At 42.9% G+C, this 122,777-nt stretch overlaps 1 protein-coding gene across 1 annotated transcript; it reads left to right on the forward strand.

Annotated features, from left to right (window-relative positions):
- Window positions 1-8,367: 8,367 nt before the first annotated feature.
- LOC115092479 (sodium/hydrogen exchanger 2-like) lies at window positions 8,368-114,815 on the forward strand (the record flags this gene model as incomplete). Its single annotated transcript, XM_029603321.1, has 12 exons — window positions 8,368-8,936; window positions 15,908-16,371; window positions 57,542-57,792; window positions 70,504-70,721; window positions 71,545-71,747; window positions 76,470-76,559; window positions 88,561-88,631; window positions 91,116-91,274; window positions 100,104-100,200; window positions 102,424-102,540; window positions 105,266-105,347; window positions 114,640-114,815. Coding segments are annotated over exons 1-12 (2,196 nt in total), but the record flags the coding sequence as incomplete, so codon positions are not given.
- Between the last annotated feature and the right edge of the window lie 7,962 nt (window positions 114,816-122,777).

The raw sequence follows: 122,777 nt of genomic DNA on the forward strand, positions 1-122,777 counted from the left end.
AAATTACTGAGTGCTGGGCCCACGTGATTGCAAGGATGCAAGCCTAACACTAATCTGGAAATAATTGAAAAAAAATATTTTAACGGAAACATATTTGGAGCACAAACATTCTCCCCTCCCCTCTTCATCTACCTCAAAGTCTACCATTCTGGCAATTATGTCTTGGATGTGCTTATTAGCATTCTAACTACGAAACATTCTGGACCAGGATGGCAACTCCTAGGCTATTAGAGGTTCCCAAAGAATAATAACCCCCCTCCATCCAAGCTGCACTCAGTTTATTATGATCTCTCTGAGCTAGATGGGTCCCCTGTATAAGAGAAATATCTGAGTCTCTGTTTGCCATATCAGTCATCGCTTTGTGGCTTTTGAGGACAGAATTTGAATTCCAACATCATAAAAAGAAATGAATCTCAAAGATGAAGTCATTGACTCAGGAAATAGAAAAATATAGTTAGAGCAATATTAACAATGGTTAGCAAAGAAAAATAAATAATCACATATCCAGCTACGTCAAAACCAACACAATCATCAGTCAGTTAATCTCTATTATCCCACGCATTACTGTCATCCTACATTTCGTATCCCACAAACTAACCAAAATATAAGAGAGCCACATCAAATAGCAATGTAGAAGAACAATAAGTAATAAATAATAATAAAAATAAAAAATGAGAAAAGGCAATAAGAAATAAGTAAAACTAGGACTAAGTTGATTGCCTGAGTCAAAGTAACTGGAAGCCCAATGCACTAGACCCCAAAACAGTTCTATTGAGAGAGTTAACAAGAAAAGTTACTTGAAATTTAGTGAGGCATCCTGCCATCACTGAGACTGGAGCAATGCTGCACCACAGGCAACATACACGATCATATACCACTGTAAATGAGACAAGCAAAGAGAAATACATCTTTTCAGGGCCTAATCCACACCCACTGTCTCCTAAATACAAATAAATAGAGCAGATTAAATAAGTGATTTCTGAAATAAACAGTCCTAAAAAAGAGTGATGTTAGCAACTACAGTTAGCAACATAAAAACAATTGGTCAAAATCATCCATCATTTCAAGAAAAAGATGGTGGAATGGCCAATGCCAGTTGCTGTCTATGACTATCCTTGCCAGCAGATATCAGAGCATAATCTCAAAAAGAGAGATACATTTCTGTGTTTCCTTCCTAGAAAAAAGTGATCGTCTCATCTTTCCATGTGATCTTCAGCTTGGTCAGACATAGCAAGGAAAAAGGGACATAATGAGAGAAAAGTCTTCTTAATTTTCTAAAACTGTAGTTTAAGGGGTGAATTCTCAAAATGGTACGCGCAGAATCATTAGCACATACACGCGTAAGCAGCGTCTACTTGTATATTCCATATTTTATATAAAGTTGAAAATATGGGTGTTACTTTCACTTTCGCATACACATATACGCATGTATAAAAGGGGTGGTCTAAGGGTGTTTCAGGGCAGTGGCAACACCTGTGTGCTATTTTAAAAGACACGTGCGTGCATCTGCCGATTCATTTGTGCATTTTTACACCTGCTAATTATCTGGCCTAAGTGATATTAAACATGTTTATGGTGTAGTACTGACTGGGTGGGAGGTCTAGATGAATTGGGGGAGCGTTCAGTCTGAAGAACCAGGAGGGTCTCAATGAACTGGAGAAGGATTGGGTGAACTGGTAGACTAAATGGTAAACTGATTAATTTCATTTCTGCACACGTTTTAAAATTGGCCGGCATACGAGGGTAAATCAGGACTTACGCAAGCAAGTCCTCTTTTACATTTGCGCATATAGGGGGTAATTTTCAAAAGGAGTTACATGCATAAATGTAACTACTGTTGTAGCAATTTTCAAAAGCCATTTACTAGCGTAAAGTGCACTTACTCAAGAAAATCCTATGGACAATTCAATGGCGTATATTGTAGCAATTTTCAAAAGCCCCACTTACTCGAGTAAATGTTTTTTAAAATCAGGTTCATCGTCTTAATATAGGTAGGAAAAGTACAGATGTTCAGTGCATACATATACATGGTTTCAATGCATTGCATGTATTGGCGTGTAAGCCTACATACACATGTATGTTGCAGTAAAGATATGCACATTTTATAAAACATGCATGCATCTGATTGCTGCCGTATGTGCACGTATATTCCACCACATGCATTTGTTTGAAAGTTATCCTCTAAGTTTGTACAACTCTGAGCTAAAGCCTGAAAAAAAAAATTCCATTCCTTACTGATTCTTACAAAGTAGATCCCTGCTTGTCTGTCAAGCCTAAAAGTTAGATCCTTGTGTTTGAAATGGAGTAACTTGGACAAAATAGTGTGAGGATGTCATCCAGAATCAGAAGGACCAGAAGAAATCTGCACAATTACAAAATCTTTAGATAGTTGTTTGTCCTCCAGTAGATCCTGCAACAGGAAGTCAATGGAGTCTGACACAGCTACTTCTTGCCCTTTCAGGAGCCTACATAAATTACACCTCTGAATTTTTTCCTAAGTTTTCAAGTTCATCTGCTAATAGGGATGTACATTTGTTTGAAACAACATAGACAATGTCGTTTCATCTTGATTTCAAAATGAAATGAGAAACTTACAAAATTTTGTGTTTTTCCTTCTGTTGTTTTTAATGTGCACTTTTCCGAACTAGAGTGCATCACCTGGAATAGGAGAGGGGAAGGGGAAGGGAGGAGGAGGGGAAGGGAAAGTCAGGTTAGGTAGGGAGGGTAGGGAACTGGTAAAAGGGACCATCGCGTCTCCGCGCGTAAATTAAAAATCTCCTCTTTAAAATCCGCCACGCAAGTGCGCGTGCCCTTGTATTTTATAACACGCACGCGCCAACGCGTGCGTGTTATAAAATAGCCGCATCCATGTGTGCGCGCCGGGAAGTGCGCGTGTTATAAAATAGCCGCGTCCATGTGTGCGCGCCGAGAAGTGCGCGTGTTATAAAATAGCCGCATCCATGTGCGCGCGCCGGGAAGTGCGCGTGTTATAAAATAGCCGCGTCCATGTGTGCGCGCCGAGAAGTGCGCGTGTTATAAAATAGCCGCATCCATGTGTGCGCACCGGGAAGTGCGCGTGTTATAAAATAGCCGCGTCCATGTGTGCGCGCCGGGAACTGTGTGCACATGGATGCACACGCGTAAGTTTAAGAATCTACACTAGTGTGCACCATTTCCAAATGAAATCTAAAAAAATTAACAAAAAAAATTAGGGGAAAAAACCTAAATGAAATGGAAATTTGCCCCCAGTCAAGATGAAATGACACAACACACAATGTTTTCGTCTGCACACCCCTAGCTACAAATACTGGGGAAAAGATTGGTTACGACTGGTCGTAGGTTAGAAGCTCATCTTTTAAAGAGGAGATTCTTTCCTCTGCTGTGCTGATGCAGCTGACTGCCTCTCAGAGATCTGCATGAGCAGGACTGAAGTCAGACTGAATCTGTTAAAATGAAGCAGGTAAGTTGCTGTTGCTCAACTCAGTTTCAGCAGGAATATCAATGAGCCTGATTTCAGAGGAAGAATCATCAGACACATTTTCACCACCAGCAGATCTCAAGGAGTCTGGGGTTGAATCAGGGTAACCGCCATTATCTTGAAAGATAGTGGCGGTTGGCACATAGCTCTTGGCAGGGGCGTTTTGTTCGCACATAGCTCTTGGCAGGGATGGATTGGCCTACCGGGGCTTCGGGCGTGCCCCTGTGGGCCGGTCAGGCCAGGCACGTGGTTGCGGGGCTAATTTGTGCCGTGCCGCACGGCGGAAAAGAAGTTGCCGCTGTTGGCCGGGCTGTGCAGCAGAAAAGAAAGAGGTCCCTGTCAGCCAGGTGCCAACTCGCGCCCAGGGCCACGGCCATTTTATAAATTTGTTGCCAGAGGATGTGGTTAGTGCAGTTAGTGTAGCTGGGTTTAAAAAATGTTTGGATAAGTTCATGGATGAGAAGTCCATTACCTGCTATTAATCAAGTTGTCTTAGAGCAGGGCTTCCCAATGAAGACTCCACATATGCAAATTTATCTCATGCATATTCATTGTGGATATCCTGAAAACCCGATTGGCTGTGGGGACCCCAGGACAGGTTTGGGAAGCCCTGTCTTAGAGAATAGCCACTACTATTACTGGCATCAGTTGCATGGGATATACTTAGTTTTTTGGGTACTTGCCAGGTACTTGTAGCCTGGATTGGCCACTGTTGGAAACAGGATGCTGGGCTTGATGGACCCTTGGTCTGACCCAGTATGGCAATTTTTTATGTTCATAGGTTCTAGGGATATGCAGATGGAAAACATTCATTTCATTTCATTTTGCGTTTCACTGAGACCCAAATTCATTTCATTAGTTTCATAGGGGAAAAAACAATTTGTTCATTAGTTTCATTCGTTTTTCGCTTGCCATTAAAGTCAATAGGGGAAGTATTTGTAGCCTATTTTTGGGTGCAGAATTGGGGTTTTCTTATCAATTCTGATGAAACTTCTGGGGAGCTATCATCAGACGAGAAAAGAGCTCCAATGTACTTAGACTGTGGCAAAGTGGCACCAAAGTGCCATGAATAGCCTAAGGTACTGTAAAAGGGCAAAGGGGTACTAGGAATGGCAAGGGTGCTTTAACAGAGATGCAAAGCAGCAGCGAGAGTGTCAAAAACACACCACAGCTTCAAAAGAGAGCACCAATAACAGCTGCATGAACCCTCAAAGGCAGCATGATGGGCAAAGTCGCAAGACAAGTGGCATCAACATCCTACAGCACAATGAAGAAGAAACAGCAAGCAGAAAGAATGTCAGAAAAAAACCACAAGGCACCGATAAACGGACAAAGCAGCAGAAAGACCAGCATCAACACACTGAGGAACCATGATAGTGGCAAGAACACCACAAGACCTTACCTCGACGCCACCCGCCACGAGTATGGGATGCGAGAGAGGGAGTCCGCCATCCTCGCATTTCTGCGGCGCCGGGACGAATCCGCGCCGGCAACTGCTGTGCGCCTCCGGACGTATGGCGCGTTCGACCGGCAGGCCCGCCTCCTCCTTTTCTCATCCCGCTGGGGAGCCGGGAGCTGAGGGAATGCCAGCTTCCCCGAAAGGGAGAAAGAGGGCGGGCGGGTCACCCGGTGCCCTGGATGGATCGACGTCCCGGGGTGGGGAAATCGGCAGGCAGGCACTGGCTTCCTCCGTGCCCCACCGCACAGGACGTGGAGCTGTCCGGCAGAGCACCCTTCCATCCGTGAGTTCCAGGTACCTAGCGCCTTTCCCTGCGCCCGCTCTATGACAGGGCTGTGAGGTCACTTATGACTCACAGGAAAGGGCTGGTTGTTGCTATGGATACTCTCACATGGCCTTCTCCTATTTCAAATGGCCGCTAAGAAAGCACTGCGAACCAAAAGAATGAAACTAATATTATATGTTTCATTCATGGGGGATCGCCATGTGTTTCGTGAACCCACAAATCAAACGAACAGGGACCTATTCATTGTGGAATCCAGTTTCGTTGAAAATGCACATCCCTAATGATTGTATCTGATGATCTTAAGGTGGCTAAAGAGGTAGATAAGGTTAATCAAAAGCCAAAAGATGCTTGGGTACTTAGGGAGAGGAATGATCAACAGAAAAAAAGGAGCTGATATTGCCACTGTAAAAGTCCTTAGTGAGATCTCATTGGAATATTAAGTACAATTCTGGAGACTGCATCTTCAAAAGGATATAAACCAGTTGGAGTTGGTCCATAGGGTGGTCTTCATTCTAAAGCATATGGAGATAGATTTAAAGACCTAAACGTATAACCTGTGGTAAAAACAGGATAAGGGAGATATGATAGAGACATTTAAATGCCACCAACGTTTCCATGCAGAGGAAGCAAGCTCTAGAATGAAGGGTCAAGGAATCAGGATGAAAGGGGGTAGACTCAAGAGTAATCTAAGGAAATATTTCTTTACAGAGATGATAGAGGTGGTAGAGACAAGGATAGTACCTGAATCCGAGAAGACATAGAATAAACACAGCGGATCCCTGAGTGAGTGGTGGGTATTGTAAAGCTGAGAGGTTGGTATGGATGGGCAGACAGGCTAGACCGTAATGGCCTTTTTCTGCCATCATGTTTCTATGTTTCACATTTTCTAGCAGCTTAGAGACCAAAATTATTTTCATTTTAGTTTGAATTCTGTAAAAATCTACAAATTAAATTTTACTGAACATTTTTGTTCATAAAATATAGTTCCAGATGCCTATTTTCTTGTTGCGGTCCTGAGCCATACCCCGGTCCCTTCTCCTATCTCGGGGACGGTCTGAGCCGCTGCTGCGTCTCTGGCCTGTTCAGGCCTACCTGGTTCCTGCCTGTGGCACTTCCTCCTCGAGGGAGACGCCACCAGTTCACTTCAGCTCGTCCCGCCCCCTAGGCGAGCGCGCGTGCGCAGGGGTTCAGCATTTAAAGGGTCCAGTGAGGGAAACTTAGCACCACCCCGGGGATGACGTCAGACGCTTTCAGGGTTTTAAGCCCTGCAAGTAGCTCCACTCCTTGCCTTGCAATGAGGTTGACTCCTTAGAGTGTGCTAGTTGCTGTTCCTGTCTTGCTCCCTTTCCTGACTTTGGCTCGTCCTCTGGTTTCTGACTTCGGCTCGTCCACTGGCTTCTGACTTCGGCTCGTCCTCTGGCTTCTGACTTCTGCTCACCTCCTGGTATTCTGCTCGCTGCCTGCCTCGACCTTGTATTGTCTTCAGTCTCTGCTTTTAGCCGCCTGCCCTGAATCCTGGTTTGTTCCTTCTTTCTGCTCTTCGTCATCCGGACCGCTCCGTCCAGGAGGCCTCGCCAAAGTCCAAGCGGCTCGGGTCCTCAAGGGCTCCTCCTGGGGGGACCTCGGGCTTCCAGTGGTGAAGTTCCGGTTGGCCTCCTGGTTCCAGCTTCTCCTCCGTACTCCTGGACTTCTCTTCGGATACTCGCCCTCAGGAGACCGTACATAAGTCCAAGCAGCCTGTATCCTCAAGGGCTCCTCCTGGGGGGATCTCGGGCTACCAGTGGTGAAGATTTGTCTGGTCTCCTGGCTTGGACCGCCTCCCGGCTACAACCTCCAAGGTGGGCCTTACCACGTTCGCCATCATCAGTTTTAGCCGGCTCAAGGGTCCACGAATCCAACATTTCTATAACTCAAAATCTTTTAAGTTTCACAAATATACAATAAAATTAATTTTCTTTCTTCTAAATTTTATTTTTTAAAATAGTTTTCAGATCACTAAAAGAATATATCCTGAGGGCCAGTTTGATATCACATATGTGTATAGGATAATTTAAATAAATGTCAAATTAAATCCTGAATGTCTGACAAATTTGTACATGCTTCAACTATTTTTAAAGCTTTGAATATCCCCTGAATAAATACTTTTTATGACAAGAATAATAACATACATATTTGAACTGTTAAATCCTAATGAGCTCAAGTCTTCTAAATTTGTTTTGGCTGCCAGAGGGTAAATAGTGAGATATTTGTATTTTCCTGAATATCACCTTACAGAAAGAATGCATAGCAGGGTAACTCAGAGCAGAAGGAATAGTTTTTATTGAGATATGTTTCCAAGCAGCTATCTGAATGAAACATCTTGTTTTGTGTGTTAGGAGCATGGTATGAATGGGCTCTCATCAAGGAGAGGGTTGTTTTTTTTTAACCTCTCACTTATGTAGCAGGTCAATGATCACGTTTGGGGGCAAATTAGTCTAACTTTTTATTATCAGTCATATTCCCAGGGATTATGACCCTTATATATGAATCTTCATATTTAAATTTCCATAAATATGACAGACAGATTTAATTATTCATTGGTCTCATTCTGAGGTTACTCCAAAGTTTCCCTTTTTTTATGATATTTAATTGCATTTAATCTTCTGCATTAGTTGTGGTTAACTCCTTAGCATTTCAATTGTAGAACTATACCTAACCAGTATAACTGGCCTTGCTCAGTACGCTTCTTAGTGTAATTAAATCTGTTCTGCTTCTGCATACAAACCCTCAGAAGCTCTTCACGACATTATAACATCTAGCGATAATTTTACTGGTGCTCCCCAAGCTTTCCTTAAAACACGCAGAGTCGAGCACATTTCCAAACACAAAGCAAACCAACAAGTTGAGTGCCCATTATTTTGGTTAAAAGACTGAAGGAAAGTTGTAGGTGTTTAAAATAATAGGAAGATATCTTAATTACTGGTTCTGTATTTATCTTATGCTCCCGTGGAGAGCCTGAGGCAGAAAATGATCGCAATAGCCGAGTCATGTCTGATTAATCTGATTGGAAGGAAAGAAAATGGGAGGGAGAGCCAGGTGGTGCATTTTAGGAGCATCTTATCAGGCTACTCGATCTGCTTTTTCCATTTCCCTTTGTGACTTTCTTGAGGAAAGAGAGTGACCGAGAAAAGATCAGGAGCTGTTACTGAAAGTTTAAAAGTGGCATGCAGTCGTCCCTCATTAAAGATGACAACAGCTTAGCTATGCAGACATGGTGGTGACAGAAGAAGCAGTGAACAAGTGGAGGATGCCTAAGAGGATTCAGCTTTTTTGAAAATAGCAGTCAAAAACACTTAAACCCTATTTGGAAAGGCGATAGTTTGAAGGCTACCATCAATTAAGTTGAAAGACCAACAAGGAGACATAAGAAACAACCCTGGCTAGAGCGAGAGATAAAAAAAAAATAATGAGTTCCTTTCATTTTTCCAAGAAAAGTCATTCCATATTATTGAGGGTTCTGATTGCCTGGTGGATATTCCTGGAGCCTACAGCTTTTGCTCTGGAAAACTCATTCAATATTTCCGAGATCTGGGCAACTTCTAGCCCTCCAACAAATGTAACTGACGTGCTACCCGGGGAAGAAGGGGTGCACCTTTTCACCATAGATTACTCTTATGTGCAGATTCCTTTTGAGATTACCCTTTGGATAATGTTGGCCTCCGTAGCTAAAATAGGTGAGTAGCATGGCTTCTTAAGGAACATTGTATTGTAATAGTATGATTAGTTAAGAAAGTGATATATGTACAATAAACTGACTAAAGATTAGGCTAAAATATGCAAGCTGCAAGTTTCCATGGAAATGTGAGTTTGGGCATTTAAGGTCATCTCAACAAAGGTATTGGTGACCTTTTCTATAAATTGGCAAGAGAATAAGGTAGCCTGATAAAAGGTTTAGAATAAAGCACTTTTGTTTGAGATATTCCTTGTTTAAAAAAAAAATTGAGCATATTTTAAAAAGATTAAAAGCTAACAATTGACTTAAAAGATCAGATAGTATTATTATAGTTTGAAAATGATATGCTTTAAAACTATTTCACTTTATTAAATGGGTTATCCTATCAGTCAATTATTTTGTCAATTGCAAAAGACACACATGAAAAAAGGAAAATTTAAAAACTAATGCCAGAAACAGGTTTAAATGTCTTGTGTACTTATTGAGACTACAGGAACATGTCTTAAATGATCTCACTTCAGTTACACATATTATATAACAACTTTTAACTAACTCTACAAAAAATAAACTGCACACATACAGAGCAAGAGTAAAATGAGCCCCCGAACCCTTCCCACTACAGTGGGAGGATGGATCCTTTTGCTACCTAGGGGTTTATATCTCTAACATGCCTTCTCAATTATATGCGATAAACGTCACCCCCCTTCTCCAACGCTCCATAGAGATGCTCTGTAGTTGGCGAAAACTTCACTTAGTGGCAGGGTAAACTTATATAAGATGATGTTACTGCCTAAATGGTTATACCTGCTCCAGCATCTACCGCTTTGGCTTCGTCGTACAGACCTGCAAAAGTTGGACAAGGCATTGCGGTGTTTTCTTTGGAACACCGGTAAGCCCCAGATCTCACAGGTGAGGCTTCGAGAGCGGTGGGGAGAGGGAGGACTGGGTGTCCCTGAGTTAAGACTGTATAATTTGGCGGGGAACCTTCGCATCCTCCGGGACTGGGTAGTGGAGAGGTCCCATTATGTACAAGGCCAGACTGAACAAGCCATAGTGGCTCCACTATCCTTAACATATGTTTTGCAGGCTCCATCCACCACCCTTGCCCCGTTTCTTGTCCACTCTCCCTCTATCTGACCCCTCCGTCAAGCTTGGCGCGCAGTGACCAAGTTATTGAAGATACCTCACTTGTGTGCCTACTTGCTGCCCATTCAAGGAAATGGTGATTTCAGCCCGAGTTCCCAAACCACCGGGTTTCATCAGTGGAGATATGCTGCCGTCAAATACTTAGGCCACCTGCTGGATAGTGAGGGGCATATGTTGTCATGGTCAGAATTGAGACCCCCAATATGGCCTGGAAACTAATCACATCTGTTATTTACAGGTCCAGCATTTCATCCAGTCTTTGCCAGTGGCCTCTCGATCCTCCGAGGTCTTTCAATCTCTAGACAAGTTATTTATGTTCGACCACCCACAGTCCCCTACTCTATCTCAACATTATAAACGGCTTCGCCATCTAGTCAGGCAGGAGCCATATGCTATTTTAGTAGATCAGTTGAATAGAGATGGGGTGTTTATGCTTACAGTACCAATTATCCGATCCTGTTTGCGACGAGTGTCCCAACTCAAAGTAAACATGTATTATTGTGAAATGCAGCTCAAATTTTTGCAGCGTGCCTATGTATCTGCTCAGATTGCATGCTGTGCATATCTCTCTGTGTTGGCCCTTTGTACTAAATGCCATAGGGTGATTGGAACCCTGTCCCACTCTTTTTCGGCATGTCCTCCAATCCGACGGTTTTGGGGTCGCATTGCCACTTACCTTATGGCATTACTGAAGATTTATTTCCCTATAACCCCCTTAGGTTTTCTCTTTGACTCCAGTCCTGGCCTTTCGCTGAAAAGGGGCCCTCGCCTATTTTTCTTGAAGGCTTGTTTGGTTGGAAAGAAAGTAATTTTGTTACACTGGCAGAATGCAGACAATCTTTTGAACTTGGCGTAATCACCTTCACCATATGATGTGCATGGATGATCTGTGTTCTCGAGCATCACCTCAGCTACGTCGAAGGTTTCTGGAAATCTGGGATCCCTATTTAAAAGCCTTGCCTCATCGCTCCCGCAGCCTGATACTCGATACCTGAGAATGCTGGCTGCCCCACTTGTTTAATAACTGGATTGATTGTATGTCTAGACTGTACGAAGGACTTGTTGCTCTGCGAAGGGGGGGGGATGGGGAGGTGGGTTGGGTGGGAGTTCAGATTGGATTCTTTCTTGGCTCTGATTTTGTGTTTTGTCTGGTGGGGGTTCAGACTTCCAGCTCCCCCAGACCATTGTATTTGGATGTCTTTCTATGCCGAAAAACTCAATAAAAACATTTACTACTAAAATGAGCACTCGAGGAACAAAAGAAGATAAAACCAAAAATAAAAAATTTTAAATTAAAGTTTTACATATGACTTTTGGGAAGATGACCTACTGGTAGCAAAATATTTGCCTAGTTTGGTGAACAAAACTAATCAGAGCTGATATTTTAAAAATTGTCTCCGAGACCCCACATACCTAACAAAAGTTTTGTAAATATTATTGTGGGATAGCTGATGAAATCTTCACAGGCTGGAGACAGGAACCACGCTTTCTCCAGCCTTTCTTCATTCAACTTAAATTTTATTATCATATTCAAACACAAACATCGGTAAACTGCTTACCTTCGTAGCAATGTAATTTACAATACCTTCTTCCAGAGAGGGTTCCGGAGCTCCTACTCCTGGAGGCACGGGGCCTACTGATCCCAGCTGAAATCACATTCTTAACCCCCTGGTCCCACCCACAGAGCTTTCTCTCCCTGCAGGATTTAAGGTGGATGAAGCTAGATGCCTTGTCCTGCACAGGTTAAGGAGGAGTTTTAGGACCAATCCCTCACAATTTTTTTTTATTTATGGTCATTTTTTTAAATGTTTTCCTTGTTTATAGCCTATGTTTTAATAATTGTTTTGTATTCTATTCATTTTTCATGTTTTTTTTATATTTTATATGAATAGTTTACCATATATCATTCAAAGTACCAGACTGGTGATTAATTTATTCAAATAAATAAACAAATAAGCATCCTTTATAGTCCTTTTTTGATTGGCCTCAACTCCAAAAGTTGTAATATATTATTAGGTAGTAAATAACGGTATAAAAAGACTAAATAGTTCATCCAGTCTGCCTAGCAAGCTTTTTTTTTTTAGGGTAATAACTGCCACTCTGTGCAGGTTTCCACCCTTGCCTTCTGTTAAGGGTAGAATCTCATTAACCCTCATCAGATGTGTAGAGTCACTTTCCTGAAGTCATCCAATACACAGAGCTGAGCTGAGGAGATGCAATGAGTATGATTCTATCATGTTGTCAGTTTAAACTAAGGAAAAGATGCCAAAACACTTACCCCTACTACAGTCACCAAATTATCTCATTTAAATGTGCTCAAATATACTTACATGGACCTACTTTATAGGGTTCTATGAGTAAACAGGATAAAAAAAGAAAAAATACACAACTTTCTTTTCTGGTCATAAAAACAATTCTTATAAGGCAGTAACAAATAATATTCTATCAGAGTTTAGGAAGTGTCATATGCATGGTACAGTCTAAAAAGAAATAAACAAATGGAAGTTTGTTTTATGAACATCACATAATTTTTCATGTCTTCCCTCCGTTAGCAGCCAGCTACATATTGCCCATCAAGAAAGAACATTCCCATCAGAACACATCTTTGAATGCCACAATTCAGCAGCTTCAATCTTCCCTATCACACTGTACATCAAGGGTGACCAGCTCCGGTCCTCAAAAGCCAGAAACTGGCCTGGCTTTCAGGATGCATGTAACCGTATCTTATGCAATTCATTGTGGATATCCTGAAAACCAAACCTGTTTTTGGCTCTTGAGGACCAGAGTTGTCCACCCTTGCATTATACTCACATATATGGGGGAGACACCCAAATTTGACCCTCTTTTTGGGTTCTAGTGGCAAAAGATATTCTGGGTGGGGAAAATTCAAGATTTATCATGATTGACCTTAGGAAATGTATGAATGTTGGTACATTTAGTAATAGCAAATGGCTACCGGATGGCATTTTTAGAGATGTGAGCATTGTAACATGATATGTTAATGTGGTTTGTTTTAAGAGATGGTGGATATCCCCTTAAGATCCCAGGATGTGTGATTGGTGGAAAAGGATTGACTAGGAGGTTTAATGAAAATGGGAAGGATTTGGCGATAACTTTCCCTTTGTTCCTGTTCTTTCTGAAAGAGGGTGGTTTAGGATGGGACCTCCAAGATAGAGAAGCCTATAGTAGCCAGCCTGTGGGCTTGTATGCCTGAGGACCCCTCCCCCCCCCAGGGGGAGTGGGGCCCTAAAGAGGCTCTTCCTCTCAAGGGGAGCAGGGAATCAGCGATTGGGTTGGGAAGAACACAGATTGAGAGATTGGGCAGAGATTTGAGGATCAAAGTGTGAATGTGGGGATCAAATTGGGATTCAGGACCAAATGGGGGCTCAGAGATGGGAGTAAGTTGGGACTGAGAGATTGAGTAGGGACTCGGGGACTAGTAAAACAGTGGGAGCTAGATGATTGGGTGAGGATATATGTAGGGCATGTATTAGATGTGTTGAGCGGTGTAAGGGTGCAGGCAGGTGGTGAGGGGTGATGATGTGAAGAACCTGGATGGACTGGGGAACGGTTGAGAGGTAATACAAATAGGGGGCTGTAGAGAGTTATCGAAAAAATGGTCAGGGATGTGAAGAATTTGAGACAGAGTGGAAATAGGGGAGCAGAGAAGGAGGTGAAAGTGGGAATGGGAACCTGGGTAGGGAGTAAGAGACAGAAGAAAAGGGCTCGTGACCAGAAAGGGGATGAGTGACAGGGAAGGAGCTGAGGCTTTTGAGGGATAAGAGATGGAGGAAGGTAACTGAGCTGTAAAGAGGGCAGAAATGGTGGACTGGGTGAAAGATGGGGAAATAGGAGGCTTGGGAATGAGTGAGAGATGGGAGGGATGAGAGTGGGAAAGGGAAAGCTGGTTGATATGTGATATGTGAAAAGACAGAGGACTGTAGGGAGAGAACAGGGGAGAAGGAGAGGTGAAATGAAGCTATGAGAGGCAGAAAAGAGACAGATGGAGAAAAATGAGAGGAGGAGATCAATATCAGAGACAGATGGTGGGAAGGAAGAGAAGAAGGCAGAAGAGTAGAAATGGTAAATCAAAAGGAGATCCTGGGAAAAAAAGAACAGGACTACCCCAATTAAGAAAATAAAATTCCCAGACAACAGAGGTAGAAGTATTTTTTTGTTAGTGGTTGCAGTGTCAACTTTGGGAATGTGATTTCTTACATCTTTGAATATTGCTCAATATAGGAGGAAATGCATTTCTTTTTCTCTTTTTCCAGTATTGCACTGCTCACAGAGTCTGGCTTTTCACTGTTTCAATTTCAGTTTTTGGCTGCTTGTTTCTGTTTCTACTTAATGATTCCTTATGTTGTTTTAGATAAGGATCAGTAGTTAATCTGCTTGTGTGACTGAGGTAAAGGATTCTGCTAGTCACACGTAGTGCCTGTGTAGGGAACTATAGTAGTCTGCCTTGTTCTGTTTTTCCAATAGGAGGGTATATTGGTGTTCTAGGGCCTGGTGCAATATTTGCAGTGCTTCCTTTTTATAGGCAGGGTTGTCCTGGGAGTTAGTGATAGTTTGGTATGGCAGGTTTTCTACATTGGCTCTGAGTGACTGCTATGTAGGCTTATGTGTTCCTGCACTGCCAGATACTTTGTGATGTGAATTTGTATGGCTGTTACTGAAGTGACACTAGAATTTGAATACATTTTTTGTATGGTGATTTGTAAAAGCAAACGTCCTGGCTCTGCTCTTAATCTATTGTTGAGGGAACTTTGGTGAATGTAGAGTATGTATTGTAAAACCGGACTTCAGGATTTATATTAATTTTTTGCCCCATCCTATATCCAGATTTCATTCTCAAATAAAAGACTTGGTTATATGATGTTATCAAAAATTTTTTATTATACTTTTACTAGGTGGTTGAAAATGGACAGTGGTTTCTTTATGCATAGAAGGCCATTTGGACTGACTCTTACAGTGTCTTTTTTAGCCAGTTTAAAGGCTGCGCTTTATGGGTGGGTGTGATGTATAGAATTGTCAGTTTGGCTTCTCCCCTTCCCTATCTAGCTTGTCCCCCCTGGTAACCCTCCCCAAATACTTCTGTCTAGAGATGCCACTACAACCCAGTTGGGTAAGCTGAGAGTGAAAATTCACCTAAATCTAGCTAGCTACATTATAGCCATCTAGATTTACGTTTGCTAGTCCACATGTACAAACATAACTGGCTACAGTTAGCTAGCAAGTGCTGAAAATTTTGTGCTAGCTGGCTAAGTTTCCCCCCATTACCCCAGGCACGCCCACATTCTGATTGCCAAAATAGAGCTGCCTAGTGAATAAAAGAGGCAGCTGTGTTTAACGGCTTAGATTTGATTACATTTTCCCCAAAGTTAGAAGGCTAGAATTTTTGGAAAATTTACTCTTAAATGAATAAAATAAAATCCTCACCCTCCATTTTAAGCCACCTACTGTGAAAGAAAATAAGGCATACATGCGAGGTGTTCTTGATAATAGGAATGACTGTTTCTGCCTGTCCTGTAATAATGTAAACCTGCCTCTGACTACCCAGAAGCAACAGAAACCCCTTGCTAGTCTCCCTAAAATAGAAACCTATTACCTGTTAACAGTTATTTATCTAATAGCTATCATGAAAGTTATAAGTACTGCTGGTATATCTGTCTCTGTATTTACTGTAGATGTAGATGGATATTGATGTATACTGGTAGAAACATGTATTAAGTATATCATATTGAGATCGTATATTGATAAAAATCAATAGTGATGAGAAATGTTGATTAATCGTGATCTTTTCTGGTATCTTCTCTCCTACAGCCTTCCATCTTTACCACAAGTTGCCCTCAATCGTGCCAGAGAGCTGTGTCCTGACTTTGGTTGGATTACTAGTGGGAGGCATCATCTTTGGAGCTGAGGAGAAGGCCCCGCCCGCAATGAAATCGCCCACCTTTTTCTTATACCTCCTTCCACCAATTGTGTTGGATGCCGGCTACTTTCTGCCCTCCCGCTTGTTCTTTGACAACTTTGGCACGATACTTTTGTACGCGGTGGTGGGAACTCTTTGGAATTCCTTTGGCATTGGGATTTCCCTTTTTGCAATCTGCCAGATTGAAGTCTTTGGCTTGACAGATATCACTTTGCTGCAGAATTTGCTGTTTGGCAGCCTGATTTCAGCGGTGGATCCTGTGGCGGTGCTAGCAGTTTTTGAAAACATCCATGTCAACGAGCAGCTTTACATCCTGGTATTTGGAGAGTCTCTACTAAATGATGCTGTAACTGTGGTGAGTCATTTTTTGGGGTTGCTCACAATTGATCACCTATAGGTGCCAAAATGTCCTTTTAAATACTACTAAAGGAAAGGCTGGTATCATTTCAGGATCCCAGAGCAGCATGTTTTCCAGGGAGATTATGTCAAACAAATGTCACCAATTTCTTCGAGTCACCAAAGAATGAGATCAGGAATGAGCACCGGATGTGGTATTGTTGCATTGTAATAAAGCTTTTCATAGTCTTCCACATAGGAGGTTCATAAATAAATTAAGCAGCCTTGGGGTGAATCCAAAAGGGGTTGACTAGGTTAGAAACTGAATTGTACACAACAGAGGCCAGTGGTAAATCAAAAGTATCAACGGAGTTCCTCAGAGATTGGACCTGATGCAGGTTCTGGTCAATATTTTCACAAGTGAAATTGCAGAGACAATACTAAGTAATGCTTGAATTTTTGAAAGTGATCCTAAGATCTGCAAAATGGGGACTGATCTGAGGCATGGTCAAAGTGCTTGGCTGTTGAGATTCTTTGCAAATAATTTTAGAGTCATGCATTTAGATACAGAAATCCAAGAAGGTTGTACGTAATAGGGAGTAGATGCTCAAGTGCACCAAACAGAATCATCAGATTTATCTAATAATATAAAGTTTGCAATACAGTGTGAAAAAGCATTAGCCAGTAGGGATGTGCACTCATTTGAAAGGATTAGATAAAACTATATAAATGAGTTCATTTTTGGTCCAATTTATTGTTTCCAAAATGAATGGATGGCGCCTAAGTAAATTAGCAAAGAATTTCAATTGATTCATTTTTAGACACAATAAAGTATATGGAGCAAGCAAGCTATACTTTTTTTCTTTTCAGGTAGGGTACAGAAGTGATTGGGATTTGGCTGGTTGATTGTGGGGGCAGGAGAGAGAGTCATAGGATGGATGAAGTAATGCATTAAAAAGCTTGGCAAAAAAAAAATATATATTTTAGCTGTTGTGCAAGATGCACATATTCAAATTACTAAATAAATAATACAATCTTCAAGCCAGATAGAATGGAGCTGCAGTGGGAAGCGGCCAGGAGGACTAATCAAACTGAAGCCCTTTTTCAACCGACCTATCTCAATGTGATTTTCTCTCTTTTTTTTTAAACCTGAAATTCTAAGTAAACTGTAATGTTATGCAATCACTATTTTGCTCCCTCATTTCTCTGTTGGATTTCAGACAGAGAGGTTGTAATTCTGAAATTCTTTCTCAAAGCCCAAAAAATATTTGGGAAAGAAGGAGGAACTTACAGGTGGGCTGGGCTGTTACCTGTTGTCAAAGTGTTAGCTGAAGAGAGGAGACACTACAATTTAATCACTGTTCTGTTACAGAGCTACAGTCTCATTCAAAAGGTAGAGAGATCTGTATTTCACAGCAGTGGTACAGTGCTGCAATAACTCTGACCAGATACAACAGCAACCTTTTCTGACTTTCATCTCTATGACTTGTGGAAAAAGAGATAATGTACAGTGTATATGTATAATGATGTGCTACTCTTTTCCCACAAACTCACTTAGTTTCATAGTCAACAAGCAGGCAGTGAGTGGTGTAATTTGTAACAAAAGTGACTATGACTGTTCTCCTGCCTAGATCTCTTTCCTGAGTGATAACTCCTAAGATAGAACTAGCATTATGAGCCTCATTTTCCATCTGGATCGCACGCGATACCAAAATGGGGGCGGAGTCAGCCCTGGAAGAAGAGGAGTCGGGGCGTCACCGGGGATGACTCCGCGAAACCACGGACGACGAAAAGGTAAGGCCCTTTCGTGTCCGAGTTCACGCCCAATAGCTACACCTTCTATGGTGGCGCTTTTGGATGTGAAACCAGCAGTGATCGCACCGCAACGGTGCGATCGCTGCCGGCTAGCACAGGCCCGCCCCCCCGTTTCGGCCCCCTGCCCCTGATTCCCTAAAGTATCGCAAACCTGCGATACTATAGAAAATGAGGCCCTATATAAATACAGCAATGGTTATTTTTCCCTATATGCATCACTTTGCACTTGTCCATGTTAAATTTCATCTGCAATTTAAATTTCATCTGCAATTTATCATAATCTGCTTGAGATTTAACTATTCTGCATAATTTTGTGTCATCCGCAAGTTTGATCACGTCACTCGTCATATCCCTTTCCAGATCATTTATAAATATATTGAAAAGCACCGGTCCAAGTATAGATCCCTGAGGCACTCCACTGTTTACCTTTTTCCACTGTGAAAACAGGCCATTTAATCCTACTCTCTGTTTCCTGTCTTTTAACCAGTTTACAATGCACAAAAGGACATCGCCTCCTATCCAATGACTTTTTAGTTTTCTTAGAAGCTTCTCATGCAGGACTTTGTCGAACGCCTTCACAAAATCCAAATCACTTCCTACCAGCCTTTGTCCACATGTTTATTCACCCCTTAAAAAATGCAGGAGATTTGTGAGGCAAGACTTCCCTTGGCTAAATCCATGTTAATTGTGTCCCATCAAACCATGTCTATCTAAATTTTTTGTGATTTTATTATTTATAATAGTTTCCACGATTTTTCCCAGCACTGAAGTCAGGCTCACTGGTCCATAGTTTCCTGGATCACCCCTGGATTTATTTTTAAATATTGGAGTTATATTGACCATCTTCCAATCTTCAGATACAATGGATGATTTTAATGACAGGTTACAAATTAATTGAAATAGGTCTGAAATTTCATTTTTTAATTCTTTCAGAACCCTGGGGTGTATACCATCTAGTCCAGGTGATATACTACTCTTCAGTTTGTCAATCAGGCCTACCATATCTTCTAGGACCACTGTGATTTGGTTCAGTTCATCTGAATCGTCACCCATGAAAACCTTCTCCGGAATTGGTATCTTCCCAACATCCTCTTTAGTAAACACTGATGCAAAAGAAATTATTTAATCTTTCCGCAATGACCTTATCTTCTCTAACTGCCCCTTTAACCACTCGATCATCTAACGGTATAACCAACTCCCTTGTAGGCTTTCTGCTCTGTTGTGACATTTGTTGTGAGCGTTCTTCTCTTTACACAAGTTAAAATGGATAAATAAAGGTTTAAAAAAAAAAAAGTTTTTGAGCTTTTGCCTCCACAGTCAATTTCTTTTCAAATTCTTTCTTAGCCTGTCTTATCAATGTCTTACATTAAACTTGCTAATCCTTCTTTTGATGGATCCTTCTTCCAATTTTTGAATGAAGATTCTTTGGTTAAAATAGCCTCTTTCATCTCACCTTTTAACCATGTCAGTAATCATTTTGCCTTCTTTCCATCTTTCTTAATGCGTGGAATACATCTGTGCTGTTCTTCTAGGACAGTATTTTTTTTTAACAATGTCTACGCCTGTTGCACTCTCTTTACCTTTGTAGTTACACCTTTCAGTTTTTTAAACTATTTTTCTCATTTTATCAAAGTTTCCCTTTTGAAGGTTTAGTGTTAGAGCTGTAGATTCATCTACTGCCCTCTTCCAATCATAATTCAAATTTTATCATATTATGATCACTATTGCCAAGTGGCCTCACCATTGTTACCCCGCTCCCAAATCCTGTGTTCCATTGCGAATTAGATCTAAAATTTATCCCTTCATTGCTCCTACCATGTGACAGGGGCCGGCCAATGGCACCGATAAGCCTCTGTCACATGGTAAGGGCAAAGGGCCATCGGTGCCATTTTGATTAGTGGCAGCCGATGGCCCAAGAGTGGGAGATCGCTCCCGGGACCCCCGCTGGACCACCAGGTACTTTAGAAAAGTTTTTTGGGGGGGTCAGGAGGGTGAGAGATTCTAAATAATGAGATTTAAAGGGCCAGGGTGGGTTTGGGGGTTGTTTTTGTGTGCCCTTTCTTCCCACCCACCCCAAAAACGAAAAGAGAACCCCACAAAAATTTCGTGGTGTTTTCCTATCACTTTCGGGGACCCCACGATTCCTGACGGATGAGAAAATATCGTACCATATTTTCATCCGTCAGAAAAACGATTCACATTCCTAGTTTTGATATGGTTGGAGCATGGCATGCTGAAGCTGGAAATGTCAGGACTCAGGGTTTGTGGTTGGAGCAAGCAAGCTTATGCAGGATACATTAGGCTTCAGTGGATGTGGTTGGAACATGGCATGCTACAGCTGGAAGTATCAGGCCACAGTGCATTTTTAAAAAGGCAGAGAGATGTATTATTTTGGAAACACCTTTGGTGCAGTAAAGAAATCCATGTTAAGATGTGTAGGTAGCATTTGGAGGCACATTGATCATTTTATGTATTTATTTTTGATGCTTTGATGAAGTATGCAGATAATCTCTTTTAGATGGCAGTCTTTGATAGCATGTTGATCATTTTATGTATTTTATATTTTTCATTTTGTTTTTTAACATTTTAATATGGATTTTATTGTACAATGTTATTTATGATATGATTTTATGAATGTCCTGCTTATCATCTGCCTTGAACATTTGGCTATGTGTGTAATTGTGTTTTAAAAATAAATAAATAAATAAAAACACCATCAGTGTCTGACATATCCTATGTATATGTTTGGAGCAAGACAGGCTTACATAGGATATGTCAGACACTGATGGTGTTTTTATTTATTTATTTATTTTTAAAACACAATTACACACATAGCCAAATGTTCAAGGCAGATGATAAGCAGGACATTCATAAAATCATATCATAAATAACATTGTACAATAAAATCCATATTAAAATGTTAAAAAACAAAATGAAAAATATAAAATACATAAAATGATCAACATGCTATCAAAGACTGCCATCTAAAAGAGATTATCTGCATACATCATCAAAGCATCAAAAATAAATACATAAAATGATCAATGTGCCTCCAAATGCTACCTACACATCTTAACATGGATTTCTTTACTGCACCAAAGGTGTTTCCAAAATAATACATCTCTGCCTTTTTAAAAATGCAAAGACAAATCAACAACTAAATAAGCATGTTCTGTGCTTCATTTAAATGAACTTTTCCATAAGGTGGTACTTCTAATAAACCATGATTGGCTGAACTTAAAGTATGGGGAGGAACTAACATAACAATTTTAAATTTAATACACCAATATATTGGAGACATGATGCTGCAGTGGTGCTTTGGGAAAAGGAAGCAGAGTAACTCAGTAGAATTATGCTCCAATGGTGATGCTTGGAATATGGCAGGCAGAATCAGGATGTATCAAACTCTTGTGGTTGTGTTAGGTGTATGGCAGTGGAAGGCTGCTGCTGGATGTGCTATCAGAACCCTGTAGTGTCATGCCCCAGTGTTGTTTTTGGGGACTTGTCAAGTGGAAACAGGAGGAGTGAAGCCTTAGTGTTGTTGTTGGGAACATGTCATGTAGAAGCAGGAGTGAAGCCTTAGTGTTGTTGTTGGGAACATGTCATGTGGAAGCAGGAGGAGTGAAGCCTTAGTGTTGTTGTTGGGAACATGTCATGTAGAAGCAGGAGGAGTGAAGCCTTAGTGTTGTTGTTGGGAACGTGTCATGTGGAAGCAGGAGGAGTGAAGCCTTAGTGTTGTTGTTGGGAACATATCATGTAGAAGCAGGAGGAGTGAAGCCTTAGTGTTGTTGTTGAGGATGTGTCAGGAGGAAGCAGGAGGAGTGAAGCCCCAGTGTTGTTGTTGGAGACATGTCAGGAAGAATCAGGAGTGAAGCCCAGTCATGGCAAAAAGGGCAAGGCAGGCAAAAGGTGTAAGTGCATCTTAGCCACAGTGATGGTATACAGAGTCAAGGCAGGCGCAAGATGTCAGTGCATGTTGGCCATAGTGATGGTATAAAGGGCAAGCCAGGCAGACATTGTCAGTGCATGTTGGCCCCAGTGATGGTGGAAAAGGCAAGGGAGTCAGAAGTTGTCAGTCCATGTTGACCTGAGTGGTATGTTTGGAGACATTGCTGGAGGAAGAAGGATATGTGTAGCCCAACTGGCCATGTTGGGGACACGGCAGGACTCAGCAATTGGTGTGGTCTGCAGATTCACCCAGGTTGGCATATCGGGCCTAGGAAGCAGCTGCAGTGAGTTAGAAGAAGTATGGCCCAAGTTGCATTGTTCATGACATAGCAGAACTCATCATTGGGTGAGTTGTGGCCCTCAGACCGGCATCTTGGACCTGGGAGTCAGCAGCAGTGTGTTAATGGGAGTGTGGCTCAATTGATGGTGAAAGGGAGACAGCAGGGCACAACATTGGATTTGGTGTAGCCCATGGACTGTCATTTCAGGCCCAGGAGGCAGCAGCAGCAGTGTGTTTGTGGAAGTGTGGCCCAACTGGCAGTGATGATGACACAGCAGGACTCAGCCTTGTGTATGTTGTGACCCTCTGACTGGAATCTGGGGCCTGAGAGGCATCTGCAGTGTATTAGCAGAAGTGTGGCTCAACTTATGGTGTTGGTGATACAGCAGGACTCAGTACTGGGTGCAATGTGGCCCTTGGACTGATATCTCAGGACTGAGGGTCAGCAGAAGTATATTTGTGGAAGTGTGGACTAACCGGCGGTGTTGGGACACAACAGGGCTCAGCATTGTATGTGTTGTGGCCCTCGGACTGGCATCTGAGGCCTGTGAGACAGCAGCAGTGTGTTAGCAGAAGTGTGGCCTAACTGGCATGATTAGGGACACCGCAGGACTCAGCATTGGATGTGGTCTGGCTCTCGGACTGCATCTTAGGCCTGGGAGGAAGCAGCAGTGTGTTTGCGGAAATATGACCCAACTGACGGTATTGGGGACAAAGCAGAACTCAGCATTGTGTGTGTTGTGGCCCTTGTACTGGAATCACAGGCCTAGGAGGCAGCAGCATTGTGTTAGCTGGAGTGTGGCCCAACTGATGCTGTGGCAGACACAACAGGCAGATAGACAGCACAGCAAAAGGCCTTCATATTCCTTTCATTCATCCTGCCATTTGCATGGCAAATCTGGAAACCCAAGCAAATGCAGATTGATTTTGAGTAACCCAGCTTGTATAACATAAAAATATAAGACTTGTCGTACTGGGTCAGACCAAAGGTCCATCAAACTCAGTATCCTATGGCCTAATCAGGTCACACGTACCTGCAGGATCCCATCAAGTGTAATGACAGCCTGGAGAAAAGAGAGCTTATGATGTCCCCTGTCATCGAAAAGACTCTTTCACTATGCAGACTCCTCATGGAGGGACAAGGCAGGTAACACTGAGCCATTCTAGATAGGTCTGGCCAGATGCTGGTCGTGTGGTACCAATCGACCAGCAGATCTGTGTCCATTTCCTAAATTGTCTCTGTGAGATAGCATGTCACAGAGATTTAAGAACATAAGAACATAAGAACATAAGAAAATGCCATACTGGGTCAGACCAAGGGTCCATCAAGCCCAGCATCCTGTTTCCAACAGTGGCCAATCCAGGCCATAAGAACCTGGCAAGTACCCAAAAACTAAGTCTATTCCATGTAACCATTGCTAATGGCAGTGGCTATTCTCTAAGTGAACTTAATAGCAGGTAATGGACTTCTCCTCCAAGAACTTATCCAATCCTTTTTTAAACACAGCTATACTAACTGCACGAACCACATTCTCTGGCAACAAATTCCAGAGTTTAATTGTGCGTTGAGTAAAAAAGAACTTTCTCCGATTAGTTTTAAATGTGCCCCATGCTAACTTCATGGAGTGTCCCCTAGTCCTTCTACTATCCGAAAGAGTAAATAACCGATTCACATCTACCCGTTCTAGACCTCTCATGATTTTAAACACCTCTATCATATCCCCCCTCAGTCGTCTCTTCTCCAAGCTGAAAAGTCCTAACCTCTTTAGTCTTTCCTCATAGGGGAATTGTTCCATTCCCCTTATCATTTTGGTAGCCCTTCTCTGTACCTTCTCCATCGCAATTATATCTTTTTTGAGATGCGGCGACCAGAATTGTACACAGTATTCAAGGTGCGGTCTCACCATGGAGCGATACAGAGGCATTATGACATTTTCCGTTTTATTCATCATTCCTTTTCTAATAATTTGAGCTGCCATTTCCTTTGCTTGAGCTGCCATTTCCTTTGCTTGTATCAGACCTGCGTCTTTATTTCCAGTAATTTTCACGATTGCCTGGGACAGAAGTGAGGATTCTTTTTTGTTTTACAGTGGAGGAGGGAGCGCTAGGTGTAGATGACGGGGGGGGCTGTTCTGACTTCCACTTGTTAGGATCCCCGGCCACATAAGGCCGTGACTGGGTCCCCTTACCTCCACAGGCAGGCAACCCATTCCATCTCCCCTCCGTCGCCGCTCCTCGCAGCCAACGCTGACCGCCACTACAACGGCCTGCTCTAACAGCATTCCTGCACGCCGCCACTCTATGCTCCACGGTCCAGCCCCCCTAGGCATGCGCGCGTGCCGCTGCTGCAAATTTAAATGGCCTGTCGTGGGAAAGTTCTCCACGGCCCGCGAAGATGCCTTCAGACAGGGTGGGTATATATATCCTGCCTTGCCACTAGCACTTTGCCTCAGCAACGGGTCCAGCTCAGTCTACCAAGTGTGAGACCTGCCTTGATCCAGCGTTCCTGCCTTGCTCCCTGTTCCTGATTCCTGATCCAGTTCCAGCATCCTTCCTGTTCCTGATTCCTGACTCCAGCATTCCTGCTTCTCATCCCTTCGGATTGATCTTCTGGTTTTGACCCTGCCTGCCTGACTCTGCTTGACCTCTGCCTGCCCTGACCTACAGCCTGTTTCTCTGTTTCCACATGTTCGCTGCCTGCCCTGACCTCTGGCCTGTTCCTGGCTCTGCCTGTCTGCCGCCTGCCTCGACTTCTGCATGTCCGACGCCATTTCAGCCTCGCCCTATGGTTCCATGCCTTGAGAGACCCCCGCCTAAGTCTTGCCGGTCCTGGTACCCAAGGGCTCAACCTGTGGGGAACGAGGGCTGTTGTAGGTGAAGCTCCAGTCGGGTCTTCTTCGTCTGTACTGTCTCCCGACGATGAGGACCACCAAGGGTCTCAATATCATCTCGGCTCAAGGGTCCACATTTCCAACAGGTCGGATTACCCAGGTGACCACCCCCTTGAAGCTACACACCAGGATTCTCCATGAGGAGGAGATTTCCTTCTTCATCCTGGAGAAGCCATACATCCGGTGGTTCTGGGTCTTCCCTGGCTCCAGAAGCACTCCCCCACATTGACTGAGAGACCTTACAACTGACCTCCTGGGGAACCTATTGCCTCACCTCCTATCTCCATGATGTGCCTCGCCCCAGGCTGCTTCTGGCCACCCACCACTCACCCTGCCTCTGTAATATGCAGATTTTGCGGACGTTTTCTCTAAGGAGAAAGCTGAGACACTTCCTGAGCATCATCCATTTGACTGCGCCATTGACCTCCTTCCACACTCCACACCTCCACGGGGATGAGTATACCCCCTATCACTATCAAAGACCATGACCAAGTTTATCCAGGAAAACCTGCCCTTCCACCTCACCGGCTGGCATCAGCTTCTTCTTCGTGGCTAAGAAGGACGGTACCCTGAGGCCCTATAATTGACTACCGCGGACTAAACGCCATCACCAGGAGGGATAGGTGTCCGCTTCCACTTATCCCAGAGTTGCTAGACCACCTTCACAAAGTTGGACCTCCAAGGGGCCTACAACCTCATATGTATCAAGCCCGGCGATGAGTGAAAGACCGCCTTCAATATCCAAGATGGCCACTATGAGTTTCTAGTGATGCCTTTTGGCCTACGCAATGCCCCAGCAGTTTTCCAAATCCTCATGAACGAGGTTCTTGCAGGACATGCTTCACTCCAGCATCATCGTCTACCTGGATGATGAGCTAATATATTCCAAGGACCTGTTGTCCTATCGCCAGGAGGTCAGGCGTATTCTTAAACATCTGCAAGAAAACATTTGTTTGCCAAATTGGAGAAGTGCCTGTTCGAACAGAAGACCCTTCCCTTCTTAGGGTTTATTATCTCTACCATGGGGTTCCACATGGACTCAGAGAAGGTCTCCAGCATCCAGGATTGGCCCCGACCTTCTGGGATCAGGGCCTTACAACACTTCCTGGGGTTCGCCAATTTTTATAGGCACTTTATTCCTCAGTATTCCCACCTTGCAGTGCCTATCACCGCACTTACTAAGAAAGGGGCCAACCCCTGACAATGGCCGCCTGAGGCAATTGAGGCCTTTAACAAATTAAAGAATGCCTTTCTACAGGATACCTGTATCTGACATCGGGACCCCTCACTCCCATTCATGGTAAAAGTGGATGCCTCCACATGGCTGTGGGAGCTGTCCTAAGCCAGCACTCAGAGAAGGGCACCCTGTTGCCTTGCTCGTACTTCTCACAGAAATTTACCCCAGCAGAAAGGAATTACAGCATCGGGGATAAAGAGCTTCTTGCCATTAAGATGGCATTAGAAGAATGGCGACAATGGCTTGAGGGAGCACAGCACCCCATCACGGTCTTTACAGACCACAAGGACTTAGAATACTTCAGCTGCACCTAACGGTTAAATCCTTGCCAGGCCTGCTGGTCGCTATTCTTCAGTTGGTTCTGTTTTACCCTCTTTAATAGACCGGCCTCCAAGAATGCCCGGGCCGATGCCCTGTCCAGGGCCTTTGAGACAGACGACACCCCAATGACTCCCCAGTACATTATCGACCTTGCAAAGGTCCTCCTGGCCGCCTCCCAGACTGTTCCACTGGGGAAATGGTGGTGCCTCTTTGCCTTCAACAGAAAGCCCTAGCCTGGGCTCACGATTCCCTCATCGCTGGGTATCCCGGAAGCGCGAGTACGCTGAACTTACTGCGGCGGTACTGCTGGTGGCTGCAATGGAACAAGATGGCAAGGCCTATGTTGACTCCTGCCCAACTTGTGCCCAACAGAAGCCTTTGTCTGGACGTCCCTGGGGCCTTCGAGGTAGACCTGCCCCCATCAAGTGGCCACCACATCATCTGGGTAGTCATCGATAGGTTCTCGAAGATGGCCCACTTCACCGCTCTTCCCAAACTCCCTTCAGCCCTAGAACTGGCCTAGCTTTTCATGCAGCACATCTTTCACCTTCACAGACTGCCACAACAAATAGCCTCCGATCGTGGAGCTCAGTTCACAGTGAACTACTGGCAATTGATTTGCTATGTAAAAAGTTTGGGTTTATCTCGACTTCACATCTGCATACCATCCACAGGGCAATGGACAGGCCGAGCACACCAATTGAACCCTGAAGACCTTTCTACGCTCCTTCATAAACAGTAGACAAGACGATGTGGCATCCCTGCTCCCCTGGGCAGAGTTTTCACTCAACTCTCATACCACTCTGCAACTGGATCTTCACCCTTCCAGGTGGTCTATGGCCGACAACCAGCCCTGCTGCTTCCCACTCCTCTCTCAGTGCCCTCTCCTGCGGCTCAGCTCATTGCACAACAACAATGTTCTCTCTGGACCAACACCCAGGATAATCTGGAACGGGCGGCCGAAGAAGTTAAGAAGGGGCCAATAAACATTGGCGGCCTGTTCCCCTCTACAAGACAGGGGACCGAGTGTGGCTGAGTACCCACCATATCCACCTCGGGTACCTTCAATGAGACTGGCTCCCAGGTATATTGGTCCCTTCTCCATCACCGAACACATTGGACCGGTCACATATCGTCTGAGAGTACCTCCTTTCCTGAAGATACACAATATGTCCAAAGAAACATACCGGAAACGGATCCAATATTGTAAGTCGCAACCAGAAGTAGAAAATCGGTAAAACACCAAGGATTCTTTATTAGCACAAACTGTCATAAAAAGCCGTCATAACTCGGCCTGAGTTGGGCTTTTTACGACAGTTTGTGCTAATAAAGAATCCTTGGTGTTTTACCGATCTTCTACTTCTGGTCGCGATACACAATATGTTTCACGTAACCCTCTTGAAACTACCAGTCTTGTCCTGGCCACAGCAAAAGCTACCCGAACCACAAGATGTGTCGGCTGAAGAGGAGCAGATATACCAGGTGAAGGAGGTACTGGATGTAAGACACCACCACAAAAGATGGGAATACTTAATTGCCTGGGAGGGGTTTGGGCCTGATGAGAATACTTGGGAACCTGCCTCCAATATACTCGACAAGACACTTCTCTGGCAGTTCCACTCTACCCATCCCGGAATATCTGGACCTTCTAAGAGGGGGCTTAAGGGAGGGGATACTGTTAGGATCCCCAGTCACATAAGGCCGCGACCAGGTCCCCTTACCTCTGCAGGCAGGTGACCCACTCCAGCTCTCATCCGTTGCCACTCCTCACGGCCGACACCGATCACTGCTACAGTGGCCTGCTCTCGCTGCGTTTCTGCCTGCCGCCACGCTGAGCTTTGCATCCGGCTCACCTCACTCCTTGCTCAGAAACAAATTGAGAGGGCGAGGGGCCCCTTCCTCTACCCCTGATCCCAGAAGGGATCCCCCCCTTACCCTGCCCCCTCCCACTCCCTGTATATGGTCAGCACACCCCCCCCAGCCCCCACCCCACACAGAAGGCAGATTAGGGGCCCCCCTATGAGGTTGTTGACCCCCCTTCCCCCTCCCCCCCCTCGCTGTAGAGGGGAAAGACAGCAGCTCTGAACAGGAGGACTGCGCTGTATGCGGCAATGTATGCCCACCCCTCCCCTCAGGATGAGGGCAATCGTGGACTGGAGGACAGCATTGTGCACGGCTGGTTGTGCTGGCACCCCTAAGAGTGGTTTGTAACATTGGACATAGGTAAGTGGTGAGAGGTGGGTATGGGCCACAGGATATCCTGTGGCCTTTTTGTTTTAAGGCCCCCCTCCCCTGTTTCTTTTTATATTAGTCCCAGGTGCCCTCACCAGAGGGTGCCGGAGGAGAAAATTTCCCTCTTTTGTTTCAGTTCTCCCCTTCTTTAAGGGGTGGGGTGGCCAAAGGCCACCCCCCCCCCTTTTCCCAACCTTAAAAATAGGCCCCCACCCCCAGGGTTACACCTCCTGGTGCATGACCAGCTCTCTCTCTTTCTTCCCATTGGTCTGTCCTGGGCTCTGGGAGCATGGGAAATGTAGTCTTCCTCTTGAGGCCTTTGCTGCCTGGAGGAGGCTGCTCCTGAGCTGTCTCCCTTATAGCAGAGAGCTGAGCCTTTTTGTGCTTCTTTTCAGGGGGAAACTCCTTTTCCCCTGGCTTTTTCTCCCCCCCCCCCTTTAGGAAGGGTAGAAACTCCTTTTTTATACTCGGTTGGGTTTTCTTTTCTCAGAGGAGTTGGAGAGGGACCTGCTACTGACTTGCCCAAGGTAAGGGAAGCCATTTTCTAACTTTTTTTGCTAAGGAAACTTCTTCCTAGGCTAAACACCTGGGGTGCGGCAGTGGCTCCAGCGCTCCCTCCCCCCAGTTTCTTTAGTTAGTTGAATTGCTTTAGGGTTTTTGTTTTTGCTTGAGTTTTGTTTCTCCTGTTCCTTTTTGGTATTTGTGTTCGCGTTTTGGTTCAAGAATTTGCTGTCCCTTCTGTGGTTTCCTTGAGTTATTGATTTTGCTGGGTTTAGTTGTGTAATTCTTGCCTGAGTTTTGGTTTGCTAAGTTTTCTTTTCCCCTGTTCGTGTTTTATTGGGTTCCTAGAGGCACGGTCATCGTGTACAGAGCCAGTGTGGCGAATGCACAGCCTTGTCTCTCATTCTCTAATTGGCTACCTCCCCCCTCCCCCAATCCTTGTCTCCTGAGCTTGCTCTCCCTCACCATTTGAGACCCTTCCTCCCCTTCCTCTCTAATGACTTAGGCCTGTTCAACCCTATCTTTTCCCGCTAACCCCCTTTCCATCTTCTTATTTCTTTTTACTTTTTTTTTATTTATACAAGCACAAAAGAGACCAAGGGTAGTTGGAAGACCAAGAGAAGGCACTACTTTTATTTATTTATTTTATTTTTATGCTTTTCAATTTTATAACACAAACAACTTTGTACCAGCAAGAGAGGTTATTACATCAAAATAAAATTATACATCACGACTAAAGATACAAGGAAATATAAATTCCTCCCATATAATAAGTAATTGGGGGGGGGGGGAGGGGATCCCTAATAGGTAATTAGAGCGATTCAATATAAATGCAATAACAAAAAAAAAAAAAAAAAGGAAATAGTAGGAATAATCCAAACCAGAAATTTAAATGCCTCTCATATTGAGTGCTATTAGGTGTGAGCATTTATAAAAGATCTCAATTGCAACGGCTCAAAAATAAAAACATTTTGCATTTTGATATTTCACGATACATTTGCATGGATAGCGTAAGATGAATTGAATTCCACATGTCGGCGCTTCTGCTCTCGTAGATAGAAACTTCTTCCTAAGTTCCTGTGTGAGCCTGGTCACATCAGGATATATCCACACCTTCTGCCCGTGGAATAAGGATTCCCTGTTCCTAAAGAAATACCTAAGAACAAGATTTTGATTGTGTTCAAATGCAAAGGAAGTAACTAAAGTCCCCCTTTGTTGTATCTCAGTTTCTTGTGTCAATTCCAATAATTCTGTATTATTCAGAGAGCGCTGATTTTGATTTTCCAGTCTGGATGTTTTTAATAGGGGTGTGCATTCGTTTGCAACGGATTGGCAATCCGCAACGGATAGGTCCATATTTGTTGTATTTGTGGGTTCGCGAAACATATCGTGATCCCCCACGAATAAAACATATCATACGTTTTATTCTTTTGGTGTTCTCGCAGTTATTTCTAAGCGGCCATTTGAAATAGGAGAATGCCATTTGGGTGTATCCATAGCCAAAAACCAGCCCTTTCCTGTGAGTCATCAGTGACCTCACAGCCCTGTTATAGAGTGGGTCAGACAGGTTGGCAAGGAGACCAGAATACAACGTATCAGCGGTAAGAATTTTGGCAATGCAGCTAATCGTGCTCTCACTTAGTGGTCGGTGATAGGGATGTGCATCCATTTTCCACGGATTTGTAATCCGCAACTTATTTTTTGCTATCTGTTAAATACGTGGGGAGGCGAAACGCATCGTGACTCCCCACGTATTAAACAGATTTCTGTTTTATTCGGCCTAAATAAAAATTTAAACCCCCCCCCACCGTCCTGACCCCCCCAAGACTTACCAAAACTCCCTGGTGGTCCAGTGGTGGGGTCCGGGAACTCATTCACACCCTCGGTGCTAGTTTCATCATGGCGCCGATAGCCTTTGTCACAGGGGCTACCGGTGCCATTGGTCAGCCCCTGTCACATGGTCATAGGTGCCATCTTGTGCTCCTACCATGTGACAGGGGCTGACCAATGGCACCGGTAGCCCCTGTGACATAGTATGGGCAAAGGCTATCGGCGCCATTTTGAGTCCTGGCATTGGACGGCAGGTCGCTCCGGGACCCCCGTTGGACCCACAGGGACTTTTGGCCAGCTTGGAGGGGCCTCCTGACCCCCACAAGACTTGCCAAAAGTCCAGCGGGGGTCTGGGAGCGACCTCCTTGAACGCTGGCCGTCCGATGCAAATACTCAAAATGGCGCCGATCGCCGTCATAGTGAGGGCAAAGGCGATCGGCGCCATTTTGAAACTCAAAATCGCCGTCCGATGCCAATACTCAAAATGGCGCCGATCGCCGTCATAGTGAGGGCAAAAGCAATCGGCGCCGCCGTATTTAAAGATGGCCACTGTCGTAAAGATGGCTGCCGCCATCTTTAAAGATGGCGCCGGCCATCCAGTGCTCCTACCATGTGACAGGAGCCAGCCAATGGCACGGATACCCTGTCACATGGTAAGGGCAAAGAGCCATCGGCGCCATCTTTATGAGTGGCAGCTGACGGCCCGACAACGGGAGATCGCTCCCGGGACCACCACTAGACCACCAGGTAATTTTAAAATGTTTTGGGGGGCTCGGGAGGGTGGGGGAAGCTAAGGGGTCATTTTTAAAGGGTCGGGTGTGGTTTTTTTTATCGGGCCATCGGCGCCATTTTTGAGTGGCAGCCAAAATGGCGCCAATGGACCGATAGCGAGAGATCGGTCCCCGCGCCCCCACTGGACCACCAGGTACTCGTAAAAAGCTTTGGGGGGGGTTCGGGAGGGTGGGGGAAGGTAAGGGGTTAATTTTAAAGGGTCAGGCCTCACTAAAAAAAAAAAATAACGATGTGAATCGGAATCAATTCCGATTCACATCACTCACATCACCCACGATCAGATTTTTTCCCCCCCTCTAGCCGAACCCGATCGTTAAGACGATCAGGCACACAATTCACATCTTTATTAGGTGCTACTACCCAAGAAAGAGATCTAGGCGTCATAGTGGATAACACATTGAAATCATCGGTTCAGTGCCTGCTGCAGTCAAAAAAGCAAACGGAATGTTGGGAATTATTAGAATAAAACGTAAAATGTCAAAAAGCCTATGTATCGTTCCATAGTGAGACCGCACCATGAATACTGTATACAATTCTGGTCGCCGCATCTCAAAAAAGATATAATTGCGATGGAGAAGGTACAGAGAAGGGCTACCAAAATGATAAGGGGAATGGAACAGCTCCCCTATGAAGGTAGACATGAATCGGTTATTTACGCTTTCGGATAATAGAAAGACTAGGGGGCACTCCATGAAGTTAGCATGTAGCACAATTAAAACTAATTGGAGAAAGTTCTTTTTCACTCAACGCACAATTAAACTCCTGGAATTTGTTGCCAGAGGATTGGTTAGTGCAGTTAGTATAGCTGTGTTTAAAAAAGTATTGGATAAGTTCTTGGAGGAGAAGTCCATTACCTGCTATTAATTTTGTTGACTTAGAAATTAGCCACTGCTATTACTAGCAATGGTAACATGGACTAGACTGTTTTTGGGTACTTGCCAGGTTCTTATGGCCTGGATTGGCCACTGTTGGAAACAGGATGCTGGGCTTGATGGACCCTTGGTCTGACCCAGTATGGCATGTTATGTTCTTATGTAATATCCAGGCAATAAGTTAGGGAGAGCGTCTCTCTCTTACTCCTTATACGTCAGCCATCTTGGATCTCTCTCCCAGGAGGCACTACTAATACAGCATAAAAATTAAGGCCCTCATCACACACAGAAGCTCTTCCTCTCGCCACAACAGGAGACTTCGCCGGTACCATGGAGCCGTATTAAAAGTTACCATGCCCCGGAAGGGTCCGGTAAGGTGGAAGGGATGAGGGTGGTGCTATCCAATGGTCCCCCGTTAGTAACGGAGGCCGGGCTAAGGAAGCAGCTTAGCTCTCTAAGGGCAGTGAGATCTTCCATCATGGTCCTTCCCCTCAGGTTTAAAAGCAAGGGTATCAAGCACGTGGAGTCTCACAGAAGACGCGTCTGGTTTACGCTTCCCATAGGAAAGGAAGAGGTAGAGGGCTAGTTCCTTGTGTGGGATGGGGACCACTTATATAAAATCTATTATACCACATTGGAGGACCGGTGCTAATCATGCTGGGAAGAGGGACCCTTCAGGAAGGAATGCTCTCAGAAACGGGGGAAGAGAACACCCCCGCAACTGGTCCTCCTGGAGCCGCCGAGCTCAAGAGCGGTACCCTGGATGCCAAGGCTCCCTTATCCTTGGGAGAGCTGGCCAAGGCAGTTACTCCACTAGCTAAGCTGGATAAACAAGCTGCAATGCCTCAGCAGGCCTTTGGGAACCACTCACCCCGACTGGAGGCACAATGTGATCAGAGGGTTTCACCCCCTCCTAAAGAGTTGAATGACGAAAAAAGAATTGGAAAACTTAAGAAAAGAAAAGAGGATCAAGTCACCTCCAGCTGGAAGAGTGGACGCTGCTCGACCCCCCCCCCCCTCCCCCGCCCCCTCAAAGTGAGTCAGATGCAACTGAGCCCCCACTCAAGAAGGGGAGCAAGGCTCACGCCTCCGCTATGAGAGAATCAGCTAGATGTAGTTCGGGCTCGGTCCCAACTCAAGTACACCCTCCACAGGGCCTCTCCGAAGACTCAGCAATGGGGAAAGGCAAGGTGATAATGCTAGGCTGCAAGATGGATGAGGGAGGGAAGGCACTTGGTTGCCCACCACCTCCAGTCCAGGCAGAGCATGAGGTTGCTCTGCCCATACAAGACCCTGTCCCCTCCATCACCCCAAAAAATAGAGATGACCGGAAGAGGGGATTTTCAGAGCAAGAGTTCAACTGCAAGAGCATCAAGGGGCAGCTAAGCTGGACCTTCACATTAGAGGCATGTCCTTCCAGTCCAAAAAAGAAGGCCCCACCATCTGTTTCTGGACTACCTTGCCCTAGATGCGTCAGGGACACCATTACAAAGCTGGGATGTGGACCGCTTTAAGAAGCTCGTATGCGGAGGTGTCCTGGAATCCCCCTTCCAGTACAATTTCATCTCAGACCTCCCAGAACACCTTAAGAGACTGGCTCCAGGTATCTAGCTCAGTCCACTTTAAAGTACTGCTCAGAAGGGAATTCTCAGTCTTTCCCTAAGAAGGAGAATAAGAGAGCAGGCCCAGGATCCTAGAGTGGGGCAAAGGGTCCCTTGCTCCCAGCGGTGAAGGCAAAGGTATCGGTGGGGATGAAGTGCAAGAGTTACCCTTTTTTTCTTGTGGGTGGGTGGGGAGGCAGGTTGGACTCCTTTAAAAGTTTTAATTGGAATGGGGCCCAGCTTCCAATACTGAGCAAACTGTGACTTTTTAAAAAGGTTTAGGAGTGGGGGAGGGGTTTAGAATATTATGTAGCACTGTTGTTATGCATCAGGGGTGGAGAGAGGGAGGGGATGGCCCAATTTATTTGGTCTTTTACTTTTGTAGATGACAGTGCTACTTAGTGCACTATCCAGTCACACTAGGCTGCATAACTTTAGACTTGCTCTGAAGCAGGTCTAAAGTTATCCAGGTAACCTAGCTGGATACACCCAATATTTGACTAGGTTAGCCAGATATCTCAGTCCCTCCCCAGAATGCCCTCAAAACACCTCTTTTTTTATCTGGCTATATTCTAGCAGAGTAACTAGTGACCCGGCTAGAATTAAGCTGGATAAAAGTTGAATTTCAGCAGGTAAGCCATTTAGATGGATAACTATTAGGTTGTCCATCTAATTGACTTTTGAATATCTACACTATTATTTCTAATTTGCACAGATAAGATTGCTGATTTATTACATCTAACCTTCTGAGAAAAATGAGACTAAAAATGATTGCAGCACAACATGAAGAGGCAAAGAAAAACCTCTACAAAAACCAAACCAAACACAACATTGCTGGAGACAAGACTCTGGCTTACATGTCAAAGAACAAGAGAAGAGTACCGACAAGCATAGAGCAGCACGCCAAGATCAACATTTTCACAAACCACCAAAGAGGAATACCATAGTGCACAGAACAGCAATATAGAATCAAGACTGCTGGAGGGAAAAAAAGCAGAGGCAGACCTCAGCGCAATGATAAGCATTCCAGTATGTGAAGTACCGGCTGTTGCATAACGTTTACATCCCTCATTGCAGCAGCAACCAGAAATCAGATGGAAACATGCAATATACCATTTTAATCAGTATTCAAAACGGAATTAAACAACATATAATTAATAGTTGGTGTGCCCATATTAGCTTGCAAAACGGCTTTAAAACGAATGGGGTAAGAACACAACAAATTTTGAAATCGGTATAATTTTTCTAAATTTAATAAGACCAATACCAAATTTTGACACAAAGGTTCAGTGGAATAACATCGCTGACCACATTTTTTCAGCATTAAACTCTCCAGCTCATCCTTAATAATGACACCTATGTTTTCAGCAGTGTTGAAGTCTGGAGAGTTACATAAGAATATAAGAACATGCCATACTGGGTCAGACCAAGGGTCCTTCAAGCCCAGCATCCTGTTTCCAACAGTGGCCAATCCAGGCCATAAGAACTTGGCAAGTACCCAAAAACTAAGTCTATTCCATGTTACCATTGCTAGTAATAGCAGTGGCTATTTTCTAAGTCAACTTAATTAATAGCAGGTAATGGACTTCTCCTCCAAGAACTTATCCAATACTTTTTTAAACACAGCTATACTAACTGCACTAACCACATCCTCTGGCAACAAATTCCAGAGTTTAATTGTGCGTTGAGTGAAGAAGAACTTTCTCCGATTAGTTTTAAATGTGCCCCATGCTAACTTCATGGAGTGTCCCCTAGTCTTTCTATTATCCGAAAGAGTAAATAACCGATTCACATTTACCCGTTCTAGACCTCTCATGATTTTAAACACCTCTATCATATCCCCCCTCAGCCGTCTCTGCTCCAAGCTGAAAAGTCCTAACCTCTTTAGTCTTTCCTCATAGGGGAGCTGTTCCATTCCCCTTATCATTTTGGTCGCCCTTCTCTGTACCTTCCCTGGCCAAACGTTTTTACCCCAAAAATCAATGCCATTTTCTTTAAGCACGTGTTGCATGGCATTGGCTTACCTGCATGGTACCTTGTCATTGACAAAAGTAGCTTTACCTAGTACTAAATCATTCAAAAATGGGATAATATTTTCAGCTAAAATCATATTCTGAAAATAGGTGCCATCAAGATTCCTCACGTTCTTTGATTACCCACATTTTCTTTGCTGTGAACGTGACAAAAAGCCCAAAGCAAGCAGGATTTCTGACAATTTGGTGATAATGTTCCTCGTCGCTAATTTCAAGCAAAATTTGACCAAACGTGATCATTTTGAAAATTTGGTTTTCAAATTGACCAAATGAAAAATTTGTTCAATGTGGTAAGTACTGCTTGTGATAGCAAAAGGGGTGTGTTTTATGCTAATATAGTATTTATTGCAATAATTACCTGTGTGAAGAGCTAAGTTAGTGCACATTGTGATACCATTTCAGAGTCTGCAATAAGTGCCAAACCTGATGTATTTCCTGCATTCAACCAGAGAGAGAGAGAGAGAGAGAGAGAGAGAGAGAGAGAGAGAGAGAGAGAGAGAGAGAGAGAGAGAGAGAGAGAGAGACTGGCCATAATAGCATGGCCTATAGGCAGGTATTTGTATCCCTAGGGTAGGCCCACCTAGTAACTCGAGGTGGGGATTAGGTAAGTGTGTAGGGGGTTAGGGGCCACTTTGACATGCTACGTGACACCTACGAACAGAACAGTGGTCTCTTGTGAAGATTTGCTGGCCTTCGGAGTGAGGAAACTCACTCCAAGATGAGATTTGGGCAAGGTTCTCTCAACCAGATAGGTTGAGAGAACCTTGCCCAAATCTCATCTTGGAGTGAGTTTCCTCACTCCGAAGGCCAGCAAATCTTCACAAGAGACCACTGTTCTGTTCGTAGGTGTCACGTAGCATGTCAAAGTGGCCCCTAACCCCCTACACACTTACCTAATCCCCACCTCGAGTTACTAGGTGGGCCTACCCTAGGGATACAAATACCTGCCTATAGGCCATGCTATTATGGCCAGTCTCTCTCTCTCTCTTTCTCTCTCTCTCTGTGCTCTGGAGCCTTCCAATTGTCTAAAATATGCCTTATGGGACACATCACAAATGGCAATGAAACCTCACCACATGGTCAGAGCAGCTATCGCATAGCCTAACACAATCTAAAGAGGTGTTGTTACAATCAGCATTATGGCTGTGCGTTAGCTCTTCACAGGCACGCTAACCCAGCCCACACTCCACCTATTTTTGGAATTTGCATCGCACCATACGATATGGTGCGATCGCATGCGGTAAACACATTTTTCCTTGCGTTACGGGCTTATCGCATGCGAAAACGCCTTACCGCATTTTGATAAATGACCCCCTTTGTAACCAATTCAGCAGCCAGAATCTGTCTTGGATATGGGTTTTGGTTTTCAATGCTTTCAAAATAACATGAAAAGCCTGGAAATCAGCCCTGTTCCTCTATCAACTTTTTTCCTCCTCTCATCCAAAATTATTCATTTGTGCCACCTGGTAACAACTTTTTTTTTTTGCTTGTTGCTGGAATTCTCAATAATTTTATGGCTTTCTTGAAACAATTTTAGTGGTCAACTGTCACCAAATTCTATAAAAAGACAATCAGCCGTCTTGCCTCATATCCTCTGAACCCAGCCTTTTCTTTGACCTAATTTTTTTGGCAATCCACTTTTTCATAATAAAGGTTGCTCCAGCATCATGTGCCTCACGAAATGGAATATGCTTAATGCGGTCAACCTGACGCTGTTTTTCACTATTGTATGTTCCAGCCATAAATAATAAATTTAAGTAATGTGTAAGGTACTGTTAAGTTCCAAACTGAATAGCCTACAAAATGGTACAACAATTATATTAGCAGGATATTATATATATAATTATATTAGCTAGGGGGAGGCAATGGCTCCGATGGCTTTCCCCATTCCCTCCGAGGCTGCTCCGAAATCAGAGTGGCATTGGAGGGAACTTTCCTTCCACCCCCCCACCTTCTCCCACCCCCCCAGCCCTACCTAAAAACCCCCCTCATCTTTGTTTTACAAGTTGCGTGCTCCGGCCGAGTGATCCCCCGGCCTAGCGGCCCTATGAAGGACTGGCCCCGCCCTCTCCTCGCCCTTTTTTTCAAGCCCCAGGACATATGTGCGTCCCGGGGCTTGCGCGCGTCGCCAGGCCTATGCAAAATAGGCTCGGCGCGCGTAACCCTCCTGCGCACGTAAATCCATGCTTTTTCCATGATGTCAATCTGAAATAAGGGCAAAGAACCAAGACAGTCGCAGGATAAAATGGTACCCCGGGGAGAGTTGTGTTTGGCTCTTACCCTCTTCCCTTTTCGTGTCACACGCATGCAGACTTGCAGACTGATTCAAATGGGCACTGGCAGCGTAGGACCCTCCCCTCCCCCACCCCACTCCACTCCATCTCACCCCCCTGACTTGGCACCCCAGGCAGTTTCCCCCTTTTGCCCCTGTTTTTTGACAGCATGAAGCCAAAAACCTTTTTTTCACATTGCTTTAAAAATGGTGAAAAGTACATATATATATATCCCAGCTTCCATTCATAGGGTGAAAATGAAGCCCTAATTAGAAGGGAGTGAAAGAGAATGCTACACAGGAATTAGGAGAGGCTCATGTATATGCATAAATCCAAATAATGACAATAAAATATCTAAGTTGCATACTTTTTCTTGTTCTCTCTTGCCTCATCAGTAGCACTGTCCATCAAGGAGGAACTACCACTTCAGAAACAATACATGTCTGTGTTTTACTGTTTTGAAACTTTGATCTCCTTTCCACCCCTCTTAAGGAAGTAGTTAGCAGTAACTTGCTTTGTCAGAAGCCATAGCAATGCAATTCCCGTTCTTCTCAGCAAGGGCTATTGTCAGGGTCTCACCACTCCCCAGTGGAGCTATTCATAAGATAATGCTAAGCTTCCCTCAGCTGAATAGTCCTGGCGGTCCTATGTATTTGTGTTTGCATCTGTGCTCTGATTGGATCTGTGTTTGTAAAGGTGTCTAACCTCTCTGTCTCCTGAGTTTGGATAGGTCCAGAAGAAGCCCAGTTCTTAGCTATCAAGATAATTCTGCCCCGCTCTTAGTTTCTGGCTGGTTCATCTATGCCCTACTCGGATTCTGATTTTTCCTTATACCTTGCCTTCTTCTTGAGTGGTTAACCTGGGATCCTGTCCTTGTTCTTTGCCTCGTTCCTGTAAAAACCTACCTGCTTAGCCTATCTGGTTATTTATCTTTGCCTTGCCTTTAGACTTGCCTCACCTACCAAAGGTATGGGGTTACTTTGTTTGGACTCTTCTTCCTTTATGGAATGTGGTGTTGCAACTTGTAAAAACATGAGGTGAAAGCCTGCATTCATTAAACAGTGCATGCAACCACCTCCTGGATCTAACTCCAATCTATGTCATCAGCCCTTGGCTCAGTTTTTGTAATCCAAAAATGGCTGCCATTTCCCAGCTGCTCACATCTTACAGAATAAACCAGTCTTAAAGCAGTTTGGGTAGGGCAGTGTTATGCCTACTTTTCTGTTTTCACAGGGTTATTTTGTGAAAAAAAAAAAAGTAATTAGACAACAAATGAATTTTAAAAAACAAAATTAAATATTTTTCTTGCACATCCCTATACCTATAAAATGTGGTCCTCAAGAGCTGCAAACTCAATTGGTTTTCTGGATATCAACCATGAATAAATACAGTATATTTCATGCACTTTCCAAGAGAGGTTGATCTCCTTTTCGGTGGTGTTTATTTTCACAAAAAGGTACTGGAGTTGGGGATTTCTCCCTCCAAGATGATAGATCTGTAAGGAGTTTCCTAACTTAGGAAAGTTGCTGGGTTGAGATGCCCAGGACTTCAGGATTGGGGAAGGCCTCGTCTCAGAGTCCTAGAGCAGTTCCTAAGGTTTGTGCTGATAATTTTTAGGTTTCTTGATGATCCATGCCAGAGGGATTGTTTTAGAGTTTGAAGAAAGAGGAGTTCAAAGGGACACTGTGTAACAAAGAAGAGTCTTAAGAGCTGCTGACAGTCAAAAGGAATCAGCGAGAGGCTCATATGATTTTGAGAAGTGATAGAAATTCCAGTGAGAATGGGAAAGATTTGAATCAAAGGAACAGGTACCAGGGGAAATCCCAGAGAAGAAGTTAATTTAATAAGAGAGCTTATCTACTTACCTGGTGAAGCCTTTGATTCTATGTGAGAGACTGTTTATTTTTATTGCTGCTGGACATTATTTTTTTTTGTACTAATGGTACACTAAGCCATAGGGATGCACATTTGTTTAAAACGAATGGATAAAATGCAACAAATGAGTCCATTTTCGTTTCATTCATGGATACCAAAACTAACAGAGGGTGCCTATGAATTTAACCAAAAATTTCCATCTCATTCTTTTTTTGTTTTCCATTCAAGTCTATGGCCATTCATGTCTATTGCTGTGCCAAGCATATAACAGGTGCAGGTAGGATCTAACTGGTAACTATAGCAACCAACTCTTGCCTGGGTGACATGGCAGCCTCCTGGGAGCTGAGGCAGGACAAGTTGACAAGGAGAGCAGATGGTGGACAAATCACTATGAAACATCTCACTGACATGCATTCACTGAAAGGTCTGAGCATGTGCAAGGAAACTCTATTTGCTCTCTTGCATTTTGTGGAAAGGAGTTGTGCATTCAGAAGCTCTCTTAGCATAGGTAAAAAAGCTTTTAAAAAGAAGGCCTTGGTGTTGGCATTGGCAAAGGGCTTTTTTCTGATCTTCTCTGCCTCTCTGTGTCTGCAGGGAAGGAGAGTGGAGACTGAAGCAGTACCAGTGCCGGTGAAGACTGATTTTTAGCTGCAGACAGACTGAAGTGAAGCACAACCTGATTCTATTTCTAACAGGTTTTCTGTGTGTGCAATAGGGATCAGTCAGTAGTATACACACATTTATTTATTTAGCCATTTTATATATTGTCGTTCCAAATAAAGATCACAATGGTTTACATAACTAACATTCATATAATATATAAACAAAACAGGGATTGAAATAAACTACTGGGATGTTCTGATTCTTTTTAATTAAAGTTCTAAGACATAGAGGTAGATTTTAAAATGGTCGGCGTGTGCAAGGGGGAGCACAATTGTGCAACTTGCACGTGCCGAGCCGCGCTGGCTTCCTCCCTTCCCTCCCCCTAGCCTGATCTTCCCACCCCCCAGATCTTTATTTTACCTTTTGCGCCTGCCGGCCGATTGCCAGCACAGGATCTCTGACACAGCGGCAAATGGCTGCTGTGCCAAGAGCCGTTGACCCCGTCCCCAGACCGCACATGCCCCACCCTTTTTTTTCAAGCCCTGGGACTTACACGCATCCTGGGGCTTTACGCATGCCGCCGGGCCTTTTGAAAATAGGCACGGCGCGCGTAACCCCTCAAAAACCTGCCCCATAATGTTTTAGTTCAGGATTTATAATTTAACAGTTTTCACATAGAAGTATGTTACCTTTCCATATTTACATCATCTCATTAGTTTATTACTCATTCATCAATTATTATCTTTATTAATTCTTGTTATTGTAGTTCTCTGCATTCTGGTGGTTTAGGTTAGGTTATATGCATTTTTTAATAGCTATGTTTTCAAGTCATGTTTAAATCTCTTTATTTCTGGTATCAAACGTAACGTTTCAGGTAGGGAGTTCATACGCATTGGGCCTGCTATGGAAAACATTCAATCTCTTGCATCAGATGTGTAATTCATATTGCAGGCACAGTCAATAGTCCTTTGTTTTGAGATCTTAGTGTTCACTGAGGTGTGTATGATTGTAGTGTCACACCTATCAGGCCAGTATTACTGGAGTGAGTTATTCTGAATATTCATGGTAATACTCTATAGTAGATTGGTGATTGTACTGGCAGCCAGTGCAGTGATATCAGTGAGGGTGTGATGTGATCAAATTTCCTTGTTCCTGATAATAGTCTTGCGGAGGCATTTTGTAATAACTGTAAAGGTTTTGAGAGACATGCGGGAAGGCCGAGAAGTAGGGAGTTACAGTAGTCTATGTTTGAGAAAATTAAAGTTTGTAAAACAGTCCGGAAGTCCTTGGAAGCTAGTAAAGGTTTCAACCGATGTAATATATGCAGCTTGGTGTAGCCTGCATTAATCTATTTATTTATGTGCTTTTTCATAGTAAGGTTCTCATCTAACTGGATACCTAAGTCCCGTACTTGATCTGAGGGAGTAATTTGAAAATGAACCAGGTCTAGAGGTGGAAGTTTAACTATAGAAGGATTTCTTTTTAGCCAAATGATTTCAGTTTTTATGTGCGTTTAATGTTAGTTTAAGTTAAGTTAGTTCTTGCTATATTGCTTTCATGTAGGTTGAGAGTTTTGCAGCTGTATTTTTTATTTTTATTTATTTAAAATCTTTTCTATACCGTCGTTAAGCTAGGTACCATCACAACGGTTTACAACAAGGCACAAATATTAATGTTGGTAGATGTCTTGATTTTTATCCACTCCAGATTACAGTAACATAGTTTCATCATAAATACTAAGTGGTGGGTGTGATACATTATGTCCATTCTTATCTGTGACCGCTTTAAAATAGATTAATCATAATATCTTATCCTTTGGTGGTGAACAAAAGTATAAAAAAAATAATACAATATACACACATATAGATTAGGGTAATTTTAAATGATTTGGAGAATGGGAAGTAAACCTGCATGTCATCAGTGTAAATGAAGAAAGTAGTTTCTAAATCTGCTAGTAATTTATACAGTAGGAGCATATAAATATTGAATAGTATTGCCGAGAGTGCTGAACCTTGAGGGACACCTGTATCAGTATAGAAGGTATGAGAGATGTGATTGCCCAATTTGACTTGGAATGTCCTATTAGATAGGAAGGAAGAGAACCATCTGAGAATGCTACCATCAATCCCAATATTGCTCAGCGGATTGCATATCAGGTTATGGACCACAGTGTTAAAGGTGGCTGTTACATCAATTGGTACCAGAAAATCAGATTCTTCAGCATCAAACGCACATAGAACAGGATCCATTAATGAGATGAGTAAAGGCTCAGTTGAACAATGTTTCCTAAATTCAAATTGGTTTGGGTAGAGAATATTATGGTCTTCCAAATGATTTATAAGTTGAGATAACACTAGGGATGTGAATCGTTTTAGGACGATTAAAATTATCGTCCGATAATTTTAATATCGTCTTAAACCGTTATGGAACACAATACAATAGAGATTCTAACGATTTATCGTTATAAATCGTTAGAATCGTGAGCCGGCACACTAAAACCCCCTAAAACCCACCCCCGACCCTTTAAATTAAATCCCCCACCCTCCCGAACCCCCCCCAAATGAGTTAAATAACCTGCGGGTCCAGCGGCGGTCCGGAACGGCAGCGGTCCGGAACGGGCTCCTGCTCTTGAATCTTGTTGTCTTCAGCCGGCGCCATTTTCCAAAATGGCGCCGAAAAATGGCGGCGGCCATAGACGAACACGATTGGACGGCAGGAGGTCCTTCCGGACCCCCGCTGGACTTTTGGCAAGTCTCGTGGGGGTCAGGAGGCCCCCCACAAGCTGGCCAAAAGTTCCTGGAGGTCCAGCGGGGGTCAGGGAGCGATTTCCCGCCGCGAATCGTTTTCATACGGAAAATGGAGCCGGCCATACACGTATGGCCGGCGCCATTTTCCGTACGGAAAATGGCGCCGGCAGGAGATCGACTGCAGGAGGTTGTTCAGCGAGGCGCCGGAACCCTCGCTGAACGACCTCCTGCAGTCGATCTCCTGCCGGCGCCATTTTCCGTACGAAAACGATTCGTGGCGGGAAATCGCTCCCTGACCCCCGCTGGACCTCCAGGAACTTTTGGCCAGCTTGTGGGGGGCCTCCTGACCCCCACGAGACTTGCCAAAAGTCCAGCGGGGGTCCGGAAGGACCTCCTGCCGTCCAATCGTGTTCGTCTATGGCCGCCGCCATTTTTCGGCGCCATTTTGGAAAATGGCGCCGGCTGAAGACAACAAGATTCAGGAGCAGGAGCCCGTTCCGGACCGCTGCCGTTCCGGACCGCCGCTGGACCCGCAGGTTATTTAACTCATTTGGGGGGGTTCGGGAGGGTGGGGGATTTAATTTAAAGGGTCGGGGGTGGGTTTTAGGGGGTTTTAATGTGCCGGTTTTGCGATTTTTAGATTTTTCACGATTTTTCACGATTTTTCACGATATTTTACCCCCCCAAACGGCAACAATACGATTCCCTCCCCCTCCCAGCCGAAATCGATCGTTAAGACGATCGAGGACACGATTCACATCCCTAGATAACACTGCTTTTTCAAGTACTTTTGATATAAAAGACAAATTTGATGGCTACTACCTGGAAATGAATATCCTTATTCAATAATCTGACTCCAACATTGCTCTATGCTTCAACGGCAAGAGGAAATGTGGAAAAAAGGATTTGCAACCACATAAAAGCAGGGGAGTAGCTTGCTTGTTATGGCAGTTACAACCCCAAACCATAAATACCTGAATCTTCACTTTCAACGGAAATCCAGCATAGCTCTCTGCTTCAACGGCAGGGGAGGAAGTTTGACACTTCACACATATCCAGCATAGCTCTCTGCTTCAACGGCAGGGGAGGAAGTTTGACACGTCACACATATCCAGCATTTATTTATTTATTTTTATTTATTTATTTTTAATTTTTATATACCGATATTCCTATAAAGAATATAGATCACACCGGTTTACAATGGAACAGAACATTCGCTGGGAGGCGATACATTGAACATGAACATTAACCATTTAACATTTGAAACAGTTGGTATCAAGGAACAATAGAGAACCAAGAGCAAAAATTAAATATAAATGGTAAATAAATAATAAATAAAATAAAATAATAATAATAAAATAAAATAAGAGCAAAATAAAATGAATGAATAAAGTGACAATAAATATAGTACATTATTTAAAACTAGATAGTGTCCTTGCAGGGCAGCGAAGAGAAAAGTTCAGAAAGTCCACGGATGATAGTCAAAAGACTTGCATTCATGTTTTGGGACCTGCATCAAGTGGAACCAGGCTTTTCATGGAAAGTTTGCTTGAACAGCCAAGTTTTTAGGTCTTTCTTGAAGGTTAGGAGACATTTTTCTTGACGGAGGTCAGGAGGGAGAGTGTTCCAAAGAGTCGGCCCAGAAGTAGATAACGCTCTTTTGCTTAGAGAGGATTTAATAGGGGGAACTTGCAGAGAGCCTCTGTAAGCTCTTCTGGTCTGTCAGAGGAATGAACATGGAATTGATGGCATAGGTTGAGAGGGGCGGTGTTATGAATGTCTTTATGAATCATCATGAGTACTTTGAACGAAATCCTAGCTTTGATAGGTAACCAGTGCAGAGATTGCAGTATGGGAGACATATGATCTCTTTTGTTAGAGTTGGTAAGTAGTCTCGCAGCGGTATTCTGTACCATCTGCAAAGGTTTTATTGTAATCGCAGGGAGACCAAACAAGAGGGAATTACAATAGTCTAATTTGGTAAGTATTATGGACTGCAGCACAAGTCGGAAATCTCAAAAGTGAAGGAGAGGTTTAAGTCTTTTTAATACTTGTAATTTAAAGAAACATTCTTTTGAAGTGTTTTGGATAAATGATTTAAGATTAAATTGGTTGTCTAGTAGAACTCCTAAATCTCTAACATAAGAGGAGTGGTTAATATCAGTTGTGAGAGATTTTGTTGTGTTTAAGGGGTTGGACAGAACCTGGTTTTCATCAGTAGAAATAATGAGAATCTCTGTCTTATTTGTATTAAGGATCAAGTTAAGACTAGTAAGTAGATTGTTAATTGATTGAAGACAGGTGTTCCAATGGGACCAGGTTTTGTGAAGTGAGTCTGTGATCAGAAGAAGAATCTGGATATCATCGGCATAAAGGTAGAAAGTTAATTTTAAGTTGGAAAGTAATTGACAGAGGGGAAGCAGGTAGATATTAAACAGTGTAGGAGAGAGGGCTGAACCTTGCAGAACTCCTAAGTTTGAACTGATGGGGTGAGAAACTTTATTGTTAATCTTCACTTTGTAAAATCTGTTATCAAGAAAGGAAAGCTCTCTGCTTCAATGGCAGGGGAGCAAGTCTGATATTTCACTTTCAATGCAAAGCAAACATAGCTCTCTGCTTCAGTGGCAGGGGGTAATGAAGAAAGGTGGATCTATATTCAGGCAACAATCAACAAGGACTGAATTACATAGTCTGAATAAACAGATAAGCACGGGTGTAGCTTGCTTATTGCAGTGGTTAATACCTCTAACTAAATTAAGCTATTTCACTTAGATGCAGTTCCAACACTGCTTTCTACATTAATGGCGGGGGTGGAAGGGAAATAGAATAAAAAAAAGGTTACTAAGAGCCAAGAGAAACAGATAAGTATGTGAGAGGAAAAAAAAGTGTGAAAGCTTGCTGGGCAGACTGGATGGGCCGTTTGGTCTTCTTCTGTCGCCATTTCTATGTTAAGTTGTCCCAGTCATCTATTTTATTGGTTTTATTTTTTAGGATTGGCTTTATCACTGCTTGTTTTGCTCCATGTGGAACAAATCCTTCAGCGAGAGAATGATTAATTATGGTTGCAATTGTTGGAGTGCTCACTCTGTGTATTTGTTTCAAGGAACTAGCTGGAATTGGGTCACATGGCTGTATAGCAGGCTTAATTTTATTGATGATTTGACTAATTTCAAGATTTGTTATTCTGTCGAATGAGGTCCATTTAGCCAGACCATTTGTTTCCTCAGGTGCTCTTGTTGGCGAGCAGGTGGGGAATTGCATTTTCAATCAATTGATTTTATCTAAAAACCAAGTGGCATATTCATTGCATGCATCCTTTGAGAAGTTATAGCTTCATGTTTAACAATTTCAAAGAGCCGCTTAGAATTAAATATTACGCCATGTATCTGTTTAGCATAGTCATCTTTTTTTTGCTTTATTAATTAGAGTGTGGCATTTTGTTAGGAGAGATCTTTATTTACCTAGGGATTCAGCAGATGGGCATTTCCGCCATTGTTTCTCAGATTTTCTCAGGGACTGTTTAATGCATCTTAAATCCTCATTATACCATGACTTCTTTTGTTTAGAGGAATTCCTTTCTTTTTTGTTTCATCTGGACTGGACTTAGGTTTTCAGCTATTTCATTGACAATCTTATACCACGATTCAAAAGTTGAGGAGGCATTATCTTGAGTTAATTCAAGTAGCTGATTTTTAATTGATTCAGCAAGTACTTCTGTTTCTATCTTTTTTTTATGAAGGTAAACGTTTGATGATTATTTATATTTTAATGAGTTGGGTTGAGGAAGGTTATTTCTGCCTTTATTAATTGGTGATCGGACCAGGGCAATATAGTGTGGGAAGTATTGATTAGACAGTTATTGTTACTGGCAAATATTATGTTTACAATATGTCCTGCTTTATGAGTAGCTTTAGAAACATATTGTGTCTATCCCAATGCATCCATTGCCTGTAAAAGCATTTCACAGGCTGCATTCCTAGGTGTCCTATCTACATGTAAGTTAAAGTCTCCTACAATTAAAGTAGATGCAGGTGATGGAAACAACTTGGCGAATAATTCGATAAGAAGTGAACATAAGAACCTAAGAAATTGCCATACTGGGTCAGACCAAGGGTCTGATGTTGCTGCAGAGGTTAGTGGAGTAGCAGACAACCCTTCATGGTCTGTCTCTGGAAACAGAGATAGGTAGGGATCACCCCTTTGAGCATCATGATTGGGTAGTGATGAGGCACCTGATACAAATCCTGAAGCCTCGCATGGATGCCATTAAAGGATCTGTGTTCCAAAAGCATGATCCTGGGAAAGGTCATCCACATAGTGCATATTCTGCTGGAATAAAGGGTTTCCATGAACAGGACTCCTTACAGGAGCAAGTGAGACAGAAAGCAGTACTTACATGCATGCTACTCTTTGTGACAAAAAGGTAAAAGAGAGCCTTGTCCTCCAGTTCTGGAGACTCACATACACAAAGGAAATACCGGCAGCATGGATGCATGAACAAGAATGCCAAAGGCAGAAGCAAAGTGGGGATGCAGTGCAGGAAAAAATGGCCGCCCCAGAGAGTTCTGCAGGTACAAGCAGTACTGTGCCACCTAGCATTTCATCCCCCCACCTCAGGACATCAGTCATGTTGCCCTCACTGAACCTTCTCTCCTGATACAGGCCCATAGCTAAAGCAGCTGGCAAGAGAGACCCTCACCCCAGCCCAGAAAAAGAGACCGCAGAAAAAATGTCTGTGACACAGACACACTATCTAACAGAGCCCATCGAGGGCAAGGACAGAGACGCGCTGGCATATTGGACACACAAGTTTATGGTCTGGCCAGACCTGGCAAAGATAGCTCAGCATTAGGGGTGTGCATTCGTATTGAACATAAATGTAAAACGCTACTTTTTTTTTTTTTTAACTTAAAAAAGTGATGAGACATAAACGATCGGATTTCCAACTTATTCAACATAGCTATGTTGAATAAGTTGAAAATCGCGATTGTTGATCCAAAATAAAAATTTAAACCCCTCACCTTCCTTAATCCCCCACCAAAGACTTACCACAACTCCCTGGTGATCCAGCGAGAAGTGAGGACGCCATTTCTGAAATTCTTTGCGAGGAGCACGTGACGTTGGCGCCACGTCGGAGTGACGCGGCATCACGTGATTCCCTGCGGGTTCGCGCCGGAATGCTCATTCGGCCCAAAAGGAACTTTTGGCCAGCTTGGGGGGGTCAGGAGGCCCCCCCAAGCTGGCCAAAAGTTCCTTTTGGGCCGAACGAGGGTGCCGGAGGGAACTCGCGGGGAATCACGTGACGCCGCGTCACTCTGACGTGGCGCCGACGTCACGTGATTCCCCGCGGGGTCGCTTCCGGGATCCTCATTCGGCCCAAAAGGAACTTTTGGCCAGCTTGGGGGTGTCAGGAGGCCCCCCCAAGCTGGCCAAAAGTTCCTTTTGGGCCGAACGAGGGTGCCGGAGGGAACTCACGGGGAATCACGTGACGCCGCGTCACTCTGACATGGCGCCGACGTCACGTGATTCCCCGCGGGGTCGCTTCCGGGATCCTCGTTCGGCCCAAAAGGAACTTTTGGCCAGCTTGGGGGTGTCAGGGGGTGTCAGTGGAAACACTGAGAGGAGAGGATCACCTTGCTGGTGGCTGAAAGGAATCAGTAAGTTTTTGCTTGGGACATTGACATTGACTTTTTTAAAAGTATTGGGGCAAAGTTAACTATTTGGGAATATTATTTAGTGTGTTTGTGTGTGTGTGCCTTTAATAGTCAGGCAGTGAATAAACAAGTTAGACTGTTTGCATTTTTAAATAGTCAGTCAATAAGGTAGCAGTAGGTAGGCAGTGAATACACAAGTTAGACTGTTTGTATTTTTAGTCAGTCAATAAGGTAGCAGTAGGTTGGCAGTGAATAAATAAACAAGTTAGACTGTTTGTATTTAGTCAGTCAATAAGGTAGCAGTAGGTAGTGTGTTTATTTTTTAAACGTCTGCCTGACTATTAAAGTGTCCTCCAGACTTTTAAAGAGCTAAGTGTTTTATTTAATAATAACTGAGTGCATTGTATTTAAAAACAAAACAAAAAAGCCACAAAAAAAAAAACCAAAAAAAAAAACCCCACAAAAAAGTAGCCAGAAGCTAGAAATAAGCTAGGAACAGTATATACCAAAGTAAAAAAGTTGAATAGTTCAGCTCAGTTACTCACCTTGGAAAGGTGTTGAGGTAGTGTGATTAGGTTTGAATAGGGAACAACATTTGTTAATCAAGGGAGCTGTGAGTCACTCAGGCTGACTAACTAAAGTTAGACTGTAATTCCCAACCCTCCCACCCCTCGCCCACCCACCCCAAGCTCATCCCTTAATTTATAGGCAGGTGCCACTTGCACAAAAAAAAACAAAAAACAAAAACCCATCAACAAAAACTTTATTGGGAATTCGATCAGACCCCAGTAGGCCACTACCAGACATATAGTGAATTCACTAATACATTTAAAGGAACTTAGACACATTCCTACTCCCATAGCAACCTAAAACTTAACTAGGAACTGATCAAAATTGAGATGAAGGCAGCAGTCCAGCAGCAAGAGGGGGGCTTCCCAGTCTTTTGCATCGAGTGTCACATGTATGATTTTTTACCCACCGGTGAGAAGTTGTACATGTGCATGCGATGCAAAGAGCTCCTGGCTCTCAGAGAACGAGTCCGATCTCTGGAGGCTAGAGTGGCAGACCTGGAGGAGCTGAGGGAGACAGAGAGGTATATAGATGAGACCTTCAGGGACATAGTAGACCAGTCCCAACTTCAGACTGGCAGCCCTGGTGCTGCCTTGGAGGAAGAAGGTCTCATAATGGGAGAGCACCAACCAGGTGTAGCAGGAAAGGATCCTGTAGCAAGGACCTGCTCTCTAGGTGATGCATTGTCCTTTCGCACTGAGGATATCTCCCCAAGGCCTACTGCCCAGGAGGGAAGGGTTAGGTCGGCCGTCATAGTTGGTGATTCGATTATTAGGAATGTAGATAGCTGGGTGGCTGGTGGGCGTGAGGATCGCCTGGTAACATGCCTACCTGGTGCGAAGGTGGCGGACCTCATGCGTCACCTAGATAGGATTTTAGACAGTGCTGGGGAGGAGCCGGCTATCAGGGTACATGTGGGCACCAACGACATAGGAAAATGTGGGAGGGAGGTTCTGGAAGTCAAATTTAGGCTCTTAGGTAGAAAGCTTAAATCCAGAACCTCCAGGGTAGCATTCTCTGAAATGCTCCCTGTTCCACGCGAAGGTCCCCAGAGGCAGGCAGAGCTCCGGAGTCTCAATGCGTGGATGAGACGATGGTGCAAGGAAGAGGGATTCAGTTTTGTTAGGAACTGGGGAACCTTTTGGGGAAGGGGGAGTCTCTTCCGAAGGGATGGGCTCCACCTTAACCAGGGTGGAACCAGACTGCTGGCGCTAACCTTTAAAAAGGAGATAGAGCAGCTTTTAAACTAGAACAAAGGGGAAAGCTGACAGTCGCTCAGCAGCGCATGGTTCGGAGAGATGTATCTTTAAAGGATACTAATGATGCATTAGAATTAGGGCATCCCGACAGTGAGGTTCCAATAATTAGAAAAGTAGTCCAAGTGCCTGTAACTAAAAACTCACCTGAGCTAAAAAATTCTAACATCCCTATCAATTAAAAAGCAGAATAAAAATACAAGCAAAAAACAAACTTTGAAATGTTTGTATGCTAATGCCAGAAGTCTAAGAAGTAAGATGGGAGAACTAGAATGTATAGCAGTAAATGATGACATAGACTTAATTGGCATCTCAGAGACATGGTGGAAAGAGGATAACCAATGGGACAGTGCTATACCGGGGTACAAATTATATCGCAATGACAGAGAGGAGCAGTCGGGAGGAGGTGTGGCGCTTTATGTCCGGGATGGCATAGAGTCCAACAGGATAAACATCCTGCATGAGACTAAATACAAAATTGAATCTTTATGGGTAGAAATCCCTTGTGTATCAGGGAAGACTACAGTGATAGGGGTATACTACCGTCCACCTGGTCAAGATGGTGAGATGGACAGTGAAATGCTAAGAGAAATTAGGGAAGCTAACCAAATTGGTAGTGCAGTAATAATGGGAGACTTCAATTACCCCAATATAGACTGGGTAAATGTATCATCGGGTCAGGCTAGAGAGATAACGTTCCTGGATGGAATAAATGATAGCTTTATGGAGCAATTGGTTCAGGAACCGACGAGAGAGGGAGCAATTTTAGATCTAATTCTCAGTGGAGCACAGGACTTGGTGAGAGAGGTAACGGTGGTGGGGCCGCTTGGCAATAGTGATCATAATATGATCAAATTTGATTTAATGACTGGAAAAGGAACAGTGTGCAAATCCAAGGCTCTCGTGCTAAACTTTCAAAAGGGAAACTTTGATAAAATGAGAAAAATTGTTAGAAAAAAACTGAAAGGAGCAGCTACAAAAGTAAAAAATGTCCAAGAGGCGTGGTCATTGTTAAAAAATACCATTCTAGAAGCACAGTCCAGATGTATTCCACACATTAAGAAAGGTGGAAAGAAGGCAAAACGATTACCGGCATGGTTAAAAGGGGAGGTGAAAGAAGCTATTTTAGCCAAAAGATCTTCATTCAAAAATTGGAAGAAGGATCCAACAGAAGAAAATAGGATAAAGCATAAACATTGGCAAGTTAAATGTAAGACATTGATAAGACAGGCTAAGAGAGAATTTGAAAAGAAGTTGGCTGTAGAGGCAAAAACTCACAGTAAAAACTTTTTTAAATATATCCGAAGCAGAAAGCCTGTGAGGGAGTCAGTTGGACCGTTAGATGATCGAGGGGTTAAAGGGGGCACTTAGAGAAGATAAGGCCATCGCGGAAAGATTAAATGATTTCTTTGCTTCGGTGTTTACTGAAGAGGATGTTGGGGAGGTACCCGTAATGGAGAAGGTTTTCATGGGTAATGATTCAGATGGACTGAATCAAATCACGGTGAACCTAGAAGATGTGTTAGGCCTGATTGACAAACTGAAGAGTAGTAAATCACCTGGACCGGATGGTATACACCCCAGAGTTCTGAAGGAACTAAAAAATGAAATTTCAGACCTATTAGTAAAAATTTGTAACTTATCATTAAAATCATCCATTGTACCTGAAGACTGGAGGATAGCAAATGTAACCCCAATATTTAAAAAGGGCTCCAGGGGCGATCCGGGAAACTACAGACCGGTTAGCCTGACTTCAGTGCCAGGAAAAATAGTGGAAAGTGTTCTAAACATCAAAATCACAGAACATATAGAAAGACATGGTTTAATGGAACAAAGTCAGCATGGCTTTACCCAGGGCAAGTCTTGCCTCACAAATCTGCTTCACATTTTTGAAGGAGTTAATAAACATGTGGATAAAGGTGAACCGGTAGATATAGTATACTTGGATTTTCAGAAGGCGTTTGACAAAGTTCCTCATGAGAGGCTTCTAGGAAAAGTAAAAAGTCATGGGATAGGTGGCGATGTCCTTTCGTGGATTGCAAACTGGCTAAAAGACAGGAAACAGAGAGTAGGATTAAATGGGCAATTTTCTCAGTGGAAGGGAGTGGACAGTGGAGTGCCTCAGGGATCTGTATTGGGACCCTTACTGTTCAATATATTTATAAATGATCTGGAAAGAAATACGACGAGTGAGATAATCAAATTTGCAGATGACACAAAATTGTTCAGAGTAGTTAAATCACAAGCAGATTGTGATAAATTGCAGGAAGACCTTGTGAGACTGGAAAATTGGGCATCCAAATGGCAGATGAAATTTAATGTGGATAAGTGCAAGGTGATGCATATAGGGAAAAATAACCCATGCTATAATTACACAATGTTGGGTTCCATATTAGGTGCTACAACCCAAGAAAGAGATCTAGGTGTCATAGTGGATAACACATTGAAATCGTCGGTTCAGTGTGCTGCGGCAGTCAAAAAAGCAAACAAAATGTTGGGAATTATTAGAAAAGGAATGATGAATAAAACGGAAAATGTCATAATGCCTCTGTATCGCTCCATGGTGAGACCGCACCTTGAATACTGTGTACAATTCTGGTCGCCGCATCTCAAAAAAGATATAATTGCGATGGAGAAGGTACAGAGAAGGGCTACCAAAATGATAAGGGGAATGGAACAGCTCCCCTATGAGGAAAGACTAAAGAGGTTAGGACTTTTCAGCTTGGAGAAGAGACGACTGAGGGGGGATATGATAGAGGTGTTTAAAATCATGAGAGGTCTAGAACGGGTAGATGTGAATCGGTTATTTACTCTTTCGGATAGTAGAAAGACTAGGGGACACTCCATGAAGTTAGCATGGGGCACATTTAAAACTAATCGGAGAAAGTTCTTTTTTACTCAACGCACAATTAAACTCTGGAATTTGTTGCCAGAGAATGTGGTTCGTGCAGTTAGTATAGCTGTGTTTAAAAAAGGATTGGATAAGTTCTTGGAGGAGAAGTCCATTACCTGCTATTAAGTTCACTTAGAGAATAGCCACTGCCATTAGCAATGGTTACATGGAATAGACTTAGTTTTTGGGTACTTGCCAGGTTCTTATGGCCTGGATTGGTCACTGTTGGAAACTAGGGATGTGAATCGTTTTAGGACGATTAAAATTATCGTACGATAATTTTAATATCGTCTTAAACCGTTATGGAACACAATACAATACAGATTCTAACGATTTATCGTTATAAATCGTTAGAATCGTGAGCCGGCACACTAAAACCCCCTAAAACCCACCCCCGACCCTTTAAATTAAATCCCCCACCCTCCCGAACCCCCCCCAAATAACTTAAATAACCTGCGGGTCCAGCGGCGGTCCGGAACGGCAGCGGTCCGGAACGGGCTCCTGCTCCTGAATCTTGTCGTCTTCAGCCGGCGCCATTTTCCAAAATGGCGCCGAAAAATGGCGGCGGCCATAGACGAAAAAGATTGGACGGCAGGAGGTCCTTCCGGACCCCCGCTGGACTTTTGGCAAGTCTCGTGGGGGTCAGGAGGCCCCCCACAAGCTGGCCAAAAGTTCCTGGAGGTCCAGCGGGGGTCAGGGAGCGATTTCCCGCCGCGAATCGTTTTCGTACGGAAAATGGCGCCGGCAGGAGATCGACTGCAGGAGGTCGTTCAGCGAGGGTTCCGGCGCCTCGCTGAACGACCTCCTGCAGTCGATCTCCTGCCGGCGCCATTTTCCGTACGAAAACGATTCGCGGCGGGAAATCGCTCCCTGACCCCCGCTGGACCTCCAGGATCTTTTGGCCAGCTTGTGGGGGGCCTCCTGACCCCCACGAGACTTGCCAAAAGTCCAGCGGGGGTCCGGAAGGACCTCCTGCCGTCCAATCTTTTTCGTCTATGGCCGCCGCCATTTTTCGGCGCCATTTTGGAAAATGGCGCCGGCTGAAGACGACAAGATTGAGGAGCAGGAGCCCGTTCCGGACCGCCGCTGGACCCGCAGGTTATTTAAGTTATTTGGGGGGGGGGGTTCGGGATGGTGGGGGATTTAATTTAAAGGGTCGGGGGTGGGTTTTAGGGGGTTTTAGTGTGCCGGTTTTTCGATTTTTCGATTTTTAACGATGTTCCGGCGAGGGATGGGGTTCGGGAGGGTGGGGGATTTAATTTAAAGGGTCGGGGGTGGGTTTTAGGGGGTTTTAATGTGCCGGTTTTTCGATTTTTCGATTTTTAACGATTTTTAACGATTTTTCACGATATTTTACCCCCCCAAACGGCAACAATACGATTCCCTCCCCCTCCCAGCCGAAATCGATCGTTAAGACGATCGAGGACACGATTCACATCCCTATTGGAAACAGGATGCTGGGCTTGATGGACCCTTGGTCTGACCCAGTATGGCATTTTCTTATGTTCTTATATGCCACACTTAGTGCTGTTTTGTCTCTATATCAGAGTTGTTTACACTGCTTTTGCAGCATTCCCAGCTCTGGCTGACTCGGGGAGCAGGAGACCTGAGCCAAAACTCAAACCCAAGTCGCACATACCACTACCACTGGGCTGGACCCAGAAATAAAATCTTTAAGATTGGCTAAAAATGTAACAGACAAGAAAAAATAGATCCAAGCAAGCTTAGGAAAAGATGGACCGATCAGATACTGTTGCCTATCTTTTGATAGATGTTAACAAACTTGAAGAAAAATGATGACTTGATCTGGAAGAGCAGACTGAGAAAGAATGCTTGGCTAGGTTTTTCTTAAACAGACTATTGATCTTTGAGAGGTGAATATTGAAAAGTCCACTGAGCGGGTGACATAGCTAGGTACATTAACTTGGTTATATCTAGCCAGATTTTCAGCTATACTTACCCGGCAGAAAGTGTGCTGAATATCTGGATAAATCACTCCAGTCAAAATTAAACAGGCTAGATTTAGTTACTTAGCTGGTTAGTGCTAAAATTCAATGCTAATCAGTTAAATCTTCTCCCACTGTCCTACCCTCAGTTTAGTAGGCACAGCCAACCCCTGTTACTCCTCCCTTCATTTACCTTGGTTTAAAGCATTAGCGAGAGGGGGACAGCTAGTATCCAACACCACACAATCCTTCCCACCCACAAACCTGGCATGAAAAAAAATTAGTGTTTGGAGGCTCTCCCTCACAATCTCCATTCCCCCCCCCCCCCCCCCCCGCCCAAAGTAATCCCCCTTTTCCAACCCTCCACTTGCCTGAACTATCGTGTAACAAGTGACCCACCAACTTCCTATACCTGCACTCAGTAATGTAGTGCATATGGATATGCAAGTCAGAGGGGTGGAGATTTCAAACCAGACAAACCAGCTGACAATGTTAGCCAGTTAAATCTTTTGCAAATGACCAGCAAGTTGCATGAGCAGTTGCTTGAATGTCTGCAATACCACATAGACTTTCCATTCAGTTTGTTTCTGGAAGTGAAAGTATTAAACGATCTTCATTGTTTATCTATTGATTCCTTTCACAGGGTAACGGAAGAACTACCCACACTGGTGTATACTCTATAGGTACTTTTTACTCATAGACTTTAAAGCAATTTTCAAAGGAAAAGTACATGTGTACATTATTAGGCTGAATACAAAATAGTACAAAAGCCCTTTCTATTTCCAATCTCTTTAAATTAATTGTATAGTAGTATATTTATTTTATTTATTTAAGTGTTTTTATATACTGTTGTTTGGAGCTGGCCTTCACAACGGTTTACAAGAGAAACAGTACATGGAACAGCAAACAGGTACAATGAAACGAACATAATATATTAATGCAACTAGAGAGCAATTATATTTGCAATAATAAACAGAACTGGAAATGTTTTAAAACATGCTTTACTTTTTATTTTCTAGGTACTATATAATTTGTTCAAAGATTTCTGTGAGATGGAAACAATTGAAATCATTGATATCTTTTCCGGAATTGCTAAGTTCTTTCTGGTGGGAATTGGAGGAGTGCTAATCGGCATCATTTTGGGATTAGCAGCTGCTTTTACGACTCGCTTCACCCATAATGTTCGTGTGATTGAACCTCTGTTTGTCTTCTTGTTCAGCTACTTGTCATACTTAACAGCTGAGATGTTCCATTTTTCTGGCATCATGGCGTGAGTATCCAACAAAGAAATGTAATTTTACTTTGTAAGGTCATGCAGATCCAATTCTACTGACACAAATCACAATCATGCAAGGTAAACAAATCTAAATTTGTGAATTAAATGGATATACCAGAAACCCTAAGAACATAAGAAGTTGCCATTCTGAATCAGACCATCAAGGGTCCATCAAGGCCAGCATCCTGTTTCCAACAGTGGCCAATCCAGGTTACAAGTACTTGGCAAATACCCAAACATTAAATAGATCCCATCTTGCTAATGTCAGTAATAATCTGTGGCTATTCCCTACCCAAATGTGATTAACAGCAGTTTATGGACTTCTACTCTAGGAACTTGTCCAAACTTTTTTAAACCCAGCTACCCTAACTGCCTTAACTATATCCTCTGACAATGAATTCCAAAGCTTAATTGTACAATGAAGGAAAAAGACTTTTCTCTGATTTGTTTTAATTGTGCTACTTGCTAACTTCATGGAATGCCTCCAGTCCTTGTATTATCTGAAAGAGCAAATAACTAATTCACATTTACCCATTCAAGTCCTTTCATAATTTTATAGACCTCTATCATATCCCCCCCCCCCCCCCCCCCCCCCCCCCCCCCCCCCCAATATCAGCCTTCTTTCTCTAAGATGAACAGTCCTAACCTCTTTAGCCTTTCCTCTTAGGGGAGCTGTTCCATCTCTGTTATCATTTTGGTCACCCTTCTCTGTACCTTCTCCATCGCAACTATATCTTTCTTGAGATGCGATGACCAGAATTATACACAGTACTCAAGGTGAGGTCTGACCATGGAGAGATATAGAGGCATTATGACATTTTCTGTTTTATTAACCATTTCCCTTCCTAAAAATTTCTAGGGATGAGAATCATTTATCTGACGAATGAAAATATCGTCCGATATTTTCAATATCGTCAGATCTCGGGGGGTCCCCAATAGCGATAAGAAAACCTACTAAATTAATCGTGGGGTTTCCTATTGTTATTGGGGGGGGGGGGCGGGAAGAAAGGACACAACCTGACCCTTTAAAATGAGTTTGTTAGTATCCCCCCACCCTCCGGACCCCCCAAAAAATTTTTTAAATACCTGGTAGTCCAGCGGGGGTCCTGGGAGCATTCTCCCATGCTCGGGCTGTTGGCTGCCACTAATCAAAATGGCGCCGATGGCCCTTTGCCCTTACCATGTGACAGGGGCTATCGGTGCCATTGGTCGTCCCCTGTCACATGGTAGGTGCACTGGATGGCCCGCGCCATTTTTAAAGATGGCGCCAGCCGTCCATTGCTCCTACCATGTGACAGGGACCGGCCAATGGCACAGATACCTTGTCACATGCTAAGGGCAAAGGGCCATCGGCGCCATTTTGTTTACTGGCAGCCAACAGCCCGAGCGCGGGAGAATGCTCCCGGGACCCCCGATGGACCACCAGGTATTTAAAAATTTGGGGGGGGGGGGATCCGGAGGGTGGGGGGATACTAAAAACTAATTTTAAAGAGTCGGCTGTATTTTTTGGTTATCGGCTTGGGCACAGCCAATAAAAAAAAAAACCCGATCGGACTGCACGAAAAAAATTTCACGATGTGAATCGGAACCGGAATCAGAACCGATACTGGTTCCGATTTACATCTCTAATAATTTCTAACATTCTGTTTGCTTTTTTAACTGCTGCAGCCCACTGAGCAGATGATTTCAATGTATTATCCACTATGATGCCTAGAGCTCTTTCCTGGGTGGTAGCTCCTAATATGAAACCTAACGTCTTGTAACTATAGCATGGGTTATTTTTCCTCATATAGGAAAGGACCTGATTTACTAAGGGGATGATCAGTATTCAAAGAGTTTGGTCCAGTCAGCTTTGGGAAGTAGCAGACCAAACCAGGCTATTTGAAATTTGCCCCTGCTACTGGCTAAATTTTATCTAGACAAATTATAGTCCTCACAAATTTAGCCAGACAGGCGTTCCCAAGGTGGAGTTAAACTTTGGCCAGCCATATAGTTACATTTAGACTAGATATTGAATATCTGGATAAAGTGAATCAGATAAAGTTGTCCTCTTAACTTCATCTGTACACAGCTGGTTGAATATCATCTTCTTTTTTTTCCTCATAGACACACAATAAGAGAGAGGCTGCAGTGAATCAAGCTAATTTAAATAAAATTCTTACTACAAATACTAGTGTTTTTTTCTTGAATTTATAAAAGATACTGTAAATTATATTGCTTTACCTCCACTGTTTAATAGGCAAATGGCCCAATTTTAAAAGGGCCATGCACGTAAAAATGGGGGGGGGAGGGTTACGTGCGTGGGCAGGTCTTGCACATGCTGCACACATTTTCGGAAGGGCCCGACCATGCACGTAAACCCCTTTATGGGCCAGGGGTTGTGGTCTAGGCAGGGAGGGGCAGGGGGCGGGCCGGGACAGCGCCCTCCCTGCCCCTCCCAGTGTGGAAGCACGCGCTGGCAGCTGGTTGGCGTGCGGAATCTACTGCTGCTCCAAAAGAGCAGCAAGGTAAAAAATAAAAAAAAATCTAAGAATTAGGTAGGGGATAGGGGTCGGGGAAGATAGGGGTATAGGGAACTGGGGAAGCCCTACTTGCGTCGCCGCATGCTGCATTGTAAAATTCTCCCCCCTTCGCACGTGAGTTGCGGGCCGCCTGCACATGTGCGCGCAGGTTTTAAAACCTGGCATGCATGTGCACCCAGCCATCATACTTTATAACATGCGTGCACTGGCGCGCGCATGTTATAAAATTGGTGCATCTATGTGCGCGTACCGGGAACGGCTCACGAGTCTTAAAATCAACCCCAAATTATTTAGCCAGTGTATGAAAGTGTGCTGACATCATTTGCAAGCATTTGTGCATGTTAACAGTGCTTTTAATATGCATTAATTCGCTCACAAGAGCTGTAACACAAAAACTTATGCTAATGAAGTAATGAGATGCAAAACAATTTTTTAGAATAGAAAAATAATGCTCATTAAAATGTCCATAAGTGAATGCAGAACCATTAATAGAAAAAATGTTTAACTATACCTCAGCGATGTATAATTAAGTTATTGTGATGTCTATTTTCACCTGCTAAGTTTGACATTAGTAAATTAATGTAAAAGTCATTTGCATGCCATTAATGTGGCCCCACCCACCTCCCCCTTGGTCTGGACTATGAATTACCCTTATGTTTGGGATAGGGTGTGCTACATGCTAAATTATATTTACTAATATGATTTATCTTCGGTTCCTAGGCCTGAATGGGGATGAGACAGGGCCCTGGTCACCCTGATACCCCAATTCTGTGCCCTTCCCAAACAACCTCTCACTTGTGGCACCACAGACCAGATTAAATCATCACACCAGAATAAAACAATAATTAACCCTTTTATAAGTTTTGTGTAAGTAGACAGTAAATCCAATCAGAACATTCAATGGAAAAGTACAGTAGTGAAGTATTCTTGCAGTTTTCTTATTTTAAATCAAGCAATGCAAAAATAACACTGGGTATGGCCTGTTAGCCAGGGCAACCAACATACTTATATGGATAATAAAAACAATAGGGAACACTAATAGAGAAAGGTTGGAGGGAAAAGCAGTGAAGTACAGAGCTTTCAAAAACTGTCTTTACCCCTGAGTGCGCACAAAGGTGGGGGGGGGGGGGGGGGGGGGGGGAGATTCACCCCAGTGTTACCAGTTTGAAAGTGCACCCTGTCCCAAACTCAAAATTGTGTGGGAAAAAAAAAATCAAGAAGTCCCTTTTGATGGTGGAGCTGGTGTTATTATTTGTGATATTTGTGGGTGGATCCTTGGGTCAGTGGCAGATGACCACGCCCACGGGGGAAGGTCCTGAGAGGGGCCACCGGTCAGGCTCAGAGTTGGGAGACAGACACACACTAGTTCTTTTATTAGACTGTAAGTGAACCACCAGAGGTGGCAGTAGTGAGCTGGAAGAGCCCGGCTGGGCTGGAGTCCCTCAGACACTGGAACAGAGATCCCAAGATGGCTGAGCTGTAGAAAAACTGAATATAGTGAGTAGGCAGAGTTCAGGAACAGAACCTTGATAGTAACACTCACACAATAGTCTCTTGAAACAGCCCAGAGGCTGGAATGAAGTAGGCCCTCGAGGAGCGAGTACCTGGTTCCAGGGAAAGCTCTGAGAGAGAGATGGTAACTCACTGGTGTTGTAGGCAGCGGTGACTTCCTGGCAGAAGTTGTATTCGGTAGCAGGTCCGGGAACGTGGGCCCTCGAGGAGCGATTACCGGTTCCAGACTGCGACCTGAAAAGTAAAAGAGAGCGAGGCCCCCGAGGAGCGGGTACCCCTGGTAAAGTCCGAGGAGGCAGAGTAGCAAGGTATGCAGAGAGCGAATCCCATCCGCAGCGATACCTGGAGGAATCTCCCTTGCTAACTCGAATAGCTAGCAAAAACAAAGACCTTAAATATCCAGGCTTGATGACGTCATCTCAGGGGGACACCCCTGAGGTTTACGCCACAGCTGGTACTTGAGTCGGGGCCATGACGTGCGCGCGCCCTTAGGCTTCCGGAGAACATGGCGGAGGGTAGTGTCTAGCCAGTCCGGGGAACCGGAGGAGGTCGGCAAGATGACGCCGCGGCAGCCAAACTTCCATCAAGCAAAGAGGGAATCGCCAAAGAGGTAAGGAGGGCAGAGTGGAGATGTCGGGCAGTGACGATTGCATCAGCTGGCTAGATGACAAACCAAATAGTTGAGCACTGCAGTGTGTGAAAAGTCTCTCTCTCCTGGGGAGCTTCCCCAAATGGTTTAATAGGTAGTAAACAGAAAGTGGGCCTGGGTTCAGTCTCTTACAGAAAGATGATGGTCCATCAGCTTCTCTTTCCCTGCCCTATCTCATAGCAAGGATTTATGCTTGACTTTAGCTAAAAGGCTGAAGCAGTTAAGATAAGATATTGACTTTGCAACAAAAGGCAAGGAAATAAACCTTCTCCTTCCTCTGCTGTGAAAAGTTTAGATTACTTAACTCAGTCAATTAGGAGGGTGGTCCAGCCATGTGTTCCTGGGTCTGGAGAGCTCTGGATAGGAAGTCTCTCTGTCTCTCAACTCCTGGCTCCTTTGACTCTTGCTGGGATTTTACATGTAGTTCAGCAATGAAGCAAGAACAGATGTCTGTGTCTCTATTTCCTTAGAGCACAGATTTCTCTCTCCCTTTTGATAATTAGTTCTTCAGGTGAAGAACTGATTGCAAGGCTGCCATATGCACTCCTCTCTTCCTGGCTCCTGGCCATCCCCACCCCTCACAGACAGAGCCAGAAAGATTGTGTTTAAATGGTCACCCAGCATTCCTTTGGCTGCCTTTCTGCTGGCTGGGCATCGAAATGGCAGATGAAATTTAATGCGGATAAGTGCAAGGTGATGCATATAGGGAGAAATAACCCATGCTATAGTTACACAATGTTACGTTCCATATTAGGTGCTACCACCCAGGAAAGAGATCTAGGCATCATAGTGGATAACACATTGAAATCATCGGTTCAGTGTGCTGCGACAGTCAAAAAAAGCAAACAGAATGTTGGGAATTATTAGGAAGGGAATGGTGAATAAAACAGAAAATGTCATAATGCCTCTGTATCGCTCCATGGTGAGACCACACCTTGAATACTGTGTACAATTCTGGTCGCCGCATCTCAAAAAAGATATAATTGCGATGGAGAAGGTAGAGAGAAGGGCGACCAAAATGATAAGGGGAATGGAACAGCTCCCCTATGAGGAAAGACTAGAGAGGTTAGGACTTTTCAGCTTGGAGAAGAGATGGCTGAGGGGGGATATGATAGAGGTGTTTAAAATCACAAGAGGTCTAGAACGTGTAGATATGAATCAGTTATTTACTCTTTCAGATAATAGAAAGACTAGGGGGCACTCCATGAAGTTAGCATGTGGCACATTTAAAACTAATCAGAGAAAGTTCTTTTTCACTCAACGTGCAATTAAACTCTGGGATTTGTTGCCAGAGGATGTGGTTAGTGCAGTTAGTATAGCTGTGTTTAAAAAAGGATTGGATAAGTTCTTGGAGGAGAAGTCCATTACCTGCTATTACTTAAATTGACTTAGAAAATAGCCACTGCTATTACTAGCATCAGTAGAATGGGATAGACTTAGTTTTTGGGTACTTGCTAGGTTCTTATGGCCTGGATTGGCCACTGTTGGAAACAGGATGCTGGGCTTGATGGACCCTTGGTCTGACCCAGTATGGCATGTTCTTATGTTTTTTTTTTTTCTGCTGGTTAAACCCAACATACCCTAGCCAGTAGCCACCACCTTGTCACATTGTACTTTGCCACACACTTTGAACCCATCAATGTGTACAGATCCCACCTGGAAAAATAGAAATATGGCATACCAGACTTTGTAGAGTGGCAGGAGGATCAACCAGGATAATCACTTCATCCCAGCATTGGTTCTGGAAGATCAGCCACAGAAATGTGGGCAGGTGGTGGCTGGCAGTTGCAGTGGAGGTGCTGGCCTTGGCAGCCATCTTTCCCTCTCAGTCAGGCAATAAGCATAAGCATGTAATGCCTGAATTATTATTCTATGTTTGTGCCAGAAAACCACTAGAAGGGCCTGCATCTATTTCTATTGCTTAGTCACAACTGTTCTCTTTGGTGATTCCCTGTGTAGCTGGGTGTTTGGTTAGTGAATGAAACCTGAGTTCAAGTTTTCTTTTGATAGGTCAAATGTTAGAGAATTGGTCTTCTAATGGTGGAACAAAGCACTCCTTATGATTAATTCCATAAATGTAACGCCACGCAAAGCTTGGTTGTTCTAAAGGGCTTGCATTTTATTTAGACGTGAACAGGTTGCAAATATTATTATTAAAAGCAAAAACAATTTATGTCCAACAATTCCAGTTAGTTTGAACAGCTCTTATAAATCCTTCAATCCCTTCATGCTTTATGCCATAGGTACAGCTTCTTCAATGGGATCAATATGAGTTTTGATTTTAGGGCACAAAGATAACTTTTTGTTTCAAGCAGACTGGTTCCCACTGGCATCGTCTCCACATGGCAAAATCCAGTAGCCTTTTTCTTCCTGGCCATTATCCCAAAACATGGGCTTTTTCACTATATCCTCCCAAAGAAGAATAGTTGCTGGCTGTTTGGGGATCCTATTGCCCAAGTGGATTCTACTCACAGATCCCATAGCATAGCAGTCCAGGATACTGGTGAACTAGGTCCATTTCAGTGCTGGCGTTATCAACTGTGCTACTCCTGAAGACAGGAATGACAAGCAGTAGAAGGCCCCCCCCCCCCCCCCAGAATCTTCTGGCATCCTTTCCGTAGGAAAGCCTCAGCAGCTCTCTCTGTCTCTCTCACGGGGAAGAACTTTCTGTGCTATCAGACACACCTCCTGGGGATAGCATAGAAATTCTGAGAATCCACTAGGTTCACCCAACTTCTCCATTGCCTGTGATAGGGCGTACATTGACATTAAGGGATGCAAAATGGCCTTACGTTTATTTATGAACAACTGGTTTTTAGAAAGGGGGCAAGAAAAGTGAGTGGAAACCCTCAGTCTTTGGCCTCCAGATGTATCAATTTATTGGTATATGGCATGCTTACCTTCATGAATACTGATGTATAACTCTAATCCGAGCACTGATAGCAGAAGGTAAAAGCACCCTACCTTAACAAGTCCTGTGCCAGCCAATATCTTTGACAGCTGTATTGTTGAAGGTACCTGCAGGAGCAGAAAGTATGCAGAAAAATATATCCTTTATGGAAAGGACAGCTGTGAGTGTAGGGGTGTGCACATGGTACATTTTAAATATGTTTGCTTCGTTTTGCTTTGGAAGATGGTTTTTGTTTCATTTTGGGAGCCATTTTGTAACTGCCTGCATCAGTGCAAAGTCTGTGGGTATTTTTGTCCAAATACTTTACAACAATTTTCTAAGTACACACACACGTACTTTCCTTTTGAAAAGTATCCCACCAAACCACCCACAAACAATTACACCTGTTAATTTGTACACAGAATTTTTCAGGAAAAAAATACAAAAGTATGGGTGTAATTACAAACCTCACCCACAAGGATGCCTCTTCAAACTGCAGATAAATTAAAGAATCCTCCTATAGGACCTTTGCATATTTATTTATTTATTTATTTATTTATTTTTAGTTTTTATATACCGATGTTCCTGTATAATATACATATCACACCGGTTTACAAGGAACTCAAACTGACGCCTCAGAGGGCAGTTTACATTGCAACAAGATAACAAGATAACAGATAAAATGGGGGGGGGGGAGCGGAACTTGGCAAAGGATACAGAGATTAAGCATAAATAGCTAAATAGAGGTAACTAAATATACAATATACAGTAAACAATGTACATAAGGTGAGTTGGGTCAGAGACCAGGCTGATATTATTTTCTTCCGGCTTTTAGATTCCTGGGAAAGCTTGTGCAAAAAACCAAGTCTTTAGTTTCTTTTTGAAAGTAATGTGGCACGGTTCGAGGCGAAGGTCTAGAGGGAGCGAGTTCCAGAGTATGGGGCCAGCTGTGGATAGTGCGCGTTTCCTCAGGGAGGATTTTGCTGGCTGGGCGCGTAGCAAATTTCTGTACGCACTTCTTGTCGGTCTCTTAGAGGTGTGAAGCTGAAGTTGAAAAGTTAAATTGAGAGGAGCGATGTTATGTAGGGCCTTGTGAATCATCATAATGGTTTTGAAGTGAATTCTGTATTTGATAGGTAGCCAATGTAGGTGCTGGAGAATGGGGGTGATATGGTCCCTTTTTTTGGTGTTTGTAAGAATTCTGGCCATTGCGTTCATGACCATCTGAAGCGGTTTGGTGGTGCAAGCGGGGAGGCCGAGAAGGAGCGAGTTGCAATAGTCTAGTTTCGGTAATATGATGGCTTGTAGAACCAGGCATATACATTTACCCATGTATTGGATAGGCAATTTTGTGAAAGTCCATTTCCATGGGCAAAGCATTGTTTACTCCTGGAAATGGCTTTGAATATTACCCTTCCTGTTTTTTGTTTTTTTTTATTTTATATTTATTCATTTTACAATACAATTCAAGCATCAATTATCTTAAATTATCACAGGTTCATATTTAGAAACCCCAGTCCCAAATTTAAGAAAAAACATAATATATTCCTGTTTCACACAAAATACATAAGGTTTCAAAAATATCCCGTGCTTAGCCCACAATTGAATCCAAGGTACACTTTACTCAACAATTATTATTTTTTCAACATTTATTTTAAACTATTTATTTATTTATTTATTTAAATACTTTTCTATACCGAAGATCATGTACAAGTACATATCGGTTCGGTTTACAGTGAACCAACAGTTGGAAATTACATCAAACAATAAAAACATAATTTAACTAAACCTTGTACAGCAAACAATAAGAACATAATTAACAAAATTGTACTAGAGTAGAACTGTAGTTGAACAAGCATAACGAGTGGAATATAGGGAATATCGAAAAAGGGAAAAAATGATAATCAGCACAGGGAGTACATTATAGAGGTTACGGGGAACTTCGATCGGTTAGACAAGATTGAACCTAAGTTCTAAAAAGTAAGGACAGGTATGGGACTTTAAGTAAATGCTCTTGAGAAGAGCCAGGTAAACTATCTGGGATTACCTCTATTTTGTCTAAGAGAGATCACTTCATATCTTATAGGGCTGTTATGTGGGTTTGGGGGTAGAGGTTGTGGTTAATTTCGTTCTGTTTTGAATGAATTGCACTAACTGTTCAGGTTGTAGAAATACATAAGTATTGCCTTCGCATTTTATTAGACATTTGCAGGGGTATTTCAAAATGAATAACATTCCCATTTGTAGTATTTGAGTTTTTAATACAAGAAAATTTTTCCTACGCTTCTGTGTTGTAGGTGCCAAATCAGGAAATAATTGCACTTTACATCCCATAAAGTTTTTACTTCTATTCAAGAAAAATTTCTTGAATATCCAGTCTTTATCTGACTCTAACATGAAAGTAGTTATCAGTGTTGCTGGTTCTACTAAATCTATATCTGTTTCTGTTTGTTCCAATAAGTTAGAAATATCTAGTTCTTTGTTTTGAGGAGATACATTTTGTACTAACTCTTCTACTTTTAAGTTTCCAATTTCTCTAATAGTAGTTGATTTTTTCATTGGGGGCAAATAGTACAACTTAGACATTATAGGTAAAGCTGCTTCGGGAATACCCAGATTTTCCATCAAATATTTTCTCCATAAGAACAAAGGAGTCAGATTAGGTACTTTAGGGAAATTTATACATTGAATGTTCTTCATCCTAGCAGGATTTTCTAATTTTTCTATTTTAAGATGTAGTAATAAATTCTCTTTAATCATCATGGTTTGTAATTCCCTTGATTTCCCCATTTCTTCCTGAACTTTTTTCAGTTCTTTCTTTACTATTTTATTTTCACTTTCAATAACCTCAACATTTTTCTTTGTAGTTAACACAATATTCAGTATTATCACCATCTGATCACCTATATTTTTATTAACTTCATTAATTGCCTCCCAGATATTCTCCAAGGAGAACTCCGGGGGTTTAACCAATGGTTTAATCTGAATAGACTGAGGTCCACTATCTCCAACCCCATTCCCCTCATCCACAGTCTCGATAGAAGTTTGTCCGGATTCCATGCTGTTACATATAGCCGAGATATTTTCTAGTTGACCACCTTGCCCCATGGGAGAGTTTCCCCTTGCTCTTTCAGCAGGGTATAATTCTCCTGGGGTCAACTGTACTTTCTCGGTTGGGTTAACCGGTGGGGGTCTCTCATTAGGGGAGAGAGATGTTAATAGATCTAAGGATGCAGAGGGCTCTTCTTCTCCCCTCTTCACATCCAGCGATCCTTCCTCCCCTTTGTGTAATCCACGTCGTACATGTATGTCCATTGGACCCACGATAGAGATGGGCTCCGTTGCGTCTGAGGCCTGGCGCTCCCTGGCCCTTCTCTTACGTGCAGAATGCGGCATTACGAATATTTTAGCAAACTACAGTACGAACTAGATAGTTAATTTTTACCTTGGATACAGCACACTTGGGAGCGCCGGTTCCACTAGAGAGACTCTGTTCATTCGTAATGCGGGGCGTTATCCAAAGAAGCCAAAGAATCTAAAGAAGCTAAAAAAGCTAGAAAAGCTGTGCGCGCCTCTTTGTCGTGCGCGTCTTCGTCAGCACGCCGGCGTCGACTGCGCGCCGCTAGGAAGTTGGTTTTAAACCCCTTCGTCCCGCAGTAATGATGTCACAAATAGTATCAGCTGTGCTCCGTCGAGGCCGTCCAACGCTGCACCTCCGGTAGCCGCCACAAAGACTCTCACTGTTATCCGGCGCTCCAAACACCAGGTCTAGGAAGCTGGTTTTAAACCCCTTCGTCCCGCAGTAATGATGTCACAAATAGTATCAGCTGTGCTCCATCGAGGCCGTCCAACGCTGCACCTCCGGTAGCCGCCACAAAGACTCTCACTGTTACCCGGCGCTCCCTTCCTGTTTTTTAAATAAACGTTTTTGTTTTGTTTTGTTTTACAATAGCCCACATTAAAACAAACCCATGTTGCCAAGGTTTGAAAATTTGCCTCCCCACCTGCCCCCTGCTGCTTGGCACCATCATTCCAGCCATCCCAGTTTCCCTGTACTCTTTCCGCCCCACCTCTTACCCAAATGCACATCTCTACTATTGGCTGCTGCCAATAGTAGAGATGTGCATTTGTTTTTGCCGAATTCGAAAATTTCAACGAAATTGTCCATTTCGGCATGTTTCAGGGAGCCTGAAAAAGATCCGGATTTTCCCATTTTTTTGCAAAAATGTGTTTTTCCGATTAGTGCGCACTAACGGGAGTCAGTGCGCACTAACAAAAACTAACAAAAAGTAACAAAATCTAACGGTTTTTGTTAGTGCGCACTAACTAAAAATCGATTTTTTGCGAAAAAAAAAGACCCGAACCGAAAAAAAATGACATTTTCCATGGCGGCTGAAAAACAAAGAACGACACGAACACAAAAAACAATGCACATCTCTAGCCAATAGTCCTTTATATTATGCAGCTTCAGAATGCATTGGTTTCTGGCTATAATTTATTTATTTATTTATTTAAAGTCTCTTATATACCGATAGCCGTTCGCACATCGCATCGATTCACAAAGAACAAAAAACGTTTAAAAACTTATAAAAAGTGCTTTTTTTATGTGGCAATGTTGGAATGTTCTCCATGAATGCCTATGGAGCCAGGATATATATATGTGTTTCAGAGATTATGCAAATAAGGTGGTGTGGAGATGGAAGTTTGGGCAGGTGTTTGACTCCTTGTCCTTATAATAAATTGACATAACCCGAGCATGCTCTCTGTGGTTTTTCCTGTGTTATTCTATAAGGGACTGACTTCATCAGAGCAAATTCACATGTCTGAAAAGGAGCAATGAGGCTTCTGCAAAGGGAAATATGCCAGTTAATGCATTCTATGTTTTACAGCAGGGTGGACCTCAAATGCCTAAAAAAATATCAATTTTCATTCAATTTCTCCTTATTGATTCTCCCATTTGCTCTCTGCTCTAGCTTTGATTAGCAAATATATTTATTCACCAGCATTCCTGAATAGCTATTCACATTAGCCACTTTTCCAGCCTCAAAGAAGGTTAATCAACCCCTTATGGTTTCTTTTTTCATGACTTTTTAGATTATTTTTATTTAAAAATATTTTTTTTTGTCCTGCAGGATAGCAACTTGTGCTATAACAATGAATAAGTATGTAGCAGAAAATGTTTCCCAGAAATCCTATACTACAATAAAGTATTTCATGAAGATGCTGAGTAGCGTCAGTGAGACGCTGATCTTTATCTTCATGGGAGTGTCAACGGTTGGAAAGAACCATGAGTGGAACTGGGCCTTTGTGTGCTTCACCCTGCTCTTCTGCTTGATCTGGCGTGCATTGGGTAAGAAATATATTTAAAGACCTATGGCACATTAGCCTTCTAACTCGCTTCCCTACCCTCACCCCCTTTTGGCATTAATGGCAGTGAGTGGGATCTCAATGGGCTTGGAGTTCAGAGAGCAGAAGGAAGGCTACCAGGCCAAAAGATGTATAATGCCACTTTTTCATAATCCCTTATCAGAATGTATGCCGATCTTAAATATGGCAGAGCTCTAGTGACTGTATTTGTCCTGGGAAAAATGGGAACCTATGCAGGCTATGATATCTTTTATTGGGCCAACAAAAATGATGTTGTAACTTATGAGTTTTTGAGACTGCAAACCAGGACTCACTGGATGGGTGTTTAAATTAAAGTTTTCTATGATTTCTCTTAAAAGAATCGATGTGCAAAAAACAAAGTGGTCAATTATATCCAGTGTCCCCAGATTTGCATGAACCAGGATATAAATGATCTCTATCTCTGTGGATTTGTCCCTCCAGGCAGGGGCTGGGAACTGATTTGACCTCCATGGTGTGGGATGATATCTGCCCCAAGTGGACTGGGGATTTGTCCTGACAGTAACTGAGGTCCGTGGTGACTGCCGAGCTTCACCTGGCAGTGTCCATTGGGTGCCTCCAGATATTTGCAGATTATCTTAATTACAATTGCAGAGATTATCTTAATTACGATTTCACAATAATACTTATTTCAGGCCAGACTGAGTCACCTATAATAGTTATGTCTAAACTCTATATTACACCTTCCTGGTCCATGTGATTATGAGATTATTGATATACATAACACATTTAGTTTTGTCATATTTAAATGAATGATTTTCCCACAGGTGTGTTTCTCCTAACTCTGATCATTAACTGTTTCCGGACCATACCGCTTACGTTGAAGGACCAGTTCATTATTGCCTATGGAGGACTTCGTGGAGCCATCTGTTTTGCCCTTGTGTTTCTGCTCCCTGTTTCTGTTTTCCAAAGAAGGAAACTGTTCATCACTGCTACAATCGTGGTGATCTTCTTCACTGTTTTCTTTCAGGTGAGGCTTTCTCTTACTGTACAGTTTTGTAACAATCTCCTTTTCCTTTTGCCGTATCAAACTTCACTAAATACAAGGTGCAGACAAGTCGTACACCTTTGTCCCTTGCGCTAAGAGTCCACAGTTAACTATAGGTCAAGTCTATGGTGAGGATCGCTAAGATCTCGTTCCTGCAGTCTGGGTTTGGTTGGTTTGTTTGCTACTTTTGAGAATTAGCTGTGTTTTTTTCCCTTTGAATTTGAAACCTGCTAGTAAATATTTATCAAATCACAATAACGGTGGCAGAAGGTTGAGCTCTGCTACAAGAGTTCTAAGTAAGACTATAAAGAGAGAAACAGAGGGAAAAAATACATTAGGCCATGGTTTTAAAAGCTTGATGACAGTTCTGAATTGAGCACAGGAACATATTTTTGTCGAAAATAAATATAGTGAAAGAGGTAGCAGCTAAATTTTCCTCTGTTTTATGACTGACTGGAAAAAATTGTAGAGGAAATAGTGGCTAATATCTAGCAATTAGAGACCTATACGTGGATAATAGAAGAGGTGAAGGAAAGCATTTCACTGCCAGGAAGAGCAAGTAGGCTGTATTGAGAAGGCCTGAAAAAGTTGGCAGAGCTTAGGAATGGCAATAAAAGGAAAGCAACTGCAGAAGAGTAGAAGTTGGTGAGCTAATGTTAAACTTCCCCGTATCTATCAAAGGAGAGAACTGTCCTAAGCTCATTAAAACATTTTGCACTGAAAATTATAGTCTTGAAAATAAAATTAGAATAGCCAAAAGTATTGCAAATCAGGTGTAACCCTTTTCCCTGGACTGTCAGTTTCCAAGGGCGCACAAAAGAATGTATATGTATAACTGGGGCTGTCTTCACTTCTCATTCCCCTCTCTTATATCCTCAAGGGGTGGATTCTTTTCTGTAGGGGGAAGGTTAACATTTATGGTTCAGGCAGTATTGATATCCCATGCGTGTGTGTGTTACTATAGCTCTTTGGATCTGGGACAGGTACACTTACAAACTAGTTTTAAATTAAAGTTTACTATGATTTCTCTTGAAAGAATTGATAAGTGCAAAAAAATAAAGTGGTCAATTATATCCAGTGTCCCCAGATTTACATGAGCCAGGATATAAAACGATCTCTATCTCTGTGGATGTGTCCCTCCAGGCAGGGGCTTGGGATTGATCTGCCCTCCATGGTGTGGGATGATATCTGCCCCACGTGGGCTGGGGATTTGTCCTGACAGTACCCGAGGTCGGTGGTGACTGCCGAGCTTTACCTGGCAGTGTCCGTTGGGTGCCTCCAGATATTTTTCTCCCTTGATGGTTCCTCTTCAAAAGATAGATGCTGGCCTCTCAAGGGGAAAGGCCTATACTGGAAAAAGTTACCAAAAGTCTCCAGTCTGGGGAAAAGAAGAGGGCAGAAAAAACTCTCCTTTTCCCATAAGACCTATGGCATATTAGCTTTGCAATCCTGCTCCCCTTCTCTCCACCCTCACCCGAAAACTTGCAAAAACTCAAATCAGGATCTCTTTTCAATGATGGGTGCTGCAACCTCTGCTTATGCTGGTTGGAAAGGTATGCAGTAGTCTCTCCTAACCACTCTGGGCAAGGGATACAGACTGCCAGGAATGGTACAGGTCCAAACCACAGAAACCAGAAAAAATAGAAACTTATTCTATCTATCCCTCTCCCTTCCAGTCCTCTCTTTACCTATGTCAGACTGATGGCCTAACTCAGGGAGCATGCATGATTCACATCCTTCCCTTCTGAAATCAAACTACATCTGTTCTAACTTTACCTAGTCTAGCACCCCCTTGTGCCTAAGGGACTCCCTATTCTAGACAACCTTGAGGGGAGGTGCTGTATTGAATGATATGCCCTTGTGCTGTCTACCGAAGAGCTGAGAAGTAGGGCCATCTGGTGGAGAATCAATAGCATCTACAATCTCTTCCCCCCCCCCCCCCAAAAAAAAAAAAAAGAAATTTCGGGTCAGGATGCATCAACAGATTTTTCAGAGGCTGACAAAGAATATACAACACTGGACAATCGATGTTACCAACATTTGGTCTAGCCACATGTGGGAGCTCCAACCCCAGTGGAGCCTATGAGCAGTGTAGACTTTAAACCCTACTAGTTCTCCTGAAGCAAAAAGCATAAACATTTTAGGATGGCAGGAACTATCCCACATATCTAAACGCTATTTATGGCAGCGGGGGCCACCAAACCGCTTCACCAAACTGTAACTGCTACCAAAAATACCTTGAACTAGGTCTCCAGGGGAAAGACCTCGGAACACAGGCACCCTGGGCCTCTTCTACCCAGAGGAGTGGGAAACAATGGGCTCACTGGCCTATTTCACTAACTGGATACAGGAGCACCAAGGATTAAGGTAAGGAGGGCTCTGTCCCAACCAAGGCAACAATTATACCAGCAGCAGAGAACAATTACAGAAAAAAATCTCAAAACTTGCAGGCATGTTATAAAATAGCCTGACTGTGCGTACATGTGCACCCAATTTTAAGTGGGTGCACATCTATTGCATAAATCCCACCGTTACCGCGTATTAAGTCATGGAATTTTAAAAGGTGCATGCGTCCATGCCTTGCTAGTTTCACCAGTTCACCCAATTAATAGCTACCGCCTCCAAACACACTGGGTTTGATTTTAAAAAGCATTTACTCGAGCAAAACTGGTTTTTGCTCGAGTAAATACACTTTACTCAAGTAAGTGGGCTTTTCAAAATTGCTACAATATATGCCATTGAATTGTCCATAGGATTTACTCAAGTAAGTGCACTTTACTCGAGTAAATGGCTTTTGAAAATTGCTACGATAGTATGTCACCTTTACATGCGTAACTCCTTTGAAAATTACCCCCACTAGGTTTAATAATCTGCACTCCCACCAGTTAGCCCAATCCCTTTAAACACCTGAGAAATGTCTCTTTCTTTTTAATTTTTAATTACACATTATGGGGTAGATTTTTAAACATACGCGCATGCGTCCATGCGCACGTGCTACCCGGCGCGCATGCTTGGACGTGCAATTTTAGAACATGCGCGCGCCAGCACGCACATGTTATAAAATCCGGGATAGTGCACGCAATGGGGGTGGAATAAGGCTATTATTGCATGGTGATGCATCACAGCCTTCCCCAGTTCCCTCCCAGTCCGCTCCAATTAAGGAACCTCCCTACCCCCACCCTAACCTCCCTTCCCCTTCCCCTTCCCCTCTCCTCCCTGCCCCATCCCTATCTTAGCTACCCTTGTTTTTTTTTATTTTACCTTTTGCGCCTCAACAGGAGCAGTAGCAAGTTGCCGGTGCACGCTTCCCCGACATAGCGGCAAATGGCCGCTGTACCGGCGCCACAAGCCACGCCCCTCCCATCCCTGGACCACCCCTTTTCTTCGGCACGGGAATTCTGTGCGTAACAGGAGTTATGCGCATGGCTGGGCCTCTTCTAAAATGCATGCAGCGCAAGCAAGGCCTAGTCGCACACATAAACCCCATATTTTACGCACATGGGTTATTTGAAATCTGCCCGTATCCCTTCAGTAGTAAACTTATGCATCAGGGGGTCTGGGCATGCAGCCAGGCATGTAAATATTTATGCGCACATATCCTGAACATGCTCTGCAATGCCCATGCCCCACCCAGACCATGCCCAGGATCTGCCCCTTTTAGAAAACGTTTGAAATGTGTGCACAGCGGGAGTTACACGGGCATCTGGGCGGCTTTTAAAATTCAGTGGGCATGCACGAGCCTGACTTCTGCACATATCTCCCGATTTTGTTGCGTGCCAGGCTTCTAAAATTCACCTCATATTTGGCACATGGTAACAGTTACAAAAAGGTGTTAGCAGAAGTTTGAAACTTGTCAGCAAGGTGTTAGTCATCAAAGCTTCTATGGATTGAAATGAATGTCCTCTGTGCTAGCTGTGAGACACCTGCAGGTGCAGACTTCCAAAAAACACATCCAAGCCTTTCTAACTGGTTTATGATTGATTGACCAAAAATGCAGGTCCAAGAATGTTTGCATAAAAATGAACTTTTTATAAAGGGACATCACGCTATCCAGACATTATATCAAAATCATCTTTGGTTTCATTGAAGAGATCTTTGAAGGATCAAACATTCTGATTGTCCAATCCAACTTTGTTCTTTTCCTCCTGTTCCCTTCAGGGCAGTAAAAATGGGCAAGGGGGGGGGGGGGGGACACAATAGGAGTAGCAGTAGAGGTGCTGGTTAGGGAGCAGAGTGCATATCTAATTTGCTCCAGCCTCAGCCTCACACCACCACCACTCCATCCCCTATAACTTCAGGCTGTTTACCAGGAGAGGGCTGGAGCAGGAACAGAGAAATAGCCTAGATTGAAGGCAGGCACCTTGTTGCCTTCTTCAATTGACTGAATGGGGACGTTTCATTGAGGAATGTTGATTGTGCAGTAGGTTGTCAATTATGCCACAACAAGCAAGTTGTGCATTTTCTCCTAGGGCTACACAATCACAGGAGTCTAGGGGCACTGATTATACACACACACATATATATATATATACACAATGCTGGATTCTGTATCAGAAATAACCATCCAGGAAAAGGATCTTGGAATCATTGTGGAAAATGTCAACATTTTCAGCTGAATGAGCTAGAATTCTTCTTTTTGTTATTTAATATGCTATGTATGAACAGAACAGGTAAAAAATGAAATATTTTCCGTTCTTTATTCAGGGAATAACAATCTGCCCATTGGTGAAGTTTCTCGATGTTAAAAGGTCAAGTGAAAAACAGCCAGTTATTGGTGAAGAAATTCACAGTCGGGTATGTTTCAAGTTTGTATTATACCAGACAATTGTAATTAAATATATAGTATTTACTTGTTATCAATGTCTATTTCTATGGATTTTTTTCAGTAATTCAAATAAATACTTACAGGTTGATTTTAAAAGCGTTGCTTGTGCAAAAATGGCTGTATATGTGCTTTGGTGGGCCTCGCAATATCAACGTTCATTTTAAGAAGCTGCAAAGTATGCGCGTACATACCCATGGTGCATCAAGAAGACGGGGGCTGAAAGGGGTGGGCATGGGCGTTCCAAGGCGCAGCCAAGATTTACCCGTATAATTCTGCATTTTAATAAAGCTGACCATGGCGCGTGTCTGCTTGTTATCCATGTATCTTTATTTCTGGTCCTGATGAGGAACAAGCCTGGAGATCTTGAGTTTTAGGGCATTTACCACAGCGAGAAGTTTCAGGATCAAGTAGGGAGGCCTACAGGATGAACAACCAGAGAGGTCTTGAAGATTCGATATGAACAGGGCAAACTAGTGGACTACTTGGAAAAACTGGCTTTTTCCTCGTGCGAGCATGTTTTAAAATCTGTCTGTACATGCGCATAAAAGTTGCTAATGCCCTAGCCGAAATACGCATGGGAAGGAGTACTTTAAATGATACACGCGAGCATAATGTAAAATCGAAGCGTCTTTCTGCTCGTGCGCTGATATTTATGGGTGCACTGCATTCCTTCTAAAATTACCCTGTTAATGAGGTGTTCTTACCTGAGGTGTTCACAGTTTTTTAAAATTACATTATTATGCTGTTTTCTGTCCTACATGAATTTGCTCTATAGTAAGTGCTTGATCAGAGGATTTGCAGTATTGGCAGTACTGGAAAACTAAAATTATTTTCTAAGAAATAAATAAAACTTTTTGAAATAAAATAGATATGAAGAAGCTGACTTCAAGAAAGGTCTTTGTACTTAATGGATATCTTAAATGCTTGCTTTCTTCATATATGTCTCTTCTTAGTACAGGATAGATTGATTAAATTTTATAAGCTATTTTAACCTAGGCATATAAATAATTTATTTATCTATTTATTTATTTATTTAACACTTTTTTATACCGACCTTCATAGTAATAACCATATCGGATCGGTTTACATAGAACAGGGGTATAACTGAAGCAATAAATAAAGTAAATAACAATAGAGGTGAATAAGGCAAAGTTACATTTAACAAGGAGTAAAAAACTTGGAAGCTTAAATAGCTGGAAGAAGGTAAAGGCAGGAAGTAATTGTAACCTAATACAATAAAGAATATGGGTTAAAGCTTAAGGTGCTTTAACCTGGAAGTGCTTGAGTCCATCGTTCGAGAGGATAGAAGACCATTCGTCCAGGTGAGAATAATGACGACTAGTGATTGTCTGGAGGATCAGAGAAGGCTTGGTGAAAGAGCCACGTCTTGAGTTTTTTCCTGAATGTTATGAGGCAGGGTTCTAATCTGAGGCTTGAAGGGATGTTATTCCAAATAGATGGTCCTGCTATTGAAAAAGCTCGGTACTACTGATAAACTTTATGAATAAATACAATTTATTTATTTATACATTCATTTCTTTTAACAATGGGAGAAAAAGTCTGCGCTCCTTGTCATCTATTTTCCTATTAAAGTGGTCAGTCATCTTTTTTGTAAAAAGTATATGGGGACAGAATTAAAAATCTAAACATGAATACCTTTGATGAAAGGCAAGAAAGGGGAGATATTACAGAGGCATGAATGTGAAGAAGGTGGGTCTTTTTCAATGGAAAGGAGATTTTGGAATGAGGGGTTACTGGGTAAAATAACCTAAGGAAGTATTTCTTTACAGAGAAGGATGGTAGATGTATGGAACAGCCTCCCAGTGAAGGTGCTAGGGACAAGGATATCTGAACTCAAGAAAATATAGGTCAAGCACAGGGGATTACTGAGGAAGTAGAAGGGATTATAGATCTGAACAGCTTTATGGATGGGAAAACTAGTTAGGCCATATAGTTGTTTTCTTCCATCCTATTTTTATGTTTCGAAGTCCTGATTTATAATTTCATTTTATTTACTTAAAATTATTTCTAGACTGCAAACTTGTGTTCATTTTTACCAATAGTTTTCAAAACTTTGACTTTTAACCTGTTCCTTCAAACAACATCTAATATATTTTTTATGCTCATCCACAGTTTTGGGCATACTTGTTTAAAAATCTTCTCATGCCCTTGTCATGTAGAGAGGACCATCAATGGTGGTTTAAAAAAGGGCAAATGATTGTGACATCATAGGTCAGCCTATTTCAAAGACTAGGAGGCCAATGTATCATCAAAGTGTAAGAGGGGTATGGAAAAGAATAGTTTGATATGTCTATATGCACACACCAGAAGTCTGAAAAATAAATGAGACAGATTTTATGACTCTAGCGAAGACATTAATATCATAGGCATCGCAGAGACCTGGTAGAAGAGGTCAACCAGTTGGACATGGTGATAAAGGGTTACAAGTTATATCAAAATGACAGATCAGATAGAAGTAGTATGGTGTATATGTAGAATCAAGTAAAATAGAGTTTCTGCAAAAAACAAACTGCAGATTGGAATCTTTATGGATAGAAATTTTATGTACAACAAGGAGAAATACTGCACTGAGAGTTGACTACCGCCCACCTGACCAGGATGGTGAAACAGAGAATGAAATGCTAGGAGAGATTAGACAGGCAAGTGTGGAAACACAATCATAATGGGAGACCTCAATTATCCTAATATTGATTGGATAAATGTCACATCTGAGCATGACAAGAAGATTATTTCTGGCACCATAAATTACAGCTTCATGGAGTAACTGGCCTTTGAACCAACAAAAGGGGTGTTACGATTCCTCCTGTAGCTGTGCCACAGGAGGCCTCTCACCTTTCTCCGGAGGCTGCTCTGAAGCCAGGCCTCGCCTGAGCAATTGTCTGGATCCTGCTTCACGGCCTGGGAGGCCTTCGGTGGTGTTCGAGGCCTACACGAGGCCTGCTCCACTGCAGCCTGGACGTTCTGGTTTGGGCCATGCCCTTCTCCCTAGAGGCGGGCCCGCGGCTTCTCTCCAGTCTTATAGGGCTAGCGAGGGGCGGCCCATCTGGACTCCTCCTAGGGAGTTGCCTGCATACAGAGGTATAAAAGGATCTTCATTTCAGTTCCTTTTTGCCTTCAGATTGGATGTCATGCTTCTCCAGGTTCTCCTGTGCCGATCCAGGTTTCCACTGGTTTCTTTTATTATGATGGCTCCATGTCCTGTGTCTGCTTGTTCCTGATGTTTCAAGGTTCCACTCCTGCTTCAGTTGTTCCTGTTGCTGAGTTTTCCGAGTCTTCTGATCCTCCTGTGCTGCGAGTCTGCCAGATGACTTCCTGAGGGTAAATCCGTGAGGTAGGTTCCTGTTCCCGTCATTGGATTCTCGTCAGGCTGGGTTTCTTTCCTGCGCTGGTCCCGCTCCCATGGGTGTAGAACAGGGTGGTCCATGACCAGCCCCATGGGTGGGCTGTGTAGGGCGCCCTGAGGGACAGTGCCAATGTCTAATCCTCTCAAGTCCTCATCCTGACCTAAGCCTTTGTCTACAGTACCTTGTTCCAGAGTCATTTCCACTGGTTTCTTTTATTATGATGGCTCCATGTCCTGTGTCTGCTTATTCCTGGTGTTTCAAGATTCCGCTCCTGCTTCAGCTGTTCCTGCTCCTGAGTTTTCCGAGTCCTCTGATTCTCCAGCACTGCAAGTCTGCCAGATGACTTCCTGAGGGTAAATCCGTGAGGTCAGTTCATATTCCCTTCATTGGATTCTCGTCAGGCTGGGTTCCTTCCTGCACTGGTCCCGCTCCTGCAGATGTAGGACAGGGTGGTCCATGACCAAACCAGTGGTACTGGCTGTGTAGGGCACCCTGAGGGACAGTGCCAATGTCTAATCCTCCCAAGTCCTCATCCTGACCCAAGCCTTTGTCTACAGTACCTTGTTTGAGTCTACGTCTACAGTACCTTGCCCCAATCTTCATCTTCAGTGCCTTGTTTTGGAGCCTTCTATGTTTTAAGACCTTCGTCTGCCCTCATCTTCTGTCCAGCCTGCCGCCTATTGCCGTTATCCAGCGACAGGTCTGAAAGGGCTTGGAACGGTCGGAGGACTGTTCATCGACCAACACTACGTTGCTGGTCATCCTGAGGTGGCTAGGTTCTGTTGAGGGTCGGACCTTCAGTTCTTGTCTTTTATCTTGTCCTGCTCCTGGCTACCCATACTCGCACCAGCTTACCTCCCACGGTGTGGCTTGGGACTCCTCCCTGAGTCGTGCCGTGGCCAAGGGCTCACAACACCTGCTTTAGAGGTGACCACGCTCCTTGCACGCGTAACAAGGGGAGACTACCTTAGATCTAGTTTTTACTGGATAGGCAGTATCTAGTAAAACAGGTTGCAGTAGTGGAGCTTCTTGATAACAGTGATTATAATGCAAATCAAATTTGAGTCACTAAAGCAAAAAAAGCTCATAAAACTACCACAATAACCTATAACTTTAAAAAAGGGAAGACTATGATATGATGAGGAAACTAGTTAGAAGAAAACTAAAAGAAGCAGTTACAATGGTTAAAAGTCTACATGAGGCATGGAGGCTATTAAAAAACACAATTTTGGAAGCCCAGTCAAAATGAGTTCCACAAATTAAGAAAGATCAAAAGAAAATGAAACACAAATACCAACCATGCATGGCTAAATGGTGCTGTAAAAGGGGCTATCAAAAAAGAAAGTATCCTTTAAAACATGGAAAGTAGACCCTAATGAGGAAAATAAAAAAGCGCATACGTGCTGCCAAATTAAATGTATAACACTAGTAAAGCAGGCCAAGAGAGAACTTGAGGAAAGACTTGCCAAAGAAACAAAAAGTATTTTATTTACTTATTTAAAAATATTTGTTTTGCTTATAATAATAAATTATGCTAAGTGGATTACAATTTCAAGTACATTAGACACAAAAAACCTGAGAGGGAGTCAATTGGGCCATTAGATGACTGGAGGTAGAGTGGTACAAGGAGTGCTTAGGGAAGATAAGGCCAAAATGCAAAAATTAAATGAATTCTTTGCTTCAGTCTTTATGGAGAAAGATGATGGGAAGATACCCACACAAACTAATTTTTCTAGGTAATGACCGAGAGGAACTTAATCAAATCAGTGTGAATCTAGAGAAGTGCTAATGCAAATTAACAAATTAAATAGTAGAAAATCACCAGGTCCCAGAATTCTGAAGGAACTCAAGCATGAAATTGCAGACCTTCTACCAGCAATCTGTAATTTACCATTCAAATCTGCCTCTATACCTGAGGACTAGAGGGTAACACACCAATATTCACATAGGACTCCAGAGGCGACCTGAGCAATTACAGATTGGCGAGCCAGTGCCGGGTAAAATTGTAGAACCGATAATTAAGAACAAAATCACTAATCATACAAATAAACTTGGTCTAACTGGAGAGAGCCAGCATGGATTTAGGAAACAAGCAATTTATATACTGTATTTGGATTTCCAGAAGGTGTTTCACAGGCCTTCATAAGAGAGTCCTCAGAAAACTAAAAAGTCATGGTATAGGAGGCAAAATCTCAGTGTGGATCACAAACTGATTAAATAACAGGAAACAAAGAGTAGGTCAGTTTTTCCAGTGAAGGAAGTTGAATAATGGAGTGCACCAAGGATCTGTCCTGGAACAAGTGGGATTGAACTTATCCATTAATGATCTAGCAAGTGGAGCTATGAGTGAAATGATCAAATTTGCAGATGGCACAAAAATATTCAGGGTAACAGGCAAATTGTGAGGCCTTTACAGGAACTGGGGAACTGAGCATCTAAATGGCAGATGAAATTTAATGTGTACAAGTACAAGGTGATGCACATAGGGAACAATAACTAATTTTAGATACACGGTGATGGTTCCATATTAGGAACATGGCTTAATTTGTAGAAAAAAAAGGACATGGAGCTGAGGAGTGGGAGGGAGGGAGTGAAGAGTGGGGCCATGGACAGGTGTTCCCTGTTGGAGGGTAGGGAGCCAGGAACTAGGGGTGTGCATTCGGATTGACCGCATTAGTAAAACACAACTCATATTTTTTTTTACTTAAAAAATTGATTCGACATAAACGATCGGATTTCCCACATATCGAACATAGATATGTTCGATATGTGGGAAATCGCGATTGTTGAGCCAAAATAAAAATATAAACCCCCTCACCCTCCTTAATCCCCCCCCCCCCGACTTACCACAACTCCCTGGTGATGGAGCGAGGAGTGAGGACGCCATTTCTGCAATCCTTGGCGAGAAGCATGTGACGTCGGCGGCACGTGATTCCCGGCTCGTTCGCGCCGGACGGCTCGTTCGGCCCAAAAAGAACTTTTGGCCAGCTTGGGGGGGTCAGGAGGCCCCCCCAAGCTGGCCAAAAGTTCTTTTTGGGCCGAACGAGCCGTCAGGCGCGAACTCGCCGTCCGGCGCGAACTCGCCGGGAATCACGTGACGTCGGCGTCACGTGATTCCCGGCTCGTTTGCGCCGGACGGCTCGTTCGGCCCAAAAAGAACTTTTGGCCAGCTTGGGGGGGCCTCCTGACCCCCCCAAGCTGGCCAAAAGTTCTTTTTGGGCCGAACGAGCCGTCCGGCGCGAACTTGCCGGGAATCACGTGACGCCGCGTCTGAGTGATGCGGCGCCACGTGATTCCCGGCTCGTTCGCGCCGGACGGCTCGTTCGGCCCAAAAAGAACTTTTGGCCAGCTTGGGGGGGTCAGGAGGCCCCCCCAAGCTGGCCAAAAGTTCTTTTTGGGCCGAACGAGCCGTCCGGCGCGAACGAGCCGGGAATCACGTGACGCCGCGTCACTCGACGTGCCACCGACGTCACATGCTTCTCGCCAAGGATTGCAGAAATGACGTCCTCACTCCTCGCTCGATCACCAGGGAGTTGTGGTAAGTCTGGGGGGGGGGATTAAGGAGGGTGAGGGGGTTTAATTTTTTTTTTGCACATATGTACATATACCCAACTCATTGGATTTTTTTTATGTCCATATTGGCCGCAAGTGGGACCCCCTTTCGGACATAAAAAATATGAACATAAAATTTTGCTCTGCACATCCCTACCAGGAACTCCCTCCCAAATATTTCCTCCTCCTTACTCCAGAGACCCTTCATCCCCACCCTCGCCAGTGTTCAACATCCAATCACCTTTCACCCACCAGGACCGCTCTGCTCCACTTCCTCAGATCCCAGAAAAAAAGATTTCAGAATGCTGTTCTAGGTCATTCTACCATAAATTAAGCCCCAGGGTAACAGACACGAAATAGAGTTGAAATAGCAGAAGTTTGAAACTTATGGGCAGTAACACCATTTGTCAATGCTTCAGCCTTGGCTACAATGCTTCTGCTAATTCAACCCCTTTTTTATGTCTGTTCTGCGTGCTGCAGTTACTGCTTTAAGATCACCCTCTTCTCTCCAGTTCCTGAAGAACAGGAGGGGTGGGGGCAGAGTACCTGTTCTCTGGTCTGTGTCTTCACATTCATCCCCCTTTTCCCTGCAGGTTGCCTAGAGTGGAGGGGCTGGAGCAGCACACTCCTCCTTAAGTCTGAAAAGAAGTGGTGGAACTACATTCCAGGCCATTCTCCCACCATTTAAGCCCTGATTAGGAATAACAAGCCAGGAAAAGGATCCAGTAATTGTCGACAATACATTGAAATCCTCGACTCAGTGTGTGGTAGTTATTCGAAAATGAATGGAGAATAAAACAGAACATCATAATGCCTCTGTATAGATCGATGCTGTGGCCTCATCTTGAGTATTATGTGCAAATCTGGTCATCCCATCTCATGAAGGATATAACAGGGTTAGAAAAGGAACAGAGAAGGGCACCAAAAAATGGTTAAGGGTTTGGGACAGCTCCCCTATGAAGAAAGGCTAAACAGGTTAGGGCTCTTCAGCTTGGCAAAGAAAGAGTTGAAGGGAGATATGATTAAGGGGAGTAGAACAACTAAATAGGAAATGGTTATTCTTTACCCTTTCAAATAAAATTAGGACTAGGGGATACGCTTTTAAGCTAACAGGGAGCAGATCTAAAACCAATTGGAGAAAGTATTTTTTGACTCAATGCACAATCAAGCTGTGTAATTTGTTGCCAAAGAATGTGGTCAAGTCAAACAGTATAACTGTGTTTGAAAAGGGTTTAGACAATTCATGAAAGAAAAGTCCATAAATAGTTATTAATCAGGAGACTGAGAGACCTATCAGTTGACATAGGAAGTGAGCAGCTAGAAACTGAATCTACTTTTAGGGATTGGCCACTGTCAGAGACAGGATGCTGGGTGCTATGACCTGACTCAGCATGGCACTTCTCATGTTCTTATGTACTAAGTCAAGGGTGGCTCCACAGGAATAGCCTTCTAATGCAAGCTGTTTTCCTTGCATTCCTGGGCCATTTGCATCATATACAAATTAGGTTCACAGCAAATTTTTAATATTAAAGTTCATACAAAATCACAGACATTAATAAAAAAAAATTACATGTCTTCAAGATTTAAAATGTTGCACAAAAATGCAGTTTAAGTATTTTGAGGTGTTAATTTTCAAATGCATTTGCATGCATAAGCAAACTTTTTGAAAATTACCCCATTGTTTGTACACATAAAAGTATGCACGGAAGAAATTTTGCATAGATTTGTATGCGTACTGCAAAGAGGTGTTCCCATCGCAAAGAAGTAATTTACGTGCTTAATTTATTATATTCTTATATTACATTGTTATTTTTGTAATGTTTTTATTGTTTTACTTTTGTAATGCTGTTTATTATTTTTTTTGTTTTTGTACATTGCTTTGTAAGATTTTTTATAGTAAGATCTGGAAAGCGATTTATAAATTAAATAAATAATACTTTCAATTTTCAAAAGAATGTGCATGTGTGCCTATGCTGCACAAAGATAAACATGGTCCTGTTAATTTTCAAAGTGGACTTGTGTATGCGTCTGCTTTGAAAATTAGGGCTGAAGTCTGTGTCTGCTTTGCAAACACAGACTTTGGACATCAGCTCTACAGAGGCTGTTAGAAAACAACTTTCCCTATGCATATAACTATGCAAACATAAGCAATGATACAGCTTTGCCTAATTATGCAGGCTCATCACTTATTTTGCATAGACAGCATTTGTAAATTCACAAACAAAACATTTTGTGTGCTAAAATCGCTAATAATTTGCCTTGAAAGGATTGTTCTTGCAATCAGCGATTTTTGCATGCAAAAATACAGCTGTAATTTTGTCTGCACTTTAATCCATCAAGCTTAAGGTATGCAGAAGAAACTGACAGGGATCTGACAGGAGCCATAATATGAGTGCTTCTGCTACCACCCCCTGTTTAAAAATGGAATTAATGAAAAAATGGAGTAAAAAAAAACTGCATAGAGGCGATAATGCCCTTGTACAGGTCCTTGGTAAGGCCTCATCTTGAGTACTGTGTTCAGTACTGGTGCCCATATCTCAAAAAAGATAGAGATATAGGGAAATATAACCCTTGCTGTAGTTACATGATGTTAGGTTCCATATTAGGAGCTACCACCCAGGAAAAAGATCTAGGCCTCATAGTGGATAATACTTTAAAATTGTCGGCTCAGTGTGCTGCAGCAGTCAAAAAAGCAAGCAGAATGTTAGGAATTATTAGGAAGGGAATGGTTAATAAAATGGAAAATGTCATAATGCCTCTGTATCGCTCCATGGTGAGACCGCACCTTGAATACTGTGTACAATTCTGGTCACCACATCTCAAAAAAGATATAGTTGCAATGGAGAAGGTACAGAGAAGAGCAACCAAAATGATAAAGGGGATGGAAGAGCTCCCCTATGAGGAAATGCTAAAGAGGTTAGGGCTGTTCAGCTTGGAGAAGAGACGGCTGAGGGGGGATATGATTTTATTTATTTATTTAAAAACTTTTCTATACAGTCGCTAAGTTATATACCATCACAACGGTTTACAAATAGGCACATAGACTAAGGTAAGTAAATGTAGGATATCTTACATTCTAACAGGTGCCAATAAAGTTTGGTTACAATTTCATGAATAAAATCATTATTTGAGTAATGTTGGTCAAGTCCAGGTATATTATTGAGTTACTATCACTTTGAAATATTACTTAAAAGTAGGATTGATTAAATTCATTCTCATCTGCATTACCTTGATAGAGGTCTTTAAAATCATGAGAGGTCTTGAATGAGTAGATGTGACTCGGCTATTTACACTTTCGAATAACAGAAGGACTAGGGGGCATTCCATGAAGTTAGCAAGTAGCACATTTAAGATTAATTGGAGAAAATTCTTTTTCACTCAACACACAATAAAGCTCTGGAATTTGTTGACAGAGGATGTGGTTAGTGCAGTCAGTATAGCTGGGTTCAAAAAAGGTTTGGATAAGTTCTTGGAGGAGAAGTCCATTAATGGCTATTAATCAAGTTTACTTAGGGAATAGCCACTGCTATTAATTGCATCAGTAGCATGGGATCTTCTTAGTGTTTGGGTAATTGCCAGTTTCTTGTGGCCTGGTTTGGCCTCTGTTGGAAACAGGATGCTGGGCTTGATGGACCCTTGGTCTGACCCAGCATGGCAATTTCTTATGTTCTTATGAGGATGAAGGCAATCCAAAGAAGAGTGACCAAAATGGTGTGCGGTCAGCATCGGAAGAATTATGAGGAGAGAATGAAGGATCTGAATATGTGTACCCTGGAAGAGAGGAGGTGCAGGGGAGATATGATACAGTCCTTCAGATACCTGAATTGCTTTAATGATGGAAAGAAATCAGTAGAACTAGGGGTCATGAAATGAAACTCCATGGAGGACCACTGAGAACCAACATCAGGAAATATTTCTTCATGGAGAGGGTGGTGGATGCCTGGATTGCCCTTCCGGAGGAGCTGGTGTAGATGAAAACAGTGAAAGATTTCAAAGGGACAAGGGATAAACACTGAGGATTCCTAAAGGCTAGAGGATGGGAATAAAGAAAAGAGTGCATGGGGGTAACTTGCTGGTGTGGCAATTACTACTTTTAACAAATAAGCCTTGATATTATTAATGCAGCTCTATCATTGTTCTTCAACCGTAGTGGGAAAAGGGGAATTGGATTCCGACAGCAACCAACGAAGAACCAACTTTTACAGTCTGGGGAAGAAATAATCATTGGGATAACTTGCTGATGCGGCTGTTACTACCCTTAACCAATAAACCAGATACTTTTAATGCAGCTCCATCACTGCTCTCTGCTCTCTGCTTCCACGGCAAGGGTAAAGGGAAATTGGATTCAAACAACATCCAACAAGGGCCCTGACTTTTATGGTTTGGGAAACTGATAAGAATGGGGGGTGACCTGTACAGCGTGACAGATACTACCATAAGCTTGCTGGGCAGTCTGGGCAGATCATTTGGTGCTTTTTGCTGTCATTTCTATCTATATTTCTATAATTCATATGAAAACTGACGAGTGAAAACCTATCAGTATTTTCGATAGATTCTCCCATTTTAGAAAAAGGTACAAAACACTCAGAAATGAAATCCTGTATAAGAAATCATAATTTATTGATATTAGGGAGAGTAACTTTCAAAAACATCTCCGAAGAAATGTTTTTTTTAATAAATTGCCTACTATACACATGGGTAAACTTACACGTGTATGTCCTGTTCACTCATCAATTTACACAGACTGAGGAAAAAAACCGTTCCTAGGGGGTAGAGTTGGGGAGGGGGTTTCCAGTTATGCTCATACTGCTTGATTTTACAAAGCATGCTTGTAAATTATCCCCTAAAATTTCTGCATACAGTTTTAGCGGGTGTAATTGTGTGCATGTAGATTCTGGCAGGATAACTTTCAGCATGGACGTCTACTGTGATTCTGCTTTGAAAATTGCTAGAAGTTAATACACACATTTGCTGGTTAACTTACAATGTGATGTTACAGAATTCCCCCCTAGATGATTTCAAGAATAATTAATCAGCCTCTGTTACCTCCTAGTTCCTAGGACACATAAAAGCAGGAATTGAAGATATATGTGGACACCTGGCTCACAACTACTGGAGAGACAAGTATGATTGCACTTATTTATTATCTATTTATTACACTTAAGGCTAATTTTAAAAGCCATGCACGTGGCGATTCCGGGAGATACGCACATGGCTGGGCTGTGCGCGTGCTGCACGGATCTTCAGAGGTCCGCAGCCATGCGCGTATCTCCCGGTACATGCATTGGGAAGCAGATTTAAAAAAGAAGTGGGCCGGAGGCATGCTCTGGGCGGGCGTGGGCGGGGTATGGGAGGGCCATGGGCAGGCCGGGGCAGCACCATTAGACGCTGTCCTGCTGAAGGGTGCGCCAGGATCCAACCGGCCCGCAGAAACTGCTGCTGCTCCGGAGAGCCAGTAAGTAAAAAAACAAAAAATGTAGGGTAGTTTGCAGAGTTTTAGGGGTAGGAGCTAGTTGGGTAAAAGGGAGGCAGGTTACGTAGGGAGTTTAGGAACTTTCCTCCCAGTCCACTCCTTTACTGGGAGGCAACTGGGGAAAAGGCCTATTCTGTCGCCGTATTTACTAAATCCCCCCCCTTACGTGAGCAAGAAAGCACTTGTCCGCCAAGATAAAATCGTACATGCATGTGCGCATGGGTAGCGGATTTTATAACATAAGCACGTCGATGCAGGCATGTTATAAAAACGACACGCCCGTGTGCGCGCACATGGACACCCGCAACTTTGAAAGTTACCATCTTATGTTCCGCAAAATCCAATACAATGTTTCAATGTGGATTCCAAATATACTGTGCATTCAAAAAGAAAACAAATATATGCAAAAATATAAAACATCCTAATAGGTACAGTGTGCCAATCTACTTACTTGCTTTCCGATTCTTAAATATGCAAAATTAATTCAAAACCACTAAGAGCAATTGATTTAGTTTTATCTTATAGATTTCTGCTTTATTTATGTATGACAAGTGCTTCATTTGTGTTTTTATTATTTTTTTGACGGTGGGAGGCATTGGAATAGAGAGAAGGGAGTTAAAAGGAAGAGAAGTCATCAAACAGACAAAAATACCTACAGTACCTGAATGTAATCCACTTTGAAGCACCGAAAAAAGTGCGAAAAGTGGAATATAAATCTAAATAAATAATAAATAAATAAAAAATTGCAATTATTTCGATGAAGGTCTTTAGGTGATAAAGGCATTTCAGTGGGAAGCAGATAGTTTAAATAAACTCAGCAAAATCATTTAACTTCTAAACAGTAAAACAGTAACCTAAAAAATGTAGGTGTCTAACTTATTCAAGAAAATGTAAATTATACAATAAAGCTTTCACTTTTTGTGCAGTTAGACACCTTTGAATAGTGATCTTATTATTCCATGTGGAAAAGGAAAGATTAGGCCAATCTTCATTCTATACCATTGCCTGCATACAGATAGAAGTATACTATCTGACCAGTTAGCTCTATAGTAATTTACCTTCTTGATGATTGTTTAATAGGGTATATACTATTCTGACTTTTATTCAGCTTATTTGGTTTTCATTTTTATGAATATTATTAAAATGTTTAATGAATTATTTTTCTTTTATTGTTTTAGTTTAGTTTTACATGATTTCGTGTCATGTTAATAATGTTTTTTTATTTTGTTTTGTTTTATGTTATTTTTTATTATATTAATATTGGTTAAGTAGGTTTTACATTGTATTTTGTTCATTGCCTTGATTTACATTTGCATAATTTGCAATAATCCACATAGTTTTCCTTTTAATCTGGTTGCCATGGCACTACCTTAATTATAAATCACTCAGGTGTTCAAATCATTTTTGTCTAGTATATTAAGGGTTCCATGAAATGGATATACCAGGAGGGTGGATAACATTGCCTTAATGACTCTATAATACCATCAACCTTTAGCTTCATAGGGTATTAAATTTCCAAATTTGTCATGCTAGCATAATTAGGGATAATAATTTTCCACTGCAACCCACCAATCCCATTAATATTTTATTATATTAATTAAAACCTGATGTTATAGTTCTAGAATGAGACAAACATTAGTTTATAATCATCCAGTTTGTCTTTACTTCCTGGTTATATAGTTTTAAACTATCCTTGCATGTTCTCTCTTCTTCCAATGGTAGTACTGAATGAAACAGCAAAAGCAAATATAATTCTTTAATTACATCATATAATACCAATCATTCGGCTTGTGCAAGCAGGAAGCAAATACCATCATCATACCCTCCAGATATTTTAGGGCATTAGCCATTCAGGATTATTCATTGGAATATTTTCTGTTCCAATCTACAATAGCATCTAACAGTAGGATGACCCATGCCTAGGGAGACAAGCTGAGCCATTCCTGTATTTACCCTATTGCATGCATGGAGATGTGGTCTTGCTTTTCTATGAAATTCAATATGGAAATCAAAATTTAAAATCCATGGATACATGGGGTAAAACCAGAACTGGTCTAGCTTGTCTCCCTAGGCATAGAGCTCTCTTTATATTCCTATCAACATGCATGTGCTTGATGTTTGTTTTATACACACAGGTTTAACAAGTTTGATAAAAAGTACTTACAGAAGCTGCTTCTTCGAAACTATCAGCCTGAATCAAGTATTGTTTCCCTTTATAAGAAGCTGGAAATAAAACAGGCCATTGAGATGGCAGAACTGGGATTAAGCAGAAATACATCTCGAGAATCTGTCCTGTAAGTAGGAATTATATTACTAGCATTTGTAATAGTATTTAAGGTACTAACAACATTAATAACCTGTCATTATCTACTGGGGTCTTATTAGCATCTTTCAAGCAGGCATCAGGACAATTCGATCCATCTAAAATAATCAAGTCTATAGGAAAATTTATTTATTTATTTATATGTCTTTTATATACCGAAGTATTGGTAGAGGCCTTCACTCCGGTTTACATTTATAACAACGCATACATTGAAAAATCAGGTGAACAGTTTAAACAGAGTTAAAGTTATAATGAATATATATAATATATATATAGGCAAGTTAAAGGTCTAAATATTTCAGAATTGTTAAAAAAACATAGACAACTTTATCATATTTATAATTACATCAGTAGATAGACAGGGACAAGTAATAGCTCATGGGAGCAATACTGATGGAGGGTTAGAGATATATTATCAAGAGGAATGAAGGTTGAGATGCTCGGGAAGAGAGATGATTGGATAAGTAAGGGGTGGGGGGAAAGAGTTGAGGGGAAGAGGGAAGGGTTGGTTTAGAGGAGGAGAAAGAGAAAAGAGGAAAAAGAGGAGAAAGTGGGAAATAGGGCAAGTGGAGGAGGGGGATGTATGAGATTTTGTGTGAGATTTTCATAGACATTGGTTTAACCTATTCCGTCTTTGTAAACTTGCTTGAAGAGCCAAGTTTTGAGTAGTTTTTTTGAACATTTTGGTATTGTTTAGAAGTCTGAAACTGGAAGGAAGAGTGTTCCAGAGGATAGGTCCAGCAATTGAAAAGGATCTTTTTCTGGTGGTGGTTAATTTGGCTGAGGTGAGTGGAGGGATTTCTAGACGTGCTTTATTGGTAGATCTCGTGTTGCGTTGATTGTGTTGAATTTGTATAAGGGAGTTGAGGCAATTGGATCTTAGCTGCTAATTTTTGTTCCTGTGATATCACAGATCAGACCAGACACCTGAGTTTTGCCTCCCTGCCAGCAGATGGAGACAAAGTTTCACTGACACTGAACATAACCCAGTGTGCCACTTGGAGCCCCTCAGTATTAACCTGTGCCCAAGCCAAGATGACAGCAACAACCTTAAATTTCTAAGCATTGCTCCCCTCCAATGAGCCGGAAGAAGGTGTTGCCCAAAAAGACAATGGAAAAACAAGCATGGCAGATACAGAAACATCTCAGCAATACCTGGTAGCTCCAGAATGGCCACATTGACCATGCTTCCCAGATCTGATCAACATGGCCATAGACAGGCCCCTGAGGTTTGGACATAGAAACATAGAAATGACGGCAGAAGAAGACCAAATGGCCCATCCAGTCTGCCCAGCAAGCTTTCACACTTATTTTTCTCATACTTATCTGTTACTCTTGGCCTTTATTGGTAACCTTTTGGTTCTAATTTCCTTCTCCCCACTATTGATGCAGAGAGCAGTGTTGTAACTGCATCTAAGTGAAGTATCTAGCTTAATTGGTTAGGGGTAGTAACTGCCTCAATAAGCAAGATTCTCTCACACTTATTTGTTTACCCAGCCTGTGCAATTCAGTCCTTGTTGGTTGTTGTCTGAATATAAATCATCTTTTCTTCATTCTCCCTCTGCCGTTGAAGCAGAGAGCTACGCTGGATATGTATTAAAAGTGAAGTAACAGGCTTATTTGGTTTGGGGTAGTAACCGCCGTAACAAGCAAGCTAATCCCTGCTTTAATGTGAATGCAAATCCTTTTTTCTACATTTCCTCTTGCCATTGAAGCATAGAGCAATGTTGGAGTCACATTAACCGTGTGTATGTTTATTGAATAAGGGTATTATCTCCAGGTAGTAGCCATCATTCCCGCAAGCCACCCTCTCTTCATTCACATCCTCTAGACTTTATGGATCCACAGTGTTTATCCCACACCCCTTTGGTCTTCACTATTTCCTCCAGAAGGGCATTCCAGGCATCCACAACCCTCTTCGTGAAGAAATACTTCCTGACATTGGTTCTGAGTCTTCCTCCCTGGAGCTTCAAATCGTGATCCCTGGTTCTGCTGATTTTTTTCCAACGGAAAAGGTTTGTCGTTGTCTTTGGATCATTAAAACCCTTCAAGTATCTGAAAAGCTATATCATATCACCTCTGCTCCTCCTTTCCTCCAGGATGTACATATTTAGATTCTTCAATCTCTCCTCATAAGTCATTCGATGAAGACCATCCACCTTTTTGGTCGCCCTTCTGGACCGCCTCCATCTTGTCTCTGTCTCTTTGGAGATATGGTCTCCAGAACTGAACACAGTACTCCAGGTGCGGCCTCACCAAGGACCTGTATAATGGGATAATCACTTCCCTTTTCTTATTCAATATTCCTCTCTCTATGCAGCCCAGCATTCTTCTGGCTTTAGCTATCACCTTGTCACATTGTTTCGCCGACTTCAGATCATTAGACACTATCACCCCCAGGTCTCTCTCCTGCTCCATGCACATCAGCCCTTCACCCCCCATCAAATACAGTTCTTTTGGATTACCACACCCCATATGCATGACTCTGCACTTCTTGGCATTGAATCTCCGCTGCCATATCTTCGACCACTCCTCCAGTTTCCTTAAATCTCCTTCTCTCCACTTCTTCCAGCATGAACACTCTGTTGCAGATCTTAGTGTCATCCGCAAAAAGTCAAACCTTACCTTCTATCTCATCCGCTATGTCGCTCACAAAGATATTGAACAGGACCGGTCCCAACATCGATCCTTGTGGTACTCCACTTTACACCACTTTCTCTTCTGTTATGCAAGGTTACAGCAGGTCAGTACAGGCTGAACATACATTTTAGCTCGGAAAGTGGGGTGGAGGCATTCCTGATAGGCTATTGTGTAAGTGGTGGCAGCTGCTGCCACCACTTAGGCAAATAAATACTGATTTATCCAGCTGTCTGGCATGGATCACCACTACTTAGCCGGATAAAGTACTTATCCATCTAAGTAGTGGTGAGCTATGCCAGATGGCCGGATAACCACTGACTTATCCGGCTATATGACAGCTCTTTCCTGCTGCCAGATAGACAGGTAAACAGTATTTATCCAGCTAAGTAGTGCACTTACGTAGATAAGTTAGTACTTAGCTGGGTACGTACAGGCAGCCACTACTACCACTTACCCGGCTAAGTCAATAGTTATCCAGTTAAATGGCGGCGGCTGCCAGCACTTATCTGGAGAGTTCCTGTCTATTTTTTTTTTTTTTACTTTTTTCTAGTGTTATCATAGTACAGGTAATTTAACTCCGGGCCAGACCCAAGAGTTAATCGTTTCCAGCACTAATAAAGGGAGGGTCCGCCTGCCAGATGCAGTAGCTCTGCATTGGGGATACTGTTTAATGCCCTCATTTGCATGGGATTTCCATGCGAGGACACTAAGCAGTACTTCTGCTTGGAAATGCGCGATTTAAGATACATTTTAAAATTCCAACGTGCTCATTAATTAGGGGATATACAAATTTGTTGGGCTTGTGGGCGCCCAGCAGATTTTAAAAGCCGCCCGGATACGTGGTGTAAATGCCGCTACGCGCACACCTCGGAGTTTCTAAAAAAAAAAAAAAAAGGATGGGGTGCAGACATGGTCTGCATGGGGAATGGGCAGTACATGGGCGTTTCAAAGCTCGAACCAAAAACTTGCACGTAAATACTTACATAATCCAACACAAGTCGAAATTCCCTGCCACGTAACTTTACTTCAGCTATGGATGGCGTATAAGAGATAAAATAAAGAAAAGTAGGCAGATCGGCAGGGTTTTAAGGGTCGGGGCGAACTGGGGGGAAGGAAGGCTATTAAACTGGGGGTGTTTGGAAGAACTCTCTCTTAACTGGGCAAACTGGGAACAAACTGGTTTTAGTAGCAATAGCATTGGCACATGTCCCTTTTAAAAGTTACTCGCTTACGCAGTAGAAATGGCTTCTGCGCGCACTGACACGCGCCCACTTAAAATTAGGCACAGGTGTGCGCGGACGGGCAATTTTATAACATGTTCACAAATGCATGCGTATGTTATAAAAGAGTTGCGTCCCTGGGCGCAGGCCAACGAATGTGCGCACGTATGCCCGCGCGCCACTTTGAAAGTTACTGACTTTCCGCTCGCAAAACTACTTGCTGCGGCAGCAGAAGGTTTTGTGCCCAGAAAGCGTGCGTTCAACTGCAGGCAGAGAGGTGCACGCCTGGTAGAGCCTCTGGATGGGAAAGGGGCAGAAGCAATCCCAGTCGCGCCTGCCCCGCTGGCACTGTCTCCCCAAACTGTGCCAGCTGACTCAAGGCACCCCTTAGCCTATTATATGTGTGAGGAATAGGGTAGCCTTGGGTCAGCTGACACCATTTTGGATGATGGAGCTGGAGTGACTGAGCATGGTGCCTGCCCTTTTCCTTCTGGAGAATCTAGCAGTACAAGGGACCTCAGTGGGGGGTTTGGAAAAGAACCATGGGAAGTGTCTCTTTTGCATTTTAGGTGAGGGTGGTGGTGGTTAAGCACAAAAGAACGTAAGAAATTGCCATGCTGGGTCAGACCAAGGGTCCATCAAGCCCAGCATCCTGTTTCCAACAGAGGCCAAAACCAGGCCACAAGAACCTGGAAATTATCCAAACACCAAGAAGATCCCATGCTGCTGATGCAATTAATAGCAGTGGCTATTCCCTAAGTAAACTTGATTAATAGCAGTTAATGGACTTCTCCTCCAAGAACTTATCCAAACCTTTTTTGAACCCAGCTACACTAACTGCACTAACCACATCCTCTGGCAATAAATTCCAGAGTTTAATTGTGCATTGAGTGAAAAAGAATTTTCTCCGATTAGTCTTAAATGTGCTACTTGCTAACTTCATGGAGTGCCCCTAGTCCTTCTATTATATCCGAAAGTGTAAATACCTGATTCAAATCTACTCGTTCAAGACCTCTCATGATTTTAAAGACCTCTATCATATCCCCCTCAGCCGTCTCTTCTCCAAGCTGAACAGCCCTAATCTCTTCAGCCTTTCCTCATAGGGGAGCTGTTCCATCCCCTTTATCATTTTGGTTGCCCTTCTCTGTACCTTCTCCATTGTAACTATATCTTTTTTGAGATGCGGCGACCAGAACTGTACACAGTATTCAAGGTGTGCTCTCACCATGGAGCAATACAGAGGCATTATGACATTTTCCATTTTATTAACCATTCCCTTCCTAATAATTCCTAACATTCCATTTGATTTTTTGACTGCTGCAGCACACTGAGCCGATGATTTCAAAGTATTATCCACTATGATGCCTAGATCTTTTACCAGGGTGGTAGCTCCTAATATGGAACCTAACATCGTGTAACTACAACAAAGGTTATTTTTCCCTATATGCAACACCTTGCACTTGTCCACATTAAATTTCATCTGCCATTTGGATGCCCAATCTTCCAGTCTTGCAAGGTCCTCCTGTAATGTATCACAATCCGCTTGTGATTTAACTACTCTGAATAATTTTGTATCATCCGCAAATTTGATAACATGGATTTGAAAATCTGCCCCGATGTTTTTAGTGTGAATTTTATGTCTTAAACTGGATTATTTGCAGGTAATAATATCTTTTGTTGGACCAGAATGAAAACGATAGGACATAGATGGTGTACATGAACGTTTGAGACCACATGCAGCCTTTCTTCTGTTCTAAAGAAAATAAGACTTGTGTAATCTTGAATGCTCATGTACTACCTACATTTTGTAAATAAGTTTCAGATATAGCGATATTGCACCTGCAAAGAATTCAGTTTAAGATATAAAGATAAACTTTCAGATTGTTTTAATCAGAATATAATATAGCCAAAAATGTTTTCTTCCTTTGGTCTTCCATATGGCACAAATGTATCTGGCTTCCAAGAAGGCTGCAGACTAGTCGAGGTTATAATCCCAACATTTGTTATGGGAGTCTCAGTTTAGCGGACCCTTGGGCTGAACTGCAGGAGACTGGGAAAGGAGTTCAAAAGTTTCTAATTTACCACAGGCCGGGGGGCAAATGTTCAGGCTGGACGTAGAGGTGCTCTTCACCCTGGAAGCTGGTATTCCCCCGGGAGGAGCCCATAGGAGCCCAACCGCTGGGACTTGGGTGGCTTCACCCTTGGAAGCAGAAGGCCCCCCGGGAGGAGCCCATAGGGGCCCGGCCGCTGGGACTTAGGCGGTAGTGGACCAGGTCAGTACTGTAACAGGGTTCGGGTTCTGGAACCAGGCAGGAACTGTAGCAGGACTCGGGTACTGGAACCAGGCAGGAACTGTAGCAAGACTCGGGTACTGGAACCAGGCAGGAACTGTAGCAGGACTCGGGTACTGGAACCAGGCAGGAACTGTAGCAAGACTCGGGTACTGGAACCAGGCAGGAACTGTAGCAGGACTCGGGTACTGGAACCAGGCAGGAACTGTAGCAAGACTCGGGTTCTGGAACCAGGCAGGAACTGTAGCAGGACTCGGGTACTGGAACCAGGCAGGAACTGTAGCAGGACTCGGGTTCTGGAACCAGGCAGGAACTGTAGCAGGACTCGGGTACTGGAACCAGGCAGGAACTGTAGCAGGACTCGGGTTCTGGAACCAGGCAGGAACTGTAGCAGGACTCAGGTACGGAAACCAGGCAGGAACTGTAGCAGGACTCGGGTACTGGAACCAGGCAGGAACTGTAGCAGGACTCGGGTACGGAAACCAGGCAGGAACTGTAGCAGGACTCGGGTACTGGAACCAGGCAGGAACTGTAGCAGGACTCAGGTACGGAAACCAGGCAGGAACTGTAGCAGGTAAGCAGGAACCAAGCAGGTACGGTAGCAAGCAGGCAGGCAGAAACCAAGCAGGTACTGTAGCAGGCAGGCAGGAATGGAGCGAATAGCATGGCAGGTTGCTCCGGGGCACAGCGCAACAGGGATCCGGTAGGTAAGCCCATTGCAAGGCAAAGACTGGGTGACCGCGGCCAGCTTATCAAGGCTGCGGCATCTGACGTCAGGATTTGGGAGGAGGTAGCACTGGCGGGAAATGACCTAGAAAAGCGCCCAAGTGACGCGCGCCTAGAGACAGGGCATCCAAGGAAGGCTTCCCGGCAGCGCAGCCCTCGCAGGGACACCACCGAACAGGCCAGGAACTAGGCCAATGCAAATGGGAACAGGTCCAGGAACACAGAGGTAAAGGTCTGGTCGCGGCGCTCATGACCAGAACCGCAACAACATTAATGAGAAAGGAGTGGCTGGATATTTTGGATTATAGCCTCACTAGTTTTGATGGCTGGTTTAGTACAAAATTGGTGATAAGGTATGGGAGAGTATCTGGGTATTATATTAAGTATGGAACTTGAAAGAACCATGATGAAGACAACAAAGCCTGGAATAATCTACTAATGAAGGCCGGCATTGTAATATAAAGGTAGGAACAGGGGTGAAAGGCTGGATAAAAGAAAGGGAAGCACATTCCTTTGAAATGAGAAAGGAAATGTTAACGTTATTTCCTATTTTGTTTCATTTTGTTTTAGAAACATGCCACCATTTTAAAACTTCCAAACCATCTGATTTTAAAAGACCCTCCCCCCCTTCTGTCTTTTTCATACCCCACTCCCCTATACAGTATCTCCGCAGACTTCCTCAGTTTACCCGTGATGTCTGGGATTCAAAGAGGGGCATTCCTGTATTTCAATTGTGTGTTGGATGAACTGGGGCTGGTGCCATTTTGAAATATGGCCAACTAGGCATCACTTCTGCTCCTCTTTGGACCCCAGATAGTGCAGATAAGCTAGTGTGGGGGTCGGATAGGAGAAAGCATAGTAGAATTCTTTTTTAATTAGATAAGTTGGTATTTTTAAAATGGTAGTACATTTTTTGAGCTGGGGTGGGGGCCCCAAAATGAAATGACACATAAACTTCCCACCAACAAAATAGAAAAAAAAAAAAACACCTCTCACACCAATGAAACAAATAAAGGAAAAAGAAAAGAAACCTATACACATTCCTAATACAAGATATGGATGGGAGAGCTGGTGTTGATTTAAGCAAGAGGATGTATATGGCCGCCTATGTAAAGTGAGAGAGCCAGGGGAGAAGACAAATGGGCAAACTCAATGGGCAATTTGTCCTTATCTCCCGTAATCTACTATGTTTACATTATTACTTTTTTTTTTTTTCTATGGCCCGAATCATTAGGTGTTTTTCTCCAAAGATGCAAAATGGCAGAAGACTCATAGAAATCAGGCCCTATATATGCCCGTTGTTTTATTACTATAGTTATGAACTAGGATCCTTTTTTAACCTCTTCTTTATGCTATGGCTTGTGTGCATACTTCTATGATTTCCTCACCAAATGTATGTGCTCCAGAGTTTCACACAGAATTTCTTCAGCATCCAGAGCCCAGGCAAGGCTTCTCCAAATCAGTTTCTTAGGGTCTTAAAGGCGTGAATCCTCAGAGGAGTACTTTTTCAGTCAAAGGAATGCTTGTGTTTCCCACTAAACTCATCCCTTTAATTTTACTAATAAACAGCAAAGATAGGACTTTAGATAAAAAAGCAAGAGAAATTTATAGAGAAACTTACTGAGAATTCAAAGGAATCATTAGGGATATGTTTAAATAATTGTAACTATAAAGTCACATATTTAGCTCGGAGGATGAATATTGCTCTTTAATATATGGCTTTTAAAGTATAAAAAAATGTATCATATCTATGTTTTTAAATATTGCACAATTGTCATATTTTTGCACTACAAATGTTTATGATTAATAATTATAATTTATAACAACTAATTTTATTTTAAGAACAATTAACAGTTAATACTAATTAATGAATTGTTACTAAAACCTCTTAATTTTCCTATTTGATTTTTAAATTTGCAACAGAAAGGATGAAACGCAAGACATAAATTTAATGTCTCTGGATAACTTGGAAAACTTGCAAGACCTGTTAACAAAGAATTTGTATCAAATACGACAACGAGTAAGAGCTGGAAACATTTACTTCCTTGTTGCTTATAAATATTTTTCTGTCATGCTTGATTTTTATATTCAAGCTTAAGTGTTATACTTGACTAAATATTACAACCAAGTTTCCCACAAAACTAATGAATCCTACTTTATGGAATGCAGATGCTCTTGTGTGCATACACCTACATAAATATGGAACAAACTACCCATGTGCAATGCTTCTTGGCTTCTTTGCCTCCTCCTGAAAATTGAGTGTGAATCAGATGTGAAACCCCAAAGTTACTAGGTATCACAATCACATGCAAGTACTTGTAGATTCACTCAAAAAAAATAATATCCCTTTTATGATCCTCATAGTACCCCACAACATATCCTGCAAATTTGGTGTGGATTGGACATAAAACCCCAATGTTATTAGGTGGCATATTTGTGGAATATAGGGATCTGTGATATAGACCCCCATAACATATCATGAAAATTTAAAGTGGATGATATGCAAAACCAAAAAGATATCTGAGCATGAACATTCCACATGCATATTCATGGAATAATAGCATTATAACATAGAACATTATAGCAGATAAAGATTAAAATAGCCCATTCACTACTGAGTTGAGATTCATCCTTTCACTAGGTAAAATTCCCAAATGCAACCCAATACCAGCTCCCTCCTTGAGTCTTATGCCCGATCTCTGAACCCTTCTCTTATATCTGTCCCAAGCATGGCCAAAGTCCATCTCAGTGTTGGCATCTCTATGCTTCTTGGAGCCTTGATATAGCCATACTGCTGCTATGCAAGGTTATAATTGCCATTCCATCAAGGTTTCCCCCATACAATTGTACCACTACTGTTTAGAGTTATAACTGCTGCTCTGTGCAAATTATCTCCATGCTTTCTTGGTGCTGTGATGTAATCATATATTACTGTTTAGGGTTGTAACTTCCATTTCATGGTAGTTACCCCCATGTAATTATACCACTATTGTTTAGGATTGTAACTGTCATTCGTCCAGGTTAACTTCATGTTTTCTTCGAGTTCTGATGTAATTGTACATTGCTGTTTAATGTGTTTAATGTTGAAATAACCCTGTCAGAATCCTCAAGTTCCATGACAATCTCTGAAAAATTGATGTGAATAGGATGCTACAATAGGGGTAAGGAGGAAGCAAGGGGTAGTAGGGGCTAGAGGAGGCATGATTATTTTTTTTATTTCTCATGAAATAGTGTGCACTGTTTCCTAATAGCATGCACTGGGGCTGATGCAATACAGTGCGCTCAACTGAGCACACTGTATAATTTGCAGTCGGATGTGGGTTAAATAGACGTTAATCCACCCCCTAATGACATAGGGGGATTAGCTCCTATTTAATGCGCGTCCGATGTGGAGTGAATGCGATAGTGATCATCACATGCAAATGCATGTGAATGAGGCTATTACTCATTCACTCCACATTAAAAAAAAAGTGTGCATCTCAGACACACATTTAGCTCTCAGGTAATAACGCCTGCCTGGAGTAGGCGTTAATAGCTGAGCGCATGTAAAAGAAGTACAGAAAAGCAGAAAAAAACGTTTCTGTACCTCTTAAGTAAAAAAAAAGAAAAAAAGGAAAACAATAAAAAACTCAGCAGACCGTCGGTTTTTGGCAGCCGCCGCGGGTTCGTGTTAGCAAGGAGACACTAGGGGCATGCAAGCCTCCCTAGTGCCTCCCTGCTAGCGCGACCCCCTAATTTCCATTTAGCATGGAGCCACCTTGCGGGCGCCTTGTGCACATTAAAAAAGCGGGCGCTGAAAAGTCTTTTCAGCGCCCGCTTTCCGGGCTTTTTTTTTTTTTGCATCGGCCCCACTATTCGCCAAAAAGAAAAACCTGAAAATGGGGATTTTTCAGAGCCTTTGGGGATTCATTTTGTTTGAAACAAACAAAACAAAAATGGCCATTTTCAGTTTAGCTTGCACATTTGTTTCAAACGAATGTGCATCCATAGTACATTTCTAAATCCTACTGATAACGAAAATTCTGTTATAAGGTATAACACATTATGAAGGTTGATACATGTATTACATGCAATGTAAACCCATAATATCCAGCTGCATGTAATTTGAGAGATACATGTTTTATGGTTAATTGAATCTAAGAAATCTTTTGAAAGGTTAAATAAATTAGTTTATGCTAAGTTGTATACTGCATTAAATTTACTGTCTTGCGTTTCCTAAATGTCTTAATTAAATTTGTTTCAGATTATGTTATATAACAGACATAACTTGGCTGTAGATGCATGTGAAAAACAGGCTAAGGAAATTCTTATCCGTCGACGACACAGCATGAGGGAGAGTTTAAGAAAGGAGCACAGACAGGTAATTCATTTTAAATTGTAGTGAGGGCTAATCTGCATTTGCTAAGTGGATTGTTAAACCTGGTAGATGGGTACTATCATGAGCTGTAGCCTATTCATACAATATGACTGGGCAGGGCAATTGACTGAATGCTGATTAATAGATGCCACAGGCTAACCGGCCAATTCAGAAAGGATCTCACAATGTGTGCCCAGCTGCCTTTCCTGGGAGCGCGATCCTATATTTAAATGAGAGGTGGCTCTGTCAGTGGGCTCAGGAAACTGACGCTCAATTTTGCGAGCGTCAGTTTTCCGAACCCACTGACAGTGATCAGTTAGGAAAACGGACACCGGTAATATTGAGCGTCTGTTCGCCTAACCAGACCAGCTGGCACATTTTTTATTTATTGATTTTTTTTTTACGTTTTTGGTTCCTCTGACTTAATATCCCTAGGATATTAAGTTGGAGGGTGTACAGAAAAGCAGCATTTTTCTGCTTTTCTGTAGACTTTTTTGGGCTGCTCATTTTATGTTCAGAATCCTGGGTGACTGACTAATAGCACTCATCAGCATGCATTTGCATGTGATGAGCGCTATTAGTTTTCAGGGGGTTTGGCCGTGCGTTTTTGAGTCACTAAACCTCTTACAATATAAGGGGTAATAGATGCGCGTCAAAAACACGGGGCCAAACCTGTGTTAAACAGTGCGCATGGCTGAGCGCACTTTACAGAATCGGCCTGAAAGTCTTGCTGTTATGAAGTGAATATGGACAGATTTAGGGTATGTATCCATGGCAACATTTTGCAACTATAAACAGCCATATTGATGAGCATACTATTCAGACTGATTTCCAGATGACAGCATACTAAACTCTAGATTAATGGCATGCATTTAATTTTCTGGGTTGTAAAGTCCTTAGAAACGGGGCTATCCTTTATGCATATCTATACAGCACTGCCTACTTATAGTACAAATACAGAAATGATTAGTAGTAGTATCTGACCCTTATCATTTGTGAGTTGAAAGCTTCAAGAATGTATATATCAAAATCAACCTAATGAGAAAGCATGTGCCTGGCTGCCATCAATCCTTTAAGTTGTATCCTTGTCTTTTTTCTTTTTTTTCTTTATGAATTTTCCAAAAAAAGAAAGATTTCAAGAAATCACTTGAATTACAGAGAGATAGAAAGAAATACATGTGCAGAAGAAACAACAAAAAAATTTTAGTAATAATACCATTGCCTCTTATATTCCAAGTCCTCTATATTGGGATCCAAGCACACAACCTTAACAAAGGAGAAGACTAGCATACACGGGAACCAAAACCAATATAAACGGACTCACTACCATAATGAGCAATAGGAGAGGAGCTTAGAACGGGTTTTTTTCATTCAAGAAAGGAGAGTTGTGAAGGTGAAAAAAAAATAAATATGAGACATTCTGATATTTAATAATACATTTGCAGGGGAAACTTAAGAAGAAAAAAAGCACCCAGCTCCAAAACCCTGGGCCTTAGCTGTAAAAAACTGCCTCCTCTTTCTCTGGGTCTGTCTAACCAGATCCAGATGGGCCACGAACTTTCAAATCCAAGAAAGTGCGCAAACGATGAGAAAAAAAACATCTTGAGGATCCATTCTCTATTGGACTCCAAGAGAAAGAAAACATTAAGAGTAGCGGGTGTAATCAGTTCTTTCTGGGAAGTTTCCAGCATGGTAGTAACAACCAACTGAGGCGGATTAATAGTAGAAAGGACCTGAATCCCCTTTTGGTCTGTGGGACCCTTTCTGAATGGTGGTACGTAGTATACTCTTGAAACAAGAGGCAATGCTTACTAAGGAATTTTAAGAACATCGATCAAATATTTCTTCCCCATATCTTTTGAGGGAATTAATGGATCTTTTGGAAAATTAATAAGGCGGAGGTTCCTCCCCCGCATTTGTTTTTCCAATCTATTTAAAACCGACTGGTTTTCCATAAGCATAGTTTGCAGAATTTCTGATAGGTTTCCAACATTCTTTTTAAGAGTCTCACATTTTTATTCATAGTAATTTCATTTTCAGCTAATTTCAAACAATTGTCCAAAATGCCCAAAGAGCTAACTACTGGTTTTACCTGGTTGGTTATGTTAATATTTAAAGTTTGTATCTTATCCCAGATAACATCTTAGGTGATTAAAGCAGGCCTTACCAGCTCCATCATCTGTACAGAAGGTAAATCAAAAACTTCTCCTTCCATTTGCAGAGAAGCAGCACTTCCAGTAATGTGCCCAGCTTCACCAAGAGTTTCAAACGGCTCTGAGGCAGTTCCCATAGGTCCCTCAAATTCAAAACTAGACCTGGTGCCCTCGTCGTCTCCGAGTGACGCCATTCCATGGATCGGATCCAATGATCTTGCCTCCACTGGATTAGCCGGGGCTGTCCATTCTTCTGGGGGAAGAGATGTTAATCGTTCAGGGAGAGTGTCAGGTCTATCTTCCTCCTGACCATTCTCCAGCGAACTAACCCCCAGAATAGAGGTTCCCCTTCGCACATGAGCGTCCATCAGACTTGACACTTGAGTCATTGAGGAAACAGCTGAAACCTCTTGCTCTCTGGCCCTTTCTTTCCTGCCAGAGAGGCATTGTTAAGATAAATTTGGAGGTCCGATGGAGACAATCTCAAGCACGTCCTGCTAGATCAGCCATCTTGGATCTCCTGTATCCTTTTCTATAGTACGATTATTAAATGCATATTTTTGCTGTTTATACAGGTTTCTTCAAGCCAGCCCCGTCTGTCACTGCCTTTGAATGTCTTCTTGGATGAAGAAAGGGCAAAAAGAACATCTTTTATAGGTAACTCAGCAACAGCAACTGAAATGATCCCTTTACCTGTATAAACGGAAGTGATGGTGAAAAAGATAGTAGGTGAAGATCTGTATTAATAATTCTAGAGAAAGCAGTAAGGGGAATAAGAAGCAAATGACAGAAAATCATAAGATGCAAGAAGAATTTAGGACATAGTTATTACTGAGGACTTTATATAAACAATCAAGTCCGGCACATATCTCCTAGGTCAAATATAACTGAGTCAGGCAAATTTGTTGCATTAAATTTTAGCCACACAAGGCAGTGGCATGCATGGTAACCCCCCCAAAACTACCATGCACATTATTACCATGTGAAATCCTCAGTGCTAAGTAGCCTAAAGTAAACAGGCTGCTTAGTAAAGAGGATTTCCTACTCACTTCGGCTCCATATCAAGAAGACCATACCCCCATGGGAGAGGAGAATCTCCCCTCATGTGGAACAAGATAACATAACCCTCCCTCCCCTTTGGGAGAGGGAATTCCCCCTGTGGTAGATGACATAACCCCTCCAGAGTTAGCCCCCTCCCTAGTCCATCTCTCTCTCAAGATCTATTAATCCCCCCAGTCCCTAACAGAATCAAATCACTCCTCACAGCCCCTAGGCATCCCTGTAGTCAGAAGGAACACTTAACCCTTTCATAGGGTCCAAGTTTTCATAAGCAGAAGGGAAGGCAGAGCCTTCCCACCCGCAGTGGCATGCTTCACCAAATGGTACTTCTAGAGTTGCTTCACCCACTATCACAAACTGATTTGAAGAATTTTAAACCTGTTTCCAATATCTTGTTTTAAAGGTTAATTATTGAGCGAGGAGTGCTGGTTCAATTACAAAATCATTCAGATAACCATATTCTCAATGCTTTTCCATCTGATTTTCTATAGAGACACATTGCAGATCCATCTTTATTGACTCTGATAGACTATATCTGTTGAGAGTTGGACAAAGGCATTGACCATTAATAATTCTATCAGAATAATAAGTCTTTGGCAGAACTGACCACAAGGTATTACTAAACCGTTTCTCAGAAATAGGTCTTGGAGAATAACACTCGAAGTGTGCGAATCCTTTCTGACGGAGAGATCACAGAAAGTGAATCTAAGAGACTGTACTTCTTTTTCATTGGCAACTGAATTGTGCAGTATCCCAATTCTGAGATTAAGTACTGTATCTAAGGAGATGATGTACAGTTTTAGGTATATTCAATTAGGCTCATACAGCCAAGAGTCTGTGGCTAGATTAGATCAATGTGGATAAGTGCAAGGTGATGCATATAGGGAAAAATAACCCATGCTATAATTACACAATGTTGGGTTCCATATTAGGTGCTACAACCCAAGAAAGAGATCTAGGTGTCATAGTGGATAACACATTGAAATCATCGGTTCAGTGTGCTGCGGCAGTCAAAAAAGCAAACAGAATGTTGGGAATTATTAGAAAGGGAATGGTGAATAAAACAGAAAATATCATAATGCCTCTGTATCGCTCTATGGTGAGACCGCACCTTGAATACTGTGTACAATTCTGGTCACCACATCTCAAAAAAGATATAATTGAGATGGAAAAAGTACAGAGAAGGGCTACCAAAATGATAAGGGGAATGGAACAACTCCCCTATGAGGAAAGACTAAAGAGGTTAGGACTTTTCAGCTTGGAGAAGAGACGACTGAGGGGGGATATGATAGAGATGTTTAAAATCATGAGAGGTCTAGAACGGGTAGATGTGAATCGGTTATTTACTCTTTCGGATAGTAGAAAGACTAGGGGGCACTCCATGAAGTTAGCATGGGGCACATTTAAAACTAATCGGAGAAAGTTCTTTTTTACTCAACGCACAATTAAACTCTGGAATTTGTTGCCAGAGGATGTGGTTAGTGCAGTTAGTATAGCTGGGTTTAAAAAAGAATTGGATAAGTTCTTGGAGGAGAAGTCCATTACCTGCTATTAAGTTCACTTAGAGAATAGCCACTGCCATTAGCAATGGTTACATGGAATAGACTTAGTTTTTGGGTACTTGCCAGGTTCTTGTGGCCTGGTTTGGCCTCTGTTTGAGACAGGATACTGGGCTTGATGGACCCTTGGTCTGACCCAGTAAGTGAAAAGATAATCAACATCCAGGTGATGCAAATGTCTGTACAATGAGTGTCTTCTCTTCCTCCGGTAAGTGCTGACCTCCCTTTAAATGAGAGCTTAGTGGTCCCCTGCTCCTGCAGGGTCCCAGGATGTGACAGAGTCCCTTTAGATTTTCACAGTCCTACCTGGATCCAGCAGACTTCGCACAGTGACCCAGTCTCAACCTGTGTCCCGGCTGAAGTTCCTGTGTGGGGTCTTCACTGATGTTCCCTGATATCTTATTTGTGGTTTTTCTTCTGAGCCTACCAGAAGAAAAGACAGTAATCGCTCCAAATGAGACAGGGATAAACAACAACCTCCTCGCACCTTAAATAGGGAATCTCACTGACTGTTCCAATATCTTCTGTGCCTTCTGTCCTTGCAGCTCTTCACTTGCTTTGGAAGAATACTAGCAGGGCTCGGTGGCCTGGCCTCTGGATCCAAAGGGATAATCTTTCCTCAGAGATCCAGACTGTAACCCAGGCAAACTATTCTTTTACAAGGTCCAAATCCTTAATAAACTCTCTTGATCTCTGTATCTTAGCACCGAACCTGTCAGGGAGTGCACAGGCTGGTGTTTTCCTCAAAATATCTGTGGTGAAGCTGTAGGCCTCACCCTAAGGAAAGGGACCCACTCCAATAGGGCTCCTCTCCCCTCAACCTCTTCCTCCTTCCTTGTGAATCTCAGTTCCCTACTTATGGCAGGGTCCATCCACTTAGCTATCTCATAGGGAAGAAGCTGTAAAATGGTATTCCTTCTAGCTAGTTGTTCTCTGTACAGGGATTAAGTGACATCTAGTGGCCAACTCATAGGGGTGCCACACATTTTGACTCCCAAACTCTCTCCTCGTCTCAACAACACAGCCCATGTTGTCCCAGGGTACCAGGGTTCATTCCTGCAGGGAGGACGATAAACTTCTGGTGACCCTAGGCTCACAGAAGTAGGGATCAGTACACACTCTCTCAGTCTCTGGTTGCTCTCACTGGTATACTCACTATTCTAATGTCCTTGCTTTAGGCAACTTCTGACTCTGAAGAAAGACACAGACACTCTGGCAGGGTATTTACCTACAACCAAAAATACTTGAAGTCCAATTCACAACAAAAATTGTCCAATTTGTCTTCTCCACAAAAATAAACAGTCCAAAGGTACCTCTTTCTCATTTCTGTTAGTTGAGTCGGTGTCCCTTAGGTAGCAGGCACTTCTGAATATGTGTGGGAGCTTGCTGGGCAGACTGGATGGGCCATTTGGTCTTTTTCTGCCGACATTTCTATGTTTCTATATAACATTATCAAATTTAAACTAATAACTGGAAGGGGGACAATAAGTAAATTTATAGCTCTAACACTAAATTTTCAAAAGGGAAACTTTGATAAAATGAGGAAAATAGAAAAAACTGAAAGGTGTATTTGCAAAGATTAAAAGTGTTCAATAGGCATGGACATTGTTTAGAAACGCAATCCTAGACATGCAGTCCAGATGTATTCCACACTTTAAGAAAGATGGAAGGAAGGCAAAATGATTACTGGCATGGTTAAAAGGTGAGGTGAAAGAGGCTATTAAAAAAATCCTTCAAAAATTGGAAGAAGGATCCATCTGAAGAAAATAGGATAAAGCATAAGCATTGTCAAATTAAGTGTAAAACATTGATAAGACAGGTGAAGAGAGAATTTGAAATTAAGTTGGCAGTAGAGGCAAAATCTCATAATAAAAACTTTTTAAAATATATCCGAAGCAAGAAATCTGTGAGGGAGTCAGTTGGACTGTTAGATGACTGAGGCTTTAAAGGGGCTCTTAGGGAAGATAAGGACATTGCAGAAAGACTAAATGAATTCTTTGCTTCCATGTTTACTAATGAGGATGTTGGGGAGATACCAGTTCCAGAAATAGCTTTCAAGGGCGATGAGTCAGACAAAATGAACCAAATCACTGTGAACCTGGAAGATATAGTAGGCCAAATTGATAAACTAAGGAGTAGCAAATCACCTGGACCAGATGTGTTACAGTTTTGGCTGCAGTGCAACCGCCTCACCACCAGGGGTCCCTCTAGTGCTGGCTTTCCGGACAGGCCCAGTCCATCTTATCTGTCCACTCTGTGCTCTGGGTGTGTCCTTATAACCCTGCCTGCCAGTTCCGTAGGCCACACACCATAAGTAGAGCAGGCAGGTCAGAAGGCCCGTAGGCCACACATACACAGAAGGCCCGTAGGCCACACACCGTAGTCAGGGCAAGCAGGTCAGAAGGCCCATAGGCCACACATACACAGAAGGCCCGTAGGCCACACACCGTAAGCAGAGCAGGCAGGTCAGAAGGCCCGTAGGCCAGGTGAGAACAGCGAGGAAGGAGGCCCGAAGGCCGCGCAAGGCAAGGAAAGGCCCGAAGGCCGCGCAGGGCAAGGAAAGGCCTGAAGGCCGCGCAGGGCAAAGCAAGGAAAGGCCCGAAGGCCGCGCAAGGCTAGAGCAGGGAGCCCAGGTGAGCTCGATGCCGAAGCACTGAGGCAACTGGCAGGCAGGGTTATAAGGACACACCCAGAGCACAGAGTGGACAGATAAGATGGACTGGGCCTGTCCGGAAAGCCAGCACTAGAGGGACCCCTGGTGGTGAGGCGGTTGCACTGCAGCCAAAACTGTAACAAGATGGTATGCATTCTAGGGTATTGAAGGAATTAAAAAATGAAATTTCTGATCTATTAGTTAAAATTTGTAACCTATCATTAAAATCATCCATTAAACCTGAAGACTGGAGAGTGGCCAATGTAACCCCAATATTTAAAAAGGGCTCCAGGGGTGATCCGGGAAACTATAGACCAGTGAGCCTGACTTCAGTGCCAGGGAAAAATTGTGGAAACTATTCTAAAGATCAAAATTGTAGAGCATATAGAAAGACATAGTTTAATGGAACACAATCAACATGGATTTACCCAAGGGAAGTTGCCTAACAAATCTGCTTCATTTTATTGAAGGACTTAACAATCATGTGGATAAAGGTGAACCGGTAGATGTAGTGTATTTGGATTTTCAGAAGGCGTGACAAAGTCCTTCATGAGAGGCTTCTAAGAAAACTAAAAAGTCATGGGATAGGAGGCGATAACCTTTCGTGAATTACAAACTGGTAAAAGACAGGAAACAGAGAGTAGGATTAAATGGTCAATTTTCTCAGTGGAGAAGGATAAACAGTGGAGTGCCTCAGCGATCTGTACTTGGATCAGTGCTTTTCAATAAATTTATAAATGATCTGGAAAGGAATACAACAAGTGAGGTTATCAAATTTGCAGATGATACAAAATTATTCAGAGTAGTTAAATCACAAGCATATTGTGATACATTAAAGGATGACCTTGCAAGACTGGAAGATTGGGCATCCAAATGGCAGATGAAATTTAATGTGGACAAGTGCAAGGTGTTGCATATAGGGAAAAATAACCCTTGCTATAGTTATACAATGTTAGGTTCCATATTTGGAGCTACCACCCAGGAAAGCAATCTAGACATCATAGTGGATTGGATAATACTTTGAAATCGTCGGCTCAGTGTGCTGCAACAGTCAAAAAAGCAAACAGAATGTTAGGAATTATTAGGAAGGGAATCGTTAATAAAATGGAAAATGTCATAATGCCTCTCTATCGCTCCATGGTGAGACTAATCCTTGAATACTGTGTACAATTCTGGTTGCCGCATCTCAAAAAAGATATAGTTGCAATGGAGAAGGTACAGAGAAGGGCAACCAAAATGATAAAGGGGTGGAACAGCTCCCCTATGAGGAAAGGCTGAAGAGGTTAGGGCTTTTCAGCTTGGAGAAGAGATGGCTGAGGGGGGATATGATAGAGGTCTTTAAGATCATGAGAGGTCTTGAACGAGTAGATGTGAATGAGTTATTTACACTTTCGATTAATAGAAGGACTAGGGGGCATTCCATGAAGTTCCCAAGTAGCACATTTAAGACTAATCAAAGAAAAATATTTTTCACTCAACTCACAATTAAGCTCTGGAAGATGTGGTTAGTGCAGTTAGTGTAGCTGGGTTCAAAAAAGGTTTGGATAAGTTCTTGGAGAAGTCTATTAACTGCTATTAATCAAGTTGACTTAGGGAATAGCCACTGCTTTTAATTGCATCAGTACATGGGATCTTCTTGTGTTTGGGTACGTGCCAGGTTCTTGTTGCCTGGTTTGGCCTTTGTTGGAAACAGGATGCTGGGCTTGATGGACCCTTGGTCTGACCCAGCATGGCAATTTCTTATGTTCTTATATCCCGCTCCCAGTTCGTATGCATTAGTCTTTCATCACCATTACATAAAGCTCCTTTGGATTGCTACACCCCAGATGCATGACTGAACTTCTTGGCATTGAATTCCAGCTATAGAAAAAAAAAAATCCCAGACTGCCACCATTGTCCTGTTTAGAAACAACCAATCGAACAATCCAGAACAGTATAATATAAACACTCATATTATATCAGTTCTTTAATAATCACTTATATCGTACAAAGATTGCTACAAACATTACTGCAATGTCCTTATCTTCCCTAAGAGCCCCTTTAAACCCTCAGTCATCTAACAGTCCAACCAACTCCCTCACAGTTTTTATTATGAGTTTTTGCCTCTGCTGCCAACTTAATTGCAAATTTAGATTTTACTTGTTTATTAGAATATTCTCACTCATCCACACTCACCATCACCAATCACTCCCCACAAAAGAATCCACTCCAACTTCAAAACCCCATTAAAATATACTAATTGTTCAAGAATTATGTGTCCAATACATCACAGTCCATGCCTAAGAAAAGGAGAACTTCGAACAAAGCAGTTAACTTGCATTGGTGTCCACAGAAATTGAATAATTTCAATATTGAACATTGAATTTTGAGTATCTCTTTCCTTCTGAATTTCTGTGGACACGCCCAGCCCAGAAATGGTCAAAATGTTATAAACTGTGCAATAGTTATGCTATTGCATGTTGTGATAATCCTCCTCATTTATCTAAATCCTGCCATAAGACATTTTGATGAATGACCCGGATAGTTATTCACTTTCTCATGTCACCTGAATTCAGTTGTACTGGAGATTTTTCCATCTCTGATCCCCATTAAAGCCTTTTCCCTTCCTTTAGGCCCTACTAAAGAACAGCTAATGTCTCCTCTGATACATACCACTGGCTACAGACTTCCATGGAATAGTGTTCTCCTAGGTTAGGGGTTCCACGCCTCCCAATTAGTCTTTGCCAGAAAGAGTTATTTCCACTTTGTCCACTGTATTGGAATATCTTCACCAAAATTTGTCCTGAACTGTTCAGGACCAGGGTCCTTCCCCAAAAGGGGTGGGTATGGAGATGATATAAGGAGGTATAAGGTGGCTCAATGAGTCATAGGGAGGATTTATTAAGAGGATTTCTGAAATGTTGGAACACTGGAACACTGGATGGCCTGCACCATTTTTAAAGATGGCGCTGGCCATCCATTACACCTACCATGTGGCAGGGGCCGGCCTATGGTACGGATACCCTGTCACATGGTAAGAGCAAAGGGGCATCAGCGCCATTTTTATTAGTGGCAGCTGACAGCCCGAGAGCGGGAGATCGCTCCTGGGACCCCCACTGGACCACCAGGTACTTGTACAAAGTTCTGGGGGGAAGGGGGGTCGGAAGGGTGGGGGAAGCTAAGGGATCTGTTTTAAAGGGTCGGGGTAGATTTAGGATTTGTTTCTGTGTGCCGTTTTTCCCACCCTCCCCTCAAAACGATAAGAGAACCCCACGAACAATTTCGTGGGGTTTTCCTATCATTTTCGGGGAGCTCCCGATTTCTGATGACTGAAAATATCGTACGAAAAATGATTCACATCCCTAGTTAGTATTGGGAGGTTCTGAAGCAGGTTTTCCAGCAAGGAAGTACTGTGGATGAGATAGACTGAGACTTAGAGTACTCACTAGGTGTTTGCGGTAGATATGCGATTCCATCAGGTTGTAGAAGAAAGTGCAGGCACCGAGGCAGGGAGAGCAGGCCCTCGAGGAGCGAGTACCTGTTCCCTGTAAGGCACCTGAAATAAAGCAGAGGGCCCTCAAGGAAGTGGCAGAGTAGCGTAGACAGGAATGGATTCGAGTCCTTACCTACTCAACGAGCTAGCAATTTAGAAGATGTTATATACCTAGATGGCATGACATCAGTAAGGGGGAACGTCCCTGAGGTTAGCACCAAGGGTTGCATAAAGACGTGGGTGGTGCATGTGCGCGCACCCTAGTAGGTACCTGGGAGGAGCATGACTGGAGGCAGCACCATAGCCATTCCGGGGATGCCGGAGAGGTCGTCTTGTAGATGCGGCGGTAGCCATCTTTCCTAGGTTAGCGGGAGGAGCCGTGAATAAGGTGAGGCAAACGGGGCAAAGCCGTCGAGCACCGAAGGATGCAACAATCAAATTACTCCAACTGTACAATCACTGCATTGGCTTCCCATCAAATACAGAGCCCAATATAAAGTTCTAACAGTTATTCATAATTCTCTATATAGTAAAGACATCACTTGGCTAAAGACTTCCTTACATCTTTACACACCTAATAGAACTTTAAGATCGGCAAACAAAGGTCTATTACAAATACCATCAGTTAAGGGTGCTCACGTGAGTGAGGTGAGTGAGAGAGCGATTTCTACAGTCGGCTCTAAACTATGGAATACCTTACCAGTCGAGCTAAGACTTGAATCAAGCAAGATCTTTAAAAAAAAGGATTAAAAACATGGCTGTTTGACATAGCATTTCCATAGTCAGAAAATGGGTGGTAGGCAAAACTAAGAACAGTCAAGCTTGATTTATTTATTGCAATTGGTAAAAGAGCAGCAGGAAAAATGTATCTGTTGAGTTGAATGTAATTGTATTATAAATACTAAGATTATTGTATTTTTATTTGAGATATTATCATTTGTATACTTGTGTTTTAATTTCTGTAAACTGCCAAGATTGTTCACAGATTGACGGTATACAAACAAAGGATAATAATATTTATGTAACTGCACATATAACTTGTCACATGGTATTATGCTCATTAAATCATAACTCTACCATTTGTGAATACAAAACAATATATTAACTTTTTAAAATTAATAAAATCTCAATATTTGGCATCACATATTTATAATTGTGCAGTATTTTCATATAATAATCTTTACACATTTTTTCTACAAAATGCAGTGGACTTTGGCTCATCAAGAAAGATGCAAAAGCCACTCAGCATGGAATGGAGAAATGAAGTTGAAGGGAGCTGTGGTACGGAAGGCCTGTCAAATCTTCCAGATCAGAAAAGTACAATAAGTCAAAATCACACAGCTATTGAAGGCAGACACCCACTGTTCTTGAAAGAAGGAGATTGTGGGAGAGGAGAATTCTCTACTCCTCGTGGTCAAAGAAATACAAAGAAAATAAATCAAGAAACTGTGCAATCCAAACCAAGGTTTGGCAGTGTGAGAGAAGAAGGTTTTACTGAAAGCAGTGAGCTGAAAAGACCTGGAACCCGACCACCCAGAGATGAACCAGAAGTTGGAAAACGAAGGAAGAAGCGTGGTGCCGTCAAAACTTACCCAAGGCCACCAAAATAAAAAGCCTCATGTCATTTAACTTAAAACCATATTGAAAGACTCATTCAGAGAGCATGCACATGAATGTTAGAACATGTGTTACAAAAGAAAATGTTTGGTACACAACCCTGAGTGGCTCCCTGGGTCCCTGAGCTATGCTGAAATAATGAAAAGAAGATTGCAATGGAAATGTAAGTAATTTGTTTTTCTACATGTGTTGGATGCCATGTAGTTGCACATTGCAGCCGTATGTGGAAATGGTGATGGTGCTACAGATCTTCATTCCAACGCTGATGCTGCTCACGGCACCACACCTCCTTGGCTTGGCAGATGGCTGTTCCTCCTTGACCATTGGACGATTTGGTGAAGGTGAAAAAAAAGAAAAAAACTGAACTCATAATAAATGTCTACCATCGTAAAACTGCAACTCTCATTTTGGTTTTGCAGAGGAATTTTCCTAAGTACTTCCCCCCTCTTCCCTTCCCCTTTCTTCCTTCTTCCCTCCCCCCTTTTTCCTCCCTTCCATGGTCCTCAGCATCTTCCTTTGGAAGGCATGCATAGCCCTCAGCTCCTCTTGCAGCCCCCTCATGTAAGTTCTAAATTCGGCCCTAATTGGAGACTCATCATCAGAAGACCGTGCTCCCGATGATGAGCTTCTGGACTGCTCACATGGTGGGGAGCACAGAGGAACGAGAGGGCCATGGATGCCTGCCTCAGCCAGCAACGGCTGGCCGTTTGTGTCCCCCACATTCCTAATGCCCTGGGAAAAACAGGGAGGAGGCCCTACTTGATGGGGATGGGGAAGAGGCCTGGGTTGCACCTCTTCTGCTAGAGGTGGCTCATTGTCTGCCACTTCCATGGCAGGGGGAGGAGCACTTAAACATGGAAATATATGTTATCTATATATGAACATTGCCCACATCACCAGCCCCAGTCCGCTCAGCATGCCTCCTTTTCTTCAGGTGCAGCCACCAGGCCTTCTTCTTCAGGTCCTCTATCTATCGGAAAGAAATAGGAAGACTACCATGAGTGTGCTCTGTAGCTGGTAATGTGACCTCCATACTGGTATATGACAATGAATGCTATTCCTACATTTAGTCCTGGGGGAATTCTGTGCTTTGCGGAGTGCAGAATTTGCGCAGAATTCCTCCCCTGCACAGAATTTCAATTTTCTGCGCAGAATTGCCCAAGAAATTATTTGCTCTCCTAAGGTCTATGCTTCTCTACTCACTCTTTGGCCAACACCAAGGCATGCAGGTTTTCTAGTTATCATCTAGGAGCATGCATGCTAATGATTAAGGGATATAGTCAGATGGGCATGGTTGACTGTCTCATGCAAGCCAGGTGCAAGCCAGGCCTAAGGGCACAACATTTTGATGGACATAAAATCAGAAAACCATTTTATATTCCATGGGAAAGTAAATACCATCTTTTTCTTACAGCATTTAAAATACTTATAGCAGCAATGCTTCAACCATTCCATGTAAATGTGGCCTACTGCCTTTCATCTTATGTTACCTATTAAAACCTCATTGTAGCTATGATCATCCATTATAATAATCCTAGGTGTTAACAGTAACATATACATCCATAACCATATAATATAAAACTCAATGGTGGCCACTAGCATTACCTTTCCTTCACACACACACCGCCACCCCAGTGCCCCCATATGCAGTAGCTTACACAAACTGTAAAGATATTCAACTTACACCATGGTGGTGGGAAGCAGGTTTATTGAATTGGTGCTGCAGCTAGCGCCAGGCCCTCTGCAGCACATGGCAATGTGTCCTTCGGCCTGCAGTTGGGAAGAGGTGGCACTGATCTGCCACCACCAGGGATGCCAGAAGAGCCTCGTCCCTGGTGCTGAAATTGGGCTGTCTCCCTCTTGCGGCCATCTTACATGCACGCAATGAAGAGGAACAGGAAGTCCCGCCCTTGTGTTTCCGTGCGCGCGCAAGTCAGTGCGTTGCGCATAAGGGTCATGCGCAACTCAGGGCCGAAATGTGTGTATTTTGCATAGCTCACGCGCATATGTGCAAGCATGGCAAAATACGTGCCCCTTGCGACGCGACACGCTATACACGTGTTTATGGATGCGCGCGCGTGCTGCTTTTAAAATCTACCTTTATCTTCTTTTATTGTTAAGCCCATCTGAAAGTCCAAGATTCCCTGCCAGAGGGTTCCTGAGCCCTGAGCAATGGTTAGCAATTAAATTCACTTTAAGTCGCTTAAAAACAACAGTAATAATCACATCGGAAGCAGTTGATGGCTTCCAGCTTAATTTATATTGATTAATGATAGAAATGGATAGAAATGTTCCTTTACAATTCTTATTTGCAAATCCAAGTTATACTTTAGATCTTCCAATAAAATTGTGACTTTCTATTTCCATTACATTGATTATGATTTTAGAGTTAATTCTGTCTTTTAGTCCAATTCCTTCCATTCATTGAGGTCGTTTTTACGCTTCTTCCCAATAGCTGTTGAAAATTGTAAAGTCCCAATTTTCAGTACCTTTCATCCGGTACTCTCTTCACTTTCCTATTTGTACCTGGATGGTACATCCATGCTTCTCTCCTCCCTGGTTATCTCGATGATAGTGGATGCATCGTATGGGTGCCACTGGTCCTATTCCTGCCCCTCAAACTCCTTCTGCTGGGGATTGAATGAGAACTCATTCCCCCCACGAGGACACTGATGGGCCTTTTGGGCCTCTCACAGGGGGAGACACCATTCCTCTGAATGAACCAAAGTACTGAGTCTCTGTGCCCTAAGGTACTCAGAAAAATATCAGAAAGACAGTCCTTAAGTAACAGAGGAAGGAAGAGTTTTTTGGGTACTTGCCAGGTTCTTATGGCCTGGATTGGCCTCTGTTGGAAACAGGATGCTGGGCTTGATGGACCTTTGGTCTGACCCAGTATGGCATGTTCTTATGTTCTTATGTTCTTATGTTCTTATGAGTTGAAAAAACTTCCTTCTCCAAACACAAGGTTTCCAAAAGATGTGGGAAATTAAGCAGAGGCACCCTCTTTTTAACTTTACCCAGGTCTCAACCATAGAGACCCAAGGGGCTTTCCCTATGGCAAATAAACCTAAAATAGAAGAGCAAGATAGGCATGCTATCCCTAGAAGAGTTAACAGAACGATCTACAACCTAAGCAGGTGGCGGGGGTTTAATATACTTTGGGAGCTCACCATCTAGGCTCCCACTCGGGGGAGATAAAACCCACAAGAAAACTAACATTGGAATAAACCTCTTAATAGATCATTGTCAACTGTGATAAATGTTAACACTGAGAAAATTAATGAGCACGGGAGAAGAGTTTCAAAGTGTTGCCTTTAAATTTGGGGCCTGTTTCCTATTTTGACTGGGGTTATTCCGTCTTTGAGTTGCCCTTTGTTTGTTATTTGGTATGTAAGTATAGCAATGATCATTTTATGAATGTTTATCCTGTTACCTGACTAGAAGTGGAGATTGTGCAGGATATATGTTTCTTAAATACATAAATAAATATTAAATTATAATCTAGTGTTTTACTATGTTTTATATAATGTTTAATGCTTTTACATTATGTCTGGCTGACTAATCTGGTGAGAAATTACTGTGGTTAAGCACACAAATATTGAAATAACCTGATACTCTCCCCATAAATCCTCTAGGATACCCAGTGGATCCTCTCCCTTTTACACAAAATTCACTGCAGGAAATGAAGGTTTCCATTCTCTGAGACATTGGAAGATTGTTATATTTTCACCTTTTCTCCATCATGCTTTACAAATTCTGAAAAAGTTAACTGAGAATTAAAAAAGAAAAGTTTACAAGGAGGAGTAAGTGATTTGGCAAAAATACACACAAGATTTCGTTTCTACATCACTGGTTCAAATCCTGTTCGGGTTAATACTGGTCATCTGAATACCATTTGGAGGCCTGTATGAAATGAATTAGCTTGTGTCAGTCATGTTTTAATGGACCGGCATCCACATAACTATAAAACCGCCATCAGTTGTCACCTTGTTGGCTAACTGCAAAGAGGCTGAGAATTTGAAGAGTCATAGAAATTGAATTATCTTCTCACATACATTAGCAGGATAGTATGAAGAAAAATGCACTGCCACGGCTCCTGTTGTGACTGTTCTGTGGCTAAATGGAAGCTCTTACTTTCCAGTATAGTACCTTTCTCTCACAAGCATGAAATACACTAGAAAAAAAAATAAAACAAGAACAAAGTTAATAGTTATCACCAGATGGTCAATCTTCAAAGGACTGAGGTCCATAACTTTGGGAGTTACGCACCTAAATCAGCCCCTTTGCAAACTGACTAGGGATGAGCTCCTAAATTTAGAAGCCCAGCTTCATTAGGCTCCTAAATTTATGTATTTTATTTATAAGAACCTATTTTTCACACTCATTTATAGGGACGGTAACTTTAATACTGGCACGGGCTGCACATGTACACGCGTATACCAGCTGGGCATCCAGAGCATGGCCATTTTATCACATATGCATGTATATGCATGCATGGTATAAAAACAGACTGAATGCACGTACGTGTGCTCATAATTTTATATACATGCGAACATGTGCGCGCAAATGCCGCCTCTACTGTGAAAGTGGATGGACTTTAATAGAAACGTGCGCCAACACAATTACCAGTTAAACCGTTTCGTTCCCAGTTTGCCCAGGGAAGGGATAGGACTTCCTATTTAAATACTTCCTTTTCCCCTCTTAACCCAGACCCTTAAAAACATGCCTATATTGTGTAGGGATGTGAATCGTTTTTCAACGATTAAAATTATCGTCCGATAATGTTTATATCGTCTTAAATCGTTATAGAACACGATACAATAGAAATTCTAACGATTTATCGTTAAAAATCGTTAAATCGTGTTAGTGCGCACTAACTCGAGTTAGTGCGCACTAACTCCCCGTTAGTGCGCACTAACTCGATTTAGTGCGCACTAACTGAAAATGATACAAATAAACACTTTCCAGGTCACTGAAGGTCAGTTAGGAATGAATATGTGTTCCTATTGGCTGGCTGCCCTCTTATCTATTGATGTTACCAAGGTTACCACTGAGGTGATGGTTGGGGGGATGGGAAATGGAACTGGAAACTAACGAACACCAACAGAAAATGAAACAAAGTGTTCACACTTCCCAGGTCAGTAAAGGTCACTTAGGAATGAATATGTATGTATGTATTCCTATTGGCTGGCTGTGCTCTTATCTATTGATGTTACCAATATGGTTGGGGGGATGTGAAATGGAAACAGTTGGAAGCTTGACAAAAAAAGTAATGTAATGATCAGCACTCACGTGACTAGAACTTGTTTGTTTATTATTTTTGTTAGCAGGCACCTGAAATGCTAGTGCATGTTGAATTTGCCAATCACTGTGCATTTTAGAAAGGTGGTCCTGGCTGGAACTGTACACAGTTCAAATATATGTAATTGATTGTTGGTAAGTGTATTTTTTAAGTAGCCACACTGGCACCAGTATGTTTACTTTTCCTCCTACTTAACTCACTAGCTCAGCTTTGTAAGAAGGGCTTCTCTGCTTGTGTGTTGTTTTTGTTTGGTGTGAGGAGAGCAGAAACATCAGATCTTTATTCAATCTACTACAGTCATCTCTTACAGTGCCCTATCCCTATTAATACCAGGAGTGTTGTGATCTTCCTGCACACAGTGCCCTAACCCTGATACCAGTCTGAGACAGCTCCCTCCCTGCATTACTAGTGAGAGGCTGGCTTCACAGACAGGGGGGAGCTGCCTGACCCTCACTCCTGACTTCCCCCATGTCCCAGCTAGTGAATGGTGTGTGGGTGAGGGGGGGGGGGAGGATGGTGAAGTCTGAGACAGCTCCCTCCCTGCATTACTAGTGAGAGGCTGGCTTCACAGACAGGGGGGAGCTGCCTGACCCTCACTCCTGACTTCCCCCATGTCCCAGCTAGTGAATGGTGTGTGGGTGAGGGGGGGGGGTGGATGGTGAAGTCTGAGACAGCTCCCTCCCTGCATTACTAGTGAGAGGCTGGCTTCACAGACAGGGGGGAGCTGCCTGACCCTCACTCCTGACTTCCCCCATGTCCCAGCTAGTGAATGGTGTGTGGGTGAGGGGGGGGGGAGGATGGTGAAGTCTGAGACAGCTCCCTCCCTGCATTACTAGTGAGAGGCTGGCTTCACAGACAGGGGGGAGCTGCCTGACCCTCACTCCTGACTTCCCCCATGTCCCAGCTAGTGAATGGTGTGTGGGTGAGGGGGGGGGGGAGGATGGTGAAGTCTGAGACAGCTCCCTCCCTGCATTACTAGTGAGAGGCTGGCTTCACAGACAGGGGGGAGCTGCCTGTCCCTCACTCCTGACTTCCCCCATGTCCCAGCTAGTGAATGGTGTGTGGGTGAGGGGGGGGGGGGTGGATGGTGAAGTCTGAGACAGCTCCCTCCCTGCATTACTAGTGAGAGGCTGGCTTCACAGACAGGGGGGAGCTGCCTGACCCTCACTCCTCCGGGGTGTTGTGATCTTCCTGCACACAGTGCCCTATCCCTGATACCAGGGGTGTTGTGATCTTCCTGCATGCAGTGCCCTATCCCTATTAATACCAGGAGTGTTGTGATCTTCCTGCATGCAGTGCCCTATCCCTGATATCGGGATGTGTGCAAGAAGATCACAACACCCCCGGTATCAGGAATAGGGCACTGTGTGCAGGAAGATCACAACACCCCCAGTATCAGGAATAGGGCACTGTGTGCAGGAAGATCACAACACTCCTGGTATTAATAGGGATAGGGCACTGTGTGCAGGAAGATCACAATACCCCTGGTATCAGGGTTAGGGCACAAGTTCTAGTCACATTGACTGATCACATTACTTGTTTTGTCAAGCTACCAACTGTTTCCATTTCCCATCCCCCATATACTGTCAGTAGGAAACTTGGTAACATGAATAAATAAGAGGGCAGCCAATAGGAATACATATTCATTCCTAAACTGACCTTAACTGACCTGAAAAGTGTCAAATTGTATCATTTTCAGTTAGTGCGCACTAACTCCCAGTTAGTGCGCACTAACTCGAGTTAGTGCGCACTAATCGGAAAAAACGATTTTTAACGATTTTTTAACTAAAAAATCGTGCCTAAGACGATTTTCTTGCCCTGCCACACGATTTCTATCGTTAAGACGATATGGAAAACGATTCACATCCCTAATATTGTGTTTGTTTTAGGAGTAAAGTTATGTGCTAGGGACCCCAGCGTGCTTGTGTGCCTAAGTCACAAAACTGTGTCCCCTTTTCTTGGTGTGGCTATGAAAGCTGTTTTGACTTTAGGAAGCAGAGAAAGCTGAATTCTAAGAGTCTTCAAAGTTAAACAACTAGGAAGCAGTAGTCCATAGAAGTAGAAATATTTGCCCTGTGCTAGAAAAAAAAAAACCCTAAAACAAAAAAACTTGAGCCATTACCAGAGGTGACCAGCAAGAAAATAAAGAATGAACTGGAACCCATCAGTAACCTGTGGGAATAGAGGAGTGTGTCTCAGAGAACATGTTACATCTTACTGTGTACAGCTGTATGATAAACCCTTATGGAAAATGTGTAAACATTAGGCTGGGATTTTAAAAGGTTGCGCAAGCCGGACCTATTTTAAAAAGGCCCGGCGACGTGCGTAAAGCTCCGGGATGCGTGTAAGCCCTGGGGCTTGCAAATAGGGACGGGGAGGGGGCGGGGCCTGCAACACAGCAGCCATTGCCGCGGTGTCGAGTGAT

The sequence above is a fragment of the Rhinatrema bivittatum genome, chromosome 5 (assembly GCF_901001135.1).
Source record: "Rhinatrema bivittatum chromosome 5, aRhiBiv1.1, whole genome shotgun sequence".
NCBI classification, from domain to species: Eukaryota; Metazoa; Chordata; class Amphibia; order Gymnophiona; family Rhinatrematidae; genus Rhinatrema; species Rhinatrema bivittatum.